General features: G+C 38.6%; 1 protein-coding gene across 1 annotated transcript; it reads left to right on the top strand.

Annotated features, from left to right (window-relative positions):
- The first annotated feature begins 33,464 nt into the window (after window positions 1-33,464).
- On the top strand, window positions 33,465-89,237 carry gfra3 (GDNF family receptor alpha 3). The gene is made up of 8 exons (XM_053486249.1): window positions 33,465-33,940; window positions 68,060-68,344; window positions 69,636-69,728; window positions 71,415-71,766; window positions 73,699-73,808; window positions 76,791-76,925; window positions 78,592-78,722; window positions 87,272-89,237. Exons 1-8 carry the CDS (start codon window positions 33,898-33,900, stop codon window positions 87,479-87,481), a joined length of 1,359 nt encoding a protein of 452 aa, XP_053342224.1. The 5' UTR covers window positions 33,465-33,897; the 3' UTR covers window positions 87,482-89,237.
- Window positions 89,238-142,409: the final 53,172 nt, after the last annotated feature.

Genomic DNA, 142,409 nt, shown 5'->3' with positions numbered 1-142,409 from the left:
CTCTATTAAGTATTATAATAATATTTTATTTATTCATCCATGAACATCTGTAGTCCAAATAGTTAGCCTAATCTGCCTGTCGTTGGACTGTGGGAGGAAACCGGAGAACCTGGAGGAAATCCACTAAGGCCCAGGGAGAACATGCAAACCCCATGCACACAGACCCCGAGGTGGGACTCGAACCCAAATACTGCAGGTAAAAGCCGATAGTGCTAACCACTATACCACCGTGCCACCGCCAGATTATTATATATATAATTTCACAAAGAAGTTATAGTATATATTTTCTTTTAATTCCATTTCTACCAGGAAGACACACAGAAACATTCGACTTCTGATGCATACTAAACGTATTGAAAAATATGACCCGTTTTCACACCTCGCAGCTCAGTAAGTGCGTTCACACAAAGATTGCATTTCATTTTTACCACTCTTTTAGAAAACAAGTTTGTGCTTTTAGCCACAGGTTTTGACCGAGACTTAAACATAGTCACATTCCAGATGGAAAACTTTACACCAAAAAAATAAAAATAAAAATCACATTTCTCACTTTCTGAGCTGCGAATTGCGAAGCTTAAGAAGAAGTTCGCACCTCATCAAGAGGTCTAAAGTTGAGATAATCCTACTCTGACTAGCATGCATTTTATATTCGGTAACAAGTTCTCATCTTGGCATGTTTCTCGAAATTTTTATTCAGGATAAAGTGGTGAGGTGAGACGTCCTGCACAAGATGGCTGATGGCTTGGGTGTTAGCTGGGGATTTTAAATCAGACTGACTCCTTTACATATCAATAGTACATTTACAGTAGCACACAGGTGCACATTTTAAGGTTTAAAGATGTTTCTTAACTAGGAGTAATTATTGTGTTGACAGATAAACTGTTTAAAGTATCATGATCGCATTTAAATGATATCATTTAAAATATAATGATCTCAAGGCCACATGTCATATAATGATTAACTATTGAACTTAATTATGGTTAGGATCAATATGATTAATTATGTCAATGTGTTAAATTATTTTAATAATAATAATAATAATAATAATAATAATAATAATTATTATTATTATTGTTCCTGATTTAAAAGACTGATCATTAAAATTTAGAATTATAAGATAATTCTATTCCTAAATCATAATTAGACATAATTAGATTTTTAACTTATATGATTTTAAACACTAAGGTTTGATAATATGTACTATATATATATATATATATATATATATATATATATATAATATTACTAATCCATATACAGTATATATATATATATATATATACACTGTATATGGATTAGTAATTATAGACACAACCATCATTGATGAATCTTGGTTATGTAGTGTAATACAGACTGATAGTATTAGTTAGTTGTACTAGTAAGGGGTAGAAATTATTTGGCATTTGATTATTGATAAAAAAAAATGGATTTTCTAAGCGCCTCTGTTAAACTTGAACTTTAGCCAGGCACCTTCTGTAATTTTTAATTACACTTTATGAACGCATTAAAGTTCCTTATTTCCTGCTCTCTATGTGTACATGTTATCCTTTGGTTACGCTCTTGTAGAGTTTTCCACAGTTTTCCACTTGATTCAGGTTAGAAAAATTCTAAGTGTCTGGCCTGCAGACCCTGTTTCTGAGATGTTCAATAAAATTCTCCTTACCTGAAAGCAGCAGGAATGACACAGCAGCAAGAATGCACAAAGACCAGTATACAATATACAGTACTCAAAAAAGTACTGTAAGCTGTAAGCAAAAAAGAAGCACAGATATGTATTTAAACAGATCAAAGGTCTTTTGGAATAACTCTAGTTATACAAAATAAAAAAGAAAGAAGAAAGAAAAATAAGCTGTTATAGAAAGGTCAAATTATTGACCTGCATCAAGCCAATAAAACAGCTAATGAGATTTGAAATTACTTTAATTGGGTTAAGAACCCGCCAAGACGTTATTAAAATCTGACAGGATAGTGCTGAGCCGTCAACTTAATGTGACGTTTACTTAAATGCTTGGCGAGGCGGCGTCATAAAAAAATCTACAGTATAAATCACAGCTAGAACTATGTTTAATAGTAAAAGTAAAAGCATTTCCAAACACAAATCAAATTCGAATTTTAAATTCTAATTTTATTTGTCACATACACAGTACGATATGCAGTAAAAGTCTTATACAACCGCTCGTGACATCTAAAATCTAAATTACCAATAAAAATAGAAATAAATTAGGAAATGGAAATAAAGAATGAAATAATGAAATATATAGATCTTCTTTCTAAAATATACAAAAAAAAAAATATATATATATATAACGTCAATATCTTATTATGGGGTGGGGGGGGTGTTGTTGTGTAGGCTAGGTTAGGGTACGGGGTGGAGTACACCCTGTACGAGGATCTAATCCATCATCAGACATGCACACACTCATTCACACACCTGAGAACACCAATTAGTCTAATCTGCATGTCTTTGAACTGCGGGAGGAAACCGGAGGACGCGGAGGAAACCCACCAAGCACGAGGAGAAACTCCATGCACACAGACCCCAGGCGAGAATCCAACCCGGACCCTGGAGGTGCAATGCGACGGTGCTAACCACTAAGCTGGCGAAATTTCAATTCCAGCCCATTTAAAAAAAAATAACTTACTGCGTTATGTACAAACGAATAAAGGTAAGCGCTACAAGTTAAGACCATCAAAGTGACAGCGTAGCCATTTGTCCAGGCTCGAGAACATTCCGTCTTCTTCTACTGAAGCACTCGACGCAATAACCAGTTGTTAATAGCCTTTAGTCAAATACTTTATGTCTCTAATTTCTTTGTTTACTTTGTAATTCTGAGATTCAGAGGGTCCTGATCGAGCGGGACAGTTGTTCTCAGCTCTGGAGGCGTCGAGAATGAGCTGTCTGTAAGAGCGAATGCGTTTACGCCATAAAGGTGATTTAAACGAAACGAGTATTTTTCGGTAGCTCGTGGTCTTATCTCTCTGATTGAGGCGCTGTGGGGGAAATGAGCTTTGTTAATGAACGTTTAACCAACACGGTTAAAAACTCCAGGGCTGCTGCTGATGTCTTCAGCGTGGCATATGGCTGCAGCAGCGCGCTGTGGCGTGCTGAGAGTCGTGCCCGTTGGCTCCGATCGCATTGTGCGCCGCATCTCTGGTTGTTGCATGAGAGTTATTTAAAAAGCTTTTAGCAGAGCAGCAGTTACAAAGGCCTTTTCACTTTTGAGAGAGGAAAAGAAAGGACAGCACTTAGCCAGCTGAGTTCCTTCCAGGTTCCGTCGCTGCGCATTCCTATCTCTGCCCTGCTTCCTTTTGTCGAAATCTCGCTATCATTCTTCTGCATATAAAAAGTTTTAAGGATATTCAAGCGCTTTTCTGATTCCTCTTTGTGTTTTTGATAAAATGGTGTTCTCAGCTTTTAATATGTGATTTTAATGTGCGATCTTTTACATTTTGTTTGTATGTTAGTCTCACTCTCTTCCATACTCTCTCTCTCTCTCTCTCTTGCTTCCTTCCTCACTCACTCATTTTAATCTCTGCCTGTGTTGAATGATGGCATGGCGTGTGTAGGTGCTGTTTGTTTATGACGGACCGCATGCTCATCAACGCCTCTTAATGCAGAGAAGGTCACTATGGCAAACACATAACACTCAATCACACACACATAGCAGGCACGCTGATAAGCATATTAAAGCACCCGGTAGCGACCTTGACTATGTGGTTATGCATTTCCCACTCGTACTGCTTCGCCTATCGATCCTCCCGACTGTATTAGCCTTCTTTCCTCACTGGGTGTAAGGCATCAGTGGACAGGAAGTAAATACGCAGACAGTAATGGAAATGTTAGAAACACGGCGGCAGGGATAAATAGACAATCAGCAGGATTAATTAAGCGTGGCCAAATAGTGCTGAACATCACATTTATTCATTTGACAGATGATTTGCACATGAGGCTGAATCCAATTCAAGTATAAAACCCGAACAAGGCCAACTTTTAAGCAATTGGGCTTCACACTACCTGGAGAACTCCTTATTTTCAACTAGAGATCCGACTTCAAGTATGAGCATTAATTTGGCTTTTTGCTTCGTCCTGATCAAGGCCACGGCATATCCGGAGTGGATCCCAGGATGGCTTGGGAATGCATGCAGGATGTGGTATCGGTCCATGGTGTGGTGAGATGTATACACCCACGCTCATACATGTACCTGCATACATTTTCAGAGCATAATAGAAGGAGAGCATACCGAACCGTACACAGACAGCAACCCAAGCTCACGACTGAACTCTAGAAGTCAAGATGAACCTTTTCCACCTTTTAGTTATGATTTCATTTTATAACATGTAGTCACTCATCATCTATACCGCATTCATCACATATACATTACTGCATTTTTTTTTTGCATATCCTACTGTTAGTAGGCTGGTTTCAAAGACAGGGTTAAGGGCCTTGCTTAACGGCTCAACAGCAGCAACCTGGCGGAGCTTGGGCTCGAACCACCAACCTTCTGATCAGTAACTCAGAACCTTAACTTAATCTTTGGAGTACATTGAGTAAACCCACCAAGCACGGGGAGAAAATGCAAACTCCACACACACAGACCCCAAGGCAGGAACCGAACCCTTGAGGTGCAAGGTGATGGTGCTAACTGCTAAGCCACCGTGCTGTCCTTGTTTTTTTTTTTTTTTTTTTTACAGTTTTCCTGAAATTGATAAACTATAAAAAGAAATCAACTAAATTAATTATTGTGGTTTTATTATCATAATTTTCTCACTTTTACTATCATATTGATGTCTATAACACTAAATCCCTAAAGCTCTAAAACAGCAATTTTGTTTTCAGGGACATTGTAAAAATCAGAACGCTATTAACTCCTTTCTATAAAAGTCCAACACTGGTTCCCTCCAGCACCCGGGTTCATTCAGTAGCCTCATCCTTCAGCATAATGAACCAGAGTGTAACTTGGAAATGAACAAAAAAGGAGTCTTTATGTTGGAACGAGCAAATAAATCTGTGTATCTAATCTGCTAGTTTCGTTTGTGACATTTACTTCATTTGGCAGACATCCTTATCTTTATTTTACATTTGAGCTATTGAGGGGCCTTGCTCAAGGGCCCAACAGGGGCAACAAACCTGGGACTGGTGTATAAACCTGGGACTTTCCAAAACGGAGTCCAACACCTTAACCACTGAGTTACCCCCTGCCCCGTGAGACAATAGTGAGTTGGTTACATGGGTCCTTTCTAAATTTAGAAGTTAACCGTAGTTGAAATGTTGACTGCAATTGACTGCAAACAAATGCTACAAATGTTTGTTCATACATTTTTAATTAGACAGTTGACTAGGTAGACACCATTTTCATGCAGCATGTAGAATCATTAACTTGTTCCCATTATGACCGAACATGATGTAAATATTAACCTGTTTAGAGCTGCATTTACAACAATCCAGGTTTGAAGCAAACACCTAATACATTACAGACTTGATGGTCAATAACTAACTTTTCTCCCCGCCATGCCCCCCACTCCAGGAAAAACGTTGCACAAGAAAAAGGACAAAAAATACTAAATCCGACTAATTAGTATTAAATTTTATGATATTTTATCACTCTACCGCTTTTTCATTTCGGAGCTCCAGGTCATCCTCATGCCCCCATGGCACATTTATAACTCAGGTACCTTTCAACTTCAATTCTTTGTTCTTTTCAAAAAATCGAGTGTCTGATTGCCAGAACCAGAGACGTTCTGAATGCCTTTCACAGAAAAGCAGACCAAAAAAAAAAAAAAAAAAACAACTTTAAACCCTTTAGTGAGATTGCTTAGACCACTGAGCTGAGTTAATGTGAGTTATGAACCTTGCATAAGGTTTTCTGATGCTTTTTTTTTTTTTTGGTTTTCTATAAAACTTTTGATTGATGGATAGTTAAGCCTTTTTTCTAAACAACAGAGACAGAAAAATCATCCCAGTGTCAAACCATTATGTTGAAGGATACAGAGAAAACTTTTTACATGACTGTATGTAATTTTTACGTTTTTACTATATATGCAATTTTCTACTATATATTTTCATTTATTGGGCTAAATTGTGTTTTAAAGAAAGCTAAAGGCAGAAAAAAATCAAATTTTAGCAAAATGTATTTTTGGTTCAAAAGTTGTTTTACTTTAGTCCCCAACAACACGGGACCAAAGGGCGACCTTCTGTTTCGGGGGTACCTGCAGTTTCTTAAATGAGCACTAGGAGATTGCTTTACAACAGCAGCCTGGTACAAAGTATGGTTTTATTCTCCACAGGTAGATTCCCCAATCATGACAGCTGTACAGGGGTGAATTTTGCATGTAACTCATCAGGTAAAATTATAAAGTGATGCTTGGCCATTTTGTGGGACAGCTGCATTGCAAGTATGAAACTGCTAGCTGTCTGCAATGCATCATTTAGATAATCAAATTGTTGTAATTTAAGCTACCACATACAGTAGTGGTACGGTTGTGTAGTGGTTAGCAGTGTGGCCTTGCATCTGTAGGGTCTGGGATTAAGTCCCACCTTGGGATTTGTGTGCAGGGAGTTTGCATGTTCTCCCCGTACTTGGTGGGTTTCTCTCCAGGTACTCCGGTTCCCTCCCACACTCCAAAGACATGCAGATTAGAGGAGGTCCTATCGTAGCTGTACAATGGGACTAAATAAAATGGTAACCACCATTGGCCTCCAGTTGGACTACAAAGCTTCCTAGATGGCATGAATGGAACTTTTCACATAAGATGGCATGAGATGATGTGTAGGGTATGAATGATAGGTATTAGATTCAGCATTTCTAGCTAGCTAGCATGTAATAATTGATGAAAGTAGGTGGACACCAGCCAGACTCTGTTCGTTACTGTTGCCATTTAATTATTTATGGATTAACCCGTGGTTTAGACCGAGTCAGCTCCGGCCAAGATGGTGACGACTAGAGCTCCAACATTTGACCTTTAACCTGCTCTTCAGTAAACCGATGGGTGACATCATAGAGGGATTGTCCATCTCTTTTCATATAGTCAGTGCACAGGCTGAAGGTGAATGTGTCTACATGCCATCTGGCACATCTGGCGACAGATACACCCCACCCTTTAGGTTCTGTGGCGTTTACTTATGGGCTCGGTTTGCCAGGTGAAGGAACTTCCTCAATGGTCCAACAGTGGCAGCCTGGCATTATGGGGGTTCAAACCGAGGACCTCTTGTTCGGCAGTCCAGCACTTAACCACTCAGGACAGAGTAGAAATACGGACTGTCTGAGAACTGCTGCTTTTTACTGTAATCTATAAGATTTTCTGCCTGATTATGCTTTTAAGACAAAAATCACACATCGTTCTGGCAGTATAATCTCAAATCTCAGAGTTTGAGTGCCGCTAAGATGTTCGTCTAAAAGCAACCAACAGGGCGATGGCATATGATGATCTAAAGATATCAAATAATATATATTTTTTTATGAACATGATTCAAAAGTACTTCAACCTCTGCCTCAGAGAAATCCTTCTTTCCATTCTGTGAAGAGTTTTTTTTCGTTCTTTTTTTTCGGCGGCACCAAATGCAAATCAGATGCATTGTAATGCAAGCGTGATTGACATTGATCAACATGCGCATGAGAATACAAAGACAATCAGCGCTTAGGAAACTTTCACAAATTCCGGTGTAAATATTTAGCTTGGACTGTCTTATGCAAACATTTATACATAACTACTCAAAGAGTGATGATGAATGAGGCCCATTATCGGTTACAGAATTCAGCCAGAATTATTTAAGGATCATCTTGTGTGAGAAACAAGCGATCATCAGTCAGGTTCGGGAACGGGTTTCAGACATCACATGGAAATATTTTCTCGACTTTGCTGCTTTAAAGTCATTTTAATACACGTGCAATATGGGTTAGTTTAGTGTTTATTCGCTTCCTCCTGTCTGATTAATTCATGACCTTTCTCATCACTGTGTGACAGGAGTTCTGATGCCCTTGGGTCGGCACATTTGCACATCTGTGAGCCCTAAACCGGGAACAAACACACACATGTACACAAATCCAACCACACACATAAACACATACAACCTCATCTTAAGATGTGGAGGATCTTAAATTTTCACTGGCAGGCTCGCCACAGGCTCCTGCAATCTGTCCACGTCTTCAGCTGTCACCCAGAGATAACTTTTCAGCCCAGACTTTCAGACGCACTTTCCCGAGCAACATCTGAATGACAGACAGACAGACAGACAGACAGATTTGCTCCAACTCTGCGGTTTTGACGATTTGACGGTTGCTTGTTTGATCGCGATAAAGATGAAATACTTTAATTGTTGGAGCAAAAAGACTCCCCGTGTTCCTGATTTTCATGTCGTTTTTTTTCCCCCACAATTCTTTTTTTATTATTTTTTTTAATTCGTGAGCTGCTAACGTGATGTCTGCAGGGGAGAGAAAACAGGATGGCAGTTTAACAGCCATCTCTTGGAAACAATGAGTTCTTTTTTCCCTCCGCTCATAGCTACTCACTTATATAATAAAAAAAAAAAAAACAACGAAAACAACAAAAAAAACGACAACAACTAGGGGCCCAGTCAGCGTAGCTGCAGGCCTTCTTCCAGCTGTGCACATGAGAGAATTCACCCTCCCCTGCTTCTTTGTAATAGACCTGTGATTTCTGCAGTGCATCCAGATTATGATGCACTGATTGAAAATAGACTCATTAACATTATGCACTAGTCTGATTTAGAACACAAAAGCACACGCTGGAGGCTGTAATTGAACTGTGATGCAGGTGTGTGCGTGTGTGTGTGTGTGTGTGTGTGTGCGTGATTGTGTATGTGTGTGTGTTTATGATTTGGGCGTGAGGATATACTAAAATAATATTACATGATTCAATTATGAGCGAATCAGAGAGTTTGACAGAGTACACATGAACGCAATCAGATTTATGATTAATGAAGTCATAGCTCACTGGAAGTCTTCGGAATATGAAATCAATACTGTCACAAGAAAATAATTAACAACGGGATGGTGTAATGCGGCGTTACCACTGTTACCAGTACGGAGCTGATCGTTTTGTAATGACGGGACCCCCCCCCGCCCCACACACACACACACATACACACCTCCGGGGTGTTACACCACAGCGGACCTCCCAAAGCTTATACTTTCATTTTTTTTATTAAATCCTTTTATCTTTACGAATTCTCTTCTAGTACTTTTGTAATGTCCGCAAGACGAATTTAGACTCAACTATGACTAACCTCAATCGCATGGATTTATTTATTTGTTCTTTCTGTTGCATTGAACTAAATGTTGTGAAGGTTAGGACATCAATTCAGGAGCACAAGATGCGCTCTTTAACTTCATCAGCAATCAAATATGGCAAAAATTCTTAAAAAGAGTAAACAAAACAGCACTTCTTACCTTTAAAGATGCAGCCATGTTTTTTTTCTTCTTCCTCTTGGCAGCTTGAATAAACAGAAATCAAATACTGGATTTTCTAATGGATGTGGCCTCTTTAAGCAGGATAATGTGCTGCACCACACTGCAAAAATTGATCAGGAATGGGTCGAGTTCAAGGTGTTGACTTGGCGTTCCCACCTCGCAACCTAGAGGACATCTAGGACCTGCTGCAAACGTCTTGGGGCCAGAGACTGCAGCACACCTTCAGAGGTTTAGTGGAGACGGTTCAGAGTTATTTTGGTCTCACAAGGGGACCTACACGATATTAGGCAGGTGATTTAATGATCTGGCTGATCTGTGTATAAATATACAGTGCAGTACTTGGCGAAAGTCTTGCACCGATATGCTGTAGATCAAGGATGCTTAAAAAAATAAAAAAAAATAAAAAAAACTATAAAACCTGGTAAACCATAATTAATAAAACAAAGTCGTTTGATGTGACTATGCTTTGTGCACCCTTATAAGGAAATTAGCTACTAAGTTTTACTGAGCATCCTGCAGAGATGCCCACAGCTCTTCTGAGAACTTTGACTGTCACACCTGCTACTTCTTTTTTTGCATACAAAACCCAGCAGCTTCCACTTTGTGAAAAAAATCATCGTTATAATAATATGCTGCTTTCTTTTCTGGATTACAGGTATTTTTTAAACTGATGTTTGAAAATCGGAAATGTATTTGTACTCACTCAATAAAAAAACCATTGATTCTCTCAGAATTCGTATCTTAGCCTAAAAAGTCCCAGCTGGGAGTCCTAGACTAAAAGTGATTTAGGAAACTTCTTAGAGCAACTCTGAGTAAGGAAAGTACAAAAACCTTTATCTTAGTGAGGGGGTGTGGTCGACCCCGTTGCTAGGGATGACGCAGCAATTTAAGGACTGTGATTGATTGATAAAAAAAATCTGTAAAGATCCTAAAATGTGCTCTTTGTGAAAATAGAATATATAATAATAGAATAGACAGTAAAATTATAATGTTTGAATATAAAGAAATTGTATATTACAGGCTACTTTATGCAAAGTTTCTGTTATAGGCTAAATATCTTAAAGTTAATGAAAACAGCCAAATATTGAAAACTTTTAAAGCAACCAATTTCCACGCAATAGTTTCTATATTTAAGTTCTTACATTTACATTTACCATATTGATTTTATTACTTGTAATCCACTTGCCGATTGATCGGAGCAAAATGCCACGCCTTTTACCAATTTACATGATTGCATGATAGATTATTTAAGTTGTTGAGAGATGTAAGGAAGTAAAAGAACGAGAAAACTAAATTGGACAAAAAAGCAGTGTTTACTTTTAGCTTTTCGTTCAGTATTTGGAGAATACTTCTTGTTTTTCGCCATTTTGTCCTCTGTTAGAAACTCTTGATGAGCCTTTTAAAAGCCCCCCCCCCCCCCTTTTAAAAGTCCTCCCCTCTGCTCTTAACAAATTTTACCTGATTTTAGGGCTAAGATGTTCCATGAGAAATTTTTATCTTTACTAAAATTTAATCCTAAATTGAATAGGGAAATTCTAAAAATATATCATAATTCTAAGATTTTTCTTAAAATATAGGCTAAATATCATAAAGCAATTCTAAGATGTTTCTTAGAATTTTGTCACTAGGAGCAACTTTTGGGCTTAAGAAGATTTGTGAATACGGACCCTGCTGCCTAAGACTGTTGTACAGTATTGTACATTGTTTTATTCTAATTACTGACTATTTTGATGAAAATTAAATCTATTAATTTATTTAAGATAAGGGAGGAAACTTGGCTTTTGTTTATGGGGCTTCACGCTGAAAAATTACTGCAGAAATAGTATACTATACAAAAATAGTTTTTATAATAGGGTTAGGAGTGGCTTAGGTGGTTGCGGATCTGGGTTGCTGATCAGAAGGTCAACACTGTTACAGTAGGTCCTTGGAGAAGGTTCTTTATCCTAGGCTCCATACAGCCCAGCCACTGCATGCAGTGCCAGTCTCAAGCCTAGTTAGGAAATAGCAGGGTGGCAACAGGAAGGTGCGAAATAATTGTGAAAAAACCTGTGCCAATGTTGTGACACCTAGGATAAAAAAAAAATAAATAAATAAAGCATTAGTACAATTCTGTAGTATTATATAAATAATAAAACACCTAATTTCAATTAAATTTGATTTGTATAGCGTTTCAACAACTGATATTGTCGTAAAGCAGCAAAAGAATCATTTAAGATGGTTAACTAAAACTTAAGCATGTACTGTTTGTTATAATCTTTATTAAAACCCATCAGCACATGGCAAGTTGTGTTTTAATTTTCTCTTTTTCTGACTCGTGCATGATTTTTACAGTTAAATCCCCAGTATTGAATCAAAACCCAAAATGTTGAATTAACACCCTACAGTGTTTATACAGGTTCGGTAACTCTGTAAGTGTTAATTAAACACTGAGGATTTTACGATACAGATTTTTTTATTCCAGTTAGCATCTTAAAATTCGTGAACATCATTTATAATTATCCACCAATAAAAATACCTGATCAGCGAAGCGAGTACATGCAATGTGCACACAATTAGAGCAGTCATGAATGATCTCATAAATCTGGTTCCAAGGAATAAAATGCAGATGTTCCTAACAAAGGGGCATTAAAAGAAAAGCAGATCAGTCTTTAAATGATTTCAAGTTTATGTTGATTTTTTAAATGAATGTTATTTAGGACGTTTTACAGTACATACTGTATTACAGCGAGCGTATGGAGGCAAGCATGTGTGTGTGTGTGTTGCTGTATACACCTATGAGCATGCGTAGGTGTGTATGGGAGTCTGTCGTGTGGCACCTTGGTGTGAGCATTAGCAATCAGCTGAACAGACGTTGCTAATTCAGCTTGTTGATTAAACGTGTCGATGGCTCTTTGTATCGCTGTCATTGCCAAGGCCAAGTTTGGCGCGTGTGTTTTCTGAGCCACGCCTGTCAATATTAGTACTAACCACTTTTTCAAAGGTCCTTTGTTTGTCTTTCCTCAACCCTCCCTCTCTCCCTCCTTCCCTCCCTCTCTCTTTCTCTTTCTCTCTCCCACCCACTCTGTTAGTGTTTCTGTAACGATTAAATCATTTGTATTTTCTCGGGTTCCCAGAGCTATTTTATGTTCTTTACTTTCATTTCAAAAACCATTTAGTTGCAGGTACAACACTGCCATTAACGAGCAATGCAGCTGCGTATGGATCTGATGTTCTCTCCTAAGTAAATGTGTCTGTGTGTGTGTGTGTGTGTGTGTGTGTTTGGCTCTTGGGCAAAAGCAAGCAGTCACAGAGACAGTAAACTAAACACATCTGCCAACTTCCCCTTTCAGCCGCAGGTTATCAGAGACACACTGAGCAACCGATTAAAAAAAAAAAAAAAAAAAAAATATATATATATATATATATATATATATATAAATAACAAATACTACTTATTTCAGCTGCAGTGCCTTCGTTTCAGAAAATCCATGCATGCGAATAATAGTAATAAAAACGTAATAGTCCCTATTTTACATGCGGTTGGTTTAACCTGTTTGTTGCTTTGGAAAGACACATGACTGAAATATCATAATGTTATAGTTTTATCAATAAAAGATCTCTCACAGCTCAGTCAGAAAAACATATTGTTCGTAATGCGTTCTAAATCTTTCATATAGCGTTCCTTGAGTTCTGCTGTAAGCTTTAAAAAGAATACGTTAAACAATGAACGATGCGTAAAAATGGCTTGCAGTTTGTAAGTAATGTCTTTTATGTTCAATCGATAAGCTTTCTAAGATAATATGACCAAAATAAACATATCATAATAGTGTTATGCATTAAAGCTCAGTCAGATATGGTAGATATTTTACCATCTGTAAGGTTTAAAATATTGTTCTAGAGAACATTGTACTGTAAGTCATCTATAGTTGATCCATGCAAGAGGTTTAAGAATGTCATTGTGTTTTTTCTGAGCGATGTATTTATTTATTTATTTATGTTAGAATTTGATATATAATTAATGATGCAGCAGTAAAGGGTTCGATTCCTGCCTCAGGTCTGTGTGTATGGAGTTTGCATGTTCTCCCCGTGCTTGGTGGGTTTCCTCTGGGTTCTCCGGTTTCCTCCCACAGTGCAAAGACATGCAAGTTAGGCTAATTGGCGTTCCCAAATTGCCTGTAGTGTGTGAATGAGTGTGTGGTGTTTGTACAGTATGTATGAGTTTATTTGGATAGGCTACAGACTGTTTAGCGGTATAGCGGCTATAAGCGGTATAGAAAAAAGTAATAAATGAATAAATGAATTATTATTATATTCAGGTGATTTAGTTGTCCTTTAAATTCAGAGCATTTTAGCCATTATTTGTTTTGATGTTTTTTTTTTTATTATAAACACATATACAGTAGGGCAGGATCGTGCAGTATAGAGTGACATATGCTTTTATTCAGTAATTAGGTAATTTTAACCAACTATACAAATGTGACTGAGAAAAAATGTTTAAAAAATGTGTTACATCGGGAAAGAAATACACATAGGAACAGAAACATATGATGACATCTTTTAAGTATTATTTTAGTTAAGTTTCTATGACCAAAAAATAATGATACGCTAATTTTGAGAGTTCTACATTTTTGTGACATCATAATGATAAGTTTATAAGTTTCGTTCTACCGGCCATATCCAAAACCCCAAATACACAGTTTGAAGTCTGACGCCCCCCCCCGATAACACACACTGGCAAGGCTTCCCTATAAGCACATCTTTTAGTTTTTAATCATCAGTGTGTCTATGTCTCTTGGATTTTGAGAGTTTTAATCAACATAACATAACATTTTATTTAGTGTTAAATAATTTGTTTAATATTTTAAGCTTTTAACAAATCATAACTTTTCGACTCCATATAGATTTTGTATAAGTACTGGGGCATACAGTATGACATCAAATCAATGTCATGATTAATTGAACGTTTTATTTCGATGATGATTAATGATCATCTATAAAGCTGGGATTATTTTCTAATTAAAAAGATTTCTCCTTCATGTTGCTTCCATATTGCAGACTGTACGGGGCGGAGTCATGGCACTGCACACAGTAGTACGATAGGACTGTAGTACTGTCCCAGTAGTGCCGTACATCGCCTTAAAGGGGACAGTACATGGATACACACAGTGGGAAAAGTATTAAAACAGATAAAAACAAAATTATTATTGATGTAAGGGCCATATTTCATTCTTGTGATTTGTTGTTATGTTTATCTTATTTCAGTTTATTAGTTAAGCATTAAGCATTAATTATCATACATATAATTTGTATTGTGACATCATTTCATGTGTTGTTCTGTGACATCACCCCACAGTTATGCAGTTCCATGTCTATCACGCACGTTAGTTGTAGTTGTTGTTAAGACACGGAAGGATACAGAAAGGTGTGGAGCACACAAGCTTTTGACCGTGATAACGTGAGACAGTAAGCTAAAAGGAATACAGTAAAATAAGTTGTTGTAACTGTAATCTATCGAAGCTACAGAACACAGCAAGCGACTTGTCGTGACTACAGTGGATTTATGCAAGAAACTGTAACAACCGTTGTTTTTGATGTTGGAAATAAACAAGAGACAAAGAAATCAACGAAACGTCTGATGTCGTCAGTGACGCTGTGTAACTAAAGACACGCGTCAGAACTTGTGAATAACATGCACCTACATTAAAGTCAAAAGCTTGGCTCCGCCGCAGAAATGAAGATAAGTGACTTAAGATTGTGAAGAGCGCGCGTGCGACTTCAAAAACGCGCATCAACCGAAACCGAAAGCGAGAAGAGGACTTGCCTGCCTTAAACTTCACCATGTCACACGGCGAGGACAACGCCGCTATCGCCGAATCTGAGCAGGTGATGGTGCTCGACGAACTGAAGAGCGCCAGAGAAGGCAAGTGGAGTCAGTTGACTGTATTATACAATGAACTGGAGGCGCTTATGGACAATGCTTGTAATTTGCATGACGTTAAAGCCAAGCGCCGCCAATATAAAGCGCTGCTAAATGACTTTATTGAAAGTAATGTAACAGTGCGATCGTGCGCAAAGGTTGAAGAGCGTGAAACTGATCAGCAACACCGGTTTCACCCTAGATTAACGCGCTGCTCAGAATTCATGGTAAGAGTGGAGTCGTGGATCGCGGACACTAGTAATCGCTTTAAGTTGCCACAAACAGTTGACGATGGAGTTTCGCCAAACGACAGTGTGTCAATGGCAGAGCGTAAGACGCCCGCCCCCCAAAGGCAAGGAAGCGTAACGTCAGCGGCATCCAAGAGGTCCTTAACGTCAGCAGCATCCGAAGCTCGACTAAAAAAGGCAGAAGCCAACAGAGCAGCCTTGCTGGCTAAAGCAGCAACTTTGAGAGATCGGCAGGCGCTGGAGCTGGAGGAAGCACAATTAAAGATTGAGGAAGAGCAATTGAAAGCACGACTAAAGGCTAGACAAGCACAATTAAAGGCACAAAAGGAAAGGCTGGAAATGGAAACGGCGCTTGCAATGGCCGATGCTGAACTAAATTCTTACCAGAACCGCAAAAAACAACATCCTGCCAGACGGAGCGTGGTCGTCGAAACGAGTGGTGCACGCCCCCCGGAACCAGAGCAAAACGACCACTGCAACCACAGTTCGGCAACGGAATACCTCGAGCTGCCATCACGCCTCCGAGCAACCCACTTAAGCATGCCAGTGAGTGCCCAACCCATAATGTCAAGCACCCTAATGGAACGGCCCACCCAAGGTAACGAACACTCACTTTACAACACTGACATAGTGGAGCCTCAGGGTAGGATGCCACTTCAGGCAGACCTTACAGAAACGTTTGCAAAGAGTCAGAGGCAACATTCCTTACCTCCGCGCAACGTTCCTCCATTCTATGGTGACCCTCTTAAGTTCACGTCCTTCGTAAGAGCTTTTAAACATGCCATCGAAACCAACACTGATAGCAATCATGATAGGCTGTTCTATCTCGAGCAGTATACTGAAGGACAGCCTAAGGACCTAGTGAGAAGCTGTCTGCTCATGCCAGAACATCGTGGCTACGCAGAGGCTATGAAACTGTTACATGACAATTTCGGAAATAGACAAATAATCGCTACAACGCTGATGCAAAAGGCACTCAACTGGCCGGAAATAAAGTCAGAGGACGGAAAGTCGCTAAAAACTTTCTCCCTGTTCCTAGTAGAATGTTACAATACCATGTCAAGCATCGATTACATGGATGAGCTAGACAATGCTACCAACTTGAGAGGTGTTGCCTCAAAACTGCCCTACAAATTGCGTGAAAAATGGAGAAGCCACGTATACAAGTACGAGGAGCGTAATCAGGAAAGAGCTAAGTTTGTGCAGCTGATGAAATTCGTAGAACGAGAAGCAAAGGTAATGTCCAACCCACTCTTTGGAGACCTGAACGTTTCGACTAGTGGTACAACGACTAGTGGTAAAAAACACAGCAGCAAATCCTCTCCAGGATTCAAGCAAAAAACTGAAGAAAAGAGGGGCAGCAGCTTTGCGACCGGCGTAAAACAGGTTGGTAAAAATCATAGAGACTCAATCACAGTAAAGAGTAGTGGTGCATTAGTTATTAGTGCCTTCACTAAACCTTGTGCATCCTGTGAGCAAGATCACACCCTAGACGAATGCCACAAGTTTAACAATGAGACATACAAGGCCAAATTGGACTTTCTAAAAAAGAATGGATTCTGCTTTGGCTGTTTAGTAAAAGGACATTTAAGCAAAGACTGCACGAAGAAAATTACCTGTCAGTTGTGCTCAAAGAAACATCCTCGCATGCTACACATTGCAGCAAAAGACACAGCTCAAGCGATCGCAAAGGCTGACGAAACCGAACCAGTACAAACATTGCCTGTTACAGCGAGTCACGAAACGAGTGCGTGTATCGGGGCTGGAGATGACTGTATTTTCTCCATAGTACCTGTTAAAATAAAGTCCAAGAAAGGCAACAAGACAGTAAAAGTATACGCCTTTATGGACCCAGGTAGCTCTGCTACCTTTTGTACAGAGTCATTAGCAAGGCGATTAAACGTACAAGGTAAAAAAATTGACATCATGTTAAGCACCATGAACGCGAAGAAACAAGTAGAAAGTTACGTGCTTACTGACCTAGAGGTTAGCAGTCTGGAAGAAAACACCTTTGTTGAACTCCCCAAAGTGTTCACACAAAAGAGTATCCCAGTCTCAGTGGAAAATATTCCACAACAGCACGACATTGATAAGTGGCCATACCTCAGCGAAGTAAAACTGCCTTGTAGACAAGAAGAAGTTGCCATGATGGCAGATGTGGAAGCCATGTACTATCAGGTCAGAGTTCCGGAAAAGGACACAGACTTATTGCGTTTTCTGTGGTGGCCGAACGGAGACGTGAGTCAGGACTTGGTTGAGTATAAAATGGTTGTTCATTTGTTTGGTGCAAAATCATCTCCAAGTGTAGCTAACTTCGCCCTTAGGAAAACAGCAGAAGAAAACCGCAGCAATGCATCTGCCGAGGCAGTCAACACAGTACTTAAAAACTTTTATGTGGACGACTGCTTGAAGTCTGTCTCTAGTCATAGTCAAGCAGTTGCGCTATATAGTAATCTCACCAAACTGTGCGCAAGTGGAGGGTTTCACCTCACCAAGTGGGCAAGTAATAGTCGCACATTGCTAGCTTCCATCCCTGAGGGTGAGAGAATTAAAGACATGAGGGACTTAGATTTGAGTAAAGACGTACTCCCTGTTGAGAGGGCTCTAGGGGTGCTGTGGTGTATTAATTCAGACACGCTCAAGTTCAAGATTAGTTTAAAAGAGCGGCCTGTGACTAGAAGAGGAATCTTGTCAGTCACTAGTTCAATTTATGACCCCTTAGGCTTCCTTGCACCAGTCATACTGCCAGCTAAGATTTTAATGCAGCAGTTATGTAAAGAGAGACTCGCTTGGGACGATGACATTCCCGAACAATTTATAAAACGATGGAGGGCCTGGCTACACGAGTTGCATCAATTGTCTGAGTTTAGTGTAGCAAGATGCGTAAAACCAGTTGACTTTGGAGTCACAAATACAGCACAACTTCACCACTTCTCAGATGCAAGTGAAATGGGATATGGAGTTGTCTCATATATTAGGTTAGTAAATGCTGATGGATTTACACACTGTGCATTCATGATGGGGAATTCTCGCGTAGCGCCCTTGAAACAAACTACTATCCCCCGAATGGAATTGACAGCGGCAGTGGTCGCTGTAAACAACGACAAAATGTTGAAAGGTCAACTGGAAATAGAACTGCTGGACTCTGTGTTTTGGACCGACAGCACAACTGTCTTGAGATACATTGTTAATGAAAAACTTCGCTTTAAAACCTTTGTTGCTAACAGAATCTCCATCATACGAGAGTCAACCAAGCCACAGCAGTGGAGGTACGTCAACACTTCGAAAAACCCAGCTGACGCTGCTTCCAGAGGAGTTTCCTGTGAAAAATTCATGAAAAACAACAATTGGATCCATGGTCCCCCCTTTCTTAAAACACCAGAGAGTAAATGGCCTGAAAACATTCACGATCTGTCGACGAAAGAGGAAGACATTGAGATTAAACACTCAGCCTTAGCGAATCTCGTAAAAACTACAGAGAGCACAGATGCCGTGAGTAAACTGATTAACTATCACTCTGACTGGTATAAATTAAAAAGATCCGTTGCCTGGATTCTTTGCGTTAAAGATATGCTTAAACAGAGAACAAAAAGGATCAAGGGACAGGCAAACAACTCAATAACAGAAAACCATAAGTCTCTAACAATTAAGGACTTAACAAGGGCAGAAAACGAAGTCATTAAGTTTGTTCAAAACCAAAAATTTAAGGACGAAATTTCCATGTTACAAAAGGGTAATGCATCCGTAAAAGGAAACAGTTGTCTCTCCAAACTAGATCCAGTACTGCAGGATGGAGTGCTAAGATTTGGAGGACGTCTTGGTAGGTCTGCAATGCCTGAGCATGCAAAACACCCTGTCATTATACCCAAAGACTCACACATTACAACCCTAATCTTAAGAAACACTCACGAACAGGTCGGACATTGTGGAAGGAATTATATGCTTTCAAAATTGCGGCAGAAATACTGGATTCCGACAGCAAATTCCCTTGTGAGAAAGTTTCTGTCCAGTTGTGTGACATGTAGAAAGATCAGAGCGAAGAATAGTGAACAAAAAATGTCAGAACTGCCACGCGATAGAATAACACCAGATCACCCACCGTTCACTAACGTAGGGGTAGACTATTTTGGACCCTTCGAGGTCAAACGGGGTAGAAGTAATGTTAAAAGATATGGCGTATTGTTTACTTGTCTGACAACAAGAGCCGTGCATATTGAAGTCGCGCAGTCATTAGATACAGACTCCTGCTTAAATGCTATTCGACGCTTCATGTGCAGAAGAGGCCAGGTGTCAGTTATGAGAAGTGATAATGGAACAAACCTCATAGGCGCTGAGACTGAATTGCGTAAAGCTATCCAACAGTGGAATCAGTCAAAAATTGAAGGCGTCCTCATGCAAAAGGGGATACAATGGATATTTAATCCTCCTGCTGGGTCTCACTTCGGTGGAATATGGGAAAGGCAGATAAGGTCAGTAAAAAAAATCTTGAGGTCTGTACTAAAAGAACAAACACTAAACGATGAGAGCTTGCACACATTCCTGTGTGAGGTGGAAGCTATAATAAATGACCGTCCCCTTACCACCGCTACAAACGATCCCACAGACCTGGAGCCCCTGACACCTAACCACCTGCTGCTGATGAAAAAACAGCCAAACTTGCCTCCTGGTCTTTTCAAAAAAGAGGACACTTACGCACGTCGCAAGTGGAAGCAAATTCAGTACCTTGCCGACCTATTCTGGAAGCGATGGGTGCGTGAATACTTGCCCTTGCTTCAGGAGCGCCAAAAATGGTCTCAGGTGAGAAAAAACCTCTCGATTGGAGACGTAGTTCTAATAATTGATGAGTCTTCTCCAAGAAATTCATGGGTCATCGGACGGATCACGAAAGTGTTCCCTGATAAAAAAGGACTTGTGAGACGTGTACTGGTCAAAACTAAAACCAGTACCCTGGAAAGACCCATCGATAAGCTGTGCCTAATATGTGAAATGGACTGTTAATTACCTTATAAAGTAGTCATGTTCCTTTCATTTGGTACGCAGCAATATGAATACCTTAAGTTAAACCGTTAACAAATGTCTAAAGTGTTAAGAAAGTTAATTCTAAAGTGTTAAGAAAGTTAATTCTAAAGTGTTAAGAAAGTTAATTCAAATTTTAATCCAATAGTAAATGTTGTGGCCCAATCGTAAAAAAAAAAAAAAACAACAAAACAAAAAATGTGTGTAATTGTCAGTCTTCCTGCCTGTCAATTAGGGGCTGGAAATGTAAGGGCCATATTTCATTCTTGTGATTTGTTGTTATGTTTATCTTATTTCAGTTTATTAGTTAAGCATTAAGCATTAAGTATCATACATATAATTTGTATTGTGACATCATTTCATGTGTTGTTCTGTGACATCATCCCACAGTTATGCAGTTCCATGTCTATCACGCATGTTAGTTGTAGTTGTTGTTAAGACACGGAAGGATACAGAAAGGTGTGGAGCACACAAGCTTTTGACCGTGATAACGTGAGACAGTAAGCTAAAAGGAATACAGTAAAATAAGTTGTTGTAACTGTAATCTATCGAAGCTACAGAACACAGCAAGCGACTTGTCGTGACTACAGTGGATTTATGCAAGAAACTGTAACAACCGTTGTTTTTGATGTTGGAAATAAACAAGAGACAAAGAAATCAACGAAACGTCTGATGTCGTCAGTGACACTGTGTAACTAAAGACACGCGTCAGAACTTGTGAATAACATGCACCTACAATTGACATGAGCAAGATTATGTGGATTAAAGGTTTTTAATATCAATATTGATTCATTTTTTTTATTAATTGCCCAGGCTTTTTTTTATTTACTTTGTTTTATTATTTTATAATAATTTATTTTATTATAATTATTATTATTATTATTATTTGTTTATTTACTAGGGTTTTGATGATAGAATAATGTATTTAATGGAATGGTTTAACAGGAATCAGAAAGCGATTGTTTAAAATGTCCACAATTCCTTCCGTCCTCACACAGATGTAACATAAAAAAAAAAATCTGAAAACATATACATTCATGGCAAAACATTTTTCCAGATGTTGTCATTTATTATTTTATTTATTTATTTCTCACTTACTCATTGTCTATACCGGTTTAATCCTCTATACAGGGTCATGGGGAGGCTGGAGCCTATCCTAGGAGACTTAGGGCATGAGGTGGGGTACACTCTGGATAGGGAGCCAATCCACTGCAGGGCACATACACATACTGTATACACACACACACACACTATGGGCAATTTGGGAACACCAATTAATTTCATCTGCATGTCTTTGGACTGTAGGAAAAAAACAGAGTATCCGAAGGAAACCCACAAGGCACAGAGAGAAGATGCAAATTCCATGCACACAGATCTCGAGGTGGGAATCGAACCCGGACCCCGAAGGTGGCAGTGCTAACCACAAAGCTACTATGCCACCCTATTTATTTATTTCGTTATTAATTTATTTTACCCCAGCTGTTTTGAATTGATGTCTTGTTACATTATAAACCTATATTTCATTTTATTTTTCATTAATATTGTATGAAAGAAAAAAATCCCCTTTTCCATCTATAACAAAAAAGGATGGTAACTTTCGTTGCCATTTCCGGAATGATCAAAAATAATAATGGTATTCCAACGAAGCAATAAGTAATAAATAGTAATATTGTAAATGATTTAGTTACCATTCCTTCTTGATATATATATATATATATATATATATATATATATATATATATATATATATATATACTGTAAATACTGTACATGAATACATATATATATATATATATATATATATATATATATACACACACACACAGATTAAACAACTGGGAAAGATTGCAAGTGTTTAATATAAAGTATCCCTGGTGTGCACACGTGTGTTACCATGGAGTGTCTGTGGGCTAAATGTGTGTTTAACACAGTGTGGGTCTGTATGCATGTTTGATATGGAGTGTGTGTGTTTATGTGTGTGTGTGTGTGTGACATAGAGGACCGGTGTAGTGTGAATTACAGTAATTGCCTTGTTTGTTTTTGTTTTGCTGGTTCTGTGGGCTGCTAAGCCACTGCTCCACTGCCTCTGATTGTTTGTCATTTGCCATTTCAAGTGGAACTAACAAGCATACTGCGCAAGTGGGACTGAGAAATTGTGTGTGTGAGTTCGTGATAACGCCAGAAGAGAGAGAAAGAGTAAAAAAAATATATATATATATATCCCCCCACTTTTGTTTCCCTTCCTGCCTCCGTCTTGTCACAAATCTTTCCACCTACGCACGTATTCATCTCTTATGACGGCCACGTCTCTATGGCATGCACTGAAAGCCAGATTATTGCATTGACGCAGATCTGTGTGTGTGTGTATTTGTTTGTGCACGTGTGTGTATGTGTGTGTGCTTCCTGTGAAAGTGTTCACAGGACACCTGAGTCACTAGGAAGTACATTATCTCTAATGTCCACTTCTATGAAGTGACCCCGTGAAGGGCCGCTTCGTTGAGCTCAGGGTGAGATAAGAGGCTGATAGTGGAGTGTTGCTGGAAAAGGTCACGGCCATCGTAAAGCAACGATGAAGAGATGGAGAGAGAGAGTGAGTGAGGATACACAGAGAGATAGAACATAAAGACTTGTTATGAGGGATTAACTTCCACTGAAATAATAATAATAAAAAAAAACCCTTATGATTGACAGTGACATAGAAAAGTGAGGAGGAAAAAAACAGGGCCAGTAATTGAGTTTTTTTTTTTTTTTGAAAACTGTTTAATCTAAATATTGTTCTTTGCTGTTTGTTATTATAATGACTGCATCAATAAAATGACAGTAGGCTTGGTGAGGCCATTAAGAAAAGCCACGACTCACTTCATCTTAGCTCATCATTAAGGGAATTTACAAGTGAGTCAGAATCTAATCCGCACACAGCGCTGAATGTTTCAGGGTTCAGGAGCTCACTCAAGGCATCCACAGCAGCTCTCGGGAGGTCTGGGATTAAGCAATAGACTATAACAATAGACTTAAGAGTCTCAAACACTAATCCGTAATCTCCTAATGCACACAAACTCGTACAGATAGATAGATGAACAATAATCAGGATCCTAGAGATGGATGTATGCATGGATAAAAGAATGGATGGATGAATGGTACAGTATGTAGAGATGCATGTATGGTATAAATGAATAATAATCAGTCTGATAGAAATGCATGTTTGTCTTTATGTATTTATATGTCTATTGATAGATGGATGCATAGATTGATGATGGATAAATGAATAGATGTGCGGATTAATAGTAATCAGTCCACTAGAAATGGATGTGTGTATGCATGTACAGTATGTATGTATGTATGTATGTATGTATGTATGTATGTATGTATGTATGTATGGATAATAATCCAACTAATGGAGATAGTTGGATGTATGTTAAGCAAGCTGGTAGATAGATGGATTGAAGAATGGAGGAATGAATGGACAGTAACCAGTTTGGAAGAATTGGAAGACGGATAATTGTTAGAAGGATGAGTGAAAGGATGATTAGTAATGGATGGATGATGAATAGATGAATGGGTAAATTAATAGTAATCAAGGCAATAGAATAAAAGAAATAGAATACACAAAAGAATAGATGGATGGATAAAAACCAAGAGAGGTAGGCTGAGAGATCTGAGTATATGTATGTATGTATAAATGTATGAATGTATGGCTGGCTGGCTGAATAAGCAGGCATATTTCAATGGTTGTCTATCAAGATTGACATATGAATGGTGGGTGGGTCTATGAATGGATGAAGGTCTAGTAGGCTGGTGTAGATGGATAGATGGATGTATTGCTGGCTGACTGGCTGGATGAATGTATAGATGGATTGATGGATGGATTGTATTGATGGATGGATAATAAGAAAGCAGGTTTAAATGTCTGGTTGTCTGGCTGGCTGGTGGCTGCATGGATGGTTGGATGAAAAGGTGTAGAGGAGTATTGATGGATAGATAATAAGCAGGCTGATTTGTATTAATTCATGGATGGATGGATTAATAGATGAATGGATGAACGTATCGATGGATAATAAGCAGGCTGGTTTAGATGTCTGGATGGATGACTGGGTGTATGGATGGATAGATGGATGGATTGATAATAATTAGGCATGTTTAGATGGCTGGCTGGATGGATGGTTGGATGAAAAGGTGTAGAGGGGTATTGATGGATAGATAATAAGCAGGCTGATTTGAATTAATTTATGGATGGATGGATGGATAGATGCATAGATGAATGTATAGATGGACAATAAGCAGGCTGGTTTAGATGTCTGGCTGGATGACTGGATGTTTGGTTGGATGTATGGATGGATAGATGGATGGATAGATAATAAGCAGGCTGGTTTAGATGTCTGGCTGTATGACTAGGTGTTCGGTTGAATGTATGGATGGATAGTTGGATGGATAGATAATAAGCAGGCTCGTTTAGATGTCTGGCTGGATGACTAGGTGTTCGGTTGGATGTATGGATGGATAGATGGATGGATAGATAATAAGCAGGCTGGTTTAGATGTCTGGCTGGATGACTGGATGTTTGGTTGGATGTATGGATGGATAGATGGATGGATAGATAATAAGCAGGCTGGTTTAGATGTCTGGCTGGATGACTAGGTGTTCGGTTGGATGTATGGATGGATAGATGAATGGATAGATAATAAGCAGGCTGGTTTAGATGTCTGGCTGGATGACTAGGTGTTCGGTTGGATGTATGGATGGATAGATGAATGGATAGATAATAAGCAGGCTGGTTTAGATGTCTGGCTGGATGACTAGGTGTTCGGTTGGATGTATGGATGGATAGATGGATGGATAGATAATAATCAGGCTGGTTTAGATAAATAGATGGATAGATAGATGAATGAATGGATGATGTACAGTATAAAGCCTTAAACAAACCAAATAAACACAGTCATTCAGCAAAACTTAAGCAACCCAAAAATCCAGTGTTATGTTAAACAGCATTGCCTTTTTATGAAACTGTAGACAGAAGTTCAACTTCTAGTGTGATTAGTGTGGTGGTATTTTTTTTGGAAGACACTGGTGGCGTTTTCCCCTGACAGGATTCGAGCTGCTATTAAGGGCATTACCGAGTATTAGGAAAGAAATGACATGGGAGACTGTTTTTTCGTCCAGGAAGCTGGCTTGCCATTGACAGGGTGTGCAATTTAGCAGGAGATACAAGGCATTTTCAGGGCTATTTTGGTATTCCACCTGCTGTTCTAAATAAGATTTCTATACAATTGGGCTCTGTTAAAGGCTTCCAGTTTGCTTATGGACGCTACAGTCATCGTTCTGCTGCTTGTAGGAGAAATTATATTGGGCCAGGTCCACAAAGTGCAATGCATAGTAAGACGTTGTAAATGGTACACATTTGTTTTTGTACACATTGATAGTCTTTGGTCTACTGGTTCATTTACTGGCTCTATGTAGTATTATTATTTTTTTTTACTATTACTACTTTTAAATTAATGAACAAATGTACTGTAAGATCGATGAAGGAAGATTGATTGGATTTTGTTCACATGGAAATTCTGATAATAGAGGTGGACTCATGTACTGGTTTAGTTGCTGAAATACAGCAAAAGGGACAGTTTTGTGGGAAAACTCTTTCAATTAAATATATTACTTCATTTTCCAAATGAAATCATTTGGCCAAAAAACATTAGATCAGACAGGTGTTTATTCGGTGTCCGACAGTTTTATCTTTAATTTTGCACCGTATATCATTTTTAATAAGATGAACAGAAGTCTAAACATTGAAGCCTGTCTTATCTTATCTCCGTATTATTACTTGAAAATAATATTTGTCCAACATTTACAACAGGTGTAAACTGTCTTTACCTAGTAGCAAAATTAAAAAGTTGCCATACAGTTGCATCATGATTATGATTATGCGGATTATGAAGCTCAACGATGAGATTTAAAGCATGGACAGGAAGATACGAGTGTGTAATCACAGAAAGCATTTTACATGTGACAGATGTCCACTAGGAACCTGTATAGCAGTGTGTGTGTGTGTGTGTGTGTGTGTGTGTGTGTGTGTGGATAACGCAAATGAAGGATGTATAAAAGGATAAGTGGATGAGTTTTAGGAGGATTTGACTCTCTGGTGTCTGAAAATGTTCAGCCAGATGGAGTGAAGAAGCTCAATAGCACTTCATCTGATTAGGTGAATGACACCTAGTGCCTAGTGTCAACCCCCCACCACACACACACACACACACACACACACAACGCATGCACGCACAGATGACCAGACTCCTGCCTTCTGGTGTCAATCAGGGTAATGTATGCATGTTGTTGTGTTAACATAATGGCTCCTGTTGTAAGTGCTGTAGCTCTTTGTTAAGACTTTGAACCCTACACCTCCACACGGAGAAGATTTAAAGCCTTGCCATCTCCGTTTTTACCCCGTCAGCTGAACTTTGAGCTTTAATATTGCAGCACGCATCCATCATCCATCCTTCCGGGCGCTTCTCCAAAGTGGAATTTCCTAAAGTGCACCTCGATGTAAACAAGTGGAAAACTAATATACTGTGAGCCAACATTATAACCAGAATCTCCACCCTCGTGCTGAACACTTTAATAGCAGCGTGCCCGTGTGATCCTGATAAACTAGGCATGACAAGTTGTTTTTCACGCTTGTCTTGTTGTTTTGCGAGTCCTGTGGCGCGCTGCTGATCACAGGGACGGTTGTGTTTCACGCCGCAATCTAAGACCAGGAAATAACCAGCTTGATTTAGCACACTTCAGCGAAAAAAGTAGAGGCATCCCTTCAGCTGACCAAGTCACTTCTCGTGTCAGTTTTTACTGACATACACACACTCACACATTCTGGCATTAAAGAGCAATATCCCTTTCTCATAACATTGGATCAAACTTAATAGAAACGTCTCCTTATTGCTGCTCTAAGTCAAAACTGTCCGATGGACCAGATTAAAGACTTAGAAAAACCCGAACAAGAAACAAAAACAGGCTGCAATATCATTCATTTATAAACAGATGGAGACAACATACTGTATGTACACTATCAAGTCTGTCTTTTTTGCACCAAAAGGTTCTACGTGTGACAAAAATATATATTAATGTCCATCGATAATATACACTTTCATTTTGCTCTTATGTCTAATGTTGAGGGGTTAATGCATCAGACACCTGCCTCAGATTATTTTTATTTTCCTAGATTATTTATGTTTCCTTGAGACCCCTTTAGTACTTGGAGTCACCCTAAGCTTCCTGTCGTTCATGACATTTGTTTGTCTCTGATGAGTCATAAAATTGTCCCTGAAAACACACACACACACACACACACACAAAGGAAGAAGAGCATTATATTATTTCTTTAAAAAATAAAATAAATTTATAAAATTAGAATTAATAACAAGAGTTACATTTAATATTCTGGCAGGTGGGTGCTAATAGTGAACCTAATGTAAGTATATAACTTAATATAAATATTAAATGAATTGAAATCATAATTAGAATTGGCATTCCTATTAAATTTACTAATTTTCATTTGTCTGAATTTCTAGCCAAATCATATTTGAGAGGTTTTAATGCTCACTGTTAAGCTAGTCATATATACGCAACAATGTCAGATAGTCTTTAATGCTGGTCTGTGTTCAGTAACTAGACAGCCCTCAGTGCCGAAGACTTCAGTGCAAAACTGTATTCAGAAAAGACTGTACACAGTGCTAAACAGTGTTGTATGCAAGAATGCTCAGTGTTGAATTGTGTTCAGTGCTGTGTAATATTCAGTGTTGGATTGTGTTAAGTAGTGGATTTTGTTCAGCGTTCGACTTTGTTCATTGTTAGACTGTGTTCAGTTCCCAACACTGGTCAGCGCCGGTCTGTGTTCAGTAATCAATTAGACTGTTCAGTATTAGATTGTGTTGACTATTAAACTGTTCAGTATTAGACTGTTCAGTATTAGTTTGTGTTGAGCATTAGACTGTGTTCAGTGTTGGACCGTGCTCAGTGTTATATTGTGTTCTATATTAGACTGTTCAGTATTAGATTGTGTTGAGTATTAAACTGTTCAGTATTAGACTGTTCAGTATTAGACTGTTCAGTATTAGATTGTGTTGAGTATTAAACTGTTCAGTATTAGACTGTGTTCAGTATTAGACTGTTTTCATTGTTGGACTGTTTTCAGTATTAATTTGTGTTGAGCATTAGACTGTGTTCAGTGTTGGACCGTGCTCAGTGTTATATTGTGTTCTATATTAGACTGTTCAGTATTAGATTGTGTTGAGTATTAAACTGTTCAGTATTAGACTGTTCAGTATTAGACTGTTCAGTATTAGATTCTGTTGAGTATTAAACTGTTCAGTATTAGACTGTGTTCAGTATTAGACTGTTTTCAGTGTTGGACTGTTTTCAGTATTAATTTGTGTTGAGCATTAGTCTGTGTTCAGTGTTGGACCGTGCTCAGTGTTATATTGTGTTCTATATTAGACTGTTCATTATTAGATTGTGTTTAATATTAGTCTGTGTTCAGTATTAGATTGTGTTTAATATTAGTCTGTGTTCAGTATTAGATTGTGTTTAATATTAGTCTGTGTTCAGTATTAGATTGTGTTTAGTATTAGACTGTGTTCAGTATTAGATTGTGTTCAGTATTGGTTTGTGTTCAGTGTTGGACTGTACAGTATTAGACTGTGTTCAGTATTACTGTAGATTGTGTTCAGTATTAGACTGTGTTCAGTGTTGGACTGTTCAGTATTAGACTGTGTTCAGTATTAGACTGTTCAGTATTAGATTGTGTTGAGTATTAAACTGTTCAGTATTAGACTGTGTTCAGTATTAGACTGTTTTCAGTGTTGGACTGTTTTCAGTATTAATTTGTGTTGAGCATTAGACTGTGTTCAGTGTTGGACCGTGCTCAGTGTTATATTGTGTTCTATATTAGACTGTTTATTATTAGATTGTGTTTAATATTAGTCTGTGTTCAGTATTAGATTGTGTTCAATATTAGTCTGTGTTCAGTATTAGATTGTGTTCAGTATTAGACTGTGTTCAGTATTAGTTTGTGTTCAGTGTTGGACTGTACAGTATTAGACTGTGTTCAGTATTACTGTAGATTGTGTTCAGTATTAGACTGTGTTCAGTGTTGGACTGTTCAGTATTAGACTGTGTTCAGTATTAGATTGTGTTCAGTGTTGGACTGTTCAGTATTAGACTGTGTTCAGTATTAGATTGTGTTCAGTATTAGACTGTGTTCAGTATTAGATTGTGTTCAATATTAGTCTGTGTTCAGTATTAGATTGTGTTCAGTATTAGACTGTGTTTAGAATGAGATTGTGTTCAGTGTTGGACTGTTCAGTATTAGACTGTGTTCAGAACTAGATTGTGTTCAGTATTGGACTGTGTTCAGTATTAGACTGTGTTCAATATTAGTCTGTGTTCAGTATTAGATTGTGTTCAGTATTAGACTGTGTTCAGTATTAGATTGTGTTCAGTATTAGACTGTGTTTAGAATGAGATTGTGTTCAGTGTTGGACTGTTCAGTATTAGACTGTGTTCAGAACTAGATTGTGTTCAGTATTGGACTGTGTTCAGTATTAGATTGTGTTCAATATTAGTCTGTGTTCAGTATTAGATTGTGTTCAGTATTAGACTGTGTTCAGTATTAGATTGTGTTCAGTATTAGACTGTGTTCAGTATTAGATTGTGTTCAGTATTAGACTGTGTTCAGTATTAGATTGTGTTCAGTATTAGATTGTGTTCATTATTTGACTGTGTTCAGTATTAGATTGTGTTCAGTATTAGACTGTGTTCAGTATTAGATTGTGTTCAGTGTTAGACTGTGTTCAGTGTTGGAGTGTTTATTATTAGACTGTGTTCAGTATTAGATTGTGTTCAGTATTAGACTGTGTTCAGTATTAGATTGTGTTCAGTATTAGATTGTGTTCATTATTTGACTGTGTTCAGTATTAGATTGTGTTCAGTATTAGACTGTGTTCAGTATTAGATTGTGTTCAGTGTTAGACTGTGTTCAGTGTTGGAGTGTTTATTATTAGACTGTGTTCAGATTTAGATTGTGTTCATTATTAGACTGTGTTTAGTATTAGAATGTGTTTATTGTTACTTGATATTAGTTTTCTTACCTAGACAGTGACATGCGTTGTGTAATGTACTCTTCAGTGTACGTTTATCTTCTTTCCTCTGCTCATCAGTAGTTGTGTTGGTTCTGTCTGTTTTCTAATTCAAGCTCCTAACTTCTGACTGTTGGTGCATAATGGAGAAGGTGTCCATCGCTCCACACTTCATTTTACGGTAAATGTAGTCCATCAGTCAGCCTCTTTGCACTAAACATTTCTCACAGTGAACACAGTACGCTCGGAAAATCAGCAGCGAGTACAAAGAACCCGAGACGAAGCGGATGTGTTCTGCTTCTGCAGCTAATTTTTCTTCAAGTTAATTAGAGAGTTGCACGTTGGACAGTAGAAGAACTTAATAAATTGAAAAGGACTCCAGCTGTGTTGTAGCACAGTATGATTTCCCATCTCTCTCTCTCTCTCTCTCTCACACACACACACACACAGACACAAGCACGCACGCACGCACAGACAGCTCATTAACTGATGAGTTATATCAGAAATTCCTGCTCTAACACACCGGATTTGACTCATCAGTTAATAAGCAGAAGAATCTGATCACATCAACAAGTAAAAATGATGTGATGGGATTTCATCAGCTTTGTATCAATTTGCAGACATAAGAGCATGTCAGTTAGAAAATGATTTCAAAGCAAAACCATCAGAGAGCCATTACTGGTTTTCTAAAGTACTTTTTGATCATGAACCATTTTTGCCTGTGCTGAAAATTATTTAAGAAAGACGTTTAACAGATTTGTGGTTTTGTTTATTTGTTTGTTGTGGAAATTGTTCCTGGTGTTTTGCTTTAAGAAATCATATATCAAAGTGCTTCTGTTGCAGGGGTTCCCCGGTCACGGAGTTCCCCAGACTTGCAGGTTTGATTGCTTTGATTTTGTGCACACCCATCATTAATGTTTTTTAATTTAGAGGATAAGTTATCTGGGGTAATATAAAGGACATAGATACAGCATGCAGAACCATCGTATCTATCTTCTGAAGGAACCTTTAAAGGTCCAGATGCACACACACACTGTAAAAATGATTACTTCAATCAAGTACCACAAACTGATCTTTAGAGTAAATGCCAAACAATGGTTTTGCACCACTTACGACTATTTTTTTCCCTTGGTTCTGCAAAGAATTGAAAACATTATTCCTAACATATTGTTTACATGATGTGGAATATTCTTCATCATTAAGATTTTTCTTGGTTGAACAAGATTTTTCTTGGTTGCACCAACAGGAAAGACTTATATAGTAATTGAGGACTTTCTTGCAGTCTTCAGGCATATACACACACACTCATTAGATTAGATTAGATTAGATTAGATTAGATTAGATTAGATTCAATTTTATTGTCATTGTTCAAAGTACATGTACAAAGCCAACTGAACACAGTTAAGATCTTACCAGAAGTGCATATGTGACCCATTTACAGTAAATAACAATGTGGTAAATAAAGGTGATTTATGAATATAGAATGATTCACAGAAGGTACAGTACTGTAGGTAATAAGGAAATAGTATAGGCTATATAGTAACAAACAGTATCAATGTACAAACCTTGTGCAGTGGATAAGACATTTGAAGAAGATCACATGGTCAACATTTCCACACTAGGGGCAATATGGGAACATCGATTAGCCTAATCTGCATGTCTTTGGACTGTTGAAGAAAACCGGAGCACCAAGCACAGGGACAACATGCAAACTACCCACACAGACATGGGGCAAGATACAATCCTTCAATTCTTAAAATCTGAGATACTTAGGATGTTTATTCATCCATCAATCTAGAAAACCTCTATAGTCCAATTAGGGACCGTGGAGGCCATTGGTGGCAATTGTATTTATTCCCTTGTTTCTGTTTTATATATATATATATATATATATATATATATACAGTATATATATGTATATATATATATATATATATATATATATATATATATATATATTGTAGTGTGTGTGTAGTGTGTGTGTTGTTGTCGACTCTGGACGTTTCTGTCAGCAGAACAAATTCTTTGAATGTGCAAACGTGGCAGCTTTGCAATAATGCTCCTTCTGATTTTGATCCATCCATCCATCCATCTAGGAACCTCTGTGGTCCAACTAGGGACTGTGGAGGACCAGGGTGATTACTATTGTTATATTCTCCCATTTTTATGCTTACAGTAACTGAAGCTTCAACTTTCTTGCAGTCTTCAGGTACACACATAACGCAGTTATGAACGCAGTTAGCATCAGTGCATAAGTGGCCTATTTACAGTAAATAACAATGTGGTACATGAAGGTATAGGTCCTCGAATCAACATTCACACACTATGGGCAAGTTGGGAACACATAATCTGCATGTCTTTGGACTGTGGGAGGAAACCCACCAAGCACAAGGAGAACATGCAAACTGGATGCACACAGACCCAGAGGTGGGAAACCTTGACTATGGAGGTGTGAGGCATTAAATCATTAAATATATTAAAAAAATAATAATATATTGTTACTCTAAAGACAATTTAATTAACATTAACTCTAATGCACGGCCAAAACTCCTCCATCGTCTCCTGATTGTCCAGTGCTTGGTCTGGTGTGGTCTGGTGGTCCTCCTCTGTGCTCCGCTTGGAATCACGCCCGTGGGGCGTGGCCAGGCGCGTGGTCGAGCCAATCAGGAGGCAGCCGCCGCGCGTCAAATATTCCCCGTCTGGAGTTTGAGCGCTCGGTTATTAGCGGAGTGCGGGCGCGAGCGGGACCGGAGACGCTGCTGCTTGGACTTAAGCGAGACTTATTAACGGAGCGCCGTTTACTCCGCGCATCTGGTGGCGCCGCGCGCTCTTTATTTGTGGACCATTATCTCAATAATAATAATAATAATAATAATCTCCGTGCACGCGTTTCACGGGTTTGAAACTTTTTCCCCCTCTCATCTTTTTTTTTGTTGTTGTTGCAAGTATAAGAACCGCTCCAGAGACATTATTAGCATTAACACTCTGACCAGGCTGTGATGCTGTTTAAACCGGATGACGATTGGGAAGTTTGAGATCATTTTGTGTGTGTAGAATTGCATGGACTTGCTGTATGCATCGGGTGAAGGAAAGCGTTTAAATCAAAGAAAATAATAAAAAGAAATTTCCAACCTGTCAAGGTATATAGCGTGTCTCCATCTGTGAAGGTAAAAAACAAAACAAAACAATGCTCCGACTGGGAATCCTCCTGAGTCTGATCTACATCAAAGGTAAGCACCCGGCGCGCGCGCAAACCGCTCGTGCGGCTCTCCGTCTCCGCGTGCCGGTGATTCAGCGCGCGAGCGTGCCTATTGCCTATTGCAGTTTAGCACAGATAGTGCATGAATAAAAAAGAAAGAAAGAAAAAAAAAGTTAAACCCATATAATATCTTCCTTAGATATAATAATATCTTACTTGGATTTTTGGCACGCATGCACATGCATCCTATTCAAATGTCTTCTATCTCTTCTTCCTACCACTATTAGTAATAGGCAATTACTATTATTGCTTTTGTTAGAACTGTAACAGAAGTGCATGAGGTTGGTGCAGTGTGCACAGACCAAACCGCAGGGCAGTAATCACACGCCTGATCTGTTACTTAGAGTTCTGCATATGAGGACATTAATTTGTTGAAGATCTTGAACAGCTGGATTTCCAGTGCATGACATTTTCAGATCCTGAGCTGCATGGTTAACTTTGTATTGCTTGCCACAATCCAAATGCACAAACAATAAGCAATAAACCCGTATAGTGTCAAGTTATAGTTATAGACTGACTCAAAATTAGCCTACATACAGTATACACGTACAGTATATAAATTCAATATAGGAGGTATACTTGTGTGTCTGTGTGTGTTTTTTTGAAGCTATATTAGAAGTCTAAATAAGTAAACTTTAGAAGTAGTCGTTGACTTATTAGATGCGCAAAGAAAACTTCAATTAAAATAACATTTTATAAAATAATTCATTTAAATAGTCAGAATGTCTATACAGTCTCTATGCTGTAAGAAATAATAGCTTATCAAAGTATCTTCACAGAGACACTATTCGTCTCCAAGGTCCAGCTAGTTATGAACCTTAATTGTGCTGTGATCCTCTAAATAAAAGTAGCTGGATTTTCTTAGCCTCTTCTTTTAGACATAATTTATTGCTCCAGTTGCTAGTCCCTGTAGTTTTATTTATCTTGGTCTAGTGTTGTATTCTAGATAATGTTGAAGTCTGTTACTGCCTCATTGCTTAGGCTTGGTTATTTGTCTGATTTAATCCCGAGCAGGATGCAGACAGCTGCTATTTACTCAGAGATGATCCACGTCTAAAAATATGATTCCCCTGACATATTACAGGTATTACAGATATGATAGGAGACCTCTTGTCACTGACAGTCTAGCGCAAGTGAACATCTTTCTCTGTCTCTCTCACACCCATATTTACATAATCATCATTGCCTCCTACACCGAACCCTAACAAGTCTAACCCCATTTAACCTCAGCAACCTAATGGAAAACCTCAACTCTCTCTCTCGCTCTCTCTCTCTCTGTATTTTTATACAAAAAAATCTATATTTTTAGTCAAGTTTTTTTTTCCACATGAGGAACAGCCAAATATCCCCACAAGGTCAAACATGTCAGATTTTCTTATCCATTTTATTCACACCAAGATAAAAACAAGCACACAACACACCCAAACTGTGTTTTAGGTCCAGGCTAAGCCAGGTTAATAAGTTGCTGACCTTTTGCAGTGGATTGTGGATTTTTTATGGACACCTTGGGTATTTTCTACTATGCACTCTGAGAATAAAAGTGATTATTACTGGGGTCAGATACTCTAGGTTGGATACTCCAGCATATACATTTACAACCTTTAATATGTATCATAGAAACATGCATATAGTGCACATCATAAGGTAAAATTTTAAGGTACAGCATATGCACAAAGATAAAGATACCACCCCAAGTGATAAGGAAAGGTGCAGTTCTGCTTTGTTCTGAGTATGCCTTCAGACAGGAATGCAAAATAAAATTACTTAAGATGGAAAATGCATAAAGAGCCTTGTAAGAAACAGTTTGCCGCTCGAGTTGGTTTGGCACAGTGCACAGTCCTGCTTACCTGGGATGTGTGTGTGTGTGTGTGTGTGCGCATCTATCCCTCGGTGTGATGTTTTCGCGCGTCGCACCCCACTGCAGCCGAGACACGCTGTAACGCGCGCGCCGAGAGACAGTGTTTTATTTACGAGGTGCTTTAAATAATTGCACATTAGATGCGCGCACATTTTGCCCGCTCCGCTCCACTAGCTGGTCACGTGACACGAACCAACCCTGATCATCTCCCTCTCACTTTGTTTAGGTCGGAACATGGACCATTAATCATAAGAAAATTCTTTCTTTCTTTTTTTCTTTTTTTTTTTGGGGGGGGGGGGGGGGGGGGGGAGTAATGCTACGTAACAACAACAACAATAAATAAATATTATTATTATTATTATAATTATAAAAGTTTAAATATACTGTAGCTGGATAGTATAGTAGGAGTCACTCATCTATTAAATCATCAGTTTGTAGCTGAATTTATAAGATGATGATGATGATGATGATGGTACAAGTAACAAGCATAAAGGAAAGAGAAACAAATACACAGAAAAAGATAAAGTGGCTAGAGTTATGACTATTATTACTTTTAGTTTCATAGCTAAATTTTTCTTTTTCTCTACCCTAACCAAAATACACTGGGGCTGTATATATTACATTATATTTATGATTTCCTAGATAGATAGATAAATGGATAGATAGATAGATAGATAGAGAGATAGATAGATAGATAGATAGATCAGGCTGGCCAAAAAAACAGGTCAGAGGGTTTAGATTTTTGTCCTGCATCAAACAAAGAAAACATTGATTGATAAAATTACTGCAACTGGGTTAAGAAATGTACAAAACCTTATCAAAACCTGAAAGGATAGTGCTGAAGCGTCAACTTCCTGGAAGAAATGTGGTGCAAGAAAAGAAAATTATAAATTGAGATGACGTAAATGCTTGGTGAAGTTGCATGGTAAAAAAAAAAAAAAATCAACAGTAGTCTCAGCTGTGTTTAATAGCGATAGTCAGAGCATTTCCATACACACACACACACACACCCACACACACACACACACACTTACAGTGTCTCAAGAATTTATCAGATAGGGACTAAACAGCTGGGTGGCCTTAAGAAAACCATGTTTTAGTGAGACTAATCAGGAAAAAGGGTGTAATTTCCTAGGCAGCATAAATTGGATTGGATTGGACTTTGGAGCAAAGGTCATATGGTCTGATGAGTCCAGATTGATCCTATTCCAGAGCAATCGGTGCATCAGGGTGAAAGGGGAAGTGCATGAAGTGATGCAAAGTGGCCACTGTACAAGCCTCTGGAGGGAGTGTTATGATCTGTGGTTACTTTGATCGGTCAAGTCTAAGCTCAGCAATGTTATGTGGCACTAACATACAGTTAGCTGAAGCTCGCTTCGTGCACAGGCCTTTTAGTTCCGGTGATGGGAATTACAGAGACATTCTATACAATTATGTACTTCCAGCTTTGTGGAAACAGTTTGGAAAAGAATATGTCCACATATTTTGGGTATATAGTGTAGAATGTAGTGTAGTGTAGAATCATATAGATTGACATATAGATTTATAGATAGATAGATTTATAGATAGATAGATAGGTTTATAGATAGATTTATAAATAGATATATTGATGCAGTAGTTGCTGTCTTAAAATAGTTTCAATAGTGGAAAATGTATTAATTCTTTGTTTTAGGACAAAGCAATGTATTAGCCCTAATTAAAATAAAATATTAAAAGTTAGCATTTTTTTGAGGTCCTAACTAGAAATTGCATGCAAATAATTTTTTTAAATGTGCATAGAATTAGCTGATTTTCAAATAGTATCCCTTAACCAGCCTATTATTTACTTGTATTTATAGATTTATTATCCTAGTTTGTGTCCTACCACTTTCAAAAAGGCACTGCTTCCTACAGGGCCATGTGACCCAGGGTGTTTAGTGTCACATAAATGAAACTTTGATATCTCTAGCAGTCTGTGACTAAATGATGACCGAACTGGACCCTTCCGACATTTTTCTGAAGTTCAAACAACACTAGAAAGACTAGTCAAAGACTAGATTTTTTAGAGTATTGAAGCTTTGGATTAATTATCAGTGTGTAATAATGTTTAAACTTCGTGTGCAGTGTTCTTTTTTTATACCATACCCATTCATTGAAAAGAAGGTGAGGTTCTTCTTGTTGCTTTGCAATTCATTGATTGGCGTTCACAACTTTGACAATTTACTGTTCTGTGTTTTAGCGTTAATTAAGTGATTAAGTTTGGACCTTGCTGGACAGATGTGCCAGGTGTCCCTGTGTCAAAAGGCCTGAGTTTATGTGGTTTACATGCAATACTTGTTCTGTAATATACAGTGTATGTACAGTATATATATATATATATATATATATATATATATATATATATATATATATATATATATACACTGCTTGGGTAAATATAAAACTAGCTTTACACGAGGTTAAAGAGCTTGGAAAGTTTGTTTGAAGTTAATCTCGGCTTTAATATTGAGTCATTCGTGTGTTGAAGCTGGTGGTTAATTAGGATATAAATGGAAACACTGTAAATGTTATACAAGGACAGTCCTATTGCTTTATTGTGCGAATGCAAACATTTAACAGAGTCCACTTATTGTAAACAGATTGTGTGCATGTGTGTTTTTTTTTTACCACTTCTTAAAAACCAACCTGGACAAAAGTCCCCACAAAGCTACAGTAGTATAATATTACATGTCCTCACAATCACCCTGTCCTCACAAAAATCATTTTGTTTGCTTACTTCATAACTGTTATTAAAAAAAATAAAATCAAACAAAACAAATACATGGTTTCTATTTCTGGTTCCTAAGCTTAAGGTTAAGGTTAGTGTTAGCTTAAGTTGTAGGCATAGCAATATTTAGCTATCATATTGTCAGAGCAAGGTCCTTACAAAGCTAGGACAATGAGCGAGTGTGTGAGACACCAGGTGTGTATTTAAGTGCGAATGTGTGTTTTAGAGATAGAGGGGGCAGGAGGTCTCTATCTGAGCTTTGACTTTAGGTGACAGATGTTAGCAGGTGTGGAAAATCAATCCTACCAAAGACTAAACAAACAGCCTTGCGTCGTGTGTAGCGGCTGTTCAGGATTCAGTGACCCTGGAGACGTTCTTATTCTGTTTCACAACAACAACAACAACAACAATAATAATAATAATAAGTGTTGCACAACTGATTAAAAAAATTACATTGCAATTATTTTTGTTGCATATTGCAATTTAAACTGTAATATGTAACTATTAGATGTAGTTTTATGTATTCAAAGGTTTTTATCTAGGCCATAAACAAATAATGGCTCACATGATCTCATTAAAACATTTATTTATCAGTAACAGGATAATAAAAAAAGTATTTAAATAATTGCACAGGACTATATTGTAATGTTATGCAATTACATGTACATAAAATAATAATAATATTAATAATAATAATAATAATAATAATAATAATAATTGTGATTATGTTCTTCTCTGAGTCACATTGATGTACTATTATTGTGAACTTAGAAACTTTAGGCCAAAGTGCTGAATCAACTGTTTGTGATGTCCTTGTGTCCATTTTCATGGACAGCAGTGTGTCTTGTAGTGTTACTAACTACATAAACATGTCTTTTTGAAATACTGGACCAAACAGTTAGAGTCAAGATGTGCAGTTTGTTTAATGCCGAAAGCTTTTAGAACACATATAATGTCCTGGAAAAAGTTTGGACACACCTTCTTACTCCATGGCCTTTCCTAATTTTCATTTGCTTTCTACACTGTAAAACAATACTGAAGGCGTCCAAAATATGCAATAATCTCATTTGAATAGTTGATATTGAGATGTACCTGCAACTTATGCTCTGTGAAGCCTTCATGATGGCTCTAATCTGAGGTGCTGTTTGTTAATCTGTGATTTTTGAGGCTGGTAACTCTAAATGAATTTTTGGTCTTGCTTTTCCTGGGAAGGTCTTCATGAGAGACAGTTCCATCATGGTGCTCGATGGGTTTAGCAAATGCACTTGACACAAAACTGTTCTTGCAAGAATGATTCCAGAACAGCTGACCTTCATGTCTTAAAACAATAACTGACTCTTGTTGTTGTTGGTTAATAACCTAATGTAATCCAGTATTGTATAAATCCAAATAGTGTCCAAACTATTGATTGGTCCGTTTTTAGGAAGTATCAAGGTTTATAAATCATTCAAAAAAAAAAAAAACTAACAGAACCCAACTGGATGTTACTCTATACTGTATTATCTGTGATATATCTCAAACACACAGTGTGTAAGGACGTATTGGGTGCTGCTGGGTGTGTCTGTACACAGCTCCTGATTTATATGTAGCTCGCTTCTTTGTGCACGTCTCCGCTACCTCCTGTGCCAAGTTTAAACCCGGCCTAATTGGCCGCTCGTGTAAAGCCAGAGCTCTAATGCTGTCTGAGATGGATACATGCCCAAGGACACACCAGACATGGCGCATCCAGAGACAGGTAATGACACTTCCGTTTTTAATATAGACAGCCAGTTCTTTGGAACTGAATTACTCAGCATGGGAAAGTAAAGCAGTTGTTAATCCAAGGGCTGTGTGATTTCAGACGCATTAATAATGTATAAGTGTCACATCCGTTAAACTCACTTATGTATATATAGATAGAGGCGCTGCACATTTTTCCTAGAAACAGATTTTTCCTCAAACCTATTAATTAAAAGGGTGTTTCAAAACCATCAAAACTATTCCTGAAGTCACAATAGAATATACATGCAACAATTTCTACAATAGTCTGATTATTTTCCACTGATCATTCCCAAACACAGACATTACAATATTTTTGTTTGTTAAAAATATGCATGAAAATTGTGCAATTAATTATTATTATCGTTGTTAATAATATTGACTATTGTTGTCTCCCAAACAACTGGCTGGTCATAAAATATACGCCACACGTTCATGAGACTGACTGAAGAAATAAATGAATCCTCAGAACAGCAAGTCGTTTCCATCAGCAGTGAAAAACATCCAAATAATGTGCTATTTAAAAATCCACTTTCCTGAGAAATCCGTGCTTTCCCAATAAGGCCAAGGGATGTTACGCCGAAATCTATGTGAGACTGTTTGTCTTTTGCTCTTTTTCTACCCGCTGTCCTTTACATCAGAAGAGCTGGAATGCTGTGATTTACCCACTTTGGTGCGTTTAATGGCAGAATGTGCCTCTTCTTCCAGTGATTTTCCTGTGCTAACACTGAGCCTGTCAATGACAGGCTTTTAAAGAAGAAAGATTGTAGCCGTTCGATTGTAAGCTACATTAAATTGTAGAGTCCAAAAAAGAAAGAAAAGAAAAAGTTCATACCACAGAGCTGTTGAAAAGTTTTAACTGGTCAAATGGTGCAGATTAATCTGTATAAGTACAAGGTTGGTTTCGTCTGTACATTGCTCAGAGCTCGCTCTTTTAATGATATCTTTTACGTTTTATACATTGGAGGACCTAAAATCAGTCTCTGTCTGTCTGTCTGTCTGTCTGTATGTCTGTCCAGCCAGATTTTGTCCCAGCATCATGCAAAACTGTCTGGACAGAAATGAATGAAACTTTGCCAGTCCTTCAGTATTGGTAAACCTTGTTCTGCCATAAATTAAATCTAAATGTTGAGTGAAGCTAAGAGCAGTTTTGGACGAGTACAGTGCTTTTTCCCTCAAAGTGGGCGTGGCTATACGCATCACTCAACAGAGCCAATCAATGGCATAGTTTATCATCTATAGATAGAGAAGGCGGAAGACACGGTAACACAATAATGCACTTACATGCCGACACAATCCTCACGAAACACAAATGGATTCCATTTCCAATCTGTAAACTTTCTCCCATCAGCCCTCACTTCAGACCTTCATCCACTTTATCAGTGATGGACTCACCATTTATAATAGTAAAGCGTTGAACCAATCACAGATGGGAGTGAATGCTTGCAACCAATCATAACATAGCAGGCAGGATTAATCAGTAGAGAAGAGACGACTAAACTAAGGAAAAGGATCAGGGCCACCATTAAAAATATAGCGGTACCTTGCACCTCCAGGGTCTGGGTTCGATTCCCACCTAGGGGTCTGTGTGCATGCAGTTTGCATGTTCTCCTCATGCTTGGTAGGTTTCCTCCCGCAGTCCAAAAACATGCAGATTAGGCTAATTGGCGTTTTCTAATTGCCTGTAGTAGGTGTGGATGAGGGTGCGAATGGCTTAGGTGAAAAATAGGAATAAATACAACGGTCACCTACAGAGGTTCTTGGATGGACGTATGGATTAAAGGATTAAAAATATGTATATATATTCGAGTTCTTACTTTTTAAGAAGTTTCTCATTTTCCTTATCCTTAACCTAAGTTCTAATTTTTTTTTCTCAGAAAAATCATAAATTTATAGAGTTATTGTGCATGTAATCACAGCTGATGAATATAAACCACATATTCATGCAGGTGCTCAAACCCTCTTGAAATAAAACACTGATTCATGTCAGGCCACGCTACACCATCCTCCCGTCGCCGGTTTGATTCTCCCACAACCAGGGTTTTTACTCCTTACACATCACTCTACATTCAACATAAATCCCTCCTGTAGAGATTTTAGCTTACTGTTCCATTATTTCATTTCAGTTGAAACCCATCATTTCATTATTGTCTAAAGCCTCTTTCACACTTAACTGAATTATTATTTATAGGGAATTGTTTAAGCGTGATCGCAAGTCGAAAGTCGAAATCACAGACAGACTTTTGCTCCCGTCTTCTGGGACGAGACCTGATGTAATTCCTGGGAAATTATCAAGAAACACAGATGTGAACAGGAGCTGACACATTACCAGAGAAAATGCACTCACACCTTTCGAGGCGGCTGATATTAAAAACATTAGTGACGATAAAAGATGGAAAAATATGAATTTGTGTAAGGGTAAGAAGAGGAAGAAAAAAAGTGGTGTGAATTTTTTGCAATGAAGCTGGTAATTTGTACTGAGGGCAAACTTCTTCATTGGACGGGTGGTAACAAGATGTACAGTAGGTGATAAACAACCTGAAATAACAAGATGTGTGTTCGATGGACCTGCAGGGCATTGGACAAATATGGAGCATTTTTAAACGTTTTATAAAAAAACTAAACAAAAAAAAAAACCTTTATTACAGTTTACCTGCCTCTTCTGACAGCAAACATCGGAAATATGTTAAACGAGTGTTCTAGCAAGTAATTAAATCTTCGTACTCTACAGTTTTAATGTCGATTATCAGTAATGAAACTCTAAGTAAGGGCTTTATTAAAGGCTAGTGCACATGCTTGCTGTTAAGTTATATTTATCTTACATTTCTTATTAGACAGTATTAGGCCTTGTCCACATATACACTAATATTTCTCATAAACACGAAAGCGTTGAAAGATTTAGGTCACGGAAAACTGACCTTTTGGTAAACTCCTTCCTGGGTAAATATATTCATAAACTCTATTTTCAGTGTGGACAAGAAAAATGGTGTCCAGGTGGGTAAGGTGTCTCCTGTGTTCATGTCAGGGTCCGACTTTGTCTGATTAGCTTTGATTGGCTTCTGATTGGCCAGCGTGGCTTTACGGTTATCGCCTGCTGGTTTGGAATGCTTTGGAAACTTGTTTTTAAATGGTCAAAGTTTTTTTCTTTAACAGTGAAGGAAGAAAAAATATTTTTAAAGATCAAAAATATCTCAATACATTACGCATATGGAGGTTTTCATACTAAGAACACTAGATAGAGATTTTATTCCTGTTAGAAACCACTCCAACATTATACCTGAAAACTATGGGGGTGTTCAAGTCAATCTGGGACTTTTGATTGGAATTGTGCAGAATAACAGAACATAGTTATGAGCGCAAAAACTCCCTTTATTTCTCTAGATTATCCCTCGCTACACGAATGCGCTTATCTCAGTGCTTGGATACCATTAAGGACGAAAGTTTTCTCAATATGCCGGAGCTGTGATCGATCTGCCTCCTTCACGTCTTTTGAAACACCGGCCTCCCAGGAACTCCTAAACATTCTACTAGGAAATTGCCTAGAGCGTGGTCCGGACTGTACGGAGACGTGGAACTCCCAGCTGATTTCCTGCAACGTGCCAGTGATGTGTACACTTCTGTCTCTTCCATACTGTATGTTGGCCACAACGTTTGCCCCGTTTAAATGTTTTACTGCGACTAAGAGTCTCATCACCGTACTGTGCTTGAAGTCTTCTGTAAATGTCAATCGTTCGCTTTGACTTGAACGCACCTCTTGTAATATTTCGCAGATTTAAGGGATAAGTGCTCCAAAACTGCCAAGTCACTCCACGGGAAAAAAAAGAATTCCCAACAAATCACACACACGAAGCCGTAATCATTTCTATACAATTGTTGGTCATCCAGCAGCACAGACATTACAGTGGATTTACCAATGTCATTGTTAAAAAAAAGACAGTCCGCAAAGAAATTACAGGTCACAGAATATACACCATATTTTCACTGCATAAATAAACAAATACTCAGAACCACAGAGGTTTTTCGAACAATAGTAAAAAAAATAATAATAATAAAAAAAAAAAACCCAGCCAGAGTGGATCCCAGCTCTCATTTTTGTTCGTATTGAGATTTATTCTTCAGCTCGACAATGATGGAACGACCTTTATCTGCTCTCATGTGAAATTCATAGGTGGCTGAAAAGGCTAACAGATGTTCCGCTGGATTTTTATTAAAGACTGCATTTTGGAGAAAGGGTCTTAAGTGTGAATGAAACCAGTCGCATTTTTTTCATGTGAATTAAGACACGCAGTGAATTAACGCTGATGTGTGAATAATGCAGTATTTAAATGTGATGGGATGGGTCGTGATGAAATTTGTGTTTAGAGGTACAGCCTGTGTAAAATCTGCAGTTGGGGGAGAAAAAAAAACATCTGGAATTTGGAAGCGAATGATTTTAGGATGTGCGTAAACAATACCTGTGTTTAGGCGATTTTTTGCGGAATTGTAAAAGGATAGGCCTGCGGCGGGTAAACACACACGCATACTGGGACAGGGAGGGAAAGACAGGCCGGGCCGCAGGGGCTCGGGGGATTAACGAAGTTGATTGTTTTGCCAGTCACCTGATCTTGACATACGGTGAAGGACAGGGAAGTTTCGAGGCCCTTCAGGGTCGCTTGTGTGTTTTGTTGATAACAAGGATTTGGAACGCAGTCGTGAAAATGGCAGATGGTGTTGGGCTTGCGCCTCGGCTCCCAGACTCGAGCCAAGAGACAGAATCCATGAGTGACAGAAAAAGTGTGTGTGTGCGTGTGTGTGTGTGAGAGAGAGAGAGCATTAGAAAGAGTGTGTATGAAAGGGAGGGAGAGTGCTAAAATGTGTATGTGTGTGTGTGAGAGAGAGAGAGATAGAAAGTAAGTGTATTACAGTATGTGTATGCTAGAACGTGTATGTGTGTGTGTGTGTGTGAGAGAGAGAGAGTCAAAATGACTGCATGAAACACAGATGACTAAGTGAAAGCTTTGAAGGGAAAATGTGTTTGTATCAGAGAAAGAGAATGTGTATGTGGGAGAGATTGAGTGTCTGTGTGTGTGAGTGTGTGTGTGTGAAAGACAAATGACTGTGCGTAAAAGACATGGCTAAGCCAAGACTTTGGAGGGAAAACGTGTTTGTGCGAAAGAAAGAGAATGTGTATGTGTATGTGAGAAAGATTGCGTAAGTGTGTGTGTGTCTGTGTGTCTGTGTATATACACCCCATCTCACACCTCACCCAGTCCTGATTTTAGCATAATGTTCAGCTCATTATCATTAAACGGATGGTGTTGGCTAAGCGTTCTAAATTAGCGTCCTGGTAATGTGCCGCGGCGAGAACTTCCTCCCTCCATCTCGGCTCGTTTTTTCCTCCGAGCTGTCGATCACTCTCAGCTTCTTCCGCCTGCCCGCTTTAATACAGTCGCTACGCTCTGATGTGACGTGTCACCGATAGTGAGCAGGACCGTGCTCTGACCCACATTTCACTAAAACCACTGAGTGTCTGAATTAAAGAACACCAGCCCTCAGGCACTCTCTTACTTCTCTGGAGCTTGGAGAGAACTTATCCTTCATGCTTCGTGCAGAGACCCGGATCAATCTTCAACAGCTCGATAGACATTCTGTAGAAGTGTCTCTCCTGAAAAGAAAAGTAATAATAATAGTAATAATAATAAACGATTTCTTTAAAAGCAGCGATCACTGGCTGTGTGTGGTTTTTTTTTTTTTTTTTTTTTTGGGCTGCTTCTATTTCAGCCAGGCTTACTAGTACCAAGAGATGGATAGATAGATATAACTGTATTATTGTTTTATAGTAGAGGTACTCAGAAACCAAATGCAGTTTATCATCTACAGTACCAAAATTGCACATAGTAGTGAAAAAAACAAAAAACAAATATGCAAATATTATTACCATTGTGCAACTTATAAGGTGCAGGTTCAATAATATATATAATAATATATTTAATAATATACAGTATAATACTATATACAGATGTGGCCATTAAGAATGCGCATTTTTCCTGCGAAATGCTGCAGTTCGGCACGCGCCGTGCCGCGAAATCCCACAAGCAAGATTCGGAAACTTAAATAAATGTGTTGTGCTTCACTGAATATCCGCTAGATGACGCATGGAAGGACTTTATCTAAAAGCCAGACCAAGTACAACAAAGAATTGTGTATACAGTAATTAGTTAGCCTAAAACAATATTGTTTCCAATGGTGAAGCAAACATAAATTTTATTTTGTTTTACAATAGATTGTTCGTGATGAATGTGTGTATATGTGCTTCATATTATTTTCATAATGATGAAACGAGATACCCAAAATCCTGCTTTAAAATTTATAATAAGTTTCTTATATAGTTTTTGTAATGTCTTAACAGGGACAAAACAATGAAAGACATGGCAATGCCTCGGTTTAAATGGTATTGAAATTGATTTAATTTCCTGATAGTAGGCTGTCTAATAGTGTTAACTATGCGAATGTCCTGATTCGTGAATATGCCAACATGTCTTATTTAAAACGTAAAGATGTGGTAAATGTTCTTATATGAACACGAAGTGCTTCGTGTATTATATATAACAAGTATATGCAGTGAATATGTGTAAACATATATGAGAGAGAAAAATGAGTGTGTGTGTGTATATATATATATATATATATATACACCATATATATATATATATATATATATATATATATATAAAGTACTGTATAGTAACAAATTATCTGTGTAAGTGTACCAGTTATACAGATGTTTGTGTGTGTGTATTATACTGTATAAGTTGATAATGTAAAAAACAACAACAAAATAATGCAGTTTTAAATAAAAGAGTTACATGTAAATGCTTTAATTGTGTAGATGTTAGCAGTGTGATGGTTGCGGGAAAGAAATGGGACCTGAACCTGCTGATTTCATCTTCTTCTGGATGGAATGAGTGCATTGATGGTTTCTAGTACCTTCTAGTGCTACGTAATACAGTCCATACATACAAAAAATTACCACTGAAAAAACATAACAAAAAAACACCCTTGGTCCCAAGTTTCTTTTAACTGGTTGAGTTTTTGCCTGTTTTATTTCTTGACCTCATAGATATTTAATGTTCAAAATTTCAACAGTGCTAACGTACACCTCAGGACCTTTATAGATTATTATTATTATTATTATTATTATTATTTGGGTAAAACATAAAAAATTTGGTATTGGATCCTAGAACAATGTTTCTGTCACAAACACTTTCAAACACAGTTGGGTCCAAATATTTTGGGCAATGACATGATTTTCATTATTTTGCCACTCTATTGTACGTTATCACAGTATGGATTTAAAATAAAAGCAGTCAAGACGTGATTGAAGTGTAGACTTCCAGCTTTAATTCAGGGGATTTAACATAAATATTACATTACCAGTTAGGAATTACAGCTTTGTTCGCTCAGTCCCACCATTTTACAGGCGCAAAAGTAACTGTACAAATAAAATATTTTTTTAAAATATACATTTTTAGTTCTTTTTGATTATGGATGTAAACACTGCAGTCCATGACTGCCTGAAGTTTGGAACCCATGAACATCATCAAATGCTGAGTTTCCTCCATCGTGGTGCTTTGCCAGGTCTTTACTGCAGCTTCCTCCAGTTGATGCTTGTTTGTGGGTCTTTCTGCCTTCAGTTTTGTCTTCAAGTGAAAAGCATGCTCTATTGGGTTGAGGTCAAGTGACTCAATCTGCCATTTCGAGAAATTTTCTTTTTTTTGTCTTGGGTTATTCAACATCATTTTGTGTCATTATGTGTTTTTTACAGCATTTGACAGAATCATTTGGGCAGAAAACTTGCTCTATATACTTTAGAATTCACCTTGCTACTTCTATCAGCAGTCACATCATCAATAAACCACAGTGGCCCAGTTTCATTAGCAGCCATATACTGTTCACCCAGACCAGAACCCTGTATCCATATAGAAAAATCTGGGCAGGTTTTTAGTTTTCTAGCAAACTATGATCTGGCGTTTTTTGTTCTTGAGCATTACCAGTGGTTTGCAGCTTGAGGTAAACTGTCTGCATTTACATTCATAAAGGCGCTGCTTGATTGTGACAATGATACGCCTACCTTCTGGAGTGTTCTTGACTTGGCTAGATGGGGAAGTGAAGGGGAATGAATTCTCCACTTTATAGCCTTTCATGGTCCTCCAGGCCTTTTGATGTTGCTGAGCTCATTGAAGGTCATTCCGTCTTTTTAAGAACCTACCAAATCTTTGGTTTGACCACTCCTTAGGTTTCTGCTATTTCTCTGTTTTGTCACAATATTTTTGTTAAACCCCTGTAAATCAAAGCTGAAAGTCTAATAATCAATTGGGATGGAAACATGAGTAAGAAAAAGTATGGAAGTTGTGTTGCTGTTCTAAATACTTATAGACCTGATTGTAGACTCCTTTTAAAGTTCAAGCCCTAAAAAGTTCTAACAACCTATATTTAATTTGCTACAACCATATAAAAAGAAATAGTCCCAGGTTAACCAATTCACCCGATTAACCAAGACAACTGATTAGCAGAAAAGAGAAAATGTTAAAACACTGTAAAAGATTCTTTTTTTGAAAAATAGAACTCTTTCAGAATTTTTTTTTCTGAACTGTGAAACTTTTGAAGAACCTTTATTTTTGATATTGTTTAAGAGAACACTGGAGAGAAAAAAAGATCCATCAACATAAAACATTATTTGGTTTTGGTTACCTTACTTTGATAAAAAAAAACAAAAAACAAAACCTCTTACATATTCTCCAACTTGATCTATTTTTTAAAAGTTTTTAAATAACCCAACAGCAGCAAGTTTTTCTATTATAAATAAATCAAAGTAGAATACACCACAGGTCCTCTAAGAAACCCTTTGCCTAAGACCTTTAAAGTTCAACACTGGTGAAAAAATAGTTTCAACACCCTAAAAGGTTATTTGGTTTGTAATTTTTGCAGAATCTCCTGAAGGTTTTATGTAGAATATTTACAACATAGAGTTTCCTATTATAAAGTGATCTAAAATAGTTCAAAGAAAAAGGCCCTATTAAACCTTTAAAACCCTTTGAAGAACCCTTATTGCGATAGCGGTAAAACTCAATGCAGGACAAAAACGTTAGTGAATATAGGAAAAGTCTCAATTGTTTAAGCAAAACCCAAGAACAAAGAGTTTTCCTATTAGACATGGATCTCAGTTAAACAATTTTAGAAATCTTTTTAGAACCGTCCAAAGTCTAAACATTTTTTAAGTATAATACTAAAGATAAAGGTTTAGATGGCGGACGACCTAAATAGCTATTTGGTTTGAATTTTTGGGGAAAGTCCTCTAAGATGTATCTAGAACCCTACAACAAAGAGTTTTCCTCTTAGAAAGGGGATCTGAGTAAAAGCCATTCCTTTTAATGTCACTAAGAAGCCTTAAGTATCCAGTAAACTCTTAAAGAGCCATTAAATTACCCTGTTTTTTATGAGTGTGGAACAAATGCAGCACAAACTGAAATGCGACGGAGCCTAGAACATTACCCATGTAAAGAGTCCTTGAGGGGTACTGAAAGATACGTTTAAAGAGCAAGAACCCATAAACCATAAAAACTCTTCAAAGTAACCTTATTTTAATAGTGTTGAAGCTCAGTGCAAAAATTTTTTTATTTATTTCTTTTTACTTATTTTTTTCCCGATTTTTTGTCATGTCCAATTCCTCCCAGTCACCAGGGGGCTCCCACATTAAGCTTCTACTACCACTCAGTCCGGAGGGCCGCGGACTATCACAAGTTTTTTTTCGACCCACGCATCTTTTCGAACTGCTTGCTCATACTCCGTTCGACGCGGCGTAACACACTTGGAGGACAGCGCTATCCGCTTGCGTAAGCTCACAGACGCCCTTGATTGGCTGTAGAGCCGTCATTAATGTGGGAGCACAAAGTACCTCTCATCCCTCCCCTGTGAGAGAGCTCGGGCAATCAGCTCTCTCTAGGCCTCCGACTGAGAGAGGTTACACATCACCCGGGGATCGAACCAGCGATAGGGCGAGCACTTAACTGATCAGAAAATGATCAGATTGTGTCTATAAAATGCGCTACGCAAATAAAAATTTAAATAGAAAAAAAATTATTGAAATTGAAATAAACTGAAGCCCTTTTAAGGAAAGGTTCAACACTAAAGGAAAACTTTGAGGTAACCTTATAAGCTATTTGATTTCGTCACTATGAGGTAACCCTTCATGCTTTTATGTAAAACCCTACAACAAGTGGTTTCCAATTAGGAAGGGGTCCAAGTAGAAACTTTTCTTAAGAAGCCTTAAGTATCCAGTAAACGTTTAAAGAGCCATTAAATCACCCTGTCTTTTAAAAGTGTGCAGTAAAAAGTGAAATGCAACGAAAACGACTGTGGAACATCACCCATGTAAAGAGTCCTTTAGGAATATTGTTTAAAGTTTTGAAGATTAATAAAACATGTCTGCATTGCAAATTATCCTTTAAATGTAGACCAATGTCTAAACAGACCCAAAAAGGAAATTGAATAAACTAGAAAGGAACTTAGACAGGAAATAAAAAGAAGGGGGAAAGAAAGAATAGGTAAATAAACGTAGTCGAGACGTGCAGGGAAACGCAGGCAGAAAGACATTGTAATTAGACATCAGCTTTTATTCCTCCGTGCTTTTCTTTCCCCTTTACTGAACGACTAAACAGGTGGGCGTGAACAGATTCTGTAGGTATTGTGTTTTAATGTTTGATGCTCGTTATTGAGTTTTATCAGCCTTGTAATTTACACACACGCACGCACACACACCACACACACACTTCACAGCAGAAAGGAGGGTTGCGTCTACCACCATTTTCTGTCAATTGCATTTTAATTAGTTTGCAAAAAGGGAAGAAAGAAAGAACCAGAATTGGAGAAAATATATTAGTGCTGAAATTTAAAGTCTGAAATGATTGGGGTTTATTAGACGATCTAGACAGTGGAAAAAGTACCTCCATATCAGTGGAAAGAGAGGACTAAATACCTTCAATACTGTGGTAGATATCATACCGTGGTACTACACACTCACATGGGAGACTTAGGGCGTGAGGTGGGGTATAGGGCTGCACGATATTGGGAAAAAATTACATTGCGATATAGTTTTTTCCTGCGATATACATTGCGGATGTGGACAATTTATTTATGTTCATTAGGTGTTTTAAACTACTTTAACATCAAATAATAATTCAAGAATAATTGGGGTAATTTTGTAAGCATTTACAAAGAATAAAAAAATGCAAAAGTATAATCAAAACCCTGGAAGAAAATACTTTTTTAAGCTTATTTTGGGTTGTTTCATGAACAGTTTGACTCACCTTATTCACTGTCAATTCAGGCAAATCAAGGCTCTAATATGTTATGAAATTAATAATGAATGTTGCTTTTATCCTGATGAAAGGGAACTCGTTTTGTGAATGAAAAGAGGACACTTCAATATCACAGTAAGGAATTAACATGAGTGACAAAATAAGTAATTTAACATTTTATTCAATAACTTCTTTTTTAAAAAAGATTAGTAAATATATTTTGTTACAAAATTTGAAAAAACAAAACAAAAAAAACACCAAGTGGTAACAAACAAATTGTAATAAGCTAAACTTAACTTATTGTAATGACAATAACAAGTGTTGTTAACAATAATATGTCAGAAGATTTTGTTTTTTTCATACTTTGTTTAGCCAAAGTTAAAACAAGTGTTGGTCATCAGCTAACAAAAAAGATTAAATTAAACTTTTCAACAACTCTATAAAAAAAATTGGTTTTTTTCTCAGAGCTGTTGCGTAAAGTAAATATAAATATTCAAATACACCAATTTGGTGCTTCTGTATGCATCGACTTACTCAGTGAAGCTTAGAGGTTTTTAGCTAAGAACACCAGTCTATCCACCATTGCAGGCTTGAGACTTGAACGCTGACATGTGATTATGTTGCCGCTTGCACTGAAAACCCTCTCTGATGGGGAACTTGATGTTTGACTTATATGGTCAAACAAATTCGTAGTGTTTCCACGAGTTGTGGCAACAACTGCCAGGCACTCCCGACAAAGCACATGTTTTTGGTCAGCGTCATCCTTTGTGTATTCAAATATGACCGACCGACGTTGCGTTTCTTTTTGCGACCACATCTTCCATTTCGGCGCTTTTCTCCCTTCCCGCGCTTATTTCGCCATGCGCGCGCAGAGACTGCACGCATGAAGCAACGCGTGCTTTGTAGTTTTTAAAGAACCGTTAAATATGAGTTAAATATCACTTTACATGCATATTTGCACAACCATTGTCACTTTAAAATTGTTATATATATTTTTTTTTTCTTCTATATTTCTATATTTTGTGATATTTTTATTATGCCCTTATTTGTACAGTTTATTTCACTAGTTAAATTTATTTTTCTTTAGTATTTCTTTTTATTCATATTTATTCCTTACATATAAGTTATTATTTTTTTAAGGTCACTGGCGGTCGTATAAGCATTTCACTGCATATCTTACTGTGTATGACTGTGTACGTGACATAAAATTTAAATTTGAATTTAGTTACTTTATATTAGACAAATATAGATTCGTAAATAGAAAGTTTAGAAATCAGACACACACAATATATATATTTTTTTGCCCTGCATCGTGACTGCCGCGATGTGACTACCGCGCATGCGTACATCGCAATGACGGTGCTGAAACGATGTATCGTGCATCTACACATCACATGGGCAGTTTGGGAACAACAGTTAGTCTAATCTGCAGGTCTTTGGACTGTGGGATGAAACCGGTATACCTGGTGGAAACCCACCAAGTACGGGGAGAACATGCAAACCCCATGCACACAGATCCAAGGTGGGAATTGAACCCAGAATGTGGAGGTGCAAATTGACAGTGCTTACCAGTAAGCCACCATGCTATCCATACTACATTCTAAAAAAATATATCAGTGGATCATTTAAAATTATTCTAAGGTTATTTGTTTACACTGGAGGCTTTCAGGTTTTAATGTTTGCCTTTTAAATGCATGACATGTACTTCCTTGGGAACTAAAATAATAAAAATGTAGTATGCTTTCCTTGATTGTGCCTTCCAGGGAAGCATTAAAATTAAGTTTAAGACTAAGAGACATACCAAAACAACAGGCTCAACATATCCCAACCAGTGCTGATGAACAGCGTGAAATCTTTGGTGTAAAAAAAAACACCACATCTTTTTATCAATTTGTTGTCCCAGTCTTAGTAAACAGCATACCTCCTGTTGGGACCAGAATCTTCTCTCTTCCGATATATATTTATTTATTTATTTATTTACTTTTTTATTATACTCTTTCTCTTGTCATTGTGCATGCACTTTGCTATAACATACAGATAATGGATGGACGCAACCAAGTCTCACACTGGGGGAAATGTTATTCTTTGGTTGGCAGTTATGTCGAGAAATGGAATCGAGAAAGCCAACTACTTAATCATGTTTAATTACAATTAGTAATTTTAATTATTCATTATGACTTATTAAGCCCTAGAATATACTTATATTGAATGAAAAGGAGATTGTGTAGAAAATGTCACTTATTTGCAATAAACAATACAAAACCAAACCAAATAAAGGCTTTTGTTTGACTAGCTTTGTAGAACTCTACAATAAAGTGCTTTACTGCTGCGAACAGAAAAACTGTAAAAATGGAAAACTAAAAGCCTTAATCATCCAGTGAACCCTTGAAGAACATTTCTTTTGCTAGAAAAATTGAAAGGTTCTTTGTTTTGTTTGTTCGTCACTCTGGGGAACTTTTCCTCCAGCACTGGCGTTTAACACTCGATATAAAGGCATAACTGACTCTAACACTAGAAATCAAGGTTCCTCTAAGGTTTTTTTTTATATATCTTTAAAGGCATCTACCTCTGTAAAGCCATTCTATACTTTATATATTTATTTATATATTTCATTTGATTCAGCCTGATAGAGCTCTCCACTAGAGTGTTTTTCTATAAGAAACTGATTCGAGTCGAGCTCTGAGGAAGCTAAGAGGCGTTAATTATCCAGTGATCATTTAACATAGCTTTGAAGATTTCTCGCCCCTCCCACAGTTGGAGAAACAAGCTCTAACACAACTAACTCTCAGTTAACACTAGATGTCAGGTGAACGGATAAATGAAGGCCATTTTTCTTTGGCTTGATTTTAGATGTCTTTTGACGTGACCTGTTAAGTCCCTGTTTGATGTATGATATGTATGATCATTGTAGAAACATGTCTTTTCCATGAATGGATCAGAACAAAGATATCTACATAGTATTCATAATTATTCCAAAAATGTTTTTTAGTTTTGAGCCACCCCTTATTGCATCATATTAAATCTAATTAATTGATGTAGAATAAATAAAATAAACATGGTCAAATGTTTTACTATGACCACTGCAAAGTGTCTAAAGATCCAAATTTAAAATCAAAACACCTTCAGCAGCAGCAGCCTCATTTCCCCTCTCGTCTGTTCCAACCACTCAGAGTTCAGCATCACCAGTATACAAATCACCGGCCTGATCATCTGTCATCATCTGCACCTGTTTCCCACTGGTTCATGCCTAATTTAGATGCTTTTTTTTTTGCTGCAATGATTCATAAGTCACTGTGTGGCTTAACAAACAAAAATCATGCCTGGACTAAAATGAGATCGTTTAGTAAGCTATACGAATTTTGCATAAAAAGGACACATAAAAACAAGAAAGCTTCACTCTTTGAAAGCAAAGTATGAAGAAATCAGGTGTTTGCACATTACTGCATGCTCCAACATTTAGATGATTGTAGTTGGCTCATAATTTTCAACTTATGACATGAGACGTCTTTGGGAGATCTGGATGCTTTTGTGGAAAAAAGTCTTAATATGGACATTTTCAGCTTTAAAACATCGTACCTAATGGGACGTCCAGTCGTCTTCTGGACATCTTTTATACATAAAATGTCTTTTGGCAAAGGGTGTCCCAAGGTTTTTTTTTTTTTTTCACTTTAAGTAAACACTAAATGTCACTAGGTACTCTGGTACTGGTCCAAGAAGAACTCATGTAGGAAGCCAAGAAGCCTATATAATGAACACGTCTAAGAATGTAGTCTTTACTTTATAGCACTAAGGTTATTTATAATTTGTAAAGATTTATTTCTTAATCATCATAGTTTATGTTTATATGGCTCTGTTTTTTTTTTTTTTACATTTATTTTCATCTCGTTTTGATTAAGTGCGGCATCAGTTACATATTTAATGTTTATGAGACGGAAATATTATTCATCATCATTTTTTTCTTTTTTTTTTTTTTTGAGGCCAGACAGCTATATATATATATATATATATATATATATATATATATTTGAAAGTGACACACTTGTCTTTCTAGTTTCACATTCCTATTTACTAAATTGAGGCAATCTAATTTAATCATTTAATGTTTATGAGACGGAAATATTATTCGTTATCATTTTTTTCTTTTTTTTCTTTTTTTAGATTTTGAGGCCAGACAGCCATATATATATATATATATATATATATATATATATATATATATATATATATATATATTTGAAAGTGACACACTTGTCTTTCTAGTTTCACATTCCTATTTACTAAATTGAGGCAATCTCAACAAAATGAATGTGGATCCAGGTGGTGTTTTCTCGCCAACGTTTCCCTCATTTCCGCTCATACACGTTGTTTTTTCTCTCCGCTTTTGGCATTTATTATGTGCAAGTATACAATCAGTAAAGGTTGTGAATAAGATTCTATGATTGATAAAGTCTATATTAGCATTCGTTTCTTGACAGACCGGCTATATCGATTGGTTAACACTGTTGGATCTGTGCGCACACACACACACACACACACATACACACCCCCATTATTTTTCTATATCACTGCAATTTTTCGTAATAACGGTTACTCTGTCTCTCTCCATGTGTGTGTGTGTGTGTGTGTGGTGCAACTAAAAGCATGTTCTTCAAGGTGTCTGTGTGTGTAAGTGTTGTCATTCTTGTGTACCCGATTGTGTATTTTCAGTGCACACACACACACACACACACACACACACACACACCATAATACCTAGGCCAGCATGTGTCTGATTGCAATCGGCCTCCATACTGAGACCGTTTCCTTGCTTGCTGCTTCCGCTGTCTGTCATTCCGTGTTTATTCCCCTCCTCCTCCTCCTCACACACACTTTCTTTTTTATTTTTATCCCTCTCTCTATCTTCTCACTCCTACACTTTCTTTCAGACTTTCATCTAATTCTTTCCTTAGAGCTGGAGCATATGTCGTGGGTCTGTGCTGCTTTCTGTTCATTACAAGCCTGTTAGTGTTCCATTATCATCCAGACAACTTCTGTGTTGTGTGGGGTTGTATATGTCGTTTATCTTTTATTTCCAATGAAACCCCCCAATTAGCAGAGAGAGAGAGATGTTTGCTTTTAATTGTTAGATTTCTTAATTGACATAGCCCAGCTTGGGGACTGGGGTCAGAAACCCATGATACAGTGTTCCTGGAGCAGACAGGGGTAAGAAGCCTCGATCAAGGGCCCGCAAGGGAGCTGAGGTTTGAACTTACAACCTTCTGTTAAGCCTTAACTCTCTGACCTACCGCTGCCCCAATAAGTCTAAATCTAGTATAGTGTGGTCTATAGCCACAATAATTCACTGGTCTAACTGGATTTGTGGTGTTTTAAATGAAGCTGTAGTTGTATGCGTTTTCTTTTCCCCACATGCAGTAGTGTCAGAGATGGTTATAGTGGGGATGGAGCTCTGGGTGTCTTGGAAAGTGTTAACTTCAAAATGTTATCTGTAAAGTTTTGTTTGGACGTTTGGGACAACACAAATAAATAATCACAACATTTCTGTGTAATAAAATATATTTAAATTTAAAAATTCATCAGACTTTTACAATAGGCACCAAATGAAACGTACAACCTTCTTAACTAATTCGTTTCATTTTTAAGCCTACAGCATTTGAAATTCCCCTGACTGAGTTCAGGACCTCAATACAATCACACAAAACCCTTATTTCAATAATGAATAACACAATGAATAATGAATGAATATAATGAACCAACTGTGGGTTTTTTTTTTTTTGGATATCATTTCATAGTCTGATTGACTTAACCTGATTGCATAGCTGTACAAAGATATGCTTTATTTCCTTTCTGCACCCCCCCCCCCCTCACCCTCAGTCGAAGGTTCTAGTGGGGAGATCTGAGGTGTGATGTCCACTCAGACACCTCCTTCCCCACCTTGTCCTGCCGAGTGACAGACTTTCCCAGTCAGTCAGTCCCCTGCCTCGCTCACAAACTACACTACAAGATTAATTGACCCGCGCGCTGACATGAAAAATGCGCCCTGCGAAAATAGATAGAAAATCGGTCTTGCAAATGTTATCTTGATTCTGAATTTTGTTCTTTTCTTTTTTTTAACGTGTTCTATGTTGCCCCCCGGCGAGGAGCCACCCCGAGCAGCTGCCATGTTGCTTATATCTAAACCCACCCCTGTGTAGTGTTTTAGTAGAAGTGTACATGTGTGGTGCTTTTAGAAGAAGCTATGTATAAGCTTATGTATGAGAAGCCACGATAACGCCTTGTTGGTACCTGTGATTAGGCATGCAATATTTTTTCTAAGGCCATGATTAGACATGTAGCGGTTTTGGTAAAAGCCAAGATTAGACATGTGGCGATTTTGGTAAAAGCTGTGTTTAGACATGTGGCGTTTTTGGTAAAAGCTGTGTTTAGACATGTGGCGTTTTTGGTAAAAGCTGTGTTTAGACATGTGGCGTTTTTGGTAAAAGCTGTGTTTAGACATGTGGCGTTTTTGGTAAAAGCCGTGATTAGACATGTGGCGTTTTTGGTAAAAGCCGTAATTAGACGTGCTGTTTTGGGTAAAAGTGTTGATTAGATATGTGGCGTTTTTGGTAAAAGACTAAATTAGACATGTGGCATTTTTGGTAAAAGCTGTGATTAGACATGTGGCGTTTTTGGTAAAAGCCGTGATTAGACATGTGGCGTTTTTTGGTAAAAGCCGTGATTGGACATGTTGCGTTTTTGGTAAAAGCCGTGATTAGACATGTTGCGTTTTTGGTAAAAGCATTGATTAGATATGTGGCGTTTTTGGTAAAAGCCGTGATTAGACATGTGGCGTTTTTTGGTAAAAGCCGTGATTAGACATGTTGCGTTTTTGGTAAAAGCATTGATTAGACATGTTGCGTTTTTGGTAAAAGCATTGATTAGACAAGTGTCGTTTTTGGTAAAAGCCGTGATTAGACATGTGGCGTTTTTGGTAAAAGCCGTGATTAGACATGTGGCGTTTTTGGTAAAAGCCGTGTTTAGACATGTGGCGTTTTTGGTAAAAGCTGTGTTTAGACATGTGGCGTTTTTGGTAAAAGCCGTGTTTAGACATGTGGCGTTTTTGGTAAAAGCCGTGATTAGGCATGTGGCGTTTTTGGTAAAAGCCGTAATTAGACGTGCTGTTTTGGGTAAAAGTGTTGATTAGATATGTGGCGTTTTTGGTAAAAGACTAAATTAGACATGTGGCATTTTTGGTAAAAGCTGTGATTAGACATGTGGCGTTTTTTGGTAAAAGCCGTGATTGGACATGTTGCGTTTTTGGTAAAAGCCGTGATTAGACATGTTGCGTTTTTGGTAAAAGCATTGATTAGATATGTGGCGTTTTTGGTAAAAGCCGTGATTAGACATGTGGCGTTTTTTGGTAAAAGCAGTGATTAGACATGTTGCGTTTTTGGTAAAAGCATTGATTAGACATGTTGCGTTTTTGGTAAAAGCATTGATTAGACATGTGGCGTTTTTGGTAAAAGCCGTGATTAGACATGTGGCGTTTTTGGTAAAAGCCGTGTTTAGACATGTGGCGTTTTTGGTAAAAGCCGTGATTAGACATGTTGTGTTTTTTGGTAAAAGCCGTGATTAGACATGTTGCGTTAAAAGCCGTGATTAGACATGTGGCGTTTTTGGTAAAAGCCGTGTTTAGACATGTGGCGTTTTTGGTAAAAGCCGTGATTAGACATGTGGCGTTTTTGGTAAAAGCCGTGATTAGACATGTGGCGTTTTTGGTAAAAGCCGTGATTAGACATGTGGCGTTTTTTGGTAAAAGCCGTGATTAGACATGTGGCGTTTTTGGTAAAAGCCGTGATTAGACATGTTGTGTTTTTTGGTAAAAGCCGTGATTAGACATGTTGCGTTAAAAGCCGTATTTAGACATGTGGCGTTTTTGGTAAAAGCCGTGATTAGACATGTGGCGTTTTTGGTAAAAGCCGTGATTAGACATGTGGCGTTTTTGGTAAAAGCCGTGATTAGACATGTGGCGTTTTTGGTAAAAGCATTGATTAGACATGTGGCGTTTTTGGTAAAAGCTGTGATTAGACATGTGGTGTTTTTGGTAAAAGCCGTGATTAGACATGTGGCGTTTTTGTTAAAAGCCGTGATTAGACATGTGGCGTTTTTGTTAAAAGCCGTGATTAGACATGTGGCGTTTTTAGTAAAAGCCGTGATTAGACATGTGGCGTTTTTGGTAAAAGCCGTGATTAGACATGTGGCGTTTTTGGTAAAAGCCGTGATTAGACATGTGGCGTTTTTGGTAAAAGCATTGATTAGACATGTGGCGTTTTTGGTAAAAGCTGTGATTAGACATGTGGTGTTTTTGGTAAAAGCCGTGATTAGACATGTGGCGTTTTTGTTAAAAGCTGTGATTATACATGTGGTGTTTTTAGTAAAAGCCGTGATTAGACATGTGGCGTTTTTGGTAAAAGCCGTGATTAGACATGTGGCGTTTTTGGTAAAAGCCGTGATTAGACATGTGGCGTTTTTGGTAAAAGCCGTTATTAGACATGTGGCGTTTTTGGTAAAAGCCATGGTTAGACATGTGGCGTTTTTGGTAAAAGCCGTGGTTAGATACGCACTGTTTTTGTATAAAATGTATACAATTGTGTTTGCAGTAGAACCCATGCTTGAAAGACGTTTGGTAAAAGCCATGATTAGACATGAGAGGTTTCGGTAAAAGTCGTGTGTTTTTGGTAAAATCCATGATTACACATAAGGGTATATTTAAAAGAAACCATGATAGTGTGGTATTTTTAGTAGCTGTGATTAGACGTGTAGTGTTTTTCGTATAAAACGTATAAAGTTTGTGTTTGCAGTAGAACCCATGCTTGAAAGAGTTAATTTCTAAGTGGTGTTGGTGGTGGTCTACTGTGGCGTTTTCCTAGATCCTGTGTTTATTTTGTAAACATTGTGATTAGAAATGATGTTTTAATGAGAAAGGAATGATTAAACATGTGGTATTTTATTAGAAGTTGTGATTGGACTTGTGCAGCTTAGTTTAGTTCAGTGAGATTAGACTTATGCAAGAAGTGATTAGATGTGTGGCATTTTTAGTATAAGAAATGATTAGACGTGTGATGTTTTTTCTCTCTTTCTCGGAAAGCCGAGGTCAAAGCCTCCACTGCAGTTTAGTCTACAGCTCACAGCCGCAAATACTCAATCAGCACATAGTTTAACACGAGGCCTTAGCAATTAGGACACCCTGCTGTTCTAGCAAGACAGACAGAGAGAGAGAGAGAAAAGGATGGGGGTTGGAAAGAGAGAGAAAAGGAAGACGGATAAGGAAAGCGAAATGATGAAGGTAGAGCGAAAGACATTAATAGGACCAATTATACTTCCTGTTAGAAACATTTAATTACGCAGTATGCACAACACATTAAACTGAAATGTTATGAAACACTGCATGGTGAATACAAATTTAGCAGAATACCTCGGCAGAACAAACAGCTGGGAACAAAGGCAAGTCCGTGGCGGGGCGGATTCCCGCCTCTCGCACCAAGTGTTCCCCGGATAGACTCCGGATCCATCGCACCCCTGACAGGGATAAAGCCCTTACTGACGATGAATAAATGAGTACATTCATACATTTATTAAACGTGCATCTTTTCTAAAACAAATGTTAAACCATTACAAACTGGGATTAAAAGAGAGAGAGAGAGAGGGAGAGAGAGAGAAAGATTGGGTGGGGTGATGGAAACTGAAGTGGAGCTTGGTGAACCAGTTATGGAAAAAGAGAAAGACAGATAGAGGGTATAGCTAAGAGATAAAGATGGTGAGGGAGGAAAAGTGGAAGAGAGAGAGAGATACGTAGAGGAAAGAAGTAGAGGAATAGGGAACGAGATGAGGAACAAAGAAATAGATGATAGAGAAGATGGATAATGGAGAGATTAAAACGGGACAGAGATCAAAACAGATTTTCAGAAAGAAAGAAAGAATTAGAGTGAATGAAAGATGGAGAGAATGATATAGAAGAAAAGCAAAAGCACATAAATGAGAGTGAGAATGAAACAGAAAATAAGGATGAAAAGAGAGAGAGAGAGAGAGAGACATGGACGATTAGAGGCTTGGGGAAGATGTGGGAAGAAAGAGAGGAAGGAAAGAGAATGAGTGGGGGATTAAGTGAATGAAACAAAGCAGAATGAAGGGGAAAGATGGGGGAATTGGACAGAGCAAGGGAGAGAGAGGTTTGGGGATAACAAGAATGAAACAAAAAGAGAAGGAAGTAGAAGTAAAGTGAGAGATAGTGGGTGGAGAGAATAAAGCAGAAAAAGAGAGGGAGTAATATGAACGAGAGAGAGAGAGAGAGTGAAACAGAGAAAGAGACGAGGCAGCGTGAGAGAGTTTGAAACAGAAATAGAAATGCATGAAGGATAGAAAGAATGAAACGGAGGAAAGGAGGAATGGAAGATAGAGAGGATAAAGGGGGGGGGGAGAAAAATGAGGGAGAGAAAGTGCAATGTTTTTTCTCTCACAGAGGAGTGAAGAGGGAGAAGGAACTGACCGCGAAGTCATTCCCTCGCTTTTTTATTTTAATTATTATTATAAACAATGATGAAATAATAAAGCCGAGAAGATAAGAAGAAGATCTTTCTCTCTTTCCTTCTTTCTCTCTCGCTCTCTTTGCAGAACTTTGCAGCTTGAAGTCTTTTTCTTTTTACGGCCAGAATCTTCCCCGTCATAATCACCAGTTCTTACAGCACGCCCCGACACCCCTGAGCACGAGATGTTCTCTGAACCTTTGTGCTGAACGTAATTTGACCTGACAAGAGAGGGAAGTCTAACTCGTATCCACAGTGTTTGAACAGGAGCACACTGCGGCTCCTCACGTCGCACTGACAGACAGAGTTCATCACGTCTTTGTTTGCTTTTGTGATTCATCTAGGTTAACTTTTGAACCTGTGCTGTTTAACCTTCGACCCTGAAAGCTGCGCTAACCCACCATCGACCCCCATTTGCTCTGCTTTCTGTTAAGTGTTTGTTGAAATGTTGAAGTCCAGCTTACGAACCGGGCTCATTATACACCGATCGGCCATAACATTAAAACCATTAAAATTGAAACCACTAGGTTTTAGATTCCAGCTGTGCCACCTCTGGGGGTTCGCTGTGGTGTCGGTTTGCGGCCAGGCCTTTGGATGCTGTGGGTTGTCCAGTGCATCCTGTTGGGGCTTGATCAGATTGGAAAATGGGGAGATTGCAGGCCTTGTGCTCTTCTCCTGTTGGTGGACCCCCATGCATGGTGGGCTGCGGTGCAGGGATTTGTGGAATTTTTTGGCTTTTCTGTGGAATCAGACCTGACGCCATGGCCTTTGGTCCCCGTGAGCATAAACGTGCCCATGATCTGCTGGTGCATAGTTTGTGATCAGTGTTTTTTTAATGTTATAGTGGGGCGGTCTACACCAGGGGTAGACAGGTTTAGTCCTAGAAAACCACAATCCTGTCGAGTTCAGCTCCAACCCTATTCAAACACTCCTGAACAAGCTAAAGGTCTTCAGGGCTACTGGCAGGTGAGTTTTTTTTTCAGGGTTGCGACTCTCTGGGACCGAACTTGCCTGCACCATGATATAAGTTCTATATGTGCGCAATCATGACAACACAAAAGAATTCAATAAGCATTACCAAGAACAAGATTTCAACAAGAATACAAGATGAAAAAGTGGGAAGTAGATGAAAAGTGCTCACATAATAACAATAATAATAATAATAATAATAATAATACTTAAAATAATATTACTACTAACAACACTGATATCCTAAATTATTATATAATGATTAAAAGTCATAATACCATTTATTTATAAATAGTATATTATATACATTATATTTAATGATAGGGAGAATTCACTAAACTTCATATTTCTATTTCTATTTTTATTTTTAGTTCTATTTTTCCTAGTTTAATTTAATTTTTATTTAATTTCTATCGTATTTCTTTTATTCATATTTATTTCTTATTTGTAAACTTTAATTCTCTTCTAGGGTCAATGGCAGCCGTAAAATGCATTTCACTACATTTCGTACTGTGTATGTTTGTGTATGTGACAAATAAAATTTGAATTTGAATTTAAACTTCTCGGGACAGAGGATTCTTGGTTGTGTCTTATTATTTTTTACCAACAGCGAACAAGTGCCTATAAATAAGCTACTATCAAAATTATATGTATTAAAACTCACTCACTCATTCATCTTTTATACCGCTTTATCCTGTATTCGGGGAGCCTGGAGCCTATCAGATTTAGGGCACGAGACGGGGTACACCCGGGAAGGGGGGCTAATCCATCACAGGGCACACACACACATACACACATAAACCCATTTACACACTATGGGCAATCTGGGGAAGAACCAGTTAGCCTAATCGGCATGTTTCTGGACTGCACCAAGCACGGGGAGAACATGCAAACTCCATGCACACAGAGACGGGAATCGAACCCGGACTCTGGAGGTGCGAGGCAACAGTGCTAACCACTAAACACACACATAGAGAGAGAGAGAGAGATCTGTTATTATCGACTATTTCTGATTCAAGAACTCAGCCAAGCTGTTGGATAATTATTGTAATTAACCCACCATTTGTGTTATAAGATTTGACTTTGATCATTTAGGTTTAACATCATATGTGCTGTAGCTCAGGCCTAAGATAGGCGATGAATATTCTGTAACAGTAGAACTTTCATTTCCGTTTATGTCATTGTCTACTGTATTTATGTTTTTCTTATCATATATTGTCGTAAAAAACATTTCATGTTATACAACTGTACTTTTGACCTCAGAGCGCAAGTAGGAATTTATTTATGGTTGTTCTGCTGTATCTGCTATCTCCCAAATGTGGATGTGTTCCTTTTGAGTCTGGCTCCTCTCAAGGTTTCTTCTTTCTCGTGTCGTCTCAGAGAGTTTGTCCTTGCCAACATCACACTTTTATATCCAGGAGTTTTTATTCCTGTAAAGCTGCGTTGTGACAATGTCCATTGTAGAAAGCGCTATACAAATGAAATTGAATTGAATTGAGTCGTCTTATTGGTGGCTTTTAGTTGAGCATTGTCGAGGTTATGAGACTCTCTCACATTTCTCTTTGTTGTCATTTGTCTTTGGTCACAGTGGCAGTAATTGGTTGCTCGTGTATACGCCAAAACATCAATAATCTCATCACTTGGCCCATTTTGCAATAGATCTCATATATCATACTGTATATCCTTTAGCAAAGCTATGTGTAGATGTTTTTCGCATACTCCAAACCAAAATAAAAAAATATATTTTCCCATCTCTGCTTGAAGACTTTGTCTTTCCACAGACAACCTAAAGACAATGAGATAACTGAGGATGTTTTAGCTTGGACATCTTTAGGATGGTGATTTCTACGAAAAGTTTGCACTCATTAACCAATTAATACATTCAGTTCAATGCAATACAATAGACTTTAAATAAAAACTATATTGAATTAAAAAGTGGCCATGATGCAAATAGTCATAACAAGTTGCTCATAAGCTCTTAACAAGGCATAAAAAATATGTATCTAGTGTCATCCAGATGAGGATGGGTTTCCGTCTCAAGGCTTCTTCCACATCCTCTCAGGGAGTTTTCCTTCCAGTTGTTGCCTCTGGCTTTCTTATTAGTTATACGTTTCACATTTCTATAGCTGATTTATGACAATGGCCATTATACAAGAGGTGTTCAACTCAAACCAGGACTTTTGATTATGCAGAAAAAACATTATTTGCCTTCATAATCCCCTCCTACAGTAATCCACTCATCCCAGCGTAAAATGCATGACATCATAGTGCCCCCTGCACCACTTGCACATTGCAGGAAATCAGCCGGGAGTTATTGCCACATCTCATTAAAGGAGTCCCAGTTTGACTTGAACACCCTTTGTATACTTCGTATACTTAAATGAAGCTCTATTTAAATTTAATTGAGTTAAATTGAACTCACATTCGAATTTATGGTGCAAAGCACATTTTTTCGACACATTTACTGACAATCTCAAAACTGTATAAAACGTTACAAAGAGCTGAGAGAAAGCGCTGACAAAAACAAGCTGAGGACAAAAGAAAGGGAATTTTCTCAGAGGCCGAAGTGGAAGGTGTTTTGACTCACGTCTACATAATAAAATATATATTTTTAGCCGCAGAACAGCACTTGAAAAGTCCCAAATCTTGAGACAAATTACAGAAATGGGTCAATTAGATGTGAATTAAGTGAGGTGAAAAGAAAATGGTTTGACAAGCAAAGGAGAGCGAAAAAAATATGTCTACACTGTTCCCATGTGGTCGTGGACAAGCATCACGCAGGGAAACTGCTATTTTTTAAATCATGCCAAAATGCTTGAAAATCTAAAATGCCACTTTTAAAATTTTATTTTATTATTATTATTATTATTATTATTTTGAAAGAAGCCAGAAATGAGGAATTGAAGCCCTGACAAAGTATGGACCTGAACAGCTTGGTCATATTAGTGCTGGCTGTAAAGTTCTGTGCACGATGGCATAGCTAGCAGAACCCATTTTTATGCCAGCTTTCATCCTTGAAAAAAAGTACAAAAAGTACCAGTCTCTTAATATCCGTTCCCTCATAAACGCAGCGTGATCTAAATCGCCCCTCAGCTGAGCCATATGCTTTTAGCTGATGGATATAAACAGACCACAGGTGCATTTCTTTTGTCTTAATTAAACGACCGGTCCTTATTTGTCATATACTGGATTATGTGTTCTTTGCTTTATTTATTTATTTATTTTTTCATAATTAATATGACTAATGTACAAAATATCATATTTATGAAATGTTTATTTAGTTTGTAATGTAAATAAATAATTTCATAATAACTTCACAACAAAAATGATGATGATGATGATGATGATGATTATTATTATTATTATTATTAATAATAATAATAATAACTGGCTCAGATAATAACTTCCTAAATAAATGCAAATTATAAGATATGAAGCTGGTCAAGTTGAGGTTAAGTGGCCCTGAGATTGCTTGAATGCTAAATTTTCTCTCTAAATGTTTATGCTTCATCAATGAGGCCGCCGTGTGTGATTTTGTCTGGAAAGGAAGAACCTAGGATGTTCCAAAGTCCATTCATCAAATGTTAAAATGTACGCGTTTGTTAATTTTTGTTCAATATGTCTATGGTTATCTTGAGGAGTCAAAGGCATTTACACTGTAAATGATGCTCTACTTTACTAGATGGACAGCGTTTACATTTATGGTAGTCCTACACAGTAGGTGCAGTGAAGTTTCATCAAATGCACGTTATGTCGGGTGAAGTCATTATGTTTGTAGTTGAGATGTATGATAGAATAAGGCACTAGAGCATGATAGTCTCATTTATCAAGCTAAATATTTTTTCATAAATTGTTCACCGGAGCTTGAAGCGCCTTACGATGCGATAATGTACAGCCATAACATTAAAACCACCTAGGTTTTGGGTTTGTGCCACTGAGGTGACTCCGCAGGGCCTCTAGGGGTTTGCTGTGGTGTCTGGCACTGAGACGTTGGCTCTTGAGATGTTATGGACAGCTGGAAATGTCTGCACTGTTCAATCATTAGACTGTGCTTGAAGTCTTCTGTAAATACCACCATTTTTTTCATTTTTCCCAGTTTGACTTGAACAGCTCTCTGTATATTTGTTAACAAGTTACTGCATTGTGCTGCAAAGGTTCATGAGCATTGTTTAAAAGTTTAAGCATATTACTTCATAATAATTAAGGGAGCAAATAAAAATGTCCATATACTGAGATGAACCAATTACTTTTAATTGCAAAAATTAAACTATTGGCACCCTATAAAAGGAGGATGTCATTACACTACACTATGGTATGCGGTTCTACCATAGTTCATATTTTAGTACAACTCTACAATGACTATAGTATGGTACACGGTTCTACCATATACCGTAGTATGGTACTATGAAACACTCACCAGGATACTGTAAAAAAATATGTTACACAAATTTATTATGTGCCATAATAGTAAGCACGCGCCTTCACAGTACCATAAGCTTTTTTTGCACCGTATTCATGACTTTTGCATTTAATGGTTGCATTTAAGTTATATATACAGTAATAAAATAAATTCATATAGGCCTATAATATAATACGGAAGTGATCCGACGTTTGTTTATATATTTTATTTTTATTTTATTTAATTGTAACTTGTAAATCTGTAAATTTGTAGATTCTACATTTTTTTTTTTCACTTTTTCTCTTATTGGAGTAAAATCTTTTTATCTTCATCTTCTATCTCATCTCATCTCATCTTTTTGGGTCACGAGCTGTCGTTTAAGCATTCCGCTGTGTGTAATAAACTGTGTATAGTTTCTGTCCGTGACAAATAAAATTTGAATTTGAATCTGATGTCATCCCTCAGGCTCACTGTCCTTGGTGGTGCCCCTGTTCCCGGGCACACTGGACTGCGTGCAGGCCGTGCAGGAGTGTATGGCCCAACCTGAGTGTGAAAAACTGTACAGGCAGCTGGACTACTGCGTGGACGAGGAGGCCGTGACGCCGCTGAGTCTCGAAGCCCGCCAGGCCTGCGCCGATGCCCAAAACGCCCTGCTGGACTATCGGCCCCTGCAGGAGTGCAAGTGCCAGCGAGCATCACGCAAAGAGGCTCTCTGTCTCCGGGTGTACTGGACCGTGCGCTTTCCACAAGGTGAGGAACCTGTGTGTGTGTGTGTGTCACTGTGCACATGTACAGCATGATTATGGGTGCGTGGGAGCATGTGTGTGCGCATGAATGCTTCATTGGGCATGTGTGTGTTCAGGAGTTGAGGGCTGGGTGATGATGATGAGATGATATTCTACAACAAAAGGAGTTGAGGTGAGATATACAGTAAGGCTTGGGAGGAAGGTCACGTCAGAAGCAGTATGTTGTTCCTAGAAATTTCAATTATCAGTGACGCTGTTCGAGCACCCACCAGCTCCCTGTCTCCACCTACTATTCTGACTTTCTCCGCAGGGCCACTATGGTTCCTCTTTCTACAGCTAGGTTAGTTTAACATTATACCTAAATTACCATAAGGTGAACACATACTGTAGTAAAACCTGTTTCCTGACATGATGATCTCACAATATGACATGATTTTTTTGGAACAGCAGAAATGGTTTATCCCCAGTTTCAGCGTTTATATTAATGCCCCTTTCTGACCTTGGATTCAGTGCGGAAACCGCTACGCGGATAAATGACTTATTATCATCTTTTAAAATAAAACGGCGAGATGCACACCATGTATCATTGGAATGATTTAGAACATCATAATACGCCGTCTCTGAGTGATGATAGGAGCGCGCGGAGAGTCAGAATAGAGTTTATCAGGGGAGAAACGAGCAGTCCCGTGAAACAACCGCTTTTCGGCTGCTGTCAAATGGAAATGTCAAGTGTTCAGCCCTGCGTTTCAAATTGCGAATCGTATCTTGGCCGCGGCTTGCAGCTGCGTGATTGCGCTGTGATACACGTCGTGCCAGAAACGCTCATTTGCATTGTGCTTTCCTGCATGCGAAATCATGATAAGAAAAATGATGCATTATAATTTCGATGTCAAAGGGAATACGAGCCGTTCACTCTCTGTGTGTGTGTGTGTGTGTGATTGAAGCGTGCAAGGTATGATATCAGATTCATGGAATACTTGTCACACTTTTTCACTGATGCAACCAAGCAAATAACCTTCCTCGCACACGTACGGTTTTCCCTCTAGGAGTCTTATAAGTCTAGATGATAACTAGGCGATATTAGTTACATTATTGTGTGTATGCATCATCATAGCTAGCGCCGTCATATAATCCCTGTAATTTGATTAAATGCAGCAGCTCTCTTAATTAACTGTAACGATAAGGTAATGGTGCGCTTCTGCAGGCTTAATTACGCCACGATATTCCGCCACTTGTTTGGCTCCAAAGTGTGTGTATCTGCACTGATGATAAGCCTGAGTGTGTGTCTCTTGCAGGGTACGATGACATTGAAACCTCCCCGTACGAGGACATCGAACTGGAGCTGGCGCGGAATAGCGAAGCAACCAACCTGGCCTCGATTGTGGCAGGTACTTCTGATCTTCAGCACTCAGCGTCTGGTGTACCAAGCATATAAGTGCACTTATGTCTACGGCTACAATTACTGACAGGAAGCACGTTTATTGCTATGTGCGACGTGTCAGCGCTCTTCTATCCCATTCATCACTGACAGCATCACCTCTGGCCACATATTACTCGGATAATGGACTGTTCTTAATGGTGACACTGACAGGGTACTTGCACCTGTCTGAGTGTTTCTTGCTTGCGATGAAAAAACATAACCATTAACAATGTTCTTTCTTAGGAGCTAGCTATTTACAGTATATTTAGCTAACATACTAGAGCCAGCATGATGGAATAGCGGGAAGCGTTGCTGCCTTGCAGCGTTGTGTTCCTGCTTCGATCCTGTGCAATAGTGTATGTACTGTACGGAGTTCCTCCCACCTACAGTACCTAAAACACTCCAGTAGGTAGAATGGCTAAAATAAATCACCCCCAGATGTGAGTGTGGGCAATGCAACGGGCTGGCATAGATCCTAAGTTTGGATTAGGTAGATGCTGGTCACTAGGGAGGTACTGTAAATGCTGAAGGCGCATGTATTTACTGGGGAACTTAACAATGAAATTTCATGCATTTTAAGGCAATAAGTTACACAAATCATATGTAAGACACACGCAGAACTCCATCAGCAAGAAAAAGAAAAACACACAGAAACTATACACAATGGAGCAATAATACATTAGTAACTAATTAAATACCATAGGCTATGTTGACACTTTCAATATTATATACAATAATAATAATACAGATTAGTACAGGTTATAGTCTGTACTATAACAAACCAGTAGTATGTACTTACATATCGAATATGGTACAACATGTACTGTATAAACATACATTATTATATACAGTACCAGCTGAACTTTTGGTAGCGGCTCTGGTGCATTGTGGTGTATTCACCCAAGCATTGTGGTACACACCATAGTACCCACTAAAGTGACATAGTACCTATCCTGGTACTCCGTGAAGTCCTGTGGCGCCTACCATGGTAATGTCTGAAGTACAACAGTAATAATATGGTATGTACTGTACCATAGTATTTATACAATTACATTATGGTATTTACTATAGTTTACCATATATAGTACTGTACATACCATAGTAAAACTTCTAATGACTGAAGTAGTGAGTTAATATCTATGAATTTATATCATGAAAAGGAAAAAGTGAAATTAAAGCCAATAAGCAATTGATAAATCCTTATAATATTGTGTTCAAAAAGATTTTTACTCCACGGTGTACTTTTCATTTGCCACTGTTTACTGGCTGGATGCAAGGCCACATTTGGTCTTTCTGTTAAACTTTGTAGATAAGCGAACTAGCATTTGTTCCTGTGTAGAGTCGCCTCCTGCATTATTCGAGCCTTGGGCGGAAACATTTCCTAGGCCTTGAGCGAAATATATATATATATATATATATATTGCAACTTGTTTTATACAAGCTGATGGAAATTTGCCTGAAGTATAGATTAAAGAACCTGGCCATAAAAGAGCATTTACCAAAGCATCATGTTATTATTGATGGCAGTGAAATAAAGTTGTACTCACCTTCATCGCCATCTGTATTCATGCAACTTAGCTATTAACAGTAAAAGAATATAACAATTTACACTAATTCACACCCTCACACCTCCATCTCTCCCTCTCTACCTCAGTGTCCTCATTTCCGGTAGTAGACGGAGAGAACCAGTGTTTAAAGGCAGCGCAGGACTGTGGGCTGTTCGAGAAATGTGGTGCCCTACGTGCAGAATATGTGCTGGCATGCACCAAGCGAGTGGCAGGCTTGGATCGCTGCAACAGACAGAAGTGCCACCGGGCGCTGCGCAAGTTTCTGGAGCGGGTGCCTGAAGAGTACAGCTTTGGCGTGCTGTTTTGCTCCTGCACCGAGCCATTGTGCGGAGAGAGAAGAAGGAAGACTATCGTCCCATCCTGTTCCTATGAGGAGAAAGACGGACAACCCAACTGCCTGCACCTGGAGAGTTATTGCCTCCGTGATGACCTGTGCAGGTGGGTGTATGACTATACACACACTGTATAAACTGGTAGCCCACAAGGTTTTGTTTTATGGCCCCTTTAATTTTTCTATTCGTCATTGAAATGTTGATGGAAATTGGAATTATGTAATTAACAAATGTGCTGAATAACCCAGAATATGTATTATATTTAGTTCTTCTGAAAAAGGTGACTCTTCAAAGTAGTCAGCTTTTGCTTAAAGACAGCTTTGTACACTCTTGCCATTCTCTCAGTCAGCCTCATTAAGGTGTCACCTGGAAGGGTTTTCCAACAATCTCGAGGGAGTTCCCAAAGGTGTTAAGTACTTGTTGGCTGCTTTTCTTTCACTCTGCAGTCCAACTCATTTTAAACCATCTCAAGTGGATGTAGATTGTTATTTTGGAGGCCAGCACTCCATCACTCTCCTGCTTGGACAAATAGCTCTTAGATAACTTAGAGTGTATGTTACGAATCGTTGTCCTGTTGGAAAAACAAAACAGATGATGGTCCAACTAAGTGTGTAAACCATATGGGATGGCATGTCACTGCAAATTGCTGTGGTAGCCATACTGGTTAAGTGTGCTTTCAATTTTTAGACTTGGATTTTTAGATTTAAGTCACCAACAGTGCCACCAGCAAAGCACCCCCATAACCATCACACCTCCTCCTCCATGCTTCACAGTGGGAACCACACATTTGGGAACCGTCTGTTCACCCTCTCTACGTCTAACAAACACATGGTGGTTAGAACCAAAAATCTGAAATTTGGACTCATAAGACCAAAGACCAAAGATTACCCTGATCTAATGTCCATTCATTGTGTTTCCTGGCCGAAGGTATCTTCTGCTTCGACCATAAAGGCCTGACTCACGCAGTTTCCTCTAAACAATAGATGATGAAATATGTCTGCTGAGAAGCATTTACAGTATGTGAACTCTAATTTATGGTCCTGTAAATCAGTGGTTTCTGGGTTCTGGTCATTCTAGTAAACTTATTCTCTGCAGAAGAGGTAGCTTTTGGTCTTCCTTTCCAGAGACAGTCCTCATGAGAGCCAGTTTCATCTTAGAGTTTGACACTTTGGGGGACTAAAATTTAGGATACATTCAAAGTTCTTCAGATTCTTTGGATTGACTGACCTTCATTTCTTAAAGTAATGATAGACCTTCTTTTCTCTTTACTTAATTGAGTGTTTCTTGCCATAGAAACATAGATCTGTCCGGTAGTTGTGGTAGCACCAATGGGGCTACCAACTCATCCTCAGCAAAAAAAACAACTCATGAATTAAAACACGTTAAGAAGACTAGAAATGTCACAAATTAAGTCTTGACAATGTACACCTGTGAAATGCAAACCATTCCACCTTGTGAATCTGATGAGATAATGCCATGAGTGTGCCAAGCTGTCATCAAAGCTAAACATATTCTCTTTTTGTTTACCACATAATTCCATACATGTTTTTTTTAAGGTATTTATAGGATATCTTCAGTATTAAGAATAAAAATGACTAAAGGAGAAGTTATGTTCAAACCTTTCTTCGAAGAAAATGTGTTCAGGTCACGCTTACATTGTTTCTTTGGTACAGCAAAACAAGCTATTTGGAAAGCGAGAAAGAATTGAAAGGCAGGACAGGGGGCAGGAGAGGTGGAAGCCATGTTGAGGGGTTTAGCAGGTTAGAGTTAAGGATGCTGGTTATGCTTTGGTGGACGAGATGCTGGTGTTTGCGGGTAAATGGGGAAAACTGTAGTTTTAGTATTTTATTGTGTATGGCACATTTATCAGTTTACTGGGATTCATTTTTTCTTTTCTATTACATCGTTTTTGTTTTCTATATTATTTTTATGAAGTGATGATTTTTGCATTTTTTTGGATGATATATGATTTGATTGCATCAATTAAGGAAGTTTTAAAATTTAAACGTCTCTCCCTCTCTCTCTCTCTCTCTCTCAGGTCCAGACTGGCTGATTTCCAGCAGAACTGCCAGCCTTCCTCTTACTCCCCTTCAGGCTGTCTGCGTGAAAGTGGAGCCGTCTGCCTGAAGGCATACGCTGGACTGATCGGTGAGCAATCATGCACTGATAAATGCCCTGTGACAGCCCACCAGAGGACTGCTGCCCGGGGTCCGTGCTCGTTCACACAAACTAAGCACAGATGATCCGCGTCACTGTGCTCCAAGTAAAGCGGTTTGACATGGTCGTGTGTGTGCAGATGTTTATTACAGATGTAAACCTACAGGAAGTGGACTGCTTATGAGCTATCATAATGTTCCCTCCAGCTGGGTGTATGTAAAGAGACATAATTTAAGGAAAATATCTTGATAATATTTACAACATGCAGTGCATAAAAAATATGTTTCTTGGATCCAAGCCTAATGCAAGAGTACTTGTAAGGGTTTTGCGTACACGTGTTAATTATAGAAGTGCTCTTTAAAAAATAAAATGCGTAGATTATAATGTAAAAACATGTATATGAAAATATGTTAATCCAATAGTAATACCTGGCAGAAGAAATGTACAGCTCAGCGCATCGTGTTATTTATAGGCGCTCATGGTATCGCGCAGTGTGTCTGTGCACCTTCCATCCTTCCTCAAGGTGTTTTCTGACAATAACACAATAATGCACTGCAAAAAAGTGTAAGTTGACCAAAATGTCAGCATAAGCAATCAAACTTCAGATGCAACAATCCTCCCCGAGTCTCTTCTAAGTAAGCTCACATCAAAGAAACAAACCTGTAGGAGAAATTCAAATTCCTCATGGATTATGTGCATCTTTATACAGTCGCAAAAAATAAAACCAAAACAACATAAAAAAATGAAGAAAAAAAAAAAAAATATATATATATATATATATATATATATATATATATATATAAACTCTGATTTAGTGTACACCAGTGTATGCAATGCAGCTGTAGGATATACCAGCATTGAGGAGACTAGAGTTGAGATTAATTAATCCAATTGCTGTTAAAATATATATATTTTTTAATTAAATTACAAGAAAAAAAAAAATAAAAATAGAATAATAGTAATACAATCCCAGATCTACGAAACCAGATAACAGGACAGGATCAATAACCAGGATACAAAATAACAAGAGATCAATGCTTGGTAAGTTCAGACACAAAGATACAGTAGTCAGTGTCAAGTCTTCAATAGTGACGTCTTTGAGGCATTGAACTTCTTCTTGGAAGGTTCCAGGTTTAAATCCCAGGGGCTTGGGGCCCTTGAGCAAGGCTCTAAACCCATGATGGCTCAGATGTACAGTATAATGACATTAACAAAATGTACAGTAAGTTAATCTGGATAAGGACATCTGGCAAATGCTATAGTGGTGAATGCGAGCAGGGATGCGTGAGATCAGAATGAGCAAAATTTTTACGTGTAAATGTGTGAGATCGTGTTTAGTAGATTTTTAATTGCACACTCATAAGCATGTATTAAAAAATGTACAGCACCATCTGTTAAATTTTTAGATGAACTAATGATTTTTTCAAGGTAGATTTTTAATGATCTGAGGGCGTTTTCCATTTAAATTCCAAGGTAGCTTATCTTCTCTTTAAGTGGGTCGATTGCGATGGAACAAAGCCTATCATACCTCAACCTTCGACCAAATATTGGTATCAAAGTATGTAAATTCGTTCGGAAGGTTTTTACATGACAAACAGACAGACAAAAATTCCAAAAACCCTGTGTTTTATTACTCATCTTACGTCCCTCAAAAATTTTTTTTATATGTACAGACACACTAACTTTACAGTTTTATTTTATCTATATAGATTACTTAACTAAAGCTGGCAATAAATAAGGGGAAATCAGTAAAACTCCAGGCAACATGGTGGGGCAGTAAGGGGTGTTGGGGTCATCAGGGACATGATGTGATACTAAGCTCCGTTTGTGCGGAGCTTCAGATGTTATTCTCTTGGCTGTATGGGTCTCTTCAATGTTCTCCATCTCCCTATTTCCTTAAAACTGTCTTTTGGTGTGTTTGTGTGAATATGTGGTGCCCGCAGTTGGGTTAGCATTGCATTCACCTTGTATTCCATCCAGAATTCTACTCTTTGTGGAAGTCAGGGTAAGATCTGGAAGGTAGGGTATGAAAGAAATTCAAGATCTGGAAGGTGGTGTATGGAAGACAGGTGAAGATCTGCTAGATAGCTACAGTAGGCAAGATCTAGAAAGTACAGTAGGGTGTGGAAATTACGTGCATTTATGTTGGACACAGAGGGAAAGCAAAATTCCCACATGACACTAAGAGCCCACATGCAGTAAGGTTTAGCTGACAGAAGTGCGAGGGTGGGGGTGGGGGGGAAGGGGGGGGGTGCTGGGTTGAACTGTTCAATTGTGCAGCATTGCTCATCAGAAAGAAAGCTTACCTGCAACATTATTACAAAAGTAAATGATGCATAAAAGTCTGATGCAGGCAAAAATATCTAGATAAAACTGCCCTATGCCCAGGCTCTGTATCCATCATGACCCTAATCAGGACAAACCATTTACTGACATACTGACATATCTTTTACTCAGAAACTGGGTTATTTTTTTTGTGTGTGTGTGTGTGGGGGGGGGGGGGTTAAGCTTTTCTCTGCATTCCTTATTGTTATGCAATGTTTGATTATTGCCAGCTCTCGTATTTAGCCCCAACAACCCATCATTCCAGGCAAATGAAGATGCTTGAGTCAAAAATATATCTGATTACTGAATACATTTCCTCCGGGACGAGATGTTCAGTAATTAGCAAAAAAATAAAAAATAAAATGTCCTGGCAGGCTCAAGGGTTTGTGCTGAATTCCCGGCATGACATGGACCTGAACTATCAGGACATCAGGCGCTTTAATGAAATTAGTCAGAGATGTGTCACATAAACGAGCGCCGATGTGGCTGCATGTGTTAACATGATTAAAGCCGAGGGCCGAGCGTGCTGCAGATTCTCCCAGATGGACGCCTGACTGATTACCCTCTCATTTCTCTCACGTTTCAAATGTCTTTTTAAGTCTATATCTTATCTATCTCATCTCTAAAACTTTCTCTTCTTGTTGGCAGGTACGATCATGACACCGAACTACGTGAGTAACACCAGTATGGAGGTGTCTCAGTGGTGTAACTGTGAAGGCAGTGGGAATCAGCTGCAGGAGTGCCTGCGCATCCTCCACATGTTCAACAGCAACACTTGCCTGCGTGAGTGTTAATGTACCACCAAACGCATGCTTAAAAGTGCAACACAATCCAGAATATCAGCCGTCTGAAATGTGTTACATATAAAAATATTCAGGATATGCACCGCAGACATCTAGTTCTGCTCTATGTTTGGGGGATTATCAGTCTGAATGCCGGCGCTATCACTGCCTACTTTGTGCGTGGGAAGGACGGCTTTGTTTTCTCCTTCGGTTATTAGCGTGAGACTAGCTAGTCACGGCTTTGCTTGACTCATGTATGTAAAATAGAGCAATTAGCACTCTCCTGTAAATGTGTTCAACTGCACTATGATGTTGTGTGAGCAGAATTCGAAAAGATGTAATTGATGTGTTAGTCTTCATTATCCCAGATCGCTAACTGAAATGCAGTACGAACAACGTAATAGTGGACTTTTCTCCAAAGACAAAATTCAATTATTATTATCTGGATTATTTAGGTAATTTTGTCTTTAATATATCCTAAACACAATATATCATTATTTCTCCCATATATAAAGGGCATTTTAATGAAAATCAATATATGAATCAATATAATCAATTATAATTATACTTAAACTATTTTTGGTGTGACACTTTAAATTGTAGACCCATTATTGACGTTAAAATTGGCCTTGTGGGCCCAATATGCAGTAAAAACGCTGAGAAGGTACAACATGCCAATCTTTTTCTTCTTTCACTATATAGTGGGTGGGGATTATGTTTGGCCAAGCTTGCATAAGCTTTGCCAATCACACAGCTGCTGCCACTTGTCCCTCTTACACAGTTTTCTCAAATCTATGCTCATACCCTTGGACAGTCTTCAGTCTGAGCAACCTAGAAAGTCGACCTAACAAGCTATAGCAACCCTAGCGTGTAAAAGTTAAACTAAAAGACATAGCCACCTACCTGAGAATTTGGACGATTCCGAGGGTCGGACAATCCCACTTTACTTCAAACCAATAAATTATTGTCGTGTTCTTATGTTTAAGTGTTTTACGCAATACTCAACATTTTACACGATGTCCCTTGCTAATATAATACCTTTAAATGTCTTTAATGTTCAACTCTTTATATGGTCCATAGAACAAGCTAGCCGTTATTATTCTTACAGGAATGCCAAAGTAAATATTCAGTTCGGGGCAGGGATGTTGAGTTGTGTGCGGTATTTATTTCAACGATTTGGCAGCGTTTGACTTTGAGAAATATGTTGCTGCTTTAAATGGTCTTGCTTATTAATGCATGAGGGTGTACAGCGGAGATTAGTGGCAAATGGCCATGATGGTTGAATTTACTGATGCTGACTGGAGAGAAAACTTCTAATAAAGCTGAGTGTCATTCAAATCCACAATACATCGATCTGTTTATTCCTGTTTTAGAAAATTATTGACTTACGCAGTGTACATTAATGCAGTCATACTGGAATAAGGCTTTTCATAATCTGAATGTCAAAATAGTAGTGGATTTGGGGTATTAGCATTAACAAGGAGAGAGGAGAGAAGAGACAAGAATCCTATGCTACCAGCATAAACAGCCAGGCATCTTGTTGGTAAACAAAACAGATTCAGACTGGATTATTACATTGACAGAAGCAAAAAAAAAGAAAAGAAAAATGAAGTCTAGCATTAGATTTTAAGTTACATAAATTCCTGATTGTGTCTCTCTTGTCACAGGTAATGCCATAGAGAACATGGGAAGTGCCAATCCTCGGCCTGTGGAGGGGACACTGCTCCCTCCGCCTCGCCCCTCCCCCCACGTCCAACAGGATAACCTTAACGTCAACTTTTTCGGAGACCTCAACTCGGTGGGTACTGAACACTTACAAGAAACTTTAATAAATGAAATATAAAACTATCCTACTGAACACACTAGTCATAGAACAATAAAACTATACTCAACACACTACTTAACAAACTAAGACTATAAAACTATACTACTGAACACACTACTCATATTACCTAATGAACTACAGTATAACTTAAACATAACTTAAACATAAAACTATATGCCTTAACATGAAATGTTACTGAAATATTAAACTAATCTAGTGAACACACTTTTGAATGAATTATAAAACCATACCACAGAACACATAAAGCAAACTACAAAACTATACTACTGAACACACTACTCAATTAATTACTAAACTACAATACTCATATTCACTACACAGTGAACTATAACAACTATCCTACTGTACACACTACTTAAAGAACTATAAAACTTTACTTCTGAACCCAGTCAATAAAGTGTAAAAAACTATACTACTAAATACATTACTTAATGAACTATAAAAACTACACTACTAAATACATTACTCAATGAACTACAAAACTACACTACTAAATACATTACTCAATGAACTACAAAACTACACTACTAAATACATTACTCAATGAACTACAAAACTACACTACTAAATACATTACTCAATGAACTACAAAACTACACTACTAAATACATTACTCAATGAACTACAAAACTACACTACTAAATACATTACTCAATGAGCTACAAACCTACACTACTAAATACATTACTTAATGAGCTACAAAACCACACTACTAAATACATTACTCAATGAACTACAAACCTACACTACTAAATACATTACTCAATGAACTACAAAACTACACTAATTAATACATTACTCAATGAAATACAAAACTACACTACTAAATACATTACTCAATGAACTACAAACCTACACTACTAAATACATTACTCAATGAGCTACAAAACCAAACTACTAAATACATTACTCAATGAACTACAAACCTACACTACTAAATACATTACTCAATGAACTACAAAACTACACTACTAAATACATTACTCAATGAACTACAAACCTACACTACTAAATACATTACTTAATGAGCTACAAAACCACACTACTAAATACATTACTCAATGAACTACAAACCTACACTACTAAATACATTACTCAATGAGCTACAAAACCAAACTACTAAATACATTACTCAATGAACTACAAACCTACACTACTAAATACATTCCTCAATGAACTACAAAACTACACTACTAAATACATTACTCAATGAGCTACAAAACCAGACTACTAAATACATTACTCAATGAGCTACAAAACTACACTACTAAATACATTACTTAATGAGCTACAAAACTATACTACTAAATACATTACTTAATGAACTACAAAACTATACTATTAAATACATTACTCAATGAACTACAAAACTATACTATTGTACACACTACTCACTAAACTGGAAAAACTATACTATTGTACACACTACTCAAAAAATTATAAACTATACTACTAAACACATTACTCAATGAACTATAAAACTATACTACTAATCACAGACTACTCAGTGAACTATAAAACAATACTACTGAACACAGTGAATAAACTGTAAAACTATATTAATAAATACATTACTCAATAAACTATAAAACTATAATACTGAACATGCTACTCAATTAAGTATAAAATCATTCTACTGAACACACTACTTAATTCACTAATAAAAATATAATAAGAACAAAATATTTTGCATATGGAAAAAACATTTGTAGTACTAATGAGTTTATTACACACACACACACACACACACACACTTACTAAACTGAACAACTGTGCAAAATAAATAACATACTAAAAAACTAACACTTAACACAACAAAACTGAACCCACCCACCCATCCATTTTCGAACGGGCTTACCCTGTCAGCCTGTGTGTTGTAAGGGGCCTGGAGCCTATCCCAGGAAATTCATAGAAGACAGGCAACACCCTGGATGAGGTACCAACCCATGCCAAGGCACAAGCATACCTGCAGTCAAAAACTATGGGCAATTTGGAAACACCAGTCAGCCCACAAGGAGTCTTTGAAAACACACAAACTTCATACTCATGAACTGAAGGCGAGATTCAAACTATCACCCTTGGAGGTGCAGGTGACACTGCTAATCACTTAGCCACCAGAACCGAAGCTACTACTTTAAAACTATATTACTGAACACATTACTCAACAAACTAACAAACTAAACCAATAACTACAGTATATTGCTGAACTGAACTCTTGTGCACCATACTCAACATCCTGTTAAACTAACACACCGAACACACAACACTACTATTTCATTACACTAAAATCATCCCTCAACAACACAACTAAAATCATCCCTTCCCCAAACATTAACGCCTATTAAACACTCCAGCCAATATACATAAATTAAGACTGTAAAATAGGTGTGTGTAACTTTATTAGCTGACACAATAACACACAGCGGAGTGTGATTGTCAGCTTACACACAGAACACCACTGAGAGCCAGCTCTTCTAAATGCAGTAACTTTGGCTTTGGAACGGGGTGTTTTACAGAACGCATGGCTGATCAGGATTGCAGCCAAGACAAAGTCACAGCCCAGTGCTCTGAAAACCTCCAACAGGAAGAGCTCTATGTGTGAACCAGACCGCGTTAATTGAATATGCTATACAATGGATGCTGTGACTAGAGCAGCTTCATTATAATACAGTATAGATTTAAAAGCATACAGTACTTCAATTAACGCTAACATGGCTTACAATGAAAGCTCCATCTTAGGTAGATGAATGTCATCTTCATTAAGCAAGCTATAATTATGTCACTGCTCAGATTCAGAGCTGTTAGCCTTCTGAGGCATTCTGTCGGACAGTTTAAAGTGATGAGAACCACATAATACAACGACACAAACTGCAGCGCATATTATGACTACACAAACTGCTATGCATAATATAACTACATAAAATGCTATGCATAATACAACTATACAAACCGCTACACATAATATGGCTACACAAACTGACACAATACAACTACACAAACTTCTACATATGATACGACTATACAAACAGCTACTGTACATGTAATACAACTACACAAACTACTACACATCATACAAATTCATACATAAAGTGCAACACATAATACAACTAAACTATTTGCTATGCATAATATGACTACAATATATGCATACAAAAACTGCTATGCATAATATAACTACATAAAATACTATGCATAATGCAACTACACAAACTGCCACAAATAACACAGCTACACAAGTTGCTACACATAACACAAATACTCAAGCTTCTACACGGAATACGACTACAAAAACTGCTACACGTAATACAACTACACAAACTACTACACATAATACGAATCCACAAAGTGCAACACATAATACAGCTACACAAACTGCTACACATATCACGGCTACACAAATGTTATACATAATACAACTACACAAATTTCTACACATAATACAACTACACAAACAGCTTTACATAATATAACCACAAAAATTGCTACACGTACTGTATACCTACACGAATTGCTATGCATAATACAACTACACATGCTACAGTTACAGAAACTACTTGACCAAATTTAAGTACACAAACCACCTCAAACTACTTTGTATAATACAAGCACACAAACCATCATGAATAACACAACAGCACAATCTCTTGCTCGAAACTACACAAATCACTGCAGATAATACAAATACACAAACTATCATGCATATTACAACAAATTACATGAATACAAAAACTAAAAAAAAAAATTAACACAAACCTACTACACAAACTACTATGCATAATACAGCTACACAAAATGACTACACGTTCTACAATTACACAAACTGCTACTTATAATGCAACTTTAAATCTACTACACATACTGCAAATATGCAAACTGCTACACCTATTACAAGTACAGTAAATACTACATACTACATAATCTAAACAAAATTCAAACTACTACACAAACGACATTGTATATTAGAAGTATACAAACACTCACAAATTAGACAACACAATCCACTACATGCAATACAACTCCACAAACTACTGCATAAACTGATACACATAAATACCCAGACTACTATATATAACACAACTACACAAATGAGCTTCAGTTTAGCCTTTATTTATCACACATACATTACTTTACAGTGAAATTCTTTATTTCAGCTTCTTGTTAGTCGGCTGGGGTCAGAGCACAGGGTCACTCCTGGAGCAGACAGGGTTAAGGGCCGAACTTCCAAACAGTAACTCAGAGCATTAACACACTGAGCCATCACTGGCCCAAACTCTACACAAAGTTTTTTCAAAATATTTATGCAAGTACACAATCTACTATGCATAACTACACAAACTACTATGCATTATACAACTTTATAAACTACAATATATAATAGAACTATACTACATAATATATTTACCGCAGACACCATTATTCAGAGACTTACATTAACGATGAGATGAGATCTCATTATACGTCTGAGCAGTTGAGGGTTAAGCGCCCAACAGTGTTAACTTGGTGGTGTTGGGGTTTGAACCAGTGACCTTCACCAACACATTAACCACTGCTTTCCCAATGTTTTTTCATATAAACACCAATATATATATATATAAAAAAACACCAATTTCCACCAACAGCACACAAGGTTTCAACAGACCTTTGCATACTAAACTACATGCTGGTTTACATATTAAACACCTACACAAACTACTGTAGAACTTTCGAATATTTGTTTTTAGTAGGTCCCCGCAAAGTGCCACTTTCTAGTTTAGCATCCCCAGCAGAAAACTAAATGCAACATGGCCGTCAGTGTTGGCAAGAGTTAGAGACTTGAGTGAGGAAGTGGACTTTCCACATGGCAGATATATAATTTCATAGATGTTAAATTACTGGCTGATGGGGTTATACAGTCATTGTGTATGTGAAATGCCAAGTTAATTTTAGACACAGATCTTGATTCATTTATCTACAAAATCAGCAGAGACCTAATTAGATACCAAAAGGATTTTTTTATGGATTTATATTTAAATATTATTCTAATTTTTGCAATAGGCATTAAAGTCGAAAGTGGTTCAATTTTATACCCTTTCCCTAATTTCTTAATTTCATGTAGAAGGATGGTATTTTTATCTCAAAACAGTTGCACACTCTAACTATTCATTCAACCAATTTATTTCAGTTTGAGTGCTGGAATATGCTTGTTCCATCCGGAAAGACAAAACTTTATAGATGTGATAACCTGGTCATTCAGTACATTCAGGTCTTCAGCTGACTTCATTTTAATGCCAGATAATTTTACTGAGTCTAGACCTGAGCAACTTAAGCAACCCCAGATCATTACACCAGAGGCTTGTACAGTGGGCACTATGCATGATGGGTGCATCACTTTATGTGCTTCCCTTTTAACCCGGATTCGACCGTCGCTCAGGAATAGAGTCAGTCTGGACTCATCAGACCGCATGACCTTTTTCCATTGCTCCAATGTCTTTTTTCCAAAATATTTATGCTCCCTAACAAATCAAAGCCTTTTTTGCTAAATAGCTTCCCTAACATATGTTTTTTTTTATGGCCACACAACTATTAAGTCCCAATCCTATGAGTTCTCTTGTCATTGTGCGCGTATAGAAATGATCTTACTTTCACTGTTAAACATTGCTATGGTTTATTTATACCCCTATCTCACCTATGCGATTTGACTCCCGGTGAGATGCAGTGTAAGGCAATGTGAGCTGCCCCGATTGCCCGCCAACGTTCCGCGAAGTTCCGCGAAGTTCCGCAAGCTTCCGCAAGGGGAATTACTGTTTTTAGGTTTTTTTTTACCATGGAACTTCATCAAGTGTTTAAGTGATTAGCTATATTCATTAAAAAAAAACTTTTACAAGTTGATTGTTCAGCACTAGGTCTTTCAGGTTTAAATAATGTGTTAAAGGGTTCTTAAGTAAGCTCAAATCTCCTTAGTTGTTCTCTTTGATTGAGGCTGCCCAGTAATTTGATTCTCAAATTTTTTTTTTTGGCAAGGCAGTATATTTACGTATACTATACACTTAGTTTTCCAATGTTAAAATATTCCAAGTTACTGTCTTATTGGCTGCCAATGGTCGGAAGCACGTCTATGCACTGGGTTTTATTAGAGTGATGGGAAATCAAACCTTTGGGCACTTTAACAAAAAATTATGCATTCACTGGATTTAGCCAAATTCTGTAAGGTTCACAGCATTCCAAGTATTTCAGTAAATTAGTGCATGAATCAAGTAGTAGTGAGTAAAAGTGTGAAAGTAGGCAGTTTTTAATCATGTCAAATAATTAATTTGGCAGACTCTCTAGAAGCATATTAAAGTAACACCCATTTTGACAATGGCAGAATAAGTCTGATATTAGCCTGATATTTATTTTCTGTTTTACCATTTCCCATTGTATGAAAATGTATTTCAAAAAGGTTTTAAAGGATTTGGTCAATAAAATTCTGATTAAAAGTAGTAAATTTCTTTTGGTTTATAATAAATAGGAATTTTTGTAAGTGACCATAACAGTGTAGTCTTTTAAGTATTGTGGTAAGTATTTTAAGCATTCTCGTGCTCATGAGCTTATTTTTAACCAAGTGAGAAACTGTTAGCACTTAACCTTTTAATAACCCGTCAAACATATTACATTCTTATAACGTCCTCGAGTTACCTGAAGGAATCCGTTTTAACCTTACCATAGCTTTGTTTTTCATGGTAATTGATATAAAGCCTTAAAAACAAGACAGCGAGTCTGACTGGAACGGATTTTTAGTCAGCACTGTGATCAGGGTAGGTAGGGCCCCACATTCAAACAGCCTACACTGCCACGTCCAATTACCGAGACCTCCATCCTTCAAGCTAATGACTCTTGTAAGAAATTAAATCAATATTGATCTGGTGTGCTCTTTGCTGTGTTCTCAGATTATATTGACGCTCAGAATGAGGGCCAACCGCCAACGTTTCATCAAAGCTCGGTGGCAATGGTACTGGCTCAGAATCTCAATCTGTATCCATTTCAGTTGAGTCTTTGCCCGTGTCTCAACCTAATGTTTTAATTCACAGACTCACTCATGTGAGAAGAGTGGCCAAACATCTGTCCATGGGCACGTCACAGCTCATGGACCTGCATCTTTATTAGCATTTACAGCTGGGGGATCAAAACGGACACAGTTCATTCTGTGTTTTTTTTTTTTTTCAATTCGGCTTGATTTGAAACAGCCCATAAAAGACATGGTTAGCGTGTTCAGTTTTCTTGGTCAGCCTTGATTGAACCACTATATTGACATTTGTTGATTACAATTTGTTAGTCTTTGAAAACACATTAAAACGTTCATTCTGCCCGATATTGCATTCATGTCGTGAGTCAGACCTCTAGATTTCAACAGAGAGTAAAACAGGAAGAGGTTGTTATTGTATTGTATTTTTGTCATTACATGTCATGGAGTTCAGAATTGATCTTTCTCAATGCCGCAAACTGGCATACAGTAGTGTTATATATCAAGATTGTGAAGCTTTTGCCAAGAAACATATACAAAAGATTATCTTCAGGTCGAGGGTCTGATATTGTGACTCATTTTTTTCCCCCAAATTGAACTTATGTCTTACTTGAAAGATTTTCTCATCTTTGTGGTCACAAGGGTCAGGTGCTATGAATGGGACATTAACCTAGAATCTGAATTAGCGAATTACACCATGTAATTTTTTTAAACAGTGGTCAATAAAGGGTCAGGGGTCATGACACATTTAAAAAGAAAAGGTCATTATATTTATCTTCTTATGACATTATGGCATTTTCTGCATGGCTGCTAATACGGATGAGTCCTTTTCTTTCTTTTTGTTTTAATGGAAATCTATTCCTGTACATCCATTTCCATCCTCACAGACTGTTTATTGGTGAGCACTTGCGGCACTTTTGTTGTGTGTGTGTGCGTGTGTTTACACACTGGACCACGTGTACATCCTCAGTAGTGTGTGTGTATATGCGTGTGTGTGTGTGTGTGTGTGTGTGCATACACAGAGTGCAGGGGCTTAGAGATAATCTGAGCTTCCAGACAAAAAGGATTCAATTCTGTTTCCGCTGTCACTTCTACCTCTCTTTCTCAGCCAAATCGCGCGCTCTTCACTGAACGTCTCTCTGTCTTTTCTTGATCTCTCTCGCTCCATCTTTCCCATTCTTCTTCACGTGTTCGTCTCTTTCGCTCCCTCTCGCTTCGTGAAAGGATTAGTCAGAGGTGTTTGCGGGAGGCAGTGCATCAATCAGACTTTATTAGTATTAATTTATTCATGCCCATCTGTCACTCTCTCTCTCACTCTCCCCTGTTATCGCTACTTCTTAATCCCTGTCTCTGTAACTCTCTCTTCCTCTCTCTCTCTCTGCAGGCTTACTCACATTGCACAGGTTGATGTTGGACAGGTTACCTTTCATGTCATCCCTAATGCCCCTTTTCCCTCCTCTCTGTCTCTTTTTCAATTAAGACAAACACTCATTTATTTGTTTTCATTTTCTTTTGGTGTCAGGTGGAGGAGAGCGTGGAGGAAAAGAACGAGCCTGACGATGGCTTATATCCAGACAAGGAGTTCGACGTTATTCCTCCGTTCTCCGAGAAGGCCACTGTCAGCGATTTGGGTTCGGAGACGGGCAGAGTTCATGGCCGGGCCTCAGCCCTTTCAGCCTCTCTGTATCTTTTTCTCCTGTTTCTGCTGCTCACTACCCTCAGCTGGGGCTAGACGGCAACGACATTTGCCCTCATACACACTTACACTTATACCCTTACATCTGCACACACCTTCCTCAAAATAATCACTCACACCCATGCTAAAGACTCAAAGACTTTATACTGAGGGATGGAGATGAAAAGAGAAGAAGAGGACAGAGGACAGGAAAGTCCTCTCCTACCCACTACTGTCCTTTCCTTTCACTCTGTTTCTCCTTCTCGCCAAGAGGGGCTGTGTGTAGCTCGTCGATCGCAGCTTGTCCCCCAGGGAGTCGCTCTCTGAATCTGATTCTGTGCCAATTGTTCGGAAAAATTGTTAGGAATCACGATTCATGATTCATGACTCATGACTCATTGGACTGAATGGAATCGGATGTATTTAACACCTGACTGTCATTGAGTGAATCAGTGAATCAGTGAGTCAGTAATGTGATGTATATGTTGTATAATTCTCCTTTGCTTTGCTGATGTTGGCTAACCGTCAGTCAACTTGCGCCGCTGTTTGAAAATTTGCTGTATCGCTTCCGTCCAATGACACAGCTACGTACGAGTGCACAGCTTGCTCTTTTTTTTTTGTACTTTGCATTTAGTCACCTTCTGCGTTTTATCATTGCTGAAGCTTTTATAACTGTGTGAATGTGTGTGTATGTGTGTGTGTACAGAATGTTTGCACTTTGTCAACATCAGAAAAAAAAAACTCCTACAATATGTGTCCACTTGCAATTTTGCCTCGCTGCATCGTATTTATTTGAGTAAACAGCTCCGCTGGTGTAGTGACTGTGATAGCCCTCCTCGCAGGAACACAGTTTAATCTCACTTGCATGCCAAATTCGAATTATTCGAAGTATTTGTGAATGAATTAAAAAGGATTGGAATATTTGCTAATGCTGGCTATCTGTTAGCAACAGCTGTAATAGAGAGGCTGTCATTGAATCACATTAGCTTAACCTAAAAATACTTAATAATTCCATAAACTAATATCAATGTTTCTTTGCTCTGGTTTCACTTACAGTATGTGCCAGATTAAATCAAAGTGACAACTTTTCTTTCTCCTAAAATAGTTTAATGGAAAGAGACACTATTCCCTAAGTCTAGTCAGTTAGACCAATTACTTACTGTAAGCTAGCATTACAAATGATTAACTAAACACATATATCTTCAGTAACAAGGCTAAAGTCACTCTGTTCTGATCTATTTAAGATAAAAAAAAAATTAAAGATTTTAATTGAGAAAAATGTTTTTTTTTTTTATATTTCATTAAGCTCATTAAAGCTATCAAATTAGCTTGTTAGTGTTTCTAGCCACCTGATTTGTTAGCTAGTTTTGCTAGCTATATCATTTCTAAGCTAGCTAGTGTTGATAAGGGTTATTGTCACAGTCATTAGCTAAGACAGGCATATTAATTGAGAATATGTGTAGGAGTAAAACAAAATACAGCGGTACCTCGGCATACTGATTTAATTTGTTCCCGGAGGTTCTTAAAGTTTGTATTGCAAAACGTATTTTCCTATGGGAAAATGCAGATAATCCATTTTCTACCCACCTGAAAATAATAGCTACTAAATATGACTAATTTTAAATACTATAATCATATTTTTTGCATATAAAAACAAGCAAAACATTTAGAAAAGCTTAAAATGAAGTAAACATTTAACCCTAATTCATGATTCCTCTTGGACCTGGCTGCTTTAAAAACAAAACTGTGGCAGCCTTTTCTTCTTGCTAGCCGCATTGCTAACTTTCTTAGGCCTTAGGATGGTGCTATATCTTCGTAAAATCTTGCACAAAATGCAAAAAAATAATAATAATAATCCACTTTGCTTGGATCCGACTGTTTATATGCCGAGGTACCACTGTCAATGAAAATCTTTTTTTTTTTTCAGAAATAAACCAAGCTAATTTGCATTGACTTGCTAATAAATAAGCTACTGTAGCTAGCATTGTAATTGAGGGTTTCATTACACTACTATAGCGTGGTTAGTTATAGTGACATAACTAGCCAGCTGTTAATATTAAGGCTAATGTTTGTTTGATCAGGTTGTAATGCAAATTTTTGCCAGATTAAAAAAAAAAAAAAGTGTTTTAATTAAGGAAACAGACAGCTAACTAGCCATTTCCCTTTAAATAAGCTAGCTCGTGTTGTAAAAGGGGGTTTTGATTGCAGAAGGTTTGTTAAACATTAAGATTTTGCCAAATAAATGAAGATAGTGAGTAAAACTGTGGCTTTGGGTTACACTGAGGTAACCAGTAGTTTCTTGATATCTGAATAAACTAAAATAATATAGTAAATAGGTTGTGATTACAGTTAAGATTCTGAATGTTACACCAGAATTTTGATTGTTTTTGCGAGCATTACTCTCAGGGCAAGCAGCTCGGTCACGACACCAGCGTTTAACTATTTCTGCATCAGTAGCTGTTGTTCATCATGATGGCCAAACCAATTAAAAAAGAAAGAAAGAATAAAAAAAGAAAGAAAGAAAGAATTTTTAAAAACTCGATAATTGACCTAGTTTTTAAAGTGGACGGGTAATGCATGCTTAGATGATGTAAAAATTAATAAATCTTAAAAAAATTTAAAACCCACATAAACAATTTTAATCCCATCTACAGTTTGTTCTTTATCTGTATAAAATTTGTAAAGTATGATAATAAATAAAAATACAAACACTGTAAAAAATTATTTTTGACGGATTTTGTTTACATTTCCACGAGTGCCGTGATGGCGAGCGTAGAACATTAGATGCGGTGATGGAAAATGCAAGTAGATATGTATTGTTAGAGTATGAAATCTTTGTTTGTGAGTTCTTTGTCTTAAGTGAAGTTCCAGGCACACTATCACTTACACTCAAACACAAACACACACACACATTCGGCGTGACCCTCTGTCGGTGCAGATGCAAGCGCTTTTCCTTTATTGCTCTATCTGCGCTGTGCTTTAATTTTAAGAGTCAGCACAGACTGTGGACTCTAACCAGGGGCATAAATAATAAACACACACACATAAACACACACACACACACACACACACATACACACACATATTCTGGAACAATACAACTTACTGAAGTCGAAATAATAAAAAAATGTGTAAATAAATAAATAAATGAATAAAGGAATAAATAAATAAATAAATGAATGAATAAATATACTCGTGCGTGGAGACGAGAGTGCAGTACAGCAGGTGTTGGAGGTCCAGTCTGGGTTTGGAACCTGCAGGAGGAAGTTATTTGCCAGCCGGAGATAATGGGTTATAACGCAAACTGTTTATCTTGTTGTGCGATGTAGGGGGAAGAACTGCTTTTGATAGAGTATGGAAAAATAAAGAGAGATATGGTAGAGGAAAGAAACGAAGAGAGACCCTCCAGCACAAACATACAGTCAAACATCTCCAGCACTTTTTTTTCTCATATAAATCTATTGCTGACACTAATGTTTTTTTCTTCTCTGCTCCCCCTCCTTCGTTCCTCCTTCGTGTATGTCTGAGCATCTCTCCTTCACTTCCCAAAGGGCTTTAATAGTAGGAGGGTTATTAAAGCCCCCGCTTCGGTTTTACCCCCTCTATTGTGCCAGTTCAAAGGGGTCTAACGCAAGGCAGAGAGGTCAGTCTCTGCTCTGTCTCTCTAAACTCTGTCCTATTGAGAGGAAGTGCCTCACATTACACCAGATTTTCACCATGTTTTAACAAAAACCTCCCCAAATTGCTCTATTATGCGACAGGAGCGCTGATCGAACTACGACTCCACCGTCCGGCCGAAGGTCAGCACTCATGTTTTTTTTTTCCCTTCAAATATCGACTTCAGTTTAAGCGACAAATTAAATTGTCAGCGGAAAAAAGAAAAATACGGTGCTTAGGAGTTAAGGTGAATAAACACATCACGTCTCAACATTTCTTCTGTATTAAAAAAACTGCTACAGGACATAGAGACAAGTTAATAATATTGGGCAAGAAATCTTTTCTGTCATGATTCAGCAATTTCTGGTTGTCGTTTGTAGATGAGGGGGACAAAAAGGGCCTGTAAAGTATCTAGGCTCTGCAAAAGGCCAGCGCAGAAATTAATTAAGGTACGTTCTTTGATCCAGAACCGAATTTTCAGATATTTCTTATATATTCATGAAAAAAAAAAAGAGTCAGATTTCTGGTGGAATTAAAAAAAAAAAGTTCAGGTACTTACCTTGTCAACTGTTTTGCCTTTTCTTATACACGGTTTACAAAATCTAAGAAAAGCACCTTTTATTATTATTATTATTAGGAGTAGTAGTAGTCTATCACAGATATATTATATAGAGTGTAGTATGATTTTTATTACCTTATTATTTAATAAAAATAAAGTAAAAACAACCTATAAATTAAAAAATAGTGATAAAAATGTAGTGTTAATATTTAGTCAGTTACTTGCTACTTTCTTTAACTAAAAATAGAGTTGGTTGTAATAAAATCTCATTCTAAGAGAAATTTACCACAGTTTTAATACTGTATCATCATTTTGGTCAGCTCTGCTCTGAAAAAAAAAAGACAACAACTTGGTATCAACAGAAATAGAAACAGTCCTCTTGATCAAATGTTAAAAAAAAAAAAAAATTATAAAAAAGGTAGTGAATCAAAGTTTTTCAAATACTTCAGCAGGTCTTGTCCCTTTTTTTCAATTATTATTCAAATATTTATGATTTCCACAAACATTTACCAAATAAAAAAACTCAGCTTTTATTGCGAAAATATATTACAGTTCTTTGCAAAAGTCTCATGCAAATCCTAATTTCTTTATATTGAATTAAATTTTTTTTATATTTAATTAAATGATGTAGATCTTATATAATAAAATTAAGTGGTTTTTTTTATGTATTTTTACTGCAATGGGTTGCAAAGTGCCTAAATATACAATTGTAATTTTTTTTGTTCTTATGTAAAAACCTCAGCAGCAACCTCATTTCCCCTCTCGTCTGTTCCAACCACTCAGCATTCAGCATCACCAGCATACTAATCACTGACCTGATCATCTGTCATCATCTGCACCTGTTTCTTACTGGTTCATGCCTTAAGTTAGATGAATTGTCAATACTTAAATGATTCATAGGCCGTTGTGTGGGTTAACAAACAAAATCATTCCTCTGAAAATGATAAATGTCCTTCAGGAAGCCAGGAGAGCTATTCCTTAGGACTACATTAAACATACAAGAAAGTCTTTCACTTTGGAAACAAAATATGAAGAAATGTGGAGTAGCGCAAGACTTTCTCACAGTACTTTAGATAGTGTATTATGAGAGAGGACGTTTTCTAATTCAGTGTTGTTGATACAATTTGCATCTGTGCAGAATGAGAAACGTGACTATTTACTGAAACAAAAGAAAATGACCCAATGTTATTAATCGAGGCAGTCCATGCCTCTGGTATAAAAAACATTTTTTACGGAAGGACCAGAGACATGATGTGATCTGAAACACGGAGACTATTTATTACTCATATATTTTTTCGCAGCAACTTAATTTACCTCTTAAATTGAATTCGAGATTCGGACAGAGACACGGATATCACTACTGACGCAGACAGAACTCATCCAATCAGAGGCCTTAATTAAGAACACACACGTTCCCCGGCGGGAAGATTGACGTGTGCGTCCATATGCCGCTCAGCCCGTGCGATGGCTGGTGTAATTTTTAAATTGCTGTCACTGAGCAAAAACCAGAGCATGACATAAAGACAAGAGGCAGCGCCAGCCGTGTCCCCGCCTTACAGTGATACGTTTTTTTTTTTTTTTTAGTGAAACAAACAAACAAGCCATGCGTTAAATGACTGCAGATAGCAGGATATCAGGGGCACTGAGGCAGAGAGGTGATTGTAGGCTGAATGTTTATACCTTTTTTGTTTATGTGAGTGCGCGGCATTAATATACAGAGTAAGCACATCAAGCTTTAATGTGTTAATGTTAAACTTTATTATACAGATCCAGAGAGAGAAAGAACAAGAGATAGTAAAAGTAGTGGCATACAGAGAAAGAGAGAGATAAGCTGAGAGACAGACAGGAACACTCACTCGCTCATCTTCTATACCGCTTTATCCTGTATTCAGGGCCACGGGGACCTGGAGCCTATCCCAGGAGGCTTAGGACACAAGGCAGGGTACACCCTGGACAGGGTGCCAATCCATCGCAGGACACACATATATATATACACACACACTCATACACACACTATAAGCAATTTGGAAATGCACTAAGCTTAACCTGCATATCTTGGGACTGTGGGGGGAAACCAGGGTACCTGGAGGAAACCCACCAAGCACAGGGAGAACAAGCAAACTCCATGCACACAGAGACGGGAATCGAACCCGGACCCTGGAGGTGCAAGGCAACAGTGCTAACCTCTACACCACCGTGCCATCCAGAGAGGAACAGAAAGATAAAATAGGATAAATAAGGCAGAAAAGGAGATTAACAAAAACACATACAGAGCAAGACATAGATAGATTAGAAGAGAGAGAAGAAGAGACAGAGTCAGACAGACCGAGAGAGGCTGAAGAAAGAGACAAAAGATGAGCGAGAGAGAGAAAGAGGAAAAAGTAACAGTCTTAAAAGAAAACAGAGAGAAATAGGAATGGGAAAAGAATGAGAGAGACAGAAACAAACAAAGACAAACAATAAAGGGGAGAGAGAGTGGCCTGGATAGAGAGAAAGAGAGCGCCTATACAGTATAAGCTGGTGTGAGTGAGACGGATAAAGATACTGAGAAGAGTGAAAGAGATTAAGAACAATAATAGCGAGAGAAAGAGGGAGAGAACAAGAGACAGTAGAAGAAGTAGCATGCAGAGAGACAGATAAACCGAGGGACCATAGACCATAGAAGAGACAGGAAGAAAGAGACAGATAGAAAAACGAACAGATAAGCGGAGAGAGAGGGAGAGATTAACAGAAAGATATACAATGTAAGACACAGATAGATTAGAAGAGAGAGAAAGAGAGTGAGGCAAAAAGAAAAGGAGATGGACAGATAGAGAGACAAACAGACAGATAGGTTCAAAGAAAGAGGCTGAGACATAGAGAGACAAACAGGGTGAAAGAGAGAATGAGAGACACAGAGACAGAAAAACAGAATCAGAGAGACAGAATGAAGGCGAGACAGGAAGACAGGAAAAAAAAGAGAGAGAGAGAAAACGTGTGAGAAAACAGAGAGAAAGAACAAGAGACAGAAAAAGAAGTAACATGCAGAGCGAGAGAGCCAGAGAGATTAGAGGAGAAGGTAAGGAAGAAAAACAGAATGCCAGAGCGAGAGAGTGAAAACGATACAAGGTATAAACAGAGGAGAGGCAGGAAGCTTGTGAGAGGATTAGGAGTTCTCAGAGTGGGAAAGATTGCACCAGGATGAAAGACACAGAGAGAGAGAGAGAGAGAGAGAGTGGGAACGTCAGCAAGCATGAGCTTCTCTAGTCAAGGCTGTGTGCTGTGAGTGAAGCAGGACTGTCGGACTACATCAGTAATACTAACAGCAGGTTCTCTCCGTCTCTGCCTCTCTCACAATCTATACATCGTTTAGACGCTACAGCTCTCAGACATCGAGCTTTCTCTGTGCTATCGCTTTCACACAAGCTTTCAAACACTTACGTCCTTCCCCCATCCCTGTTCTTTCTCTCTCTCTCTCTGTCTTTGTCCTGCAGCAGTGCCATGTGCTCAGTGGACTGTATCGCTCTCTGTTCCACCTCACACTACAACCCCAATTCCAGGACCGTAATTAACATCCTTAATGTTTTCCTAATGAACAACATTCTCGAAGGGGGAAAAAAAAGAAGAAGAGAAAATCAAGAAGTTCGTATTTGAGCTCATTCAGAACACAGCTTTATTCCCTACTAATTGACGCCTCACGGCTTTTGGGCCGCCATTTTGCGGGTCATTGAATTCTACATTAGCGTGTAACTTTAAAGCCGTATGACACCAGTGCTTTGTTCCACTGTATTTTCTTTGGTTGTTTGTCTTCCTGTATTTGTGTTGACACTGAGCCGTAGTGTTCTCGCTTCACTGTTGACTGTGCACACATCCGCAGACCGCGGACAGATGTACGCGACAGCACTCGGACGTTCGCGGCACGTCATCACTCCACTCGCCACGATCGCTTCCTGGTGTGCCAGCAGATGTTGTGTCAAGACAGATCGAAAACACACAACAATAATACATACATACATACAGACATATTACCGGCTTTTTCAAATTATTTTAAGTGATGCGATCAATGCAAAAGTTGCCCCTGAACACTTTATCCCCATATCGTACCCGTTCTATACCTGCTTATCATAGGGGAAGCAAACATTTAAGGTCTTAGATCGCTGTGTACAAATCTACAATGCTCATTTTTTATTTTAAATTTTTAGTACATTGCATTGGTTAGCTCTGTCACCTTGCACCTTCAGGGTCGGGCTCGATTCCCGCTTAGAGTCTCTGTGCATGGAGTTTTCATGTTCTTTTTAGGGTTTCCTCCGGGTACTCCAGTTTCCTCCCACAAACCATGCCCAAGACATGCAGATTAGTCTAATTGGCGTTTCCCTATTGTCCAGAGGAATCGTCCAGTGTGTGAATGAGCGTGTGCCCTGCATTATGAGTTCAGGATGAGAGTGCCCTGCATTATAAGTTCAGGATGTACCCCTCCTCGTTCATTGTGACTTCTTGGATAGGCTCCAGGCCCCCTACGATCCTGTACACATGATAAAGCGGTATAGACATTAAGTAAGAGTGAGTGCATAGACCTTAGTGCACAATAGAGGGGACCAAAAATATTACAAAATAATACAAACCTCTTTATCGCAGACTTTTCCCCCCTGATCATATGACAGGTTAATCCTGTTTGTTAGTTTAAACCAGGGGTCTCCAAATCCAGTCCTGGAGGGCCAGTGACCAGCACAGTTTGTAATTCACCAACACCTAAACACACCAACTGAACCTAGTAATTAACAGATTAGTTAAATCAGCTGTGTTTGAGAAGAAGAATCACCAAACTGTTTTGGACACTGGCCCTCCAGGACTGGATTTAAAGACCCCTGGTTTAAACCATTGCAGCCTGTTTCTGACTCCCACAGATTAGTATTTCTAAATTAACTGAGTTTATGTTTGAAAGTTTTTGTTGTTTTTTCCCCCCACCAAAATGTTAAGGTTCCAGAATCAGGTTGCCATGTCTGTGGACTTTAGTCTACTTGGGTTTCCTCAGGGTTCTCTGGTTTCCTCCCTTCTGAAAACAAAGACGTTGGTCAATCCAAATCAGCCTTAGTTGTAAATGAGTGTGTGTGGTGTGTAACCTGTGGTGGACTTGCATCACTCTCATATTTGCTCATAACCTATAAAGCTTAGAACATTTTAGGCATTTTTATTTTATTTTTTTGCAGTTTTTTTATTTTATTTTTAGTGGTAAAATTTACCCTTTATAAAAGTAATGGTAACTTTAGTTTTACCTGACATATCAGAAAAACCCAAATACACAGTTTGAAATCTGATGCCTCCCTAATAACACACTAGCAAAGCTTCCATATAGGTATATAAATATATATTTAAAAAAATGTAATCGTCATTGACCTATGCTGTGTTGCCGACTCTGCACCACTGGGCCAATGCAACCCAGTGCAGTGCAACCGTGACCAGAGATCAACTTAATTCCGCTCTTAATATCTAATTAAATTGGAGATTGGTCCAAGATCTCCTGAAGTCACAATCTCAATGTACAGTAGTGTATAAGACACCACACAATAAAAACAATGATGATAGGAATAATTTTTTTGAACAATTCTGCTTCTAATAAACCAGTATAGACTATTAAGTTATTTGCTGAGACTGCATACATACAGTAGAGCACGGACTGATTCTGCAAAGTAAAGTCGGTTCCCAGGAACTTCTCACAATCGCTCCTACTGAATCCTGTCTTAAATCCTAAAATCACCACATATCCTCATTGCACCTCTCTAAACACACTCTGTATCCCTGCGATACACTTTCTTCGCCGAAGTTTACTTTCATGTCGGAGAACAAACTCTGAGTAGGTGGGGAGGGGGGAGGGGGGGGATAGTTTGGGTTGCTCAAATGCTTCACCGTGCACCCTGATGTTTTTCTTTAACCGCTTCTGCATGCACTGTAAACACTGCTTAAACCTACTTTCTATCGCTCTCTCTCTCAAAAAAAAGAAAAGAAAATAACATAATAGGTGAAGTTTAATTTTATTTCACACATGAAAACGAAAAAGTGGCTTATTTTTGTTGCAAACGTGCGATTTTGTTTGCTTTCAAAAAAACACACACCCCATACCCCGGCTCCTCACTCCCATTTCCCTGTTGTATACACTCCTCCTTTCTCTCTGGAGTTGTTCTTCCTCTGAGAACGGCTTCTTCAAAGCGACTGGTTCAACCCGACAATTCGACCGGGGACTAAAGTTGCCAAGGTTAAACGGCGACGCTGGCTTCAGTTCACAGTCGTTTTCTGATGACTCTCAGCTGTTGCACAAAAAGCACCCTGCTCCCCCGAATGGATCTGATCCCAAAGCTGGGACTCTTTATCCAGATGATGCAGCAGTCTTGGCTGGCAATTGGCGCTAATTCACAATTAGTCACATTAGCACAAGTAGTCACGGCCTGGGAGTTCCTTATGGGCTCTGGAAGTCATTTCTCAGCCTTCACACTCTTGGTATTCAGGTTCTGCGCTGTGTCCTATTTCCTATCAAGTGTATTAAAAAAAAAGAAAAGAAAAAAAAAGGATGAAATCACTGTTGCTGTGTATCATTAATACTGTTCCATCTGAAATAAAGGAAGAAACGATCGGTCTGATTTGGACTTTCTGGGTGTCTTTCTTTCTTTCTGACAGAGTAAACATGTGTCTCTCTCTCTCTCTATATATATATATATATATATGTGTGTGTGTGTGTGTGTATTTGGTTTATATTCTAAGCATACAGTCTATTTTCTGACGCGTAAGCATATACGCCCCGAGCTAGTGTAATGTCAAGGCTATGACTATAGAGTAACATCGTGTGCATGTGTTTGTGTGTGGGTTTAATTTATATTCTAATCGTTTTCTCCGGCTCGGGCGAAACGGTTTCCTCAGCACCATCTTCCGAAAGTATATGCACCCTGAGCAAGTTAGAATAACTCCTCGACATTGCGCGAGTTGGTGGGCATATGAGCGCTGTTTGTCGATTCCCCAGGGTGTATCTGCGCTCTAATTGCATCGTGCCCAATCAAAGCATCAGTTCTGATGAGAGCAATGCCAGCGGAGTCTTCCTCTCTCTCTCTCTCTCTCTCTCTATCTGTCTTTTTCTCTCTCTCGCTCTCTGACATATGGGAGCCACACAGAGCCCATTTATTTATTAATCAGATTGCTCTCTGTCCCACCGTGTTCAATCACAACACGGCTGATGAGATTACAGGCTCTCTTCTCTCTCACTGAGCGACTACACGCCCCCCAACCCACCCTCCCCGCGCCTGGTCTTCTTCTTCTACTTCTTCTTCTTCTTCTTCTTCTCCGTACCACCCCCATCTCATGCAAAGTTAGTGGAGTTGAACCGAACAAACCTCGGGGCTGGAGGTGAAAACGAACACTGCTCCTCCATTTTTCGACGACTCACCTTCTGAAATGGTAATGCAGTTAGAGGGAATTTTACACACACTTACACACACACACACACACACTGACACAGCAATGCGGAGCGGGTCATACAAATGTCTGGATTTTGTATTTGCATGCGCTCTCAAATTTATATTCTTCACGAGTTCGTGTCTGTCTTTCATTTCTCCGGGCCTCTTGCTTTCTCCATCTGCTCTCTCTTTTCTCCTCCTCCTCTGTTGTTCTTCAATCTCTCCATAATTGCCAGGCGTCTCCTTTTCGTACTCAGGAGGCAGGTCCGCCGGCTTTATCGTTTAATAAAGAGGTCATATAAAAAAGAAGTATGTCCCCCCTCCCCATCACTCACTCACTCTCTCTCTCTCTCTCTCCCTTCTTCTCCTTCTCTCTCTCTCTCTCACTCGCTCTTCATCTACTCCCTGGAGAGGTTTAGTTTTAAGATGCCCCTTCCTGCCGGGTCCCTGCAGGAGCTGCTTTCTGCCTTTCTGTTCATGCTCACTTAGCGACTGAAGGAGATGAAGCTGGAGAAGAGAGGGAGGGAGGGACGGAGGGAGGTAGAGAAGGACAGACATTTTAAAGCTTTTAATCTGTTAATGGGCAGATAGTAAGTCTCGTTTAAGCATTTAAGAACAGCCAGTGCTTGTATCTTTATTAAACATTTATGTTGCTGATGTCAGTTTTTGCTGATGAATCATATTACTTTATCGGCACAAACTTGATTTGTGAATCGATTTGCCAGTTTAGCACCCTGCGGACGCCTACTCTACAAATGCACAAAAGTTGTAACTGATAATACATCCTAGAACTTGTAAAAAACAACAAAAATTAATAGTTCTTTTTCTTGTTATCCACCTCACTTTCATCTTACTCCTCGTCTACACCGCTTTATTCTGTATTCAGGGTCATGGGGATCCTGGAGCCTATCCCAGGAGACTTAGGGCACGAGGCGGGGTACACCCTGGACAAGGTACCAATCCATCGCAGTGCACACACACTCATTCACATTTGGGAACGCCAATTAGACATGCCTAATCTACATGTCTTTGGACTGTGGGAGGAAACCGGAGTACATGGAGGAAACCCACCAAGCACCGGGAGAACATGCAAACTCCATGCACAGAAATCGAACCTGGTTGCTGGAGGTGCAAGGCGACCGTGCTAACCACTAAGCCACCGTGCCAGCCAGTTATCCACCTGTAAATAAAAAAAAGTATTATTAATATCACTTTTTCTAAAGGATTCAATGTTTTTTTGAGCATGACCGCAATCCGACCGGCACACAACACCTACAGTCATGTCATAAGCACATTGTGCCTGTTTAAATGCCCACTTGTGCTTATAACAAGCGTAACCCTGGATCTCATCATTTTTTCCCCTTGAATATGCAGTTTTGCTCCCTGAGACCACGACCTTCACGGCCTTGTCTACAAATTGCTGCATTATATATAGAATGAACTGAATCCAGGACGGTCAGGCTGTAAATAGGCTGAGCCATGAACCAGCCGAATCAGACTGCTACGAGGAAATTACTTCAATTAGTTCTGCATCCGTCCAAATTCATCGAGGTCAAAAATGGGCGAAAATAAAATAAACTCATGGCAGCTTTCAGATTTAGCCAACTTACCTGCCTGCTTACTGTAAGAAAGCTCAGGAAACTATATTGCTTACTGGAAGAATTTTCCATCATCCCATTTAGTCTAACGCACGCTCTGTAGGGGTTTATTTCTGTAACCCTTGGCTCACTCGGAGCTGGGTATCTTTCAATTCGAGGATGTGTTCTGGCAAGTGGAAAGGCAGTACGGACTACTCATACTGTTTAAGAACTAGGTTGGCGTTAGCGCTTTCCATGCTTCATAGATCTGCGTGCACTGATAGGCAAGTCTGTCGCTGACTACTGCACTGCAGAGACAGAAAGAAAGAGAGACAGAGACAAAGAGAGAGATAGAGAGAGAGAAAGAGAGAGAGAGAGAAACAAAACAAGAGATGCTTTGTAATTACATCTCTTTATAATACCCTATCAACGTCCTGGAAAAGAGCTGGGTCATGATGTGCATTGTCATTGCAGTTGTTGTTGTAGTAGTTGTCGAACGTGAGTATCACTCGGGAGAGACGATGAACTCTGGAACACAGCGCAGATCCCCGAGCTTTGCTGAGACGCGTTAACCGCGATCGGTCGATGATGAAGCTTCGCAAAAACAAGGATGACCTTTGCTTTTTGTTCGTTTCTAACAGCGAAGATGTGTGTTTTGTGTCACTCAGGTAAAAGGAACATCACATATCACTCGTCCCTTTCAGCAACACTTTCACTGACACGTCGATCTAAATCTAAAAGCAATATCAACTAAAGCAATAGGTTTTTTGTTATAGAGTGCTAGGATGGAATAATGCTACAGTATGTAGCACCGTCGCCTTGCACCTTAAGGGGCCGGGTTTGATTTTGCTTGGAGTTTGCATGTTCTCTCCCAGCTTGGTGGATTTCCTCCAGGTACTCCGGTTTCCTCCGACAGTCCAAAGACATGCAGGTTAGGTTCATTGGTGTTCGCAAATTGCCTGTAGTGTGTATGAATGGTGACTGGAGGTCCTACCATGGTTGTTAAAATAGTAATTAATAGAGGCCTCTACCATCCCTAATTGGACTACAAAGGTTCCTAAATGGATGGATAGATACATTATCAAGCCCGGCCCTGGATCTGTCAGCACCCTAAGGCAAGTTGTTGCATTGGTGCCGGTCTTCAAATTTTGTCCACTGGCTTTTTAAACTAAACCGGATTTTATATATCATTAGGTTTTTAAATAATGATACTTGTGCAGAATGACTCTACAAGAGGTGTGATGGTGCATTTTAATCATTAACAACATAACATCAAGTTTTAAAGCATTAAAAACGGACTGTAATGCACAGTTAATTAAAAAAATCGGACATGTGGCAAACAGAGCTGGATAATTGAAATGCTACTTGAAAGAATTGAAAGGTATTTTTTATCCAGGTATAGTTCAGGACCATATCTGTAGTATTACTCACTCACTCATTCTCTATACTGCTTATCCTGTTGCAGGAGGCCTAGAGACAATCAGGGTAGAAGCCAAGGTACACACTGGACAGGGTGCCAATCCACCCAGGGCACACAAGCACTTACGGGCAATTTGGAAACACATGTTAGCCGACCCTGCATGTCTTTGGACTGTTCTAGGTAACTAGTGTACTCCGGGGACGCCACGCACACAAACCCAAGGCACCTGACACTGAGATATGTTAATGCACAACTCACAAAAATCACATGTTAGGTGGAAGCAAAAAAGACTGACAGAATCAAGCTAAAGAGGGTGTGTGATAAAACATTGTAACTTTTTTTCTGAATGGAAAAACGCATATCACTCTTGTTAAATTTAATCAAGCATTAAGGTGAATCATTTACTGTATATACCATGGTGTGAAAAAGTGTTTGCCCCCTTAATGATTTCTTTTTTTTTTTTTGCATGTTTGTCCCGCTTTAATGTTTCAGATCATCAAACAAATTGAAATATTAGTCGAAGACAACACAAGTAAACACATCAAGCGTTTTTTTTAACTGAAGGATTTTATTATTAAGGAAAAACAAAATACCAAAATACATAGCCCTGTGTGAAAAGCCCCTGTTTAAACATAACTTAACTCTTAAGGTTTATCACGTGAGTTCAATTTCTCTAGCCACACCCAGGTCTGATTACTGCCGCACCTGTTCACAATCTGAAACATTAAAATGTGACAAACCTTTTCACACCACTGTATTGTTCATGCCAGCCGAAGGTGAGATCACTCGTTATGTACATGTTATAGAGTCACATAAATAAGCTGTTTTAAATAAATGTGTATAACATAGCAGAAGTGCCGCAGTACTATTTAAATAAGTTCACCTTAAAAGTGCAAACAAACAAACAAACAAACAAATAAACAAACAAATAAATAAAAAGCTTGTGTGGCGCCCTCGCTGGCATTTGGCTCCTTAAGTGACCACATACATCACCTTTTGAATGTTAATCACCTAGTGCTGGTAAATTCTTTAATTTGACTGACAACATTCATTTTCTTTACATTTACAGCAGCTCTAACTTTATTCAGCTGAAATTCATATGTATGTAACACATTAAAGTTTTTAAAATAACAACGTTGATATGGAGAAAGTTTTATAATAACGAAACATCTTTGTCATGCTTGGCTTGGATTGTGGATTGGAGTGATCATTATTTATTCATTTATTATTATTATTATTATTATTATTATTAATTTTATTTTGAATATTATGATTATGATTATTATTATCATTATTATTATAGTTAAAGTGGCCCAGTGTCCTCTAGGTTCCAGGTTCGATTCCTGCCACCAGGTCTGTGTGAGTGGAGTGTGCATATTCTCCCTGTGCTTGATGGGTTTCCACTGGGTACTCTGGTTTCCTCCCACAATCCAAAGACATGCAGATTAGGCTAATTGACCTTTCGAAATTGTCTGTGTGTGACTGAGTGTGTGTGTGTTATGCAATATATTGCAGGATAAAGCGGTATGGGACTATTATTATTATTATTATTTTTATTTTTATTATTGTTATCTTATTAACATTTTTTAATGGGAGAAAAACTGGGTGGGAATAACTGTTTATAACTGCTGTTACATGATAACATGAAGAACATGTTCTACATTTATTTTCTTTTAAAATAGATAAATAATAATAACAAATAAAGTTCATAGTAATAAATAAAGACATTGTTGTTGGCAAATCAGTGCGATATAGAATAAATAAAACCCTTCTGATGTGTTGGGAAAAATCATCAACATACTGTATGAAACTGCATTTAATTATTTATTGCTTGTTTTAGAATTCTAAAGCATGCACCGTGGGCCATTTTAATTATTATTATTATTATTTATTTTTTTGTAACCCATGGCTCGCTCTAAACAATAAGACTGCTTAAAGAAATGTGCATCGCTCCCATCATGCTGTTGTTTATTTTCCTCTAACAGCATTCCCCCGAGGGATTTCTTTCAATTCTATTTTATTGTCATTATGGTATTTATGATTAAAGTCTGCTCAGCATGGCACAGAGTTCTATATAATACCGAGGTAATATCATAAGCAGGCTGCATTTTGTTATCAGATTACCGCATTAAGATAATTGCATTGTAAATTAAAAGTTGCACAGCGCAAACCCTGTCTCTCCATTCTATATCTTCTGACTATTGCTGTATGTTAGTGGGCGTAGGAACACCTGGTTTTGATGTGTGTGTGTGTGTGTGTGTGTGTGTGTGTGTGTATGGGAACAGGTCTGTGCATCATTCCAGCACATCATTACTTCATTACATCTGTGCTCAGCCAGCGCTCATCAGATCCTGCAATCGCTCTGGTTGTCCCTGCATCCGTCTCTGCTGCTCGGCGTCCATCTAATTACCGGCCAGCCGCATGGCCCGCTGTCTTCCCCTCTGTTCGTCTCACCGTCCGTCTCACTGCCTGTCTTGATCTTTCTTATCCTCTTTATTCAAGGCTCTGTGTGTTTTATTTTTCTTTCTCTCTCTCTCCCCGTGTGTTTGTGTTCGACCCCGAGAAGGCAACTTTAGTCTTTTCTTTGTGTCTCGCTAAGCCTGTGAAATGTGCACTTTTCTTTGCTTCTCTCTCTCTCTCTCTCTCTCTCTCTTTCTGTCTGTCTGTGTGTGTGTGTGAACCAAAAATACTTCTGCCTGCTTTTTTCGTGCGTGTGCAATAGTTCAGACTCTGTTCTCACACAAACGGGTAGTTTACTGTCTAATGGGCCCTGTGTTTTTAATGGCGAGCAGCGAGCTCTTCCCGGTTGCACAGCCTCATATTCATTCCCCCTCATTACCCCTTTATCACTCCTCCTAATCCCTCTCTCTCTTCCTCTCTTTTGCTTTTTCTCCTCTTCATCCATCATGTCGTTTCATTACATCCATTTTTGTCTCCGTGATTTCGGCCACTCTTTCCATTTTGTACTTTAATTACTTGTTTTACTGTTCATTTTACTGTTCTCTCTCTCTCTCTCTCTCTCTCTCTCATATCTCTATCTACACACGTTCACCTTATCTCTCTCTCACTCTCTCCTTGCATTAGTATGAGAGTGTGCTCGTAACTGAAGTGTCTCTATACTCCAGTGCTCTTGTGCCGCACTAATAACAGAAGCTGCAATAATTTATGGTCTGTTGTCTGTTTTAAAGGCATCAGCATGTTTAATACACCTGCCGTAGCGTCACGCTAGCCTGGTCACTCCTCCACCTCCTCCCTTTCTCTATCTCTCTCTAGATCTACCTCTCACACTTACTCATGCTCATGCCTGGGGCACTAAATTCATTTCTTCTTTTTCAGTTTTTCCCCGCCCCCACCACTTTGTTTAATTTCATCGCTTTCTTCAGTTCCAACCCCAGCCCTCTATCGCTTCCTCGATCTGCCTGTGGACGCGTGTGGATATCAGCCTTTTTATCAGCCTTACTTTTTCATCCATCACATTTTGTTTGTGCTCTGCCCCTCTCTATCAGCTCTCACCTTCTTTTAGCATTAATTCACTATGACATCAGGGCTATCGCTGCGTCTTTCTCACCGCCGTCGTTCCCTTATTTTCTCCTCAGGGAGGTCACCCCTCTGTCAAGGTTATATTCGTCCGTTGCTCTCGCCATCTCCTTGTCTATCTGGTGCCAAGCGTGAGAAGTCTCTCGGTCTCAGGCTCCAGTTAAGGAGTCCTTGACTTCTTCTGGCTGGCGCTGAAAGCTCTCTCGCGCCACATGTTTTTATCCCCCGACAGGTGCCGGGATGCAACCCTACACTCGTTTGCGCAGGATGGAGGGCTGAAGACATGCCGCAGAGAGACGGGAACAGGCCGTTAAGCTTAGGGCCAGGAACACGGGAGGGGGTTTGTTCTCTTGGGGCTGTGTAAGAGACAGAGAATGCAAAAACAGCCCAGTTTCCTTATGCCAAATGTGGGATTTCTCAAGATTAAGCTCGGGCAGGGTTGTTGATTCCTTAACAATGCAAAAAATACTCAAACTGATTTTGCTGCATAGTTTTGGGCAACAATTAAATCGATATCATCTCTCTTACATGTAGCCAGCTGCATTGATACTGAACTAAAACTGTAATCAAGATCAAAGAGCAAACTGGATTACAAATAAAGTTGTGCACATTTACTGTATGTCATTATGCTGAAGTTACTTCACTACATAGAGTATGTTGGGGCCTGAACTTTGTTTGGTTAGTTTTGATCTTCAGCATTAACACCCATGGTGCTTACAGGTAAGAGAAGCTTTAACCTACATTATAGCATCATGCAACCATCATAAATAAAATTTAAAAAACACATCACATCATCTTACAAAGTCTTGTTAAGACTTGACACTATATCTATAAATATTTTTATATCCATGTATTAACGTATAACCTTAATGCCCATCACTGTGTTTAGTAAAAACCAAACAGCATGTCAGCACAAACACCTCATACACAGCCAATAAGTCGACCTTGATCTTCTCCGTATCAAATGTGAGGCCATCTGTCTGACAGCTAAAGTTTGGGCAAAATCGAGTCATGCAACAGGGCACTGATGTGAAGCACACCAGTAAATATAAATCAAGTTTTTGAAATGACCTAGTCAAAGTTCAGACCTTGACTGAAATGCTGTGGTGGGACTTGTGGTGGGCAAATGCCCGAAACCTTAAATGAACTAAAGAAATGTTGTAACGAAGAATGAGCCAAAATACTTCAAGTTATTACTGCTAAAAGTGCATCTACAAGCTATTGAATCATGGGGGAACTTAGTATTGCCTTAGTATTTTTGCCTTTATTTTTCTTAAGTTACCAATGGCATGGTTGAAAAAATATTATGTTGCTGTTTGCCTGAGGTTGTATTTGTTTAATACAGTAAGTCCCCTACATATGAACAGGTTTCATTCTGAGAGCTCGTCCGTAAGTCCAATTTGTTTGTAAGTCCGACAAACATTCTCCATCTCCTCTATCACGTTTTCATGCTTCTTTGACATTGTTGTTGACATCATTGGCACAGCAGACCCCACGTGCTTCATGATCCTGTCTTTGTTCGATTCATGATAAAAAAACGAGCAATGTCTGCCATCCTTTTACCTCTCTTCATTCTCTCAATTATTTTCACTTTTATATCCATCGTTACTGCTTGGCGCTTCTTAGCAGTAACAGCTTCATCGCTTGCTTCTGGACATCCTGGGCTTGTACTGCACCACTTGCACACATGACAATGCAAATGCATGTTTGTATCTTCGAAAGTTCGTAACTCGAATTTTCATACGTAGGGAACTTACTGTACTGAGACCCGCTATGATCAGATGGTTGTTATCATGTTTTTACACAAAAACACATAATGTTTAAAGAGGTGGTACTAACTTTTAAACATGACTGTATCTCATTTTGCTGTCAAGCATTTTGACTGTTTGTATGCATGCTGCCCTGTGCTCCATTCAGGGTGCCTCACACTCAGTGTTCCTGGGAAAGGCTCCGGGTTCACTATGATCCTGAAACACATAAAGTGGATACGGAAGATGAACGACTATACTGTATTTTAGCTTAATTACTTCATCTCCTAGTACACCTCTATTTAATATGACACTTAGTTAGAGCTTAATTAAGATCTAAGAGAGCAGCCGGTTAATAAGTCTTTAAACACAAAGATTTAGGACTTCTTGCAACTTGTTTAATTGTTTCCCTCATTTAATTTACATTCTGTATTTCATATTTTATAGCAGCGATTAAATCGTAATGAAACAGCATAAAACCTTAAAGTGGTACCGGAATTTTGACTGGAAATGTACGTAGGTCTTGTTTATTTAAGGCTATTTTATGGAGCTGTTTATGTGCAAACGGTATTCCACCGAGACCGACGGTGTAATGCTCCGATGCAGGCGTGTAATGATTCAGGCATCCGGTCACAAAAACACACAAAGCTTAAACAGTAGCTTTAAGCATCGGATGCGAAATATTTCTCGGCAGATTTTTTTCCTTTTTTTTCTTTAGCGATAACATGGAAAGTGGTGATAAATTTCCTGTTTAGCTAAATTATTCCTTTAAGACACGACTGTGCTCAGAGTTATTTGGTATCTCTTTTTTGCAGTTACCCTAATACATCTGGTATCATCTTACACAGCCCAACTTCAAACTAATTAGAGAGCGCTTCTTCCGGCAAGTGAAGGGTGATGACTGATAAGAAGTGATCAGTGTTGGGGGAAGCCAAGCCAAGAAGCTACTTAAACTGAGCTCCTGAACCCATTCAGCTGAAGGTAATTAAGGTACAGAGAAAAACAAGGAGAGAAAAAGAACTAGTTATGCTGAACCCACTTTCACGCAGACGTTAACTACTTTAAGGCCTCGCTCGTGAGAAACATTAATTGTGATATAACACCTCGCTTAATGATAATGACAGAAGCGAGGCTCATGAGCCATTGTCTGACAGATGCTGCATGGGGTTCATTAATAGGAGGTGGAAGTGTTCTGAAAAAGATACAAAAAAAGTTAGGAATAAAACAAATTGGGCCTTGCAATTTGAAGAACTAAAGACGTGGTGTCATACAGCAATTTATCAGCAATTTAAATTTTGATGTTATTTAAATATTTATTTAAATACGTATATTTCTACAAGCTACTAGGAAATCGTTGGACAACTACGTCATACAAATAACACCCACATGCAGTATTTATTACTTTACAATTACTTTAGCTGTCTGCTGCAAGTGATAGAGGGATATGCACCTAGGATGAGGGCTTTTGTTTCACATAGACCATTTTCCAAACAGAAAATAAAAATGTCCTCCTGAAGACGAACACGCTGCCGAGAATTGCGTCGCAGCTAAAGGTAATAACAGAGCAGAGGCCCGAGTTTCATCAGGGCTTTTATTTCAGTCAGCAGCGAAGGACTGCGCACAAGGAAGTGATTTAGCGGAGTGACTGGAGAAACACGGTTCGCCTCCCGTACCTGGTCCCAGAGGAGCCGCCGTGTGACACAAACAGCTCTGAAGCACTTTCAGAAGAAAACAGAGTGTCAATCAGACAGGCTGGAATAAAACATGTTACATATCCCATCTCCCACATAGCCTCATAAGCCTCATCAATCTGTCCGCGCATGACTGTCTGATCGTATATACTCTTTAACTTTCTCTTTTTACTTCCATCTGACTCTTCCTTTATCTCCGTCTTATCCTAAACGTCAGTGTACCTGCACAACTTTAGTGCTCACGTACAGTACATCACTCTTCCGCTCTTAGAACTCTCGCTCTCGGTCACGGCACATTACCGTGCGCTAACAATCATCCGCTCGCTCTCATAGACACACACAATGCTACACGTGTATAACACAGCACACACTTTCCCAAATGCGTTTGAGTCGTGAGAGCATAGTGCAGGGTTAGAAAGGATTAAGAAGTCGATACCAGCTGACGTACAGCAAATTCTGGTGAATAATTCATAAATGCCTCTCACTCAAGGACATCACTCTGTTTTATCTCTCCTCGTTTCGCCTCTGTGTGTCCAGCAGGCTCCGGCTTCATGGGGGTTGCTTCATCAAATCTCATCCTCCTGACAGATCGTCTCTCTATTTGAATTCTCACCTCCTTCAGATGCATTCAAATACCCTTTTTATTTCAGTTTCTGATTTATACCACAAACATACAGTAAAGAAGTAAAGAATGGCCTTATCTCGTTTAGATCTTTCCACTGACCACAAGCACACCTCCTGCTTTACCCTTTGCTCAATATCTTTATCTACATTAGCTACCTCCTTAATCCTTTTTTCTCTGTCTCTCTTTGTCTCTACAGTTGTTCCTCTCAACCTGTCCTAGCTCAAATGATTTTCTATTTTCTTTATTCATTTCATTCCAAATCCTTCTGAAACTTAGAAAACTCTAATTTAGTCTCATCCAAACCCCATCATCATCTTTAGTAACTGCTTGGTCAGAGTTGTAGGGGATACATTGGATATCCTTGGAACATTGGGTGCAAGAGACAAAAGCACCATTTGGGACATAATTTCATGGCAGGGAATTGTATAATTAGAGGCCATTTTCTTTTGAGGAGGTAAGAGGCACCTGGGGAACATGGAGAAATCCATTACAGACACAATGAGAACTCTGCACGCTCAAGAGCTTCAATGCTACCATTACCTGCTTTACATCCTGACCCTATTTATATTCAAATTTGTAGTGGAAGTGGGTGTGGCCTAACATTGGACATGTTATTATTATTATTATTATTATTAGTAGTAGTAGTCAGTTCAGGCAGTTGAGGCTTTGAGTTGCTGATTAGAGGGTTGTAGGTTCAAGACCCACCACTACCGAGTACCGCTGCTGGGCCCTTGGGGAAGACCTTTAATCCCATACAAAAATCACTCTGCCATTACAAGTCCCGAAACCTGAGTGAGAAAGCAGTCCTGGAGGGTTTGGAGATAGCCAGGAACACAGCCCCATAAACAAGAACCACTGCTATAGATATGATAGTAGTAGTAGTGCTTTTTGTGTACTTATTATTATTATTATTATTATTATTATTATTAATATAGTAGTATAATAAGAGTCATAGTAATAGATAGTTGGAGCTCTAATCAGACCATCGGGGATGAGGCCTTAAGCAAGGTCCTTAATACCAACACCTAAACCCAGCCACTGAGATTCAGTGCCATTTCCAAGCCTGAAGAAATTGGGTGGGAAGGGAATTTAAGATACAACTTGTGCCAGATCTTGTGAATCAAATGATGCGGTGACCCTTACAATAAGGGAAAAAAGCACCAGAAAATAATAATAGTAGTAATATAAGTAGTAATAGTAATGCCTCTACCACTGTATACCCTAAAATTACAATAAAGAATGATGAACATGTGTCTGAGTTATTGTCTTAATACAAACATATGTTACCCTGTCCACAGCAAGCGATCAGTATAAGCTATTTACAGGGGGGTGTTTGAAAAAGTAAATGCTAACCTGAAATTGTATTTGTACCAGTGTCATAGAAAGCATGCACAGGCACATCATCATCACACAGAAGGTCAGGCAGAGCTAAAACAGCAAAGAAACCAAATTTCCTCAGCACTGAGGGAAGCAACAGGCATGACCCAGTGCATAGTCAGCAGCTATGCGATTGCATCTGCTACTTTGGCTGGCAACTTGATCCACCATGACTTACAATTGTGGTGAGACACAACTGAGAAGATAAAGGTTAAGGGTCTCGCTCAAGGACCCATCCATGGACGCTTGGCAAAGTTGGAGCTTAAGCACTTAGCCCTCTCGTCGTATGTTCAAGGTCAATGTTGTGAGAAATCCATTGCTCAGTATTTGGGTCTGGAGCTTCATCATAACCATTATTCATCTAATTAGTGTTTGTATTTGTATTTATCAATTTAAAGAACATTATTCATTTCGTCTGTATAATGTGTTCATATGTAGTTCGATATTTCATGGAAAAACGTGCCCCCTCTACCCTGTCTAAGAAGCTATTTTTCTCTCTCAGTTATTTCACCCACCAGATACACTTCCTAGCGCATTTCTTAGTCCTCTTAACCTTGAAGGCATCTTCTTGAAGTCTGTAACAGCTGGAATCCACTCGTTGAGGAACTATGTACGAAGCATAGTCATTCAGGATGAGAGAATTTTCCAGGAATTTATTGCCGCAGTTTCTGCTCACAGCACCACTTTGGCTAGAGATTTTTGGTTGGTGGATTGTTCCTAAGCTCAGCAGTGGTCCTAAAAAACCCACCCCTGATATATTCATACCAGCACCTCACACCACCATATCCTTATTGTGTCTGTGAAATCCGTGCAACCACATCTGCTTATCAGTGGCCTCATATGGTTGTCCAGTCCCATTGACAGATAGGTGGGCTGACAAATTGTTTTCTTCTTCCAAATGCAGCCCCGATGGGGTAACTTTATTCCCGCTGCAACAACAATGGCCATTGTTATAGAAAGGGTTTTTGAAAAACTGCAGTGGAAACTAATAAACAGCTTGAAATATCAGGACATGTAGAGTTCTGGAGGCAAATAACCCAAATCATAGTGAATAGGAACATTGGGCTATCTGAGCAGAAATGTGGCATGGAGGTCTGGGATATATATGACCATATCTCATTTAAAGTATTAACATGAATGCGCCTCAATTTGCCCTGGAAAACAAGGAAGGACCAGCTAATCGACTGCATCATTTCCCTAGCTGGAAAAAAATAACCATGTAATCATTCCCAGACTGTTTGGAAAACATACTGAACATAAAGCTCTCTGCTGCAGGGCTAATGAATAAAACCCATGCAGTAATAGCAGAAAGAAAAGCACCTGCTTTTCTTTTTTTTTTTCAAAGCTTCGTTCAGCATCTCAATCATCTCTGATTCATTTATAAGTTTTGTTAGCATGCAATGTGGTTAAAGTGTTTGAACCAGTCTGTGCAGGCCCATGAGACAGGACATTTCTGGCTGAAAATAAATACAGCTTAAGACTGACTGAAGACAGCATAAGACAGCGGAAATTATGTGTGAAATCTGATCATAAATGGTCACTGGAGATGCTCAGATGGCCCGCCCAGGTGTGAACAAGGCCTCAGACCGACTAATTTAGTTCAACCTTGAGTTGTTTGCTTCACTGGCCAGTAGCACTTACTGTAGCTCCCATGACCACCTTGCGTCAACTGACTAACTAAATGGTTATAATTCTCCATATGAGAGTGGTACGGTAACTACAGTAACTGCTTTGTTAGCTCTTGATTAACTAGGACTATGCTTCCATATGTAATTTTACTATGGTATTTTACTATTGTATTCTTCTGCTCCCATAAGGACCGCCACAGCTAGGCCTCCAAGTGGCGCAGTGGTAAAGTGATCAAACTATCATCCGGAAATTGCGAGTTTGATTCCTGTAATCAAATCAAAGATGCTGTTATCTCTTGCGGCTGGAGGCCTAGAGAGAGCTGATTGGCTTAGGGGAAGGATGAGAGGTACTTAGTGCTCCCACATTAATTACGTCTCTACAGCCAATCCGGGGCGTGAAAGGAGCGGATAGCACTGTCCTCCGAGTGTGTTACGCCGCCCACAACGGTGCGTGAGTGAGCAGTTCAAAAAGATGTGGTCAGCTAGCGTTACGTGGTTCGGAGGAAACATTCGCTAGTCTTCGGCCCTCCTGTCTGAGTGGTAGGAATAGCCCCCTAGTGATGGGAAGGAATTGGATACGACTAAATTAGGGAGAAAAAAAAGGATCACCACAGCGGACTATTTGTCTCCATCTAATTTTGTCTACCACATCTTTACGTCACTCCAACCTCCTGAATCTCCTCCCTCACCACAATTACCAACCTCCTCTTGGGCCCTTCTCTCCTCCTCCTGCCTGGCAGCATCATCTCTAACATTCTCCTCCAAATATACCCCTCATTCTCAAAAAAAAAAAAAAAAAAACTCTTCTTAGTTGTGTTGGACTAATGGCACTTAGTTATTAACCTAGTTAACCCAGTGTAAGTATGTATCCAATTATGTAAACATTAAAGCACTTTTTGTAAGTCGCTCTGGATAAGAGCGTCTGCCAAATGCCTAAATGTAAATGTAAATGTCATCCTTCCTCTGCACATGTCCAAACCATCTTAATCTGGCCTCTGTAACTTTGTTACCTACCTTTACTGTCCCAAATGTACTAATGTTCTCATTCCTAATCCTGTCTATTCTCGTCACTCCCAAAGCAAATCGAAGCATCTTCAACTCTGCCACCTCCACTTCTGATTCCATGTATGTATATACGTAATGTATGCTGTGCCTGGCAGTACTGATATATTATTATATCAAATATTAATCAATACAGGCGGCATGATGGTGTAGTGGTTAGCACTGTCGCCTTGCACCTCCAAGGTCTGGGTTTGATTCCCGGCCAGGCTCGATTCCTGTCTCTGTGTGCATGGAGTTTGCATGTTCTCCCTGTGCTTGGTGGGTTTCCTCCCACAGTCCAAAGATATGCAGGTTAGGCTAATTGGCGTTCTCAAATTGCCCGAAGTGTGTGTGTGTGCCCTGCGATGGATTGGCACCCTGTCCAGGGTGTACCCTGTCTTGTGCCCTAAGCCCCCTGGGATGGGCTCCAGGTCCCCATGACCCTGAATACAAATAAAGCGTTATAGAAGGTAAGTGATTATATATTACTATAGATGTATATGCAATATATTGTGCATTCTTTATGTGCGACCAAGCAATTTTATCCAATCACCGCACATTTTCTGCAAATTTGACCAATTGCCCTACTGCCCGAAATATGCTTCCTTGTTTCTTCTTTTGAAGATGCAGACGTGCAACATAAATTTCTTACCTTCACCAACAAAAATGATTGCAGAAGTCTGTGTAAAGCAATTCCCTGATGTAATTCATGAAACTTGTGTAATGGTGTGGTGCAATACAAACAAAAGTCATCGACTGGTACACTTTTCCACTGCAAAACACATCCAGAGCATGCCTGATACACACATACGAGAGGCAAGATTAATGACGAAGACAGAAGTGCTGAAAGAATCAAGTTTTTTTTTAAATTTTTTTTTACATTGTCATTGGTAGTGGAATTGTCCACATAAATGTGTTCTGTGTACTTTATCTTTTAAGCTGCCTGAATTTTACTCATTTGATGTTTTGAAGAAAACACAGTACATTTTGATGGCTCTCTAAATTAATTGACTTGAATGTTGAAAATTAAGCTGTACAATTGGAATATGCTAAGATGATTTATTTTATACTTTAATTACTTTGTTATTTAGTGCACTTTATTTGTTTTCAATGTTATTTATTTGTTAAAAATTTCTATTACATATTTAATTTTTTTATTTAGTCAAAGTCAATGATTTGAACAATTTGTCATTTTTACTGACATTTATCAATATTGCATGTGTGTTAAAATTTTGGAATTTTCTCAGTGTTCTCATTGAAGCAACTTGCTGTCTGTTTTTGTTTTTAAACAAGCAAATATTTTTTTTATTTGATTCCACAATTTTATTGCAACAAAACATTGCAACATGCATCCCAACTGTTTCTTGGAAAAGCTACCATTAAATCAGGAATTTTAAAACGCTACAATCATATATAGGGACTGCATAGTATTACCAAGATAGGCACCATAGGACTTGGTGTACCAGGGCAGGTACTATTGCACTTCAGTGGGTACCATGGTACTACTATGGTGTGTAGTACAATACTTTGGTGAATACCAAGGTACTTATTAGGCACCACAGTGGCAAAGTTCAGCAGGTGTCTAATACAGTAGTAGGTACCTCGGCATATGAACCCCCGCATCACAAATTTTTGCTGCAAGAACTGAAATTTTTCTAAATTTGCGGCATACGAGTGATCAAACTGAGCCAAACCAAACGCTGGCTAAGTTGTGCATATGTCTAGGAGCCATTCAAAACTTGTTTGTGTCAGTGAAAAGCCAAGCGAAGCAAGTTTGTTAAAAAGCACAGAAGCAAGAAGAAAAGGGAGCCACTTTCAGTTTCATGCCAAGAGGAATAATAAATTAAGGTTAAGTGAGGTTTAATATCTATTTATTTCATATTTTTTACTTTTCTATGTTTTATATTTTAATGGTTTTCATATTTAAAAATATGATTATTGTGTTGGAAATTAGAAGTTGGAAAATAAATAAAATAAGATTTTGGGTCGATGGAACAGATTACATGTATTTACATTATTACCTATGGGAAAATGCGCTTTACAATGCGAAATTTCACTTTAAAAATTAAAATTTCGCCTTAAACTTGTATGCCGAGGTATCACTGTATGGCATATTTGTGCATTCTTTACCATATAAGATTTTGCCATGGTGTAGTACAGTACATATTATTACTGTATATACCATATATAACCCAGTATAAATACCATTTACAGTGTGATTTAATTAATGTTACATCCAAGCAATGGCCCCATATTATATAAATATTACCACATGTTACCATAGTGTGGTACCTGTACACTATCATCACATGAGTACCATGTTAGAGTCAAAAATACAAGGATACTGTACTATATACCATGATACAAGTACATAAGATGAGGTAGCTAACATTGGGGGAAAATGCAGTAGGATAAGTCATACGAGTTTTGTCATCTCTTTCCCATGTTTACAACTTTAGTTTTACAGGAGCCGACTGGAGAATAATTGAAATGTGGTCAAGTTGAAATAACATGAATGGTATGATATCCAGATTCTTATTATCAGTGTCCATTAAGGTTATTGTACCCAATGACTGATGTCTTCCATGATCTGTCTATCTCTCTATCTCTCTCTATCTATCTATCAACTCTCCGAGATGTTCTGGACACGTCTTCAAAGTCTCAGCAGGACCAACAAAGACAGGCTGACAGTCTTTCCAGTGTGAGTGAAGGCTTCTGCGGTAAACAATCAGCTGCAAGGTCGATATATAGCGGATAAAATGGCAAGTATATTCATCTTCTTTTATTACTTTATGTCCTCCTGCGTTCCTGACATTCGCTTTCTTTCCGTCTCGTTGGCATACTGTTTGCTCTGTCTGACTCTTTTCCACCTCCACACCTGTATTTAGCACATATTTAAAGTGTGTAGGGCAAACTGCGCAGACACACTCAGTCAGTGATATTGTGACAATGACAGATAATGACACCGCAACAAGAATAATTGCGAGGCTGACCTTTAGTTTGAAAGAGTTCCCAACCAATCTCTCTGTCTCTCTCTCTCTCTCTCTGTTTCTCTCTCTGTCTCTCTCTCTTTCTTGTTCTCATAGAATGAGACTATATGTGTGCGTGTGCATGTGTGCATGTGTGTGAGTCACTTCGAGGGTGATCAGGGGCAGTAGCAGGTTGACAGACGACCGGCGTTGAGCTGTCAGACCTGCTGGATGGTTATTGATAAACTGCATCCGATGAATGAGGTTAAATGGCTGCTGTGTGTGTGTGTGTGTGTGTGGGGGGGGGGGGGGGTGTACCTAAGCGAGAGCTAAGTGACTCTCATTTTTCAAAAGTCGTGTTGCCTTATCATACAGAAAATGCAATAGAAGTTCTACGCGAATATAACCAGCATGCAAGAGAAAGATTAAGGCTATTGGAAGGAAAAGAGAGAGACAGAGAGAGAGAGAGAGAGAGAGAGAGAGAGAGAAAGATGCATGACATGATGGGCATCAGAGTGAAAATGCTGAAGAGATAGCACAGCTTGTGTGTACGTGTGACTCTGAGTCTGCATCAGCTTGTTTTTCTCCAAGACAGAAAGAGAGAGAGAGAGAGAAAGAAGGAAAGTGGTGTGATATGAGCAATGGTAGCCCTGCAGAGAAATTCACACGATCAATGGTCATATTCACAGTCAGGCACAGTCCTACAGTGAAAGATCTGTGTAAATAACAATAATTACAAAAAAACAAAAAAAAAAAGCAAAAAAAAAAAAGCCACAGATTGCTTTCCGATACACCGATCATCTTCTTTCTTCCACCGGGCTTTGACTATCGATCGCTCGGATTATTAGCTTGGCATTAAAAAAAAAAAAAAAAAAAAAAAGCTTTATTTTCTCAGACTGTCTGACCCTCAATCATATATTACATTTATTGCAGTATTACTGAGTTGTGAGTAATGTGTGCGTGTGTGTGTGTGTGTGTGCGTGTGTTTAAATGGGGGTGCTGTTGTATCGCCAGGGGGTGTGAGTGAGAACAGGCCGCAGTAATTGAATCTCTTTCCCTGTCTATGTCTCAAATCTAGTCATTATACAAGCGCCTCTTTCTCTCTCCCGGACACACGCGTGCAGAAATAAAGCGAAAAAGTGAGGAAGACAGATTCAGCCTAATTAAATTTTTACCACACACCAGTTGGTTTGGTTCCTCTTATTTTTTTTTTTACCTTCTTCTTCTTCTTCTTCAAACATAACGTTCCCTGGAGATGATAAAATGAGTATTAAATGCGGCTAACCCTGGCAAATCGCTGCTCTTTTTCAGGGGCCGTTTTGGGCTCACTTGCAGAAGGAAATAACCACAGCAGGAGAGAAAAACAGATGAAGAGACAGACGTGGTGCTGCGGTGTGACATTATTTGTTGCTAAAAAAAATTATATATATATATATATATATATATATATATATATATATATATATATATATATATATATATATATCATCAAAGATAAAGTAGAAAGACAGAAACACATTTCAATCCAAATGATCACAGTTTTAAACCAGCTTCTACTGTATAACATTAACATTTTGAGCTGGAAGCCTAACTAGATAAGAATAGCCATTTTGTTAACTCTTTTTAGTGGCTGAGACGTGCTTAAAAGACTGCTCCAATTCACCAGACTGATTTGCATAATCATGCTTTAGTAATTGAATAGTCACATATTCATTCAATCCTAAAAGCAATTTTGCTGCTTTTGACTAAAACTCAGTTCAATTCAAGTCGATTTTATGTGTATGCTGCTTTTATCAATGTCCATTGTTGCAAATGTTAAATATGAGCCGGCACAGTGGTGTAATGGTTAGCATTGTGGTCTCACATTCCAGGGTCTAGTGATGGGAAGTTTGAATCATTTTAGTGACTCAGTTTATTGAATCTCTTGAATGTTTTTTTGAGTCATTTATTTCATTTCGTTCCTTTGATCAGAAATAAAATAAAATGTTGCATTTTCAATTAAAAGACCCCCAATACGTCTACACACACACACACACACACACACACACACACACACACACACACACACATTTTGGCTGTAGGTCTAGTAATGAAAATATTACAATGCAACTAAGGACATATTATAATAAACAGTATGAGTTGCTCACCTCTCATATCTTCTAGTCTGAGTCGTTCGTTTTTTTTGAAGCTATTGCACTGCATAGCGTCTATGGAAGTCACGTGAAAAAAGAACGAACAACTCGGAGTAGAAGGGTCATTAAGAAATAATCGCTCAATTTTGTTTCCTGTGCATTACCTACGGAGGTTTTGCGATTATTTGCGCATGCACGCCCAGTAGAAAATGAACAAATCACTCTCCGAGACTACTCGTTCTTCTGAGTCATGTTAAAGATTCGTTTAAAAAGAACAAATTGTTCATGAACGACTCATCACTAGTTCGATTCAAGGGTTCGATTCCCACTCTGGGTTAAGCACTGGCTCTCCCCATGCTTGATGGGTTTCCTCTGGATACTCCTGTTTTCTCCCACACTACGAAGAAATGAAGATGAAGCTAATTGTCATTCCTAAATTGCCGGTAGTGTGTGTGTTTGTGTGTGTGTACCCCACCTCATGTCTGATAGGCTCCAGGCCCCCGCAAACTCAAGCCAGTTGTGGAACACCAGGACAGATCAGACAGGTCCAGGTCACTGGTAGCTCATATGCCATGTGTAGCGAGAGAGAGAATCAATTGAGGTTGGGTACTGGATGCTTACTGAAACGTGATGCATAACTCTGCCCACAACTAGAAAAAAAATCTTTAACTTAGATTTAAAGTTACTTGGAAAAAATTAGTTCAGCAAGTGACATCAAATTAACATGGTTGCTTATGCACTTCTTTACTCACAAATGTGTCATAATATATAAAGTGAATATAAATAAATATGTAAATATATATATATATATATATAATTAGCTGTCAGCGTACATAATTTTACTTCTTATGATTTTACTTCTTATGACTTACTTGGAGCAAGGTCAGGACTGTACGGGGGATGTGGCAATAACTCGCAGTCGAGTTCCTGTAATGTGCAAGTGGTGTTTGTGAATGATCATGTGCAAACTTCCCACAAACAGATAATACGTCTTGAAGGTAACTCCCCCACTGCAGTGGGCTTCAAGCCACCTTGACTAAGATCGTCATTCACAGAGGTACAGCCTTCTTTAAAACATTTGCACAGCTCAAATGTATTGCAGCTAAGGGTCACGTCGCCATACTGTGCTTGTAGACTTCTGTAAATCTTGGTCGGTTTTATGCCTTTATTCATGAGAAATTTTATTTAAGTCCCTATTTGACTTGAATGCACCTTGTAAAAGTAGCCCTCTTGGAAACACGCGTTGCAAAATTTTATGCTGACTTCACTCCCTTTCTGTGTTGAGTTGATCATGTATTTTACAAGGCATCAATCTACAAAATTCTGGTAGGTATGGTTGAACCATGGTTAGTAATCAAGTGGGATGAACAGAAAACTGTTTAACAGAAACTGTTCTTGTTGGCTGTTTTTGGGTCTATTAGAGAAAGAGGGCTGATGACTTTCAGCGTATCAAATAGCCCTCTCAAGCTGTGTGCGTTATCATGTGGGCTAATCTCAAATTTATTTCACTAGTCAAAGCAGGGGCCTGGTGCTAAACTTTAAGGTAAAATAGCTAGAATTGTATTATGATAGTGTTTACACCGATAAAACAAATTTTGTAACATATCAAAAGTAACGTATCGGAAAACCAGCATTCCATGTGGTCCTGTTCTCTCCAAAATGCTGACTAATGGTACTCGATTGTCTAATGCAGCACTGCTTGTGATTTGTGTTTTCCTGCTATTTTTAACAAGCTTTCCACAATGAAGCCAGCGCCAGCAGTCTTAGCCACCGCATTAGCTAAAATGCTAAGGTTGGACAATTCCTGCATATCAGATGCATTCATCTCAAAGCAAGTTAAAAGCTGCGTGAACTGAACTGAAACAATGGTTGAAACATTCTGCATCTCATGAAACTTTCCCCAGCTTCTAAAATTAGCCTACTTGAGCAATGCGCTAAATTCTTTTTCTGGGGCTGAAAAGTTAAAGTTAAACCTCAGTTTGAGATATAATTACTGTGGTCTTAACACAGCAGACTCTCTAGGTAAAGAAGTCTTTTCCAGGCACATCTAGATGCCAGGACGAAAAGCTAGTGAGGTGAAGATAAAAATGTCACGTCTTACTGTAAGTCTGGAGAACCTATTGACATGCTAAGTTTCATTGTTCCAAATGCATAATTAGCTGGATTATAAGTAAAGTTAGCTACTGCACCATTCCTTAGATAACATGCCTATACCGACATTCCTTGCCTAGCTAGGAATCTCTTTGCTTGTTGAACTTTGACTATTATTGTTATTATAGTGATAGAAAGGTTAGCAAGGCAAATAAACTACCATTTAGCGAGAGATGTATTAAGTTTATTAACTTATTAATCAGGGTGAAATATTTCTACAGCAACATAAACTGGAGAGCTTTTGAACAGCAGAAATTACATGCCATCCCAATGTTGCTACAGACTCGAAAAGGCTTACTCTCCCCCTCCAAGGTCTGCCTTGGGGTTGGCCCTTTCTGTTATTTTTGTCATTTGATGGCATCAAGAAAAATCCATCTTGGTCGAACCACCAACTACCTTCTAAATCACAAGCTAAGCTGTTCAAACTTTCTCAGCTGTCTAAATTGATCAATAAATATTTAGGATTTTTTAATTATCTTACTATTGTCTATTTTGTAGCAGTAATTATGGTAATTTAGGAACTGTTTTCTTTACTCCTGGCATTCATCACTACCAGCTTGACCAGCTCGCCCTGTGTTTTGGCAGTTTGTCAGTCCAAGCTGGACGAAATTCAAGTTGAGTGGTCAAATGGAGTCACACATCCAGAAATCCAATTTTAATGAGATTTAAAGCCACCGGATTGCACTGTTTTATCATTGCACTCATTGCTGGATATATAAAAAAAAAAGTCAAACTTTGAAACAAACTCCGACACACCTAAAAGCCTTCAATATCTTTTAAATACTAGAGCCAGGTGTTGAGGGTTGACTCTGCAGGGTTAGTGGTTCCCATGAATGAGGCAAGACAGTTCCAATCTAGAACAAAACAAGTTTATTCCAACCCATTTGCTTTGTGCTGGATTCAGACTTGGCTGGGTGAAGCTCAGCAGACACCGGCTGGTCCTGGGCTCCGAACAAAACCTTGCTGCAGAAGGAGACTTCTTTACTACAGAGAGTTAGACAGGAAGGGCTGAGCTGTAGACCTGAAAGAATTTTTTCCCCTCCATTCTGTCTTTTGTAATAGCCGATGCTGGGTAAACTGCTGCTGTTACAGCGGCACAGACAGCTTCATACAGATGAGTCATTACTACTCCACTGCGAGCACTTTAGGGGAGAAAAACAGAGCAGGAAGAACAGCAAGGTGCCATATGAAAGTATTTGCAGAAACAATGGTGTGCCAACTCCTGGAATATAAATGTTTAAAGCAGAGAAATATACATACATACATACATACATACATACATACATACATGCGTACATACAGACAGACAGCGACTGCTAGATAGATAGATAGATAGATAGATAGATAGATAGATAGATAGATAGATATGATTTTACTTAAAGGCATATTTCCTAAGAGACTTTCTTTTATTACATTTATAGATAAACACTGACAAACTCTTCAAAAGAACCCTTTAACACATTTTCAAAACCAGGAAGGATAGTGCTGAACCATCAAGTTTTGTGAAAGACATGTGGTCTGAACAAAACAATGAATGGAGATCACTTAAACACAAGAGTAAAAACCCAAGCTATGTTTACACCTAGTGTGAAAGTAGTGAAAGTAATAGCATTTCCAGGCCAGGGGTAGCTCAGTGGTTAAGGCATTGGACTACGGTTCAGATCCCAGGTTAAAACCCCACAACCGCCAAGTTGCCACTGTTGGGCCCTTGAGCAAGTCCCTTAACCCTCAACTGCTTAGATGTTTAATGAGATAAAAATGTAAGCCGCTCTGGATATGAGGGTCTGCCAAATGTAAATGTAAATTTCCACACACACACACACAATATGATGGGAACTTCAAACAGTCGTGTATCCATAAGAACCCCACTTTAGTGAGACTAATCCTGAAAAAGGGCTTGAATTTTCTAGGGAGCATAAAGGACTTTGGAACAATGAAATGCTCATGTGGTCAAAAACATTCAGATTGACCCGATTCCAGAGTGATGGGCGTGTCAAAAAGGAAAGTGGAAGTGGCCCAACATGGATAGTGCCCACTCTGGAGGCAGTGTTATAATCTGAGGTTGCTTTAGTCGGTAAGGTTTATGTTCAGCAAAATTTTGTGTCAATAAAATAAAGTCAGCTGACGACCTAAATGTACTGAATGACCAGGTAATCACATCTATGGAGTTTTTCCCTTCCTGAAGGCACAGGAATATTCCAGGGCCTAAACTGTGAAAGATGGCTGTGGCTCTGGCAGCATAAAATCTTACGAGTGTGCTTTTTTTGGCCAGGCAGCGTATTACCTCATGCATTATATAATCACATGTGACCATACAGGATTTTCATTCAACTTTAAAACACTAACCAAAGGGTTATATTTTGAAAGAAAGGTTTATTCACAGGTACAATTCTTTAGATTTGATGGATAGAATTAATGTCAGGGTACATTGAAGCTGTTTTAGTGGATCGTTATGCCTTAACACCTCCCTCAGCTACTTAACAGTAGGTTATTATGCCTTTTAGTTAGTTATCCATCTGTAGCAGCATATGCAGATGACAGGGGTATGCTTTCTACTTATTTCTAAATATAAAGAAAAATAAATATCAAGTTTAGTAAGCACAGAAGGAAAGGCAGTTACTGGCAGTGTATCATCCCTCTGGTTATTGGCAGAAACTTCATGAAGCAGTTTGTTTTCTACTTTAATACTCATCAGGTTGGTGGTAAAAGATAAACTTCACCATCTAGAACATCATCATATCTTTAATGTTTGTAGGATGTGACTATATACACAACATTAAACAAACACTCAATATTGCTCATGTCAGAACAAAGGTATTTCATTTTTTTTTTAGACAAACATATTTATTTAGTTTGGATTATTGTTATGCTGAAAGATATATTTCCAGCCAAGACAGGGCTTGGCAGTGATAACCAGTTTTGAGGCCAAAATATCCTGGTGCTTTTGAGAATTCATAAATTTATTAATGCCATTGATCTTCACAGGACTCCCAGGGCCACCAGCAGCAAAACAGAACCAGAACATTAAACACCATCTGGTCCTATGCTGTAATTTATGCAACCTGGCTCTTAAGTCGAACACACAGGTGAGCATTGCTTCCAATAAGTCAAAATATGGTGCGTTATGGAGATCCCAAGCACAATGGGTGATCTTCTGGTGCTTTAATTTGTCTCTCGCTCATGGCAACCCTACAAGGTATTGATGTTTCAATTAATTCTAAGACAAAGATGTCGCCAGTTCTTGTATTTATTCATCTAGTGACTTTGTCTCTTCAAAACTCAAAGTTCTGGGGCTCAATTCTAAGTTTGAGCTTCTCTCCATATGCATTTTTCTGGGTTGTCCGGTGTCCTTCTCACTGTGGTAGGTGGACTGAAGTACTGTATCCCTGACCTGGAAAAATGAATAAATTAATGAATAGATGAATCAAGTAAACTTTTCAATATATTGATCTTAAATAATGCTGTTTCTAATAAAGGCTGTGACGCTACCCATTAGGGCAGCCCAGTGGTGCAGGTGTAAAAGTTCCTTAGTAAGTTGCAGGTAATTTTAAAGTCCTTTAGATGTCTAAGGCGGTAAAGATGTTGATGGGCCTTCTTCACAAATGTGTTGATGTAACAGGAGCATGACAGGTCCTGCGTGATGTGAACACCTGGCTAGTAGAAACTGTCCACTATCTCCACTAGGGTGCTATTGATCATAAGGGGCTGGTAGTTTTTCTCCTTCTTCATGCCAAAGCAAGTGTTCCAGCAAGATGCTGTAGTCTATGATCGTCTATGATCAATTCAAACGCAACAGTGTCATCAGCAAACTTTATAATGGTAGTAGAGATAAAAGCGGCCGTGCACTCCTAAGTGTTCAATGAGTATAGCAGTGGGCTCAGGACACAACCCTGGGGGGTTCCAGTGCTGAGGGTGTGGGAGGTTAAGCCATGTCTGCCCATGCATTCTACTTGAGATCTGCCAGTTAGAAAGTTAAAGATCCACTGACACAAAGACAGGCTAAGTCCCAGGCCCTCCAGCTTGATGGTGATTAGAGAGGGAATTATAGCGTTAATTGCTGAATTGTAGGCAGCAAGGAGCTTTTAAACATATTTGCCCTCCCCGGTGTCCAATTCTCTTTTGTCTGAGTGTTGGAAGGGTGTGAAGGCATAGTCAGTGGAGCAATTTTGGTGCTATGTGAACTGTAATGTGTCCAGTGTGTCAGGTCGTGACAAGGAACTGTGACTCTAGCTTCCTCCTGTAGTGCTGCTTTACTGTACTTCCTTCACCACTCCGTGCATGCTATATTACCCAGCCATAATGTATGTTCCTCCATATTCCCATTAATGAGCCCCATGTTGTAGGCAGCAAAGCAAGATCTCAGAATGTTCAGATGGCTTTATAACCCAAGGCTTATGGTTGGAAAATGATTTGACACATTGCCTGGTTTTTGGACAGTATTATCAATCGGCAGTTTCCCAAAAAAAATCCCACAACCACTTCTGTATCACATTATTGCTATTCAAACTGTAGTACATGGCCCAGCCTGCGTCATCCAGGACATTCTGCGAAGAGTAAGGAAATAGATTAAGAAAAACATGAAAACAAGACATGCATTTCCTAAGACACAGGTGTAAAACATCAGTCATCACTGCAGTGTAAATAGTTTTATGATCCTGAAATTCTGATATGGTTTTATCCAACATTTCTGATATAGTACAAAAAAAAACTGAGGACATGACAACAGCTGGTGAGTAACGAACAAATGTCACACCTTATTTATATGCTGTTGTATGTGTCAGACAGTTCCATAATGTGATTAATGACTAATCATTGTCTATTACATTAAGCAGAGACTAAAAATTAATACCTAATGCAAAGCAAGATTCGGCAAAGATGCCTTACTGTATATGCTGTCTGTTGTTTCTTCCTCTACCACCTCACCCTTCTGTTTTTACTGCCCCAGTGACGACATCGATCCTAATCTTAATACATTTCACTGGAATCTGATCGTGTATTCCTGAAAGGTTATCCACCAGGAACATTCTGAGCTGTCCATGTAAAATGATCCATTTAGTTAATATTAACTGTCATTTTTAATATGTATTAGTAATATTTCCCTATTCACTGTACTTAGAAACCGTTAACGTTTTCTAAACCATAAAAATGATAGATCAAGGCAATCCGATACCCAGGATAAGGATCAGCCTCATTTAAGCTAATTCACTAAATCCATTTGCACTGAGAGTTATTGTCACATCTCCTGTACAGTCCTGACCTCGCTCCAAGCCATTTCCACATGTTTGGGCCATTAAAGGAGTTCTTGGGAGGCCGGCTTTTCAGACAAGAAGCAGGCAGTCTGGTCATGGCTCTGGCATACAGTACAGAGAACTCCATACATATGATAACCTGATCATTCAGTACGTTCAGTTCGTCAGCTGACTTCATTTTATTTCCACATAACGTTGATGAGCCTAGACCTGACCAACTGAAGCAACCCCAGATCATAACACTGCCTCCAGAGGCTTTTAGAGTGGCCACTAGGCATGATGGGTGCATCGCTTCATGCACTTCCCTTCTTACCCTGACACACCAATCACTCTGGAATAGGGTCAATCCTTACTTTTCAGACCACATGAACATTGCTTCATACTCCAATTTTTTCCTTTCTAGCAAATCAAAGGCTTTTTTTTTCCTGATTCGTCTCACTAACAAGTGATTTATGGCAGGACAGCTGTTTAATCCCAATACTTTGAAGATTGTGTGCTTATATTAAACAAACCATGATTTCATCAAATCAATGCGTTCAGCATGGTTTTATTAATGTGTTGGACAGGTTACTGTAGTGACTTTTTTTTCTCTTTTTTTTTTTTTTTTTAGACCAGGCAGTTTTTATAAAGTCGTCTGTTTTACTATACAGCCTGTTAAATGTATCACTGGATACACAGATGGATGAAAGCAATAGCTACAAATACAGTGATACCGTACACATCTTACAATACATGATGTAACAAGACACTTTGTCCTTCCTCTCGAAACTGCCAAAACATTTAGTGGTTCAAAATGGTTTATTTTTGTGCTGTAATAAAGAACCCGCGCACTGTTCCGGTTTATTTCCTCAAAGATCCTGTTGATGTTAAACTCATTTGGAAATAAGTTTTACAGTAAATGATATTCTTCTTAAGGGAAAGAAGTCACTTCCTCATTATGATATTCTTGTTTATGAGAATTAGACGGATAGAGATCATTAGTGTGTGCTTTCCTGTATCTCAGAAGCCTGGAGTGGATTCTCTCTCTCTCTCTCTCTCTCTCTCTCTATGTGTGTGTGTGTGTGTGTGTGTGTGTGCATGCATCATTTGACCTGTGATGGACCCTATCCCTTCTGCTCACTAATAGATTTCCCTCATAAACTTAAATTCACGCTCAACACTTCCCCCACACACTTTACACACCAGCTAGTTTGTGTGTGTGTGTGTGTGTGTGTGTGTGTGTGTGTGTGGTATTCCCATCTGTGATTTTTTGGCCCTTGTGGCATATCTCAGATTTTTATCACAAAAAGATCATAGTACATTACACACACACACACACACACACACACACACACACACACAGTTTTTGTCTCTCGGGCCATATGTCTCTATATCATCTCTCTCATCTCCCTGAGAACCACAATATTTAGACCATAATCAAATTGATTTTGAACTGTGGTGTACTGTGTGTGTGTGTGTGTGTGTGTGTGTGGAGAGAGAGAGAGAGAGAGAGAGAGAGACAGAAATATGATGAGAGTGAGGTTATTTCATTAGGCTGCAGGGACAGATTGATAACACTCATCGGTCAGACAGAGAGAGAAGAACGAGGCCACTTTATTTATTCAGCACATTAATCTAACATAACAATCCCGCTAAGAGCAGCTCTATCTGTTCATCTCTCTTCTTCTCCTCCTCCTGCTCAGTCTCTCTTTCTCTCTCTCTCTCTCCCTTTCTTCTTCTTGTTCATATTCGGTCTCTCTGTGCTCTTCATTTTCTTTCTCTGCCCCTTCTTCTTTATCTTTTTTGTCTCTTTCTTTTTCCGCGCTCTTCATCTGCTTTTCCTCTTTCATTTTCCTCTCTCATCTCCTTCTCCTTTTTCTCTCTCGTCCTATGCTCCCTCCTTTCTTTTTCTCTATTTCCCTGCCTCTGGTTCTTTCTCCCTTCTACTTTTTCTTTGCACTTTTAATTTACTTTCTTATACTCTCTCCTTTCTTTTTTCTTGCAGCCATTCTCCTTACTTTCTCTACCCCACTCTCTCTCTCTCGCTTAGCCCCTTTTCCTTTCTTTTTTCTCTCTCTGTCTCTTGCCCTCAGGTTCTCTTTCTCTCTCTACCACTTTTTTCATTTTTTTCTCTCTCTCTTTCTGCCTGCTCTTCTATTTTTCTGTCTTTGTCTCTGTCCTCTTTCTCTCCCTCTTTCGTCTCTTTTTTTCACCCCCCCCCTCTCTGCATGTACTCCTTACTTTTTTCTTCCTTTGCCCCTTTTGTCAATTCTAACAGTCCCTATGCTCCTTATTTTTTTCTGTCTCTCTATTTTTTTCTGTAGAAATTCTCTCTCTCTCTCTCTCTCTCTCTCTCTCTGCGAAGAAAACACAGTGACAGCTACAGTTAAGGAAAGCGAGAACATTACAGTTCCTCTAATATCATAAAGAGCCCTCAATATTAATATCAGTGAAATGTGATTCAGCACCACACGAGTATAAAGAAGTTATATTATTATCCAAACATAATGAGTGTGAGATTATCTGACGTGCCACGGCTAATATCCGCTGGAGTTTTTCTTTTTTATCTGCTCAATTTCCTGTGACTAACTACGATGACGGAACACGTCAGGATTCCTCTTGGAATGTTACAGATCCTGTGAAAAGATGTCTTGGAGCTGATATCAATACATCAGTATGAAACCCACGTCTCTGTGTATATTGGAGCTTCCAGTGGACCTGACCTGTATGAAGTTGAAATTCTTTGAGAGACTTATCAAAGACCTCATCTGCTCCTCTCTACCCTGTCTCCAGGACACGAGGACCTGTGTGAGACTGATCTTCATGGACAAAGAAATCGGTTGAGGGTTTCAGAAGGTAACAATAGAGGACCATTAGCTCTCACTATTACTGGTTATTTTGTTTTAAAGGTCTCATATTTTAATTTCTTTACGAACTTAACTCAGGTCTCAGAGCTCTCCCAAAAGTCTGAATTTCTGTATCTGTTCACCACTGAAGGGCGAATATTAAAATTTGTTTGATGATCTGATATCACAAAAAAAAAAAAAAAAAATCACAGTACAGTGTTGTGAAAAGTATTTGCCCCCTTCCTGAAATAAAAGTGAACGAAAATAAGTTTAAGGTATGACAAAATGCATTATGTCCAAGCATTAACACATACAGTGTCATGGTAAAGTATTTGCCCCCTTCCTTATTATTATTATTTTTTTGCATTTTTTTGCACACACTTAAATGATTAAGATTATTAAACAAATTTTCATAAGACAAAAAAGAAGATAAATGAGATAAACACAAGATAAAATCAAGATAAATACAAAATTCAGTTTTTAAATGATGATTTCATTTGTTAAAGGAATAAAAGGCTATAACCTACCTGGCCCTATGTGAAAAAGTAAGTGCCCCCCTTGTTAAATTATACTGTAAATGAACTGTGATTTTTGGAACCAAACAACACAGGCCAATAACTGCCAGACCTGTTGAATCAAGAAATCTTTTAAATTGAACCTGTCTGACAAAACATGCTAAAATATTAAAATAAATTCAAGAAATCAATTGTAATTGACATGTATCAGTCTGAAAAGGGTTACCAAGCCATTTCTAAAGTTGCGTTATCCACTAATTGAGAAAACTTGGCACAGTGGTGAACAGATACACAGGAGGGATATTATAATTTGTTTACTGATCTCATATCACAAATAGGCAAGGGGAGGGGGGGGGTCAAATATTTTTTCACAGCACTGTATCTGTTAATGCTCCAGCTAAAATACCTTTGACACAATGCGTTTTTTCATTCCTCAAACTCCCTTTCATTCACTCCTCTCACATGTGCACTATTTTAGTGTTTATGTAAATGAGCTACTCCTGAGCTGGGGGAGGGGATCTTCTTATATGACATCACATTAGAGGGAAATTCTAATTGCCATTTTTTAATCAGGAAAAGTTTTTTTTTTTTTTATCGACACATTGAAGACTTCGATCCTGAGCTCAGTTTGTGCATTCTTCTTAAAGTCATGTAAGTTTCCACATGGTTCTCTGGTTTCCTCCCTCCTTACTGAAGCATGCCAATATGTGGCCTGGATATAATAAATAGTTTCTAGGTGTGAATGAGTGTGAGATACTGTGTGTGTGTGTGTGTGTGTGTGTGTGTGTGTATGCATTCCTGGGATTGAATAACATCATATCCAGTGTGTATCCCAGAGGTCCTGGGAGTCACTGAAGATGATTGTATAGTACATGGACTAGAGTTAACAAACAAAGGAAAATTTTGTGATGTTTAAATCTAAAATGGTACGCATATAGGTGATTTGAGACACAATGCTACTGTAGCAGATGTTTTTATTGCTGATCTACTCTAGTGTGACTGGGTATGATTGTAACAGCTCTAAAAAGATCTCTCTTGCTTGCCATCAAGTGACCCCACTTTGGGCCTAGTTTTTGAGCCCCTGTTGTACAGTTATCTTGTTTTATTGTCTTTTTTTTATTTTACAGAAACTATGACATAAGACTTATTAACCTTTCATGTTTTGTCTTTCCAGAGCTGGCCAGATCCCATCCTTGGAACATACACTCGTGAGGACACAACACAACATTCTGGGCTTTCCATCATAGACAGCGAGAGTCCCATTAGACACTATAGGAGGAATTCTATTCTAACCTACTAGTGACGATGATTATGTTCGACCAGTCAGAGGCCTGCACTATATCAAGTTCCCCCTACTGTTCCATGTTTGGTACTCCTAGTACACTTACAAGGTAATTGTATTTAGATTGATCACAAATACCCTGCTTTGACCTGCTTATTGTAATTGTTTTTTTCCCTCTACATTTTCTCCACCCACCCACAGGCTCTCCTCCTATCAAGCAACAGTTACCAGTTACACTTAGTATTATTATCATTATTATTATCATTATTGATGGCTTAGTGGCTTAGCCTTGCACCTCCAGGAGCCGGGTTCTAATCCCGCCTTGGACATGGAGTTGCATGTTCTCCCTGTGTTTCCCTGGGTTTCCTCTGGGTACTCAGGTTTCCTCCCACAGTCCAAAGACATGCAGATTAGGCTGATCGGAATGGGTGGAGAAAAGTGTCAGGTGTGTTGTGCTATAAAAAATTATTAGTGAAAATGAAAGGATAGGTGCTCAAGACAGTGGTGAGACCAACGATGCTCTAGGGCTTAGAGACAGTGGCACTGAAGAAAAGACATGAGGCAGAGTTAGAGGTAGCAGAGATGAAGATGTTGAGGTTCTCTTTGGGAGTGACAAGGATGGATAGGATCAAGAATGAGTTCATCAGAGGGACAACCCATGTTAGATGTTTTGGAGATAAAGTCAGAGAGGCCAGATTGAGGTGGTTTGGACATGTTCACAGGAGGGACTGTGAGCATATTGGTAAAAGGATGCTGAGGTTGGAACTGAGGTATAAAGGAAGATCAAAGAGGAGATTTATGGATGCAGTGAGAGAGGACATGATGTTAGTTGGTGTGAGAGAAGAAGATGCAGAGGATAGGGTTAGATGGAGGCAGATGATTCGCTGTGGCGACCCCTAAAAGGGAACAGTCGAAAGACAAAGAAGAAGATTCCCCTCCTGTCTGTCTGTCTGTCTGTCTGTCTGTCTGTCTGTGGCACTCTGCTGTTTGTTTGTTTGTTTGTTTGTTTGTTCGTTCTCTTTCTTTGTTTCTTTCCATATGTTGCTTTCATTTTTGTCTTTGTTTCTCAATCTATCGCTTTCTCTCTGTAATTCTCTCTCTCTTTATATCTCTCTCTCAGTTGCAGGAGGTCAAACAGGTACCCACGGTATTACTCTGTAAATGTGTGTGACGCCAGCCTCATTTCTCGCACACTCACACACATTTGTCCATACCTACCTCCCAAAGGGAGACACACACCCGAGATTGCTGATGACATCACCTGAGATCATTTCGTGCATGCGTGAGTGAGTGTGTGTGTGTGTGTGTGTGTGTGTGTGTGTGTGTGTGTGTGTGTGTGTGTGAAATTGAGTGCGCTGAAATTTAGAGCTTGTAATTAGCTTTCTCCACTCGGCTGCTCCCCAACCACAAGCATTACGTGAGTGTGTGTGTGTGTGTGTGTGTGTGTGTTAGACAAAGGCTTCATTCTCCCTCTGTGTTTTACCTTCTGAAATCCTTTCTCCTCACACATTCATCGTCATCCAGCACTACAGCTTTAACAGAAAAACAGACATGAACTCAATAAAGCTGAATACAGGGGGGGAGTATTTGGAAGCTTGTTTCCTTGTACAAGGACATTCTTGTCTGATGTCCCTAGTGTGTGCGTGTACATGTGTGTTTGTGCATATGCATGCCTTTGTGTGAGTGTGTATGAAATACATGTACCATGCTGATGACTACTCAGCATAGCACTGGCATCATGCTAGCCTGGAGCATGCTATTCCAGGAAACTACGGGTACGAGGCGGGTACACCCTGGACACGGTGCCAATCCATCGCAGGGCACACACACACATGCACACACCACACTCTCACACATTCATTCACACACTACGGGCAGTTTGGAAACATTAATTAGCCTAATCTGCATGTCTTTGGGCTAAGGTAGGAAACCGGAGCACCTGAAGGAAACCCATGCAAACTCCATGCACACGGACCCGAGGCGGGAATAGAACCCTTTCGACTCTGGAGGTGGGTTTGATTCCAGAATGTCCTCCAGTGCTCCAGCGGTAAGTATACATTGCTCTCACTGCAGCGACTAAAGTTTGAGGCCATCACTTTGGTATTAACATTGTTTTAAAAAAGGTTTTTGCAACTATTTGTTAGGGACATTCATTCAATGTTACCGCGCTGATCCGATGGCGTTTCATCAAAGTCGTTCAAACTTTCAAAGAAAAACTTCTCAATGTCTCAAGTAATGTTGTATGTAATGTAATTTTGATGACCAAAAGTTCCTGCTGGAATACTAAATGTCTTTTTTCCACTGACGTTGTCCTGAGCTGTGTCTCGAATCAAAAACTCTCAAAAGTATGTGCTCACCTGTGGTATGCAAAACAGACTTTAAACACTAGATAAGAGATCTTCATTCATTTCTATACCTCTTATCCTGTACAGGGTCGCAGGGAGTCTGGATCCTATCCCAGGAAACTACAGGCACAAGGCGGGGTACATCCTGGACATGGTGCCAATCTATTGCAGGACACACACACACACACACACACACATTACACACTCATTCACACGCTACAGGACAATCTGCTTAATCTGCTCGTTTTTTGACTGTACGGGGAAACTGGAATACCCAAAGGAAAACAAGCACGTGAAGAAAATGCACATTCTCCGCACACAGACCCGACAGGCAGGAATCGAACCCTTGACCCCTAAAGGTGCAGGTTATTATTGTTAAATATCCAAACACTAACAATAATAAGAAGCTGTTTGTCTTAGTGCTCAGCAGTCAGTCAATGGTAGACAATATCACATGACGTTATACTCCTTCCAATATTTACGTTTTGCGCATCTTGCATATGTCCACCTTTATTACCTTTAAAGCTTCCCCGATTTTTCTTACTAATTTAGTCGTATCCAATTCCTCCCCGTCACTAGGGGGCTCCCACATTAAGGCTACAACTGCTGTACCAATGAGAGAGGGCCGAAGACTATCATGTGTTTCCTTCGAACCACGTGACACCAGCTGACCGCCTTTTTTTTTTTTTACTGTTAAGGGCATCGTAACGCACTCCTTCCACTTGTGTGAGCTCACAGATGTCTATGATTACATTACCGTAGAGCCGTGATTCATATGAAAGCGCTAAATGACTCCCATCCCACTCCACTGAGAGAGCTCGGCCAATCAGCTCTCTCCAGGCCCTCGGCTGCGAGAGGCTACAGCATCAGCCTTGAATCGAGCCAGTGATCTCTGGATGATAGGGTGAGCACTTTACCACCCCGCCACTTCCTCTTTCTAGATAAACCAGAGTCCTGGGTCCTCTCTTATGCACACTCCTCTTCAGCTCAACCCACAGGTTTTCAATTGGGTTGAAGTCTGGGGACTGAGATGGCCATGCGAGTAGCTTGATTTTGTGTCTGCTGAACCATTTCTGTGTAGATTTTCGCCACATGTTTGGAGTCATTATTCTGCTGAAAGACCCAATGATGACCCATCTTCAGAGGTCATCAGGTTTTGATTTAAAATGTCCTGGTATTTCATGATGCCATGCCCCCAAACAAGGTTCCTTTTGAAAGAGAAACACACGGCCCCAGTCGAGGTCCCAGAACCGCTTGGCAAACTCCAGATGTTTATGTTTGTGATTGTAGGTGAGAAAAGGCTTCCTCCTTGCATGCCTCCCAAACAGCTTGCTGGCATGTAAATGGCATCTCATGGTTGGTATGGAGACTTTGTGACCCCAAGATGCCTCTTTTTGATGGATAAGAGAAATAGGCCTCTGGGAAACAAGAAGTCATGAATTATTAATTATAAGTTTCTAGATACTCTGATCAACTCTAAAAACTACAGCAAAAATAAAAAAAAATTCAATTACATTTATTTTATCAGAATTGTCAGGGGCGCCAATAATTGTGAAAAAGGTGATTTTATCAGTCATGGATTTTTTTATTCACTTGATTTAAAGGTAAGACTTTTTTTTACAATTTTGTAGTGTGTGTGTGTGTGTGTGTGTGTGTGTGAGAGATTAGGCTTCTGTAATAAAAATATATTAGTTTATTAGAAGCCTAAGAACACATCTTAACCGGGGGTGCCAATAATTGTGGAGGGCGCTGTATCATTAAAATCTCCTTAAATTCACTCTTTAACAATACTTTGTCCTCCATGCTTGTTTTCCTTGCTTGACTTCTGACCTCTGACCCATGACCTGTGATTAGGTAAAAGAAATGTCCTGAGAAAAAACAAAAAACCCTGTAGTTTATTCCTTTAAATCTTTCAGTTAGAGTATTTTGCCGTGCATTTTACTCATCCCTAAAAGGGTAAAATGTGTGTGTGTGTGTGTGTGTGTGTGTGTCCATGTGTCCATGTGTGTGTGGTTATAATCTCGGGGCTGTTTATAATAGCCAAATTGCTTAACTTACATTTGGCTGCTAAGATAAAGCGAGCTCTAGAGAAACGTACACTATAGGCATCTGCGTGTGTGTGTGCCTGTGTGTGTGTGTGTGTGTGAGTACGATAAAACAAGCCCGACAGGCTGCAAGAGATCAGGGGGTCCCAAGAGGGCAATGTGTGAGAAAAGTGGTCATGTTATGATAGTCTGCGCTATTCCCTCCTGAAACACTGCCACGGATGCAGATGACTTACGAACACACACACACACACACACACACAGAATTCACTGTTCATTACCGTAACCCGTCTGTCATGTAGATAAGGTGTAAAACATATTAAATATCTCACTTTTAATGAATTGATCATTAATGACTTATTGCACTCTCTCTCTCTCTCTCTCTCACACACACCCACACACACAGTTCTGATCCGAACTGTTCACTGGTGTCTCCTCACTTCTTTTCTTCTTGAATCAATATTAATAATAAGCAGAAAAGATGAAGGCTTAATCATAATCAATAAGCGCTGCATGCGGCTCAGACAGACGAGACGAGGACAAATCATCGGTCTCGACAGCTGCCCCGAGTTACACCCGGGATCCATCTTAAACCTCTCAACTCACAAACTCCTGCACTGATTAACACACAACCTAAACACACCAGTACTACCTCTAACACACACACACACACACACGTGCAGGGTTCTTCACTCCTCTTTTTCTGCAGTTCGTCCTATCGAGCTTGAGTTCGCTCAGCCGAGTCCGGGACATGCAGCTAGAGAGGTTATAAAGATTTTTATTATTTATTATATTTTTTAATGACTCAGTCTGCAGAAAGTTACGACCAATTTACCTTACAACCAAGCGTAATGTGTGTGTTAGTGCAGCTTTGCTTGCTTAAAACACAAAGTAATGACTACATGATTAATTTTAATCGGATTTGATGAAGTGAACTGTACATTACACGAATCTTATAGTTTTAACCCTTTACTGCAAACTCATGGACGAAATGCTGCAAAACTGCATTTTTAAAGTAATATTAGTTGATGTATGAAAACACAATAAAAATATGTCAAGAAGCTAATTAAATATTTAAATATTTCAAGTGGCATTTGAAGTATTTATTTCCTTGCAATTTGTGTTATTTATTTATTTATTTATTTTTACATCTTTTTGATCTGAACTTTTCCCTGCCCATGTGCATTCGAAAAACAGACTTATTCATATTCAATATATTCAGAGTCATCATTACATAACCAACAATTCCAGTCATTCAAGTCTCGTTAGTTGCAAGACAATAATTAGACCGTTCTGAAATAGTGATTTAATTTTTATATATATATATATATATATATATATATATATATATATATATATATAATAAATTTTTTTTTAAAGATTTAGTAAAAATAATCGGTCTATTGCAGATTGCTCTTTTTTAAACACCCTGCATGTCTAGGTGTAAGAAAAAAGAAGGGTTGTAGAAAAGTAAATGTAAATATCATCATCCAAGCACGTTCAGTATGTGATGCATATAAAAAGAGCACTATTTAAAGACATAAATGGATTTTTTTTTAACAAATAGAAAATGGTATGTACAGAGCTGAGAAACACTCAATCTTACCATTACTGACTCCTGTTTAAACAAATAGCATTGAGCACAATGTAAATTAATTATTGTTAAAATACATACTTTATGTATACTGTAAATGATGCACAATTTACACATACTGTATCAAGGCTGATTACTGAGTATTAATTTATACAATCTATGCATAATCTAAATAAAGTAAGTATTATGAGCAGTTATGTCTTTTAAGAAAAATAATTACTTATAGAATCATTGCATTTCTTTTAAAGATGATCATGGTAAGAATTATATTATTTTATGTACAGTACTTTAATATGTTTGGTTTCAAAATAATGCCTAATAAATAAAACAATTTAAAACATCTCCTTGTCTGATTTTCCCTCCCTTGTTCTCTCCACTTACTTCATTTTAAAGCTGGTCAGGTTTTAGAGTGCCCCACAGCATAAAGTCTGCCCTCCTCTATGAGTTACCTTTAACTGCTGATTCTGTAAAGTCTATCGTTTCAGTTCTATCAGACCTTCGGCAATCCTTTGACATATTCACCTAAACTGTTCTCCTGAACCATCTCCAAAGTCGTGTGCCCAACCAAGCAACTGTTTTAAGATGGTTTCCCTACTCCCTTAAAAATTGAACTTTTTTCCAGTTAGATTTGGCAACTTTTTCTCTTCCTCATAAGCTATTAACCTGTGGGGTACCTCAGGGCTCCATGCTGGGGTGTATTTTGTTGTGCTCATGCTTGGGAACATTATGTCAAAAGTGCAGGAGGAGACTGGTTTTTGAAGACACTTTCATGTCAGACAAAGTGATACTAACTACTAGTGTGTCCCTGTGAGCTCAGGAAGAGCATAGATGGTGCTTGCCTCCTAATGTATTCATCTGCTCTGTAACATAGCATGAGCAGCAATTTGAAAAGATGTATGTGCCTTGGAGGAAATATGCATTAGCCTTCACCCTCCAAGGTTTGCAACTGTCTTAAGATAGCATAGAGGTAGTTTGTAGATGGAGAAAACAGAGGTGGTATTTGGACCGCTGGTGCAGTGGGTCATTATGTTACAGCTCTATCATTTCTGGCTCAACTCGGAGCTGAGGTTGGTAGGTGAACTATCTTTTTTATTCCCTCCTGGGTGTGAATAAATGTATAAATGTGTGTGGGCATGGTGCTTTGAGAGGGTGAACTGCACACTTCATAACCAGTGTGCCTATGATAGGCTCCAGATCCACTCCTAGTCTGACTATGATAAAGCCCTTAACCACTGAATAAATGAATGAAGTGCAGTTGTTGGAAATGACACTGAAAGCACTACAGTATGTTTCTATTTGCTCATGGATATTAAATGCTGAATGTCTATATAATTTTTCCAGTTAAATTATGGTCTGTTTCCTTTTTCAAATATATCTATGCAATATTACATGTGAGGGAGTCATGTATTGCTGGATAGAGCACGGCTGTAATGTGTAGGCATTAAAGCACAACCTGAGTGCCAAAGGCATCACATCCATGCTATATCCAGAAATATAGCGCGGCCTTGGGTGTTACATTGCTTTTATGCAACCGTTCTGCAAACACCATTTATTATTGACAGATAATTATTTCTTTCTTTATTTAATCAGTTATTTTGCCATGCCCAGATATATTTTTTCTAGACTGACAGAACTAATAAATCATGGCAAATGACAGTTAGCAACCAACAGTTATTATAATTAACAGGGCTAAAAGTAGTTTTTGTGAGGGTTGCCCACTAGAGGGCACTGTGTTTATTTTGTAGTTTTTGTTGGTAGACTCAGTTTCTCAGAAGGCACCTCGGTCAGGTGATGCGGGTGCTCACCTGAACGAGGTAGCTCATTAGTCACATAATAAATAGCTGGTTGTTCTGGGAGACTGGGTCGAGCATTAATGTGAGTTCTGTTAAGTGCGCCTTTGTTTTGTCTGGTTATGTTCGGTTTCAGTTTGTTTAAATATAGTTGGCCTTTAATTAAACAACACATGCTTTCACCAAGGAATAACATTACGTCATTAAACCGCGAAGAAGTCGCAGTTTTAATGACGTACAGAACACAATGCCTCAGGAAATCCGATCTGTCTGTTTACACGACAATCACATTAGCACATATCTGATTTATATCTGATTTATTTCCACATATGAAGGAGGCCTGAAACCGATCTCGAAATATCGGAATGCATGCATTTTTTTCCTGTTTACACAGACATAGAACATATCCGATATGTGTCACATATGAGCAAAAAATCGGAATTGGGTCACATTTACCTGACAGTGTAAACGTAGCCTTAGTTAAGTTTATAGTTGTCTTAATTTAGTATGTTTCTTTGTCTCTGTGTCTACTAGCAGGATTAGCCTCTAGGAGAATTAGCCTTTTGTGATTACCCTTATGTGTGAGTAACCTCCTTTGTATGTGTAGCTCTTAGTCTGTATAAATACTAACCAGCGCACTACTAACCTGCTTAGATCTTAGTCTTCGAGTCTGTCTAGTCTCCTTGTCTGTTTAGATCATAGTCTGTTTAGCTACTAACCTGTTTAGCCACTAACCTTTAGACTTCTTAGTCTGTTTCATACCTAGTCTGCTGTGTACCTAGTCTGTTCGCCCCTTGGGTCTCTGGCTAATAGCCTGTTTAGCAATTAGTCTGTTTAGCTACTAGCTAGCTTAGCAGCTAATGTGCATAACAGCTAGTAGGCCAAGCCAAGCCTGCCTTGTGTGTGGTTAGCCTCTTGCATGTATAGTCCCCTGTTTAATCCTCTAGAGTGTTTAGTGTGTCTTGTCTCGCCTGGTTTGTATCCCATGTCTGTACTGTATATTAGTTTGTGTAATCCCTTGTTTGTGTATTAGTGGATTATTGGTTTTGTTTATAGTATGCTCCCAAGTACAGCCAACTTCCTTTGTTCATGTTTTGTTTCTGTTATCATTAAAAGACTTTTGGTATACACATCATCCCCCTCTGCGTCTATGCCTCAACACCATGCCCACAGTCCAACACCTAGCAGTACATGACGGTTTTAAACTCTTACTGGTAATATATGGACCAAACGTGAGGGAAATAAACAATGGAGGTTCTGGGCAGTCCTGTAAATCTTGTAAGTTTATTTTCACCTATTCACAGCTTTATTAAATACCAGGTTCAGGGATTAAATCCCAAAGAGTGTTAAATGGAAAGCTATTGCGCTCTGTAGTTTGTACAATCCCTTGTCCTGCACAATAAATAGAAGCCTTGATCAGGGGTTGGAGAGCGATTTGGAATTCAGCCTTGTTTAAGGAGCTAGTTAGCTTTGTAGCTGTGAATATAAGAGCACAGATGGTTCAGATGTGATTCGACTAAGAAGCGATTATTAAGGTGAAGAGATAAGTGTAAGATGATAAAACATTATGAAGTGCTGTTGTTTTAAATGTGGTTTTGGTATGTAGCTACCCTCTCCTCAGTATTGCGGACTGTACCAACCTACTTTCTTCTATGTTGGCGACCAACAGTTAGTGTACTAATTAACAGGTATTAAAAGACATTAGCATTATCACGACTCTTGGAATGCTCCTAGTCCACTCAGATTGCTCAGTCGGAACTAACTGTTGTATAATCAACATTATCAGTGGGGCACTGGTGGCTCACCTGAGATGTAGAAGGCCAAGGTTAATGTTCCAATCAGTGTTGTTGCAGGGCACTCTTTCCAGGAAGAATTTTTGTTTTGGTGATTTTAATCTGATAACATTATGGGTGTTTGTACAACTTTGAGATTACGCTGCAATTTATACTGTAAGTTAGAATTACTTTGATGAAATGACATCAGAACAGTGATGACTACATGACAACATGATAACAAATGTCCTATGGCCTGAGCTTGACTCGATCTCTGATCACTGTAGTGAGAGCACTAAATGCTTTCCACTGGAAAACTAAGGAATTTGCTGCTGATGGTCCTAAATGAGTGTACAATACATAAGTATCACAAACCCCGTATCACAGTAGATTAATTTGGAAGCACCTCATGGTGATATTTTGATAAGCAAGAGATAACATTAAAACACTAAATGATGCATGACATTAGATGCACATGCTGTGTGCAGGAAGCTGCTGTGTCTGTCGCAATCTCCAATCAGAATTATAAACTCTGCCAAGGGTCCATAGATGTTGTGATAATGGATGTTAATCGGCATAAATGCATAAAAATGGTTATTTTAGCTTGCATTTGCAACGTTGTGTTTGGGTCATTCATTCAATGTTATCTCAACATCATTACAAATATATTACATCAGTCATCCAGTGTTAGTGTGCCTCCTGGGAATAGTGCCGGTCCCAAGCATAAATAAAAATATGAGGGTTGACTCAGGATGGGCAGCTGGCCTAAAACCTGTGCCAAAATCAAAATGTACAGATTGGATGGTCTGCGGTGGCTACCCCTAATTGGAGCAGCTGGGAGAGAAGCAAGAAGAATAATCAACATTGTCATTCAACACTGTCATACAGCCGAAATAACTCAACAAAGAAATGAATCTCATTGGACATTTATGAAGAGTTTTTAAATTGTGAGTCTGTCCAAGGGATCATCATCAGGGGTGGGAGGTAACTGAGTACAGGAACTTTGTTACTGTACTTAAGTACATATTTCACACATCTGTACTACTGTATATTTGAGTAGATTTATATATTTTTTACTTTTACTTCACGTAAAGTTGCAGCAAATATCTGTGCTTTTACTTCACTACATATATGCAGTGCTGTGCAGTATTTTGCCACCTGCTGACTATTTTGCATAACTGTGTGACTTGCCTTTTCTTCGAGACAAACAGCACATTTACAATTAGGAATCAGAAAGAGAGAGCTATAGGCAGCTTGCCTATAAGCCTACACCATACAAGGACACTCACATACACACACTCCCATGCACATTTGCAATTTGGAAACACCAAATAGCCTAATCCGCATGTCTTTGGACTATGGAAGGAAACCGGAGTACCCGGAGCAAACCCACCAAGCACAGCGGAGAACATTCACACTCCATGCACACAGACCTTGGATGGGAATCGAACCTGTATCTTGAAGGTTTAAGGCGACAGTGGTAAACACTAAGCCACCATGCCATCTATTTAAAGTTTATTAAATAAAAATAAAAAAACTTAAATGTATCTAAATAATTTTTGGATTTCATTTCATGTCTCTGACCTTCAGCCCCATTCTACATCCATAAATCAGTTGTTTTCCATGATCTGCCTTTGGGTTCAACATTGATTGGACTCTTATCAGGCCATTTGTTTTATATTATTCCATACAAACCTCACCGTGTTTGTATGCGTTGCTTCCAGGTAAACAGGTTTGCTTTTACCACCCAAAACATGTTAGTAGATTGCTGGACCAAGAGAAATTGCCCCTAAATGTAAATGTGTAAATGTATCACCCATCCAGACTTTATTACAACATCATGAACAGTATTCCCAGGATAGTCTCCAGATCCACTACGGGATTCCATGACACTGACCTTCACTGTGATGGAATTGTCAGTTTTTTTCTCAAATTTAATCCGTTCCCGGGGGCAAGTTCCTAAAAAAAAAAAATTCTATATTGCGGAACACATTTTCCCATAGGAAATAATGTCAATTATTTGGTGGATAATTTGATC

This window comes from Clarias gariepinus, chromosome 2 (genome assembly GCF_024256425.1).
Source record: "Clarias gariepinus isolate MV-2021 ecotype Netherlands chromosome 2, CGAR_prim_01v2, whole genome shotgun sequence".
In the NCBI taxonomy this organism is placed as follows: Eukaryota; Metazoa; Chordata; class Actinopteri; order Siluriformes; family Clariidae; genus Clarias; species Clarias gariepinus.
This window is presented reverse-complemented; position numbering and strand designations above follow the sequence as displayed.

What these genes read in the sequence shown, in the direction of transcription:
- gfra3 (XM_053486249.1), top strand. Translation starts at nt 33,898, where the DNA reads ATGCTCCGACTGGGAATCCTCCTGAGTCTGATCTACATCAAAG. An exon ending in GACCGTGCGCTTTCCACAAG is followed by an intron (nt 68,345 to 69,635) that starts GTGAGGAACCTG and finishes TGTCTCTTGCAG; the next exon opens with GGTACGATGACATTGAAACC. An exon ending in CAACAGCAACACTTGCCTGC is followed by an intron (nt 76,926 to 78,591) that starts GTGAGTGTTAAT and finishes CTCTTGTCACAG; the next exon opens with GTAATGCCATAGAGAACATG.